Source organism: Pseudophryne corroboree, chromosome 3 (assembly GCF_028390025.1).
Source record: "Pseudophryne corroboree isolate aPseCor3 chromosome 3, aPseCor3.hap2, whole genome shotgun sequence".
In the NCBI taxonomy this organism is placed as follows: Eukaryota; Metazoa; Chordata; class Amphibia; order Anura; family Myobatrachidae; genus Pseudophryne; species Pseudophryne corroboree.
In genome coordinates, this window is record NC_086446.1 from 82,493,775 (window position 1) to 82,637,953 (window position 144,179).

The 144,179-nt window shown below is 47.4% G+C and overlaps 2 protein-coding genes across 4 annotated transcripts; one reads left to right on the forward strand and one right to left on the reverse strand.

Moving 5' to 3' along the window:
- Positions 1-19,386: 19,386 nt before the first annotated feature.
- On the reverse strand, positions 19,387-63,025 carry LOC135054815 (gastrula zinc finger protein XlCGF26.1-like). 2 transcript variants are annotated; one of them, XM_063958187.1, is made up of 8 exons: positions 62,806-63,025; positions 56,471-56,657; positions 55,280-55,358; positions 55,073-55,160; positions 54,843-54,954; positions 39,890-39,987; positions 39,630-39,738; positions 19,387-21,698 (listed from the first exon to the last, which is right to left on the reverse strand). In XM_063958187.1, the coding sequence occupies exons 4-8, from the start codon at positions 55,127-55,129 to the stop codon at positions 20,194-20,196; spliced, it is 1,881 nt and encodes a 626-aa protein (XP_063814257.1). In that variant the 5' UTR covers positions 55,130-55,160; positions 55,280-55,358; positions 56,471-56,657; positions 62,806-63,025; the 3' UTR covers positions 19,387-20,193. The 2 variants fall into 2 exon arrangements, with proteins under 2 accessions (XP_063814257.1, XP_063814256.1); XM_063958186.1 differs by having other exon boundaries at positions 19,387-21,701.
- A 13-nt stretch (positions 63,026-63,038) lies between these two features.
- LOC135054822 (uncharacterized) lies at positions 63,039-74,341 on the forward strand. 2 transcript variants are annotated; one of them, XM_063958198.1, is made up of 6 exons: positions 63,039-63,141; positions 69,336-69,444; positions 72,106-72,203; positions 72,321-72,432; positions 73,004-73,374; positions 73,457-74,341. In XM_063958198.1, exons 2-6 carry the CDS (start codon positions 69,345-69,347, stop codon positions 74,018-74,020), a joined length of 1,245 nt encoding a protein of 414 aa, XP_063814268.1. In that variant the 5' UTR covers positions 63,039-63,141; positions 69,336-69,344; the 3' UTR covers positions 74,021-74,341. The 2 variants fall into 2 exon arrangements, with proteins under 2 accessions (XP_063814268.1, XP_063814269.1); XM_063958199.1 differs by having other exon boundaries at positions 63,049-63,141; positions 69,309-69,444.
- Positions 74,342-144,179: the final 69,838 nt, after the last annotated feature.

The following is a 144,179-nucleotide window of genomic DNA, read 5'->3' on the forward strand; positions in this document are numbered from 1 at the left end:
CTAAACAAACTGCAGGTAAAGTACGCACTGGGTCGGGTGCCCAGCATCCTCTACGGACTAGGAGAAAAGGATTTACCGGTATTAAAATCCTATTTTCTCATACGTCCTAAAGGATGCTGGGGTCCACTTCAGTACCGTGGGGTTATACCAAAGTCCCAGTATGGGCGGGAGAGTGCAGATGACCCTGCAGCACCGATTGACCAAAGTTGAGGTCCTCATCGGCCAAGGTGTCAAACTTGTAAAATTTAGCAAACGTGTTTGCCCCTGACCAAGTAGCTGCTTGGCAAAGTTGTAAAGCCGAGACGCCCCGGGCAGCCGCCCAGGATGAGCCCACCATTCTCGTAGAATGGGCCTTTACCGATTTCGGTACCGGCAAGCCTGCCGTAGAATGAGCGTGCTGAATCGTTCCTCTGATCCAGTGCGCAATAGTCTGCTTAGAAGCAGGACACCAAATCTTATTGGGAGCATACAGGACAAACAGAGCCTCTGTTTTCCTTATCTAAGCTGTTCTTGCGACATAAGTTTTCAAAGCTCTAACCACATCAAGAGACTTTGAAGCAGCGAAGGTGTCAGTAGCCACTGGCACTAAAATAGGTTGGTTTATGTGGAAAGACGAAACCACCTTTGGAAGAAATTGTTGACGAGTTCTTAACTCTGCCCTATCTTCATGGAAGATCAGGTTAGGGCTCTTGTGAGACAAGGCCCCCAAATCAGACACCCGCCTTGCGGATGCCAAGGCCAAAAGCATCACCACTTTCCAAGTGAGAAACTTCAACTCTATCTCCTGTAGAGGTTCAAACCAACTCGATTGAAGGAACTGCAACACCACATTAAGGTCCCATGGTGCCACTGGAGGCACAAATAGAGGCTGGATGTGCAGAACCCCTTTCACGAACGTCTGAACTTCTGGAAGGGAGGCCAATTGTTTTTGAAAGAAAACTGACAAGGCCGAAATCTGGACCCTGATTGATCCCAATCTTAGGCCCGCATCCACACCAGCCTGCAGAAAATGGAGAAAACGTCCTAACTCAAACTCTTCCGTAGGAGCCTTCTTGGATTCACACCAAGACACATATTTTCTCCAAATACGGTGGTAATGTTTAGACGTTACTCCTTTCCTGGCCTGAATAAGAGTGGGGATGTCTTCCTTGGGAATACCCATAAAGGCTAGGATCCGGCGCTCAACAGCCATGCCGTCAAACGTAGCCGTGGTAAGTCTTGATACACGCACGGCCCCTGCTGTAGCAGGTCCTCGCGAGGAGGAAGAGGACGAGGATCTTCTATGAGCAACTCTTGAAGATCTGGATACCAAGCCCTCCTTGGCCAGTCTGGGGCAATGAGGATCGCTCGAACTCTTGTTCTTCTTCTTATTTTGAGAACTTTTGGTATCAGTAGAAGTGGAGGGAAGACATATACCGACCGAAACACCCACTGGGTCACCAGTGCATCCACTGCTATTGCTTGAGGGTCTCTCAACCTGGAACAATATCTCTGAAGCTTCTTGTTTAGACGAGATGCCATCATGTCTAATGAGGAACTCCCCCAAAGACTTGTCACCTCTGTGAAGACTTCTTGGTGGAGGCCCCACTCTCCTGGATGGAGATCATGTCTACTGAGGAAGTCTGCTTCCCAGTTGTCCACTCAACGGAATGAAAATTGCTGACAGAGCTCTTACATGTCTTTCTGCCCAGAGTAGAATCCTTGTCACCTCTGCCATTGCCGCTCTGCTTTTCGTTCCGCCTTGCCCGTTTATGTACGCGACTGCTGTTATATTGTCCGACTGGATCTGCACGGGATGATCTTGAAGAAGATGTACCGCTTGTAGAAGGCTGTTGTAAATGGCTCTCAATTCCAGCACGTTTATGTGAAGGCAGGTTTCCTGACTTGACCATTTTCCTTGGAAGCTTTCCCCCTGTGTGACAGCTCCCCAGCCTCGGAGACTTGCATCGGTGGTTACCAGGATCCAGTCCTGAATCCCGAACCTGTGTCCCTCTAGTAGGTGAGAACTGTGTAGCCCCCACAGGAGCAAAATCCTGGCTTTGGGGGGACAGGATTATCTTCCGGTGCATGTGTAGGTGGGATCCGGACCACTTGTCCAGCAGGTCCCACTGGAATACTCTGGCATGGAATCGGACAAACTGTATGGCCTCGTAGGCCGCTACCATCTTCCCCAACAACCGAATGCATTGATGGATCGACACACTTGTTGGTTTCAATATTTGTTTGACCATTTTCTGGATTTCCAGAGCGTTTTCTGCTGGAAGAAATACTCTCTGTACTTCTGTGTCCAGAATCATCCCTAAAAAGGACAATCTTGTCGTCGGTTCCAACTGCGACTTTGGAAAATTCATGATCCAACCGTGTTGTTGGAGTATTGACAGGGAGAGTGCGATGTTCTGCACCAACTGCTCCCTGGATCTCGCTTTTATCAGGAGATCGTCCAGATAAGGAATTATATTGACTCCTCTTTGACGAAGGAGGACCATCATCTCCGCCATCACCTTGGTGAATACCCTCGGTGCCGTGGAGAGTCCGAACGGCAACGTCTGGAACTGGTAATGGCAATCCTGTACTGCGAATCTCAGATAAGCTTGGTGAAGAAAAATGGGAACATGCAAGTAAGCATCCTTTATGTCTACTGACACCATGAAGTCCCCCTCCTCCAGACTGGAAATCACTGCCCTTAGGGATTCCATCTTGAACTTGAACCTTTTCAGGTAGAGATTCAGATTTTTCAGGTTTAAAATTGGTCTGACCGAGCCGTCCGGCTTCGGAACTACGAAGAGGCTTGAATAAAAACCCATCTCCTTGCTGTGACAAGGGTACCAGGATAATGACCTGATCCTGACACAATTTTTGAATTGCCGTTGTTACTGCCTCTCTTTCTGGAAGAGAAGCTGGCAAGGTTGATTTGAAAAATCGGCATGGGGGGATGTCTTGAAACTCCAGTTTGTACCCATGGGACACTATTTGTAAGACCCATGGGTCCAGGCCAGACTGAATCCAGATTTGACTGAAAAGTTTCAGACGTGTTCCCACCCGAGCGGACTTCCGCAAGGGAGCCCCAGCGTCATGCTGTAGATTTGGCAGAAGCAGGTGTTGACTTCTGCTCCTTTTTTGCCGGTGCAGGAGCATAAGGCAAGAATGTCGACTTACCTGCTGTAGCCGCCGAAACTAACGCATCCAGTCCCTCACCAAATAAGGCCTCACCTTTATACGGGAGAGCCTCCATATTTCTTTTGAAATCTGCATCAGCATTCCACTGGCGAATCCACAACGCCCTCCGAGCCGATACTGCCATGGTAGCGGCTTTTGAACCCAAGAGTCCAATATCCTTCATAGCTTCCAGAATGTATGCAGCAGCGTCTTTGATATGATCTAACGTTAGGAGTATCTCATCTCTATCTATCGTATCAATTTCCGATAACAAGTTATCTGACCATTTTTCGATAGCACTACTCACCCACGCGCAAGCAATGGTGGGCCTGAGTAGCGTACCATTGGCCACATAGATTTTAAAGTATTCTCCATTTTGCGGTCTGCCGGCTCCTTTAGTGAAGCCGTCCTAGGTGCAGGGAGAATCACCTTTTTTGTTAACCTTGACAGTGAACTGTCTAACACAGGGGGTGACTCCCATCTTTTCCTGTCCTCTAATGGGAAAGGATAAGCAATCTGAATCCTTTTGGGAATATGAAATTTCTTTTCAGGATTCACCCAAACTCCCTCAAAAAGAGTATTTAGCTCGTGGGAAGGAGGGAAAGTTACCTTACTTTTCTTTTCCTTATAGAAATAAGCCTTCTCCTGAGGTACAGGAGGGGCTTCCTTAACTTCCAAGACATCCCTTATAGCAACAATCTTATATTGAATGCTTTTTGCCAATTTAGGATCTATCCCCCTGGAATCACTATCGTCGACACAGGGATCAGAGTCCGTGTCGGTATCAGTATGTACAATGGGGGTCATTCCGAGTTGTTCGTTCGTTATATTTTTCTCGCAACGGAGCGATTAGTCGCTAATGTGCATGCGCAATGTCCGCACTGCGACTGCGCCAAGTAAATTTGCTATGCAGTTTGGTATTTTACTAACGGCATTACGAGGTTTTTTCTTCGTTCTGGTGATCGTAATGTGATTGACAGGAAGTGGGTGTTTCTGGGCGGAAACTGGCCGTTTTATGGGTGTGTGCGAAAAAACGCTACAGTTTCTGGGAAAAACGCGGGAGTGGCTGGAGAAACGGAGGAGTGTCTGGCCGAACGCTGGGAGTGTTTGTGACGTTAAACCAGGAACGAAACTGACTGAACTGATCGCAGTTGCCGAGTAAGTGTGGAGCTACTCAGAAACTGCTAAGAAGTGTCTATTCGCAATTTTGCTAATCTTTCGTTCGCAATTTTGATAAGCAAAGATTCACTCCCAGTAGGCGGCGGCTTAGCGTGTGCAAAGCTGCTAAAAGCAGCTTGCGAGCGAACAACTCGGAATGAGGGCCAATGTTTGCAAACGGTCTCTTATGTGACCCAGAGGGGTCGCCTATGGATGAAAACGCAGAACCCTGAAAAATCACATCTTCCACTGATTTTCTCCAGCTTTCAGCATGAGACTCAGACTTATCTAATCTCCTACTGATATGACTCACACTATCACGTATTTCTTTCACCCATTCAGGCTTGTGGTGTGCTGGCAGCGCCACCACATTACAACTGTGTCCCTAAAATGGCTCCCTCAGGGGAAGAACTCCCTGCCTCAGACATGTCACACACGTGCACAAACACAACACAGACACTCCGGGACTTACAGGGGACAGACCCACAGTAAAATATGTTAGAAGGACACAGATAGGAGCAGCCAGCTCACAAACCCAGCGCCAGTAACACAATGTCTGTGAAAACACAAATGCCCACTGACATGCAGCGCTTTTTATGATGTAAATACACACTATAAAGCACCAATTTCACTGTGCCCCCCCCCCCCCCCCCCCCCGTTTTGCACCCTGATACTTGTATTCAGTAGTGGAGGAGGACCAACGTTGTCTCTGCAGCCTGAGGAGAGAGAGAAAATGGCGCTGAGCAGTGTGCTGGCTGACTGAGGAGGAAGCTCCGCCTCCGCAATGGTGCATCTCTCCTCAGCATTTATTAGGTACATTTTTTATACTGGCGGGGGTAGGGCTGTGCCTCGGCATCTTATGTCCTATTTCTGCCAGTTTTGTAGGTTATATGCTGCCCAGGGCGCCCCCCCCAGCGCCTGTGTATGTGTGGGCAGCAATGGCGCGCTGCGCTCCCGCCAGCCGCGCGGTACCTTTAGCCGTCACCTTGATTGAAGATCTCTCTTCTAACACTCACCTGTCTTCTGACTTCTGGCTCTGCAAGGGGGGTGACGGCGTGCTGTGGGAGTGAGCATCTAGGCACAGCTAGCGTTCAGTTCCCTTCAGGAGCTAATGGTGTCCTGTCAGCCAGAAGCAGAGCCATGAAACTATTCAGGAAGTTGGTTCCTACTTCTGCCCCCTCAGTCCCACGAAGCAGGGAGACTGTTGCCAGCAGTCCTCCCTGAAAATAAAAAACCTAACATAAGTCTTTTCAGAGAAACTCAGTAAGAGCTCCCCTGGAGTGCATCCAGTCTGTCTGGGCACATTTCTAAAACTGAGGTCTGGAGGAGGGGCATAGAGGGAGGAGCTAGTTCACACCCATTGAAAAGTCTTAAAGTGCCCATGGCTCCTGTGGAACCATCTATACCCCATGGTACAGAAGTGGACCCCAGCATACTCTAGGACGTATGAGAAATACCTCCTGGTGAAGCTCCTACTCTCCCGGATGAACCATGTGACTGCTTAAGAAATCTGCTTCCCAGTTCTCGACTCCTGGAATGTGAATCGCGGATATGGCCGGAACCCAACGTTCCGCCCACGTGAGACTCTGAACGACTTCTTTCATGGCGGTCCAGCTTCGAGTTCCTCCCTGCTTGTTTATGTAAGCCACTGCCGTGGCGTTGTTGGACTGAACACGAACTGGATGACTCTGTACCATGGTTTGAATCCGAAGGAGTGCATACCGTATTGCCCTCAACTCCAAGATGTTGATCTGTAATTTTAACTCCTGACTGCTCCAGAGCCCCTGAAAGTGACGAGTTTGAAACACCGCCCCCCAACCCCTGAGGCTTGTGTCTGTGGTGACCATCATCCAAGACCAAATCGTGAACGGAGCTCCCTTGGTCAAATTGTGGCTGTGAAGCCACCAGTGAAGCGACTGACAAGCCTGTACCGACAAGCGGATCAGCTGTAATTCGAGATGAGTCTGAAGGGGTCGGGCATGAAATCTGGCATATGGGACTGCCTCGAAGGTTGCAACCATCTTGCCTAACACCTGAAACTACTGGTAAGTGTAACAGTGTTCGAATTCTGGACTGTAGGTCCTGAATCTTGTCCTGAGGAAGAAACACCCTCTGGCTGTTGGGTGTCGAATAAGAGTCCCAGAAATATAATTCTCTGGGAAGGAAGCAAAGATGACTTTGGAAAATGTATTATCCATCCGAATGACTGCAGAGTCTCTATCATGAGACGCAAGTTCTGGTGCAGGATCGACTCTGACGGAGCCTTAACAGATCAACCAAATACGGAGTAATGTTGACTCCCTGACACCACAGAACTGCCACTACATGGCCCATGACCTTTGTAAACACCCAATGAGCCGTGGATAGACCAAAGGGGAGAGCCTGAAACTGAAAATGCCAAGGGCCAACTGCAAAATCTCAGAAGAGATTGATGACCCGTTCAAATAGGAACATGTAGGTAGGCGTCTTTTATGTCTATTGAAGCCAAATATTCACCTGGCTCCATGGCGGCGATAATCGAACGGATGGATTCCATTTTGAATTTCTGGGTTGAGAGATATGGGTTTAGTCCTTTGAGATTTAAAATGGGTCAAAACGAACCGTCCGGTTTGTCCATGAGAAAAAGACCCAAGTAAAATCCCTGACCTCTCTGCTGAGTGGGAACCGTAAGAATACTCCATTGCGTAAGAGAGTGGCTGTTGCATGAAGAAGAGCTTGACGTCTGGAGGGATTGTTTGGGAGAGGAGTGATGAACACACGATATGGGACTGGTTCCTCGAAATCCAACATATATCCTTTGGATATGACCCCCGTCACCCACCGATCTGGTTTCGACAGGAGCCACACCTCCTTGAACTGTAGTAACCGAGCCCCAACAGTCATTGATCCCTCTGGAGATCTTGAAACGTCATGCAGTAGGCTTGTCGGTAGGTTTACTGGCTGGTCTACGAGTCGCCTGTGTTCCTCTACCTCTGAATGCCCCTCTTCGTGGAAATCTGGAGAAAGCACGAAAGGAATGGAAACTACCTCTGCCCTGCGTACGAAAAGACCGAAACTTCATGGTTTTCGGTTTCTGAGGAGCAACTGGAAGAAAAGGGCTCTTGCCTCCCGTAGTATCTGAAATAATCTTCTTTAATTCTGACCCAGAAAGAAACTCCCCTTCAAAGGGTACAGCCGTCAAGGTCTGCTTTGAGTCAGAATCAGCATTCCAAACCCGAAGCCAGAGACCATCTTGCTGTCACTGTCAAGGCAGAAACATGGGACTGTAGCGCAGCAGAGTCTAACAAGGCCTCACCCACGAGATCTGCTCTGCTAATTGAATGGCTTCCAATGGATCGTCAGACTGCATTCCAGATACGACCTGTGCTAGCCAGTCATCCACGGCCTTAAGGACCCGAGCGCCAGCGAGAATTGGGCGTAGAGAAACACCTGATACAGAAAATACAGATTTAAGTATTGCTTCTATATTCCTATCTGTAGGATCTTTCACAGACTGTACAGAGGGAATAACTGTAGCTTTGGCTAAATGTGAAATAGGAGCGTCTACCTTTGGGGCTGCTTCCCAAAATGTTGTGTCCTCCTCTGTAAAAGGATATAGAAATCTCAATTTCTTAGGGGCCTGGAAACGAGAATGCTGTTTAAGCCAGGGCTCCTTTAAAATATCCTTTAAAATATCCGCAAAGTGTTAGTAAGAAGGAAAGACAGTAACTTGTCTTTTCTGTCTTTTGAAGAAGGCAGAGGAAGTCTCCGCCACTGCCGTATCCTGAATATTAAGAGTCTGACGGATGGCTTCTATCAGCAATCTAACCCCTGAGCTAGTAGATAGCTCATCTTCCCAAGCCGAAACCTCGTCCCACTCTGGGTCTACTTCCCCCTCCTCCAATGGGGATGTCATAGTGTACAGGGGGTAAAGCTGCACGGAGCGCACACAGGGGGTCATTCAGAGTTGTTCGCTCGTTGCTGATTTTCGCAACGGAGCGATTAAGGCAAAAATGCGCATGCGCATGGTACGCAGTGCGCATGGGCTAAGTATTTTAGCACAAAACTTAGTAGATTTACTCACGTCCGAACAAAGAATTTTCATCGTTAAAAGTGATCGGAGTGTGATTGACAGGAAGTGGGTGTTTCTGGGCGGAAACTGGCCATTTTCTGGGAGTGTGCAGAAAAACGCAGGCGTGTCAGGGAAAAACGCAGGAGTTCTGGAGAAACGGGGGAGTGGCTGGCCGAACGCTGGGCGTGTGTGTGACGTCAAACCAGGAACGAAACTGACTGAACTGATCGCTATTTATGAGTAGGTCCGGAGCTACTCAGAAACTGCTAAGAATTTTCTATTCGCAATTCTGCTAACCTTTCGTTCGCTATTCTGCTAAGCTAAGATACACTCCCAGAGGGCGGCGGCGTAGCGTGTTCAGTGCTGCTAAAATCAGCTAGCGAGCGAACAACTCGGAATGAGGGCCACAGTACACAGTACAGAAATAGAACTATGTATAGAAATAGGAGGATCAGCCCAATACGGTCAGGGACAGATTGTGACTGTCCTGTACCTCATCACTGCCGGCATCCTGTTCCAGAGGGAGGAAGAAAGCCCCAGTGGCTGAAGTGTGGTGGCCCTCCAGCGGCAGAGTAGAGTGGGAAAAACTTCTTTCTAACTAACCCCACTCTAGCAGTACCTGTATATAGGGACTAGGTACTCCAGAAAAGCTCATAAAATAACAAAAAATCTCACTAAACTCTAAGGAGGAAAAAAAACAAAAACTGTCTGTACTCCACAGGCACAAAACTAAAAACGGAGTTGCTGGCTAGGCAGGAAGGAGATGGGAGGGGTTAGAGGGGGAGGAGTCAGTTTTTAATAGGTTCTGTGCCAAACTCCACTACCACACACCTCTAACCCACAAGTAACAGAAGTAATGGCGCAGCATCCCACAGATGGATGAAAGAGAAACATACAAGACATTATCGAAATAAATCAAAACAGGCCAACATCACAAATAAAAATGAAAATAAATAAAACCTCATAATGGCAAAATGAAAAAAGAATAAACAAACATTGGCTAGGAAAGGGAAGAGAAAGAAGAGCAGAAGGAAAAAAGAGGATTTTGGTACTTACCGATAAATCCATTTCTCTGAATCCTCTAGGGGACACTGGAGTCTTATACAGTAGGGGTGTGAAGCTTGCAACCAGAGGTGTGGCACAATCTAAAAATTAGCATTGTCTGCACAGCCAGCTCCTCCCCCTTCACATCCCTCAGTTTGGAAAATTTGACTGAGAGAATAGGACATGATACTATAGCACATGGCGAGGAACCGAACCGTACAACATATCAAACAGCATCCAAGAAACTCTTAACAGAAAAACTAACGTGTTTGCACGAACTGTTTGAACAAGAACGTTGAACACAGCAGGTTGACAGCACCGAGGCGGGCGTCCAGTGTCCCCTAGAGGATTCAGAGAAATGGATTTATCGGTAAGTACCAAAATCCTCTTTTCTCTTTCATCCACTAGGGGACACTGGAGTCTTATACAGTAGGGGACGTCCCAAAGTTATCCCCCAGGGAGGGAGTGCTGTCGGTGGCCTGCAAAACTAAACGTCCGAACTTAGAGTCTCCGGACGCAAAGGTGTCAAATTTGTAAAATTTTGCGAACGTGTGGGCTGAGGACCCCGTCACCGCTCTGCAAAGTTGAGTAGTGGAAGAACCTCTGGCATCATGAGGCTGGTGGTATGAGCACCCGTCTGAACCAGAACCTGTTTGCCACAGGAATTATAAGCTTGCCAATTGGCAAGTCTAATCCATCTAGACAAAGACTGCTTAGATGCTGGCCAACCCTTCTTTGGCCCATCATAAAGAACAAACAAATGGTCCAACTTTCTGAAGGACGATGTAACTTCTACGTATACCCGTAAAGCTCGGACAACATCCAAGGACACATCCCCATCTGCGAGACCCTGGAAAGATGGGACCACAATTGGCTGGTTTACGCGAAACCCCGAAACAACCTTAGGAAGGAAATCTGCTCTTGTACGGAGTTCTGTCCTATCCTCATGAAAAATTAAAAAGGGACTTTTACACGATAAGGCTCCCAACTCAGAGACCTGCCTGGCCGAAGCCAAGGCAAGCAATAACGTGACTTTCCAAGAGAGATATCTCAGGTCTGTTCTTGCTAACGGCTCAAAAGTTGATGGCGCAGTGGGAGGAGGAAAAGGGGGTTGTATGCTCAGGACCCCCTGTAAAAAGGTTTGAACCTCTGGCAAGGATGCTAACCGCTGTTGAAATAGGATGGAGAGAGCCGAAATTTTAACCTTCAGAGAGCCCAGCCTCAGTCCTCCTTCTAGACCGGCTGAAGGAAAAGTGGAAGTTCGTCGAATTTCACCCATGTTCCTGACACCAGTCCATGTACTTCTTCCAAATCCTGTAGTAGTGCATGTCAGTGACCGGCTTCCTAGCGGCAATCATCGTAGGAATGGCCGTTCTTGGTATCCCTCTGTTTCTTAAGATCCGGGTTTCAATAGCCACGCCGTTAAACGCAGCCTCTTCAGGTCTGGGTGTTGGAACGGTCCCTGAGATAGCAGGTCCTCTCTCTGAGGTAACCGCCAAGGATCTTCCGCTAGTAACCCTCGCAGGTCTGAGTACCAACTCCTGCAGGGCCAATCTGGTGCGTTTAGAATTGCCCACACTCGTTCTCGTTTCAACCTTTTCAGAACCCTGGGTATGAGTGGGAAAGGTAGAAAAATTTAAACCCTCCTGTAACACCAAGGAAGTGTTAATGCGTCCACTCCTTCTGCTGCTGGATCTCTTGTCCTGGACACATATTTGGGCAGCTGATGGTTTTGCCGAGACGCCATTAGGTCCACTTGAGGTAGACCCCATCTCCTCACCACCATGTTGAAAATCCGTGGATGTAGGCACCACTCTCCCGGATGCATGTCCTGGCGACTGAGATAATCTGCTTCCCAGTTCTCCACACCTGGAATGAACACTGCCGAGAGGATGATGTTTCACCTTTCTGCCCACAACAAGATCTTTGTGGCTTCCTTTAACGCCATCCTGCTCTTTGTTCCTCCTTGACGGTTTATGTAAGCTGTCATCGTGACATTGTCCGACTGTATCTTTACGTGCTGACCCATGACTAGGTCTTCAGCTAAGAGAAGTGCATTGTAAACTGCTCTCAGTTCGAGAATGTTTATGGGTAGGCTGCTCTCCAGTAACGTCTAATCTTTGTAGGTCCTGGACCTTGTTCTCTGGTAGGAATACTCTCAATTGTACCGTGTCCAAGATGAGACCGAGGAATTGAATCCGTTGAGTTGGTATGAGGTTGGATTTCTGGAAATTGACAATCCACCCATGTTGAATGAGAAATTGATGAGATGTCTGAACATCCTTGATCAGCTGTTTCTGAGATGATGCCTTGATCAGTAGATCGTCTAGATAAGGTATAAATCGTGACCCCCGACAGTCTCAATCCTGCAACCATGATTGCCATGATCTTCGTAAAGATTCTTGGGGCTGATGATAGACCGAATGGCAAGGCCCTGAATTGGTAGTGATCAGTCACCAGTGCGAACCTTAAGTAAGCCTGGTGAGGAGTCCAGATTGGGATATGCAGATATGCATCCTTTATGTTCATGGATACCATGAACTCGCCTTGTTCTAAGCCTGCAATGACCGACTGGATTGATTCCATCTTGAATTTGTAGATCCTTAGAAACTGGTTTAAAACTTTTAAATTTAATATCGGTCTGACCGTCCCGTCTGGCTTTGGCACGACAAAAAGATTGGAATAGAAACCCGTTCCTCTCTGAGAGGCGGGAACTGGAATAATGACCTCTGACCGTAGCAATTTTTGAATTGCTGTCAGTAGTGCTTTTGCTTTCTGAGAGCACCGAGGCAATCCCGTTGTAAAAAACTGACTGTGAGGCCTCTGTTGAAAATCCAGTTTGTACCCCTGGGAGATTATGTTGTTTATCCAAAGTTCTGGTGACGTTTTGGCCCAGATGTCCCGAAAACCTTCCAGATGTGCGCCCACCAAGGGGGACCCCAGGTGAGCTGGTAGGCCATCATGCCACGTTTTTTTCAGCAGGTTTATCCTGCTTTCTGGTTGCTGCCTGTAAGCGGCCTCTACTTCTGCACCCACGTACTTGTGTATCGAAACCTCTTCCTCGGGCTCGAAAGGACTGTGATCTAAATGAATTAAACGCTGGTCCCGAATAACCTCTCCTAACCTGTGGAGTGGCTCTCGTATAAGGAGTAGGCAGAAAGGTGGACTTCCCTGCTGTAGCTTGCGAAATCCACTTGTCCAACTCTGGACCGAAAAGCATCTCACCCCCAAAGGGGATGGATTCTACCGCCTTCTTGGTGTCAGAGTCTCCTTGCCATTCTCTGAGCCATAAAATCTGTCTAGCCGATATGGCTGATGCGGAGATGCGCGATGCTATCCTGCTAATATCCTTTGAGGCTTGACACAAGTATGAAGCAGATTCTCGAATGTGTTCCGCCAGTTGGGTAATCTCTTCTAAGCTATTATCCTCAACAGCCTGTACAATACGTCCAGACCATGCTCCCATGGCCTTGTTGACCCAAGTGCAGACGATCGTAGGTCTCTGTGCAGTACCTGCTGCTACAAAAATTGACTTTAAAGCTGTGTCAACCTTACGATCTGAAGCATCCTTTAAAGTCGTTACATTAGGTATTGGTAAGATTGTCTTCTTCGACAACCTTCCTAGGGAAGCATCCACTACTGGTGGAGTCTCCCACTTATCCATTACACCCTTAGGTAGGGGATAAGTTACTTGAAGCCTCTTCGGAAATTGAAAGCGTTTGTCAGGTTGTTTCCAAGCCTCCTCCATTTGAGATTGGAGAGATTTAGGAATGGGAAACACTGCTGAACACGGTTTTTGGGATTCGAACAATTCGAAATCTTCTGGCTCCTTTACCTCTTCTACCTTAGAGTTTAGGATCTCCTTTACCACGTCAATTAAAGAATCAAGACCCGAGATTGCCGTGTCCTCTTCCGGAAAATCGGCGTCTAGGTTAGATTCAATTAACTCACCTTCCTCTGTATCAATGAGAAGACCCTCTTCCTCCTCTGATTCCGGTATAATAGGAAGAGTTCTTTTAACTGCCTTGCGCACATTCGTTTCTGCTTGTGCGGGCGGTGTTAACCTGATGAGAAATTCCTCCATCGTCTTTGAGAATCCCACAGCCCATTCCGATTGCTGCTTGCGTGATTCTGCCATCTCCTTGGAGATTCTATGTGCCAGGTTGTCCTCCCATGACCTAGCCAGAGCACTGCTTCCAGGTGGAGCGTCCTTGTCTAAGCAGGAGTCGCACACCCCGGAGCTGCCAACCTGCGTGCTCTTCTTGTTACATTTCGCACAAACATAACAGGTCTTCGAGGTCTTGGTTGGTGCTTTAGACATGTTGTTTAAACCCCCTACCAGGGTAGTATGCGGCGCTTTCACCCTTTAAACTAGGAAGAGAAAGGCTGTGAGAGATGACGGAAGCAAAGGTATCGGATTCGGCTGGAATTACTGTTCCCTTCCTTACATAGAAAAAGGAACAGGACACAATAGAGAAATAAATTTAAAAAAAAAAGTTAAACACCAGCCGACATGTAACCCTCACACCTCAACTGTAACACGGCTACGATGGTAGAGTTGGCTTCACATGCTTCCTTGTATTTTCAGTAGGTTCTTTCTAATAGAATTCCTTTGAAAATAAATCATATTCATATTTGTTATTACAGGAGATCCTCATAGTATATATATATATATATATATATATATATATATATATATATATATATAGTCAGGTCCATAAATATTGGGACATCGACACAATTCTCATATTTTGGGCTCTATACAACACCACAATGGATTTGAAATGAAACAAACAGGATGTGCTTTAATTTGAGGGTATTTACATCCAAATCAGGTGAACAGTGTAGGAATTACAACGGTTTCTATATGTGCCTCCCACTTTTTAAGGGACCAAAAGTAATGGGACAAACTAAACAATCCTATATTAAACTTTCACTTTTTAATACTTTGTTGCAAATCCTTTGCAGTCAATTACAGTCTGAAGTTAGGAATTCATAGACATCACCAGACGCTGGGTTTCATCCATGGTGATGCTCTGCCAGGCCTCTACTGCAAATGGCTTCAGTTCCTACTTGTTCTTGGGGCATTTTCCCTTCAGTTTTGTCTTCATCAAGTGAAATGCATGCTCAATCGGATTCAGGTCAGGTGATTGACTTGGACATTGCACAACATTCGATTTATTTGCATAAAAAAACTCTTTGGTTGCTTTCACAGTATGCTTCGGATCATTGTCCATCTGCACTGTGAAGCGCCGTCCAATGAGTTCTGAAGCATTTGACTGAATATGAGCAGATAATAGTGCCCGAAACACCTCAGAATGCCTCCTGCTGCTTTTGTCAGTAATCACATTATCAATATAGACAAGGGTATCAGTTCCATTGGCAGCCATACATGCCCACGCCATGAAACTACCACCACCACCATGCTTCACTGATGAGGTGGTATGTTTTGGATCATGAGCAGTTCCTTTCCTTCTCCATACTCTTCTCTTCCCATCACTCTGGTACAAGTTGATCTTTGTCTCATCTGTCTATAGGATGTTGTTGAAGAACTGTAAAGGCTTTTTTAGATGTTGTTTGGCAAACTCTAATCTGGTCTTCCTGTTTTTGTGGCTCACCAATGGTTAACATCTTGTAGTGAACCCTCTATATTCACTCTTGTGAAGTCTTCTCTTGATTGTTGACTTTGACACATATACACCTACCTCCTAGAGAGTGTTCTTGATCTGGGCAACTGTTGTGAAGGGGTTTTTCTTCACCAGGGAAATATTTTTTTTTGGCATTCACCACAGTTGTTTTCCGTGGTCTTCCGGGTCTTTTGGTGTTGCCGAGCTCTCTGGTGCGTTTTCTTTTTAAGAATGTTCCAAACAGTTGATTTGGCCATCTCTTTGATGGGTTTGTTTTGATTTTTCAGCCTAATGATGGCTTGCTTCACTGATAGTGGCAGCTCTCTGGATCTCATATTGAGAGTCAACAGCAACAGATTCCAAATGCAAATGTCACACCTGGAATCTACTCCAGACCTTTTACCTGTTAATTGATGATGAAATAACGAGGGAATAGCCCACTCCTGTCCATGAAATAGCTTTTGAGTCGGTTGTCCGATTACTTTTGGTCCCTTAAAAAGTGGGAGGCACATATACAAACCATTGTAATTCCTACACCGTTCACCTGATTTGGATGTAAATACCCTCAAATTAAAGCGGAAAGTCTGCAGTTAAAGCACATCTTGTTTGTTTCATTTCAAATCCATTGTGGTGTTGTACAGAGCCCAAAATATGAGAATTGTGTCGATGTCCCAATATTTATGGGCCTGACGGTGTATGTGTGTATATACGTGTGTGTGTGTGTGTGTGTGTGTGTGTGTGTATATATATATATATATATATATATATATATATATATACACACACTGCTCAAAAAATTAAAGGGAACACTAAAATAACACATCCTAGATCTGAATGAAAGAAATATTCTTATTAAATATTTTGTTCTTTACATAGTTGAATGTGCTGACAACAAAATCACACAGAAATGATCAATGGAAATCAAATTTATTAACCCACGGAGGTCTGGATTTGGAGTCACACTCAAAATTAAAGTGGAAAAACGCACTACAGGCTGATCCAACTTTGATGTAATGTCCTTAAAACAAGTCAAAATGAAGCTCAGTAGTGTTTGTGGCCTCCACGTGCCTGTATTTCCTGACCTACTATAATTTTACAATATTGTTCACTCCATGTGATTTGGCGCCTGCATGAATTTTAATATGGCCGCCACTGTAAATTTCTGGACACATCATTTAGGAGGGGGATTTTCCACCGGTGAGCCCCACTGCCTACACTATTGTACTGTTTGTTTTACGAGGCTGCTTCCTGAAGGGAGCCTCTCCTGTAGTGGTCGCCACTGTATGCGTCCAGCGGCTGAGGAAATCTCAGCCGCGTGCTCACTACAGCGTCTCCCGCTACCCGCCTCCGGCGGCTGAGGGTATTTGCTCAGCCGCGCGGCATTGTGATCTCCCGCTGGCCAGCGTGCGCTGGGACCGCTCTCATCGGGTCCCTCTCTCATGCTGACAGGGGAGACTTCTGCTGGTGCGCTGCTGAAGGGATCCCGGGCCGCTTCACACTGTTGTTACATTTCGTGCTGACTGACCGGCGCGCCGCTGCGGGGATCTGAGCAGAAATTTAACTTCTCTATAAGGGAGCCTCTCCTGTGCTATGAATAAAGCTCTTTTAGGAAAATAATAAACAAAACAAAAAAACCTATGCTAACTGGCCCTTCTAACAACCAGTACTCACAGACTTGATGATAGACCGAATTGAAGAGGATCTCCTGTGAGAGATGCAGGTCCCTTCAAAAGGGATCTCTGTCTCTCAGTATTATCAGGCTTTGTCCTCCTTTTCATAGGGAGACGCAGCACATATATTTTCTTTATAGTGTAGGAGCTCAATGCCCCCACGTGCTGTACCTCCAGCACAATTTTTTAAACTGAGGGATGAGGGATGTGAAGGGGGAGGAGCCAGCTGTGCAGACAATGCTAATTTTTGATTGTGCCACACCTCCGGTTGCAAGCTTCACACCCCTACTGTATAAGACTCCAGTGTCCCCTAGTGGATGAAAGAGAAAAAAGGGGGAAGGGGAAGAAGGAAGGAACAGCTTCATGTCCTACAAAAACAGTCAAAATAGAAGCAAGCTCCACTCAAACAAATCCAAAGACCAGCAAAATTAAGAAAACCAAATCAGTGTTGAGACCAGGGGGCGATGTACCCTGAAGGCCTCACATACCATACGGCGGTTTATGAGGGAAGAGATAGAATATCCTTAAAAGGTTTGAGTCCTTGCAGTCCATCCTGTGGAACCATATAGAAATGTATTTTATTGAACCAGTCTCTAACCGTTGGAGAAGAAGAGAAAAGCCACCTTATCGGGATAATTGACTTAGCAGCATTATTAAAATGGAACAACAGAGATTTTTTTTTTTATATATCTTGAGGGGCAGGGGACAGGTGCAATAACCAGAACGGATCAGGAGGAACTGGTTCTCCTATAATGAGTGTAGAAAGTTTAAGAACTTCCGAACAAAATTAATGGAGGTAGGAGCATTGCCACCATATGTGAAGCGGGTTTCTAGGGGCATTTGAATACCTGCAGCATATATTGGGCATGCTAATTCCCATCTAAGAGAGGGTATCTGGACACCAATACCAACAAGATATTCACTTGTACTGGGTTTCCTGAACACCAATAATAGGAGAGCAAGCGTGTGCCAAACAAAATATTTTAACCCAGTTGGTCTTCCCCACCTCTTCACCTAACTCCAGGTCTCATGTTTTAATAAAATGTGGAAGACAGACTCGCATCCCGAGAAAGATTATACATCAAAGAAGTAGTATGAGAAGGAGGTGAGGAACCAGCACAAAGTAGTTCAAAAGGTGTCAGAGCAGTGCGAAGGGTTCAAGGAGGACGAGAAAAGAGTAAGTGGCAAACTTGTAAGTATCGCCAAAATTCCCCCTTAAGAAAATTCCAATTCCCTTGTATGTCAGCAAAGGGTGCAATTTTGCCCCCACTCACTAGCTGTCCGACTCAAAAGAGGCTCCTATCTAACCAACACCTAAAAGCTCGGAGACCTAACCCAATAGCGGAAGTGAACATTTGACAAGAAAGATACAAACTTGGAGGTCTTCGTTGAGATGGAGGGATTCCTGCGATGAGACCTCTTAACTGGACAATGCAGGCCCAATGGTAGGATGGGAAGAGTTGGGAGGGGTAGTAAGCCATGGAGCTATGGAAATGGGGACTGCTATTGCCTGCTTTTCAATCTGCACCCATTGCTTCAACATGTCAGCTCTCGACCATTCCAAGATTCTAGTGAGGAGACATGCATGGTAGTAACCCTGAATATTGGGGAGCCGAAGACCCCCTTCTAGGTGTAGCCCCGTACATCAGGTCCAATTTCAAGCGTGATCTCACCCCTCTCCACACAAAATATCTAATAAGGGCATGGATATTTAAAAACCATCGCGGGGTATCTTAATGGGCAAAGTTTGCAGACGAGATACAAAATCTTAGGGAAACAATTTTTAGTATACCTAACCTATCTTTTAGGTTGTATTGCTGGTCTTAATTTAGATTCCCGGCCTCTTATAACTAAGTGTTCATTAATTGAATATTACTGCTAAGTGTCCCTATATGGTATGGCTTTTGTGCAATTAAGTCTTAACTATTACTTTTCCTTTTACTTTATTATAGCACATTTGGGCAAAAGCACACCTATCTCGATATCCATGATTTGGAACTGTTCTACCAAAATCAGTAGTCAGGCAGTGTGCCAGGAAGGTACAAGATGCATCCTATTTACATATACAGGCTGAGGCCTGACCAACTCTAAGCAAATGTAAAATCCAAGGCCCTGCAGATACACACTAACCAGAATGGCCAACATAGAGACACACTCCCCTTTTGTACCACAATAAATATCTCACTATGTAAAACATTATTTCTCCATCTTATTTCTGGGATTGTATAATACTTAGGAACCTAAATAAAATTAGTGATGTAGTCATAAGGATGAGATATTATGAATATAGACCAGGGATGGGGAACCTTTGGCCCTCCAGCTGTTGTTGAACTACACATACCAGCAATGCCTTGCTACAGTTTTGCTATTTTGCCATGCAAAGACTGTTGCAGGGCATGCTGGGATGTGTAGTTCAACAACAGCTGGAGGGCAGAAGGTTCCCCAATCTCCAATGTAGGCAGTCAAAATACTGACATACTGAAATTAAGGTTAGGATGAAATATGGGTTAGGATTAGCCTAACGCAGCACTGTAGACTTGCATAATGTCAACATTCTGAATGTGTCAATATTATGGTGTTGACATAGACCAAACTCATAAAAGATAGTCTGTTATAACTGTGGAGAGCGATTCTGATTCTCAATAGAATTAGGAAACTGCAATAAATTCCACATGCAAGCGATGTTTTCCAGGTTTATACTGATAAGTAAAATTAATGTAGATTATGTCTGTGGATAGTGATTACAACATTTTTGGATTATGGCCCAGATTTATCAAGCCTTGGAGAGTGAAAAATTGCATGGTGATAAAGTACCAGCCAACCCGAGCCTAACTGTCATCTCACAGGCTGTGTTTAAAAAATGGTGCGGATTGGTTGTTACTTTATCACTGTGCAATTTACAGGTTGAGTATCCCATATCCACATATTCCGAAATACGGAATATTCCGAAATACGGACTTTTTTGAGTGAGAATGAGATAGTGAAAACTTTGCTTTTTGATGGCTCAATGTACACAAACTTTGTTTAATACACAAAGTTATTAAAAATATTGTATTAAATGACCTTCAGGCTGTGTTTATAAGGTGTATATGGAACATAAATGAATTGTGTGAATGTAGACACACTTTGTTTAATGCACAAAATTATAAAAAATATTGGCTAAAATTACCTTCAGGCTGTATGTATAAGGTATATATGAAACATAAATGCATTCTGTGCATAGACTTAGGTCCCATCACCATGATATCTCATTATGGTATGCAATTATTCCAAACTACGGAAAAATCCCATATCCAAAATACCTCTGGTCCCAAGCATTTTGGATAAGGGATACTCAACCTGTATTACTATTCAAAGCTTGATTAATCTGGCCCTATGTCACATAACTCAGTGATGTCAAAAAACCTTCTGATATAGTTTGTTAATGTTTATCATTTACATTATCAACATCTTTTACAATAGTGTCCCTGTGTCAGTTTTGTGTATATCAGCTCATTAAAATTGAAGTTTCTCCTGAATGAGATTTCTGATGTCTTACAAGAATTGATTTTTGTGAAAAACATTTCCCACACTCAGAACAGCAAAAAGGCTTCTCACCTGTGTGAGTTCTCTGGTGTGTAACAAGAGTTGATTTATCTTGAAAACATTTCCCACACTCAGAACATGGAAATAGGCTGTTCCCTGTGTGAGTTCTCTGATGTATAACAAGACTGGATTTCTGTGTAAAACATTTCCCGCACTCAGAACAAGGGTATGGCTTCTCCTCTGTGTGACTCCTCTGATGTGTAACAAGAGCTGATTTACGTATAAAACATTTCCCACACTCAGAACAAGAATATGGCTTTGCCCCTGTGTGACTTCTCTGATGTATAACAAGAGCGGATTTATGTCCAAAACGTTTCCCACACTCAGAACAAGAATATGGCTTCTCCCCTGTGTGAATTCTCTGATGTGAAACAAGGTCTGATTTCTGTGAACAACATTTCCCACACTCTGTACACGCAAATGGCTTCTCACCTGTGTGTCTTCGTTGATGATTAAAAAGTTTTGATTTGTGTGTAAAACATTTTCCGCAATCTGAACAAAGAAATGGTTTGTCACCTGTGTGACTCCTCTGATGTACAACAAGAGCTGATTTCTGTGTAAAACTTTTCCCACACTCAGAGCACTGGAATGGACTTTCACCTGTGTGACTTCTCTGATGTGTAACAAGAGCTGATTTCTGTGTAAAACATTTCCCACACTCAGAGCACTGGCACGGCTCCTCACCTGCATGCTTTTTTTGATGATAGAGGAGTAGCGATTTTTGCGTAAATGATTTGGAGCACTCTGAGCATGGAAAAGGCTTCTCACCTGTGTGTCTTCTCTGATGTACAACAAGAGCAGATTTATCTCTAAAACATTTCCCACACTCAGAACATGGAAATGGTTTCTCACCTGTGTGACTTCCCTGATGTCTAAGAAGACGTGCTTTAGCAACAAAACATTTCCCACACTCGGTACATGAAAACGGCTTCTCGCCTGCGTGAAGTCTCTTATGTATAACAAGTTCTGATTTCTGTTTAAAACATTTCTCACACTCAGAACATGAAAATGGGCTCACACCTGTATGACTTCTCTGATGTATCAACAGAGCTGGTTTCTGTTTAAAACATTTCCCACACTCAGAACATGGAAATGGTTTCTCACGTGTGTGAAATCTCTCATGTTTAACAAGAGCTGATTTATGTCTGAAATGCTTCCCACACTCAGAACAGGAAAAATCTATATCACCTGCATGAGCTGTACTATGTGTAACAATATCTGACTTATCAGTAGAGCAGTCCACATGGTTAGAGGGATGAGAGGATATATCTGCACTGTGATGTACTGGATGTATATTGAGGGTAATGGGGGTTTCTCCTGGAGAATCTCCTATGATGTTATCTTCTAGTTTAAAATCTGCAGATAAAATGAGATGTCCATCCGATATTTTCCTTCTTTTGTGTGCACCTGCTGGAAATAAATGTATAGAAATACTGAGGACCAAGACTTAATATAAACAAGTTCAATAAAGAGTAAATATGAATTTGTTCAAAACATAAAACCACAATCACATTACCAAACACACTGTATAGACCTAACCATAGGGAAGTGCAGATTGCATGGCCACATTGGATGAAATGCTGATTCTGGTAACATCATTCAAGCACACTGCTGAGCCAGAATCATTAGGCAAGAAGCCTCATTAGCCAGTGATATTGCCACACACAACACTCAGACACTGCCCTCACACACAAACACTGGAAGCACACCTTGAACATGGGGTGTTACACTACTCATAAGTTCTCCAGGAGGCCATATAGGTAGCAAAAGAAAACAGTAAAGCAGCCTGTAAACAGATTTGTTCTCTCTCATCATTTGTGTGAGCATGGGTCCCCCCCAATAAAAATATATTTTATTTGCATCACTATAATAATTGGAAAAGATTAATAGCCTCCCGACAGAGGTATTAGAGGCTAAGACAGTTGAGCAAATTACACATGCTTGGGATAGGCAGATGAATGTCCTTACAAATAGCTAATGATCAAATAGGGTTGAGGTTACCTAAACAATAAAAGATTTCAAGATTAAAAAAAAAAAAGGGGGGGGGGACTGGATGGGGCAAGTGGTTCTCGTCTGCATAGAAACATCAATTCTGAGAAGACACAATCAGAGGTTGCTGATTAAAATGATATGTAACATGCCTATATTTCGTGTGCGACTGCAGCTGTATCTGCATATGAAATGCTACATTACAGTGTTCTCTTGGACTCATTCCTCAGAACTTGAAGCCATTGCTAGGATGCTGCCTCAAGATGATAAACTCAATGGTGAACACACATTTTCTTCTTGACTGTATATCCCTCATTCTATCTCCCAATTTTTTTATTTTTTTGGACAACTTTTATCTCCAGGTGATGGGAACGGCCTTGGGGTCAGGTTCAGGACTTTAAAGACGCTCATGTATGGGAAGGCAGCTGAGATGTTGTCCCTGGTCTTCTATAGCCTTTATATAGATGACCTTTTTATTATTTGGGATGAGGATCTATCCACCACCACTCAATTTGTTTCTTCTTTAAACACCAACACTTTTAATTTGTCCACTTACATGACAGAAATCACAGACTTCCTATATGTAACCCTTTAGGCTTTTCACAACATTATCACTTCAAATGACGTTAATTTAGAGAGCACAAGTTCATATTTTTACTATCATGAAAGCTCAATATTCCTAAAAGTCAACTTATGCGCCTTAGATGCAGCTGTTCCCAATTAGAGTCTCCAACGTAAGCATCAGAAATGTTGGACTCTTTTTGACAAAGGGGTTACCCAGAACCGCTTTTACAACAAATAGAATGTCCCTTCTCCAAACTAATAAGTCTAACATTACTCTATCAAGCATGAGAAACTGATGATTAATGAGAAGCTTTCATTTGCAAATATAATGTTTGCTCTATGGAAACACATTATCATAATATTTTAAGACAGGATAATATATGGGTAGGAGACTGGTCAGATCCCTGGGCTGGTAATACACAATGACATGATGTGAGGGGGAGAGCAGGAGTATAATAGGGGCTGATGGTTCCTGAATTCCTTACTGGGCAGATACATTGTCCTCAGTAGTCTGTACTGACAGATCATTATGGGCGATTGGCGATTTCAATATAGCTCTTGACAGTCCACAATCTGTTCATGCATCCAAACTCCTCTCTCTAACCTCCTCTCTTGGCCTAACCCAATGGTCCAACTCCTCTACTCACCAGGAGGGCCACTGCCTTGATCTTGTGTTCACCAGGCTCTGCTCAGTTTCCGAATTCATTAACACTCCTTTCCCTCTCTCTGATCACAACCTGACCACCTTCACAATCTCTTCCATTACTTTAAATTCTAGGACACTAAAACCAAGCAAGCCTCCTCTAACCCGCAGAAATACTAACAATATAAATTATCAACAACTTTCCACTTCTCTGCAACAACTCCTCTCACCAATCTCTACATTCCCCACACCTGACACTGCTGTATCCCACCTGCACCAGACCCTAGAGAGTGCCCTTGATGAAGTGGCTCCAGCTACCCATCACACTCCACGTAGGCTAAGATGCCAACCATGGCACTCTAAATCAACAAGACACCTACAAAAACTGTCACGTAAAGTAGAACGTCAGTGGCGGAAATCTCAGAATCCAAGTGACTTTCTCACATATAAGACTACCTACCACTCCTGGGGGGCGTGGCCTGACAGCAGACTCAAGCAGATGTGCTGACCTGGAGCTCCTGCTTTGGGCACATATTTTAAAAATTTTGACTGCTCCCTGGAGATTTTGGGGACCCATTTCTGCCTCCTGGAGCCCACTTGCGCTGGATTGGGGGGTGCGCAGAGCCGGCAGATGCGCTCTGCGTCTGTGCAGGTTGCGGCCTACCGATCCACTAGAAGCCGGGTCCTCAATTTATCTGCTGACCCAGGAAAGTGGACCCTCACCTTCAGACCACTTTCTGCTGTGCCCTCTGGCTCCCCTGGCCGCCTCTGAGAGGAAACATATAGAGCTGGGCGCCACCTTACAGCCCACGACGACTGCTGCCTATAGCACTTCTGGAAGCCGGGGCCTGAGGTTTAGAGACTGCCCAGAGGTGAGCTCCGAGAGCGCTGTGCGGCCGAGACAGAGCCATCCGGCGGCTTGAAGACACCCACCCCACCATCCATAACCCTCCCTGCTCCCTCCACACCTCTCCGGATCCACCCTGGTGACCGCTGGCTGCTGCCTCTGCGCTGCTCTGGGAGCTGTGTACGTAGGCCTGCGGCCTACGCTTCCTCCGGCGGCCGGGGCCTCTAATTTGGAGCGTCCCCGCTGCGGACTTCCGGGATGTGCGGGTCGCGATCGACGGGTGTCTAGACACCCATTCAGCCCCCTGCTGCACTCACCCTGATCACCGCTGGCCTCCGCACCTCCCGCCACCCATACCACAGCTCTGACCAGGTTCTTACCTGTCTCGGTATCCCCAGGAGGCCCCCTTCTTCCTGGGTCCTGTGCTCTGGCAGCCATCACTCCCCCTCTCCTGCTGCACTGTTACCTGGCCTTGGGGGAATCCTGGTCACTGGCTGGACCCTGGCCGGGCCTCATCCTGTAGGTGAGCTCCCTATCTTGGCACTAGTGTGGGGGTGGAAGATCTCGGTCCTGGAGAGGCATCATACTGCTGCTCCCTGATTCCGGTTCTCCTTGGCCTGCAGAGACGCGAACTCCGAAGCTGCGTTGTAGCTGCCAGTTCCTGGAGCTGCACATTGGAAGCCAGCTGCATTGGAGGTACTGTGGTGGGGCCGCCAGCTCTTGTTCTTCCCCTGAAGCAGCCTAATCCCTGCTCTCTTCAGCCTGCAGGGAGTTGTGCTCCTGGGCCGTACTGCAGCCACCTGCTTTCGGTGCTTCGCACTGGTTATCTGCCGCACTGTTGGGACAGCTGTAACTCCACCGGCTTTTGCTTCTCCCTCCAGACGCACCACTGTGTGTTCGTATTTTATGGGCATATATTCTCTGCAGCAGTTGTTACCGATAGAGCGCCCATAGAACCCTTTCTGTAATTTTAGCACACCCTTAGGGCACTATCCCGGGATGCTGACCTAACGCCGCAATTTATCCTACCTGGACCGCGATATTTTTATTATACCTCCCCAGTTTTCTACTTAACATACATCTATCAAACAGCGTCTGTCTCCTTTTACGTTTGGGACGCCCCGCCTAACCTATTGGCCCCCCACAATGGCACAAAGAAATAAGAAAAATACACAGGCCCCCACAAATTTTTTTGGACCAAAATCTAAGGGTCCTCCAACTCCTGCATTGCTCACAGACTCTCCTTCCTCCCCCTGTTCATCAGAGATGGGTATAGACCCACAGATCCAAGCAGTCATGACAAGTTTACTTGAGGGGGTCCAATCTACCTTTAAGCAAGAACTTTCCACAGCCATTGCAGACTTCAAATCTGATCTCACAGCTCTAGGTAATCGTACAGACACTCTTGAATCTAAGACAGACTACCTTTGCCGATCTTAGCAACGCCTGGACTCGGAACTCTCTAGACTCCATGATGAGATGGAGGATCTCAAAGAACGACAAGAAGATCAGGAGAATCGCTCCCGTCGCAATCATTTGCGTATTCGCAATATAGCGGAATCAATTCTAAGCTCCGCCCTACCGTCCTTTTTGAAAGACTTTTTTCAGCACATATTGCCTGGTCTCTCTGATGGCGACTGTGTCTGTGAGAGAGCTCACAGGGCGCTCCGAGCGAAACCTGCTCCGTCACAACCACCTAGGGACGTCATAGTTCGTCTACACTATTATCGCTCAAAAGAAAGGATCCTGATGTCGGTTCGAGATTCCCCAGTAATCGATTTCCGGGATATGCAACTGCAGATTTTCCAGGATCTGGCCCCGTCTACTATTCAGAAGCGACGAGATCTCCAGCCCGTTACCAGGATACTACGACAGCATCAAATACGTTACAGATGGGGATTCCCTTTTATGTTACAGATTACAGCGAACAACTCCACCCATTCCGTTAAAACTTTAGCTCAGGGTCAGGACTTGTTCGCTAAACTAGATCTCCTCCCAGTACCGTCGCCTGATAGTGAGGCTGCCTCTCCCTATGGATCACGCCGCCCTCAGATCCCATTGCCTGAATGGACAAGGGTGACCTGTCATCGCAATGACCCTCCCTGATTTTGACAGACACTCTCAGTTACAATAAGATAATTCCCACTGTTCTAGGGATGTGTCTCCTTATCATATGTTTTTTGTGGCCAGATGGGGGCTATGGCTTCCAACTTACCTTCCTTATATGAATGTTATTAGTTTTGATATGGACTACTGAGCTTTAATGTTTGTTATATGCTGTGCCTAGTCTTATGTTATTACGCTGGGCTTGCCTTGCTTACCCCGATTTCCCTTTGTCTCCTTTTCCATCCCCTATCCCTCCTCCCCCTTGCCCCCTTCCCTCTTTCCCCCTCCCCCTTTTTTTTTCCCTTCCTTGTCACGACACAGTACATTTTGTTTGGTTTTTCTTTTTGTTGTTGTGTGTTTTGAGTTAAATAACTGCTTCTTCGGATATTACCGCTTTAATTATTGCGGTCCAGGAGGATTTGCTTCTCCTGCATTGGTTCTCTGCTCCCACTACCCCCGTGCTCCCTTTATTTGTGATTTCGTATATAATGTCTATTATTGGTATAACGGTCCTTGATTGGGACCCTATGTTTCAGGATGTTTTCCCATATGGGTTTCCTATCACTCTCTCTTCTTCTACATCTCTGCTCCTTGTTTCTTGCTGTCCCTTTTCTTCCTTTTTTTCTTTTCCTCCCCGGGATGGGTTTCTGTTGATCCTTTTCCATTCTTTGGTATCACATGGCACTTAAGTTATTCTCTGTAAATGTTAACGGGCTTAATTCTCCCAAGAAACGTATAGTAATGTTGTCCGCTTGTAGGAGAGAAAAGGCTGACATACTTCAGGAGACCCACTTCACTGGTGCACACTCTCGACTTCAAGGTAAGCAGTTTACCCAAACCTATTTTGCTTCTGCTGATTGTAAGAAGAGGGGGGTGGCTATACTGATCCATCGTAACATCCCATTTGTACACACTACAACCATAGCTGACCCTGAAGGCCGATACATCATAATGATTGGTACGCTTAACACAGAAACTCTGACACTTGTGTCTGTATACGCCCCGAATCAAGACCAATCACGTTTTTTCCGCACACTCTTTCTGCGTCTTAATAGAGTAGCACAGGGCACCATCATTTTAGGTGGGGGACTTTAATACTGTGATCGATCCCCTCTTCGATAAATCTAACTCTCCAAAAAATAAGAAGGAAGCATCCCCGACTGAGGCCTCTCTCACGTTAATATCCTCCCTCACCCGGCTTAATCTAAGAGATTCCTGGCGTCTTAAACACTCCACAGCTAGGGATTATACCCACTTCTCTGCACCTCACCAACACTACTCTCGGATCGATATGATTCACGTGTCTCATTCACTCACGACATCAATTTCTGATGCAGGCATCACTCCTTGTTCAAGGACGGATCATGCGGGAGTTTATATCCCGTTAGAACTCTACAGAACCCCTAAAAAGACACGTAAATGGCGTCTGGATGACACTCTTCTTTCACATCCCTCCACCCTTTTAGACACTAAATCAACCCTAGAATTTTTTTTCAAAGAAAATGTTTCCCCAGAAGTCTCTCCTAGTATTGTTTGGGAAGCGCACAAAGCCACTATCCGTGGTCAACTTATGTCCAAGGCCTCGGCCATACGTAAGAAAGCAGCAATGGAAGTTTCCTCATTGGAATCTCAAATTTCTGCGCTCTTAGCGCAACATAAAAATTCCCTGAGTGACTCCTTACTTTCACAGATCAACAACCTCAGAGGTCAGTTAAATACTCTTTTATCGCGACGTGCGGCAGCCATTCTACAGAAGCTACGTCAAAAATTCTATGTTAAAACGGATAAAATAGATAGTCTTTTAGCCAATAAATTGAGAAGTAAGCGGGCTATGGGAATGATAGAAAAATTATACTCCAGTACACTGAATACGCTCACTTATGACTAAACTGATGGTGGAGGAATTTCGAAGGTTTTATAGCTCCTTATATAATCTTCCTGCCCCTCCTCTCTCCTCTGATGGCCCAGAGGGTGTATGTTCACATCTCTTGGATACTCCCTTGCCGTGCCTGACGGGGCGGCAGGTCTCTCTTCTTAATGGGGCTATCTCATTGGAAGAGACGGTCGCCGCTGTCAAATCTATGCGAATGTCAGCCGCACCTGGCCCAGATGGCTTCACCGCACAATATTACAAAACATTCCTCACAGAACTAGGCCCTCATCTTACCTCACTTTTTAATAATGTTTTTGAAGGAGCATCGTTTGCGCCGGCAACTGTGCAAGCTGACATTATTGTGATTCCGAAACCGGAGAGAGATCCCACACAATGTTCCAATTATCGCCCGATCTCATTGCTGAATGTTGACCTTAAGATACATGCTAAAATTTTGGCAAACCGCTTAGCTCCCCTACTCACGCAATTGATTCACCCAGACCAAGTAGGCTTTATCTCTGGCCGTTAGGCCTCCGATAAAACCAGGAGAGCCATAGATCTTATATATTCTATTCATAAACAGAAGCTACCCTCACTGCTACTAGCACTGGATGCTGAGAAGGCTTTTGACAGGATATCTTGGTCCTTCACCTTCTCGGTACTCCGAAAGATGGGCTTCTCTGGCAAATTTCTGGATGGTATCCCAGCGCTTTATAGATCCCCTACTGCCACGGTTTCTGTCAATCGCCTCACCTCCTCCACTTTTGGAATCACTAATGGCACCAGGCAGGGATGCCCGCTCTCCCCCCTGCTATTTGCCTTGATTATGGAACCGCTGGCAGCAAGGATCCGAGCTAATACAGATATAGCTGGAGTGCGGGTAGGCCCTTCTGAGCATAAAATTGCATTGTACACTGACGATGTCCTATTATCCCTTGGATCCCCGACTCAGTCGCTGCAGCTGCTCCTCTCTGAAATAGACCTCTATTCTAAGCATTCAGGTTATAAAATCAATGCGAGTAAAACTGAAGTGTTGAATTTTTACATTCCTGGCCCGATTAGGCGCTCTTTAGAAAATTCCTTTCCATTTCAATGGCACAAACAAAAGATTAAATATTTAGGCATTTTCCTAACACATTGTCACCATCAACTATATCAAGCTAATTTCCCTAGACTTTTGGAACGAATAAAATCGGACTTGTCTTCTTGGTCTAACCTCTTTATCTCCTGGATAGGCAGGGTGAATTCGGTGAAAATGAATGTGCTCCCTCGGGTACTGTACCTATTCCAAACCCTTCCGATATTTATCCCTCCATCTGCCTTCAAATTCTTACAGTTTCACACGTCTCAATTTATATGAGCAAATAGGCATCCCCGAGTCCGACTAAAACTATTACAGCGCCCCACCTGTAGTGGCGGTCTGGGCATCCCAGACTTTAGAAGATATAATTTAGCCACGCAGCTCTCACAGTGTGTACAATGGTGTAACCCTGAGTCTCGGAGGGTCTGGATATCTATGGAAGCTGCCGAACTAGGTCTCTCTACTCTTCTTCTCTTCTTTGGCTTCCGAAATCTTGCCGCCCTAGAATTGTGGCCTCTCACTTCATAGTGTCCCGCTCACTGACGGTTTGGGACTTTGCCAATAGGAAATACAGTTTGGCCCCAGCCCCCTCCCCCATCATCCCAATATTACACAACACAGCATTTTCCCCAGGCACACACAAGCTATTATTTACCCCCTGGCAGGATAGGGGTATCTTATATCTGAATGATATCACCAGAGACACTAGTTTTCCTCAGTTCTCACAGATTTAAGAAGATATTGCTATCCCATCCAAATATTTTTACCAATTTTTACAACTTAGACACTTTCATTCCGCAATGAGCCACGTTCTCTCTAGCAGACCTCTGACCACGTTCGAGGCAGTATGTTTCAGACGTCACTCAACCACAGGTCTAATCTCCCTCTTATATGCCACTCTTAATGGGGAATCACCTTCTCAACGTGACCCTCACGAGAGGGCATGGGAACTGGATCTAGGCTCGGCTTTAGATGATGTGGAATGGTCTGAAGCCTGGGGTAACGCAGCATCTAGCTCTATCTGCGTTAGAATTAAGGAGAATGTTTACAAATTATTATATAGATGGTATTATGTACCATCTCGCTTAAGCAGAATGTACCCGGATACATCAGACAGATGTTGGAGAGGATGTGGCGCAGAGGGCTCCTTCCTACATATATGGTGGTCATGCCCTAAAATAGTGAATATTTGGAGAGATGTGATCAATCTTATTACTGACCTATTACAGATTCCTATTCCTTATGATCCTAAATACATTCTGCTCCCCCTAAACCTGCCAACGCTGACAAAATTTCAAAATAAACTGGTGCGACATATAGTTTCTGCAATGACATGTCAATTGGCCGCAGACTGGAAAAACCCTACGCCGCCCTCCATACAATCTATAATTGCCCGCATCTGGTATGTTTACCGTATGGAATACATGACTAGTATCATTAATTGCTCCTCAAAGCCGTTTGATAAAATATGGAGTCCGTGGCTAACTAACCAACGTGCCCCTTCACCCTTCAACTAACACCGCCCTGTGCTGTAACTGATGGAACCCTCCCTATCCTATTCTATCTCTCTGCTTCTTTCTTTCTCTCTATCTTCTCCTGCACTACTCCTTAATATCAGTCAGCTGAACTTTCGGCTGCCATTCTTTTTGTTTTATATTACCCGCTTCTTGGGTCAATAATGGATCACCTTTTTTTTGAAATTCTATATACGTACCTACTGTCAGGATGTATTTGCAATGTACTATGCTATTATTGTCACTTGTTGTTTCCTGTTTGTATTTTGTGATCCCACGAATAAAAATTATGTTAAAAAAAAAAAAAAAAACTACCTACCACTCCTATCGTCAGGCCCTGGACACTGCCAAACAAACATATTTTCAATCTCTCATCTCTTATCATGCCACCAACCCCAAGCGACTTTTTAATACATTTAAATCACTTCTTTACCCTCCCTCACCTCCCCCACTAGCTACTATCAGTGCACAAGAACTTGCTTACTACTTCAAGGATAAGATTGATAAAATCCGAGATGAAATGGTATGCTCTAACTCAGCCAGTGACCTGCTCAATTCCCTACATGAACCCTCTGGCACTTTCTCTTCATTTGATCCCACAAGTGAAGATGAAGTATCAACACTCTTTTCATCCTCCTACTCCACTACCTCTCCTCTTGATCCTATACCCTCATAGGTCAGTAAAACTGTCTCCTGTGCTTATCCCAACCTTAACTAAAATCTGTAATCTCTCTCTCTACTGGTATCTTTCCCTCTCTGTTTAAACGGGATCGGTATGAAATACCTCCAATCAAAATCCCGACGTTCAAAATCCCGACACCAATTGACCGATGGTCAAAATCCCGACAAGGTCAAAATCCCCACATGGACAAAATACCGACATTTAAAATACCGACAAGGTCAAAATACCGACATGCGGTTTTTGTTGTTTTTGTGTGTGCATGTCGACATAAGTCAACATGGACACCATATAAAGTGTACCGCTGCGCTCGCCATGCTTCGGGCACGGTGCCTCGCTGCGCTCGGCACACTATTATATTCCCCCTCTAGGTCCACTGGGATGGTAAAGTATGAACAAGTCGATTTCAATGAAGAAAATCATGAAAAACTCATGTCGGTATTTTGACCTTGTCGGTATTTTAAATGTCGGTATTTTGTCCATGTCGGGATTTTGACCATCGGTCAATTGGTGTCGGGATTTTGAATGTCGGGTTTTTGCTTGGAGGTAAAATGACTGCATCCCGTTTAAACATGCAGTGATTACTCACATTCTAAAAAAACACAACTCTGACCCAAACACACTCTCTAACTACCGTCCCATTTCTGAGCTACCCAGTCCCTCCAAGCTACTTGACAGACTTGCCTACACTCGCCTTACACACTTTCTTAACTCCCACAACTTATTGGACCCACTTCAGTCAGGCTTTCGTGCCCAACACTACACAGAGACGGCACTGACCAAAGTAGTGAATAATCTAGTCACTGCTAGATCAAAAGGCCATTACACACTACTTATTCTTCTAGATCTCTCTGCTGCTTTTGACACCGTTGACCACTCTCTTCTCATACAAACACTACAATCCCTAGGTCTTCAGGACACAGCCCTTACTTGGTTCTCATCCTACCTATCTAATCGCTCTTTCAGTGTTCACTTCTCTGAATCTACCTCCTCTTCTCTAACTCTATCAGTTGGAGTACTGCAAGGCTCAGTCTCAGGTCCTCTGCTTTTCTCAATCTCTACCTCCTCTCTTGGTAAACTTATCAGCTCCTTCGGATTTCAGTATCATTTGTACGCGGATGATACTCAAATCTACCTATCCTCCACAGATTTGTCACCATCTGTATTGGCTCGTGTCACTGGATGCCTGTCTGCCATTTCATCTTGGATGTCATCTCGCCACCTCAAACTCAATATTTCCAAAACAGAATTAATTATTTTCCCACCAGCTAAGAGTAGTTACCAACATGATATCTCCATAACTGTTGACAATGCAACTATCCACCCTACCCCACAAGCTCGCTGCCTAGGTGTCACCCTTGACTCTGAACTGTCCTTTGTTCCACACATTCAATCTGTCTCTAAATCATGTTACATGCACCTTAAAAACATATCCAAAATACGCCCTTATCTTACACAAGACACTGCAAAAACTCTAATCCATGCACTAATCATCTCCCGCATTGATTATTGTAATAGTCTCCTAACTGGTCTTCCCAAACATAGGCTCTCACCACTTCAATCCATTTTAAATGAAGCTGCAAGGCCAATCTTCCTCGCCAGATGTTCTTCATCTGCTGATCCGCTCTGTCAGTCCCTCCATTGGTTACCGGTATTCTACCGTGTCAAATATAAAATACTTTTACTTACATACAAGGCTATTAACCAAACTGCACCATCATACATCTCCTCACTCATCTCAAAATATCTCCTTACCAGACCTCTCCGCTCTGCACAAGATCTGCGTCTCGCATCCACATCTATTACCTGTTCCCACTCAAAATTACAGGACTTTACCCGGGCTTCACCCGCTCTGTGGAATGCCCTCCCACGCACAATAAGACTCTACTCTAGTCTCCAAACCTTTAAACGTTCCCTGAAAACTCATCTCTTCAGACAAGCCTACCAAATTCCAGACCCACACACATAACCTTCAATGCTTCCGTATCCAGTTACATCCCCTCTGTACAAGTCTACATAACCTCACATTTTGTCTTCCAACATTGCTGGGTGATCACATCATACAACCCATTAAGAACCTAGCAATCTGGGGAACCATTATGTAACAGGTAGCATCTATCCTTGTGTATCAATGCCTATTTCCCTATAGATTGTAAGCTTGCGAGCAGGGCCTTCCTACCTCTATGTCTGTCTGTCTTTGCCCAGTTTTGTTCTATAACTGTTCTAATTGTAAAGCGTAACGGAATATGCTGCGCTATATAAGAAACTGCTAATAGAATTAGATGCTGTAGTGACAGAACAAGGAGAATATGTGACCCATCTCTGTAATAATAAGATTTTACTTACCGGTAAATCTATTTCTCGTAGTCCGTAGTGGATGCTGGGGACTCCGTAAGGACCATGGGGAATAGACGGGCTCCGCTGGAGACAGGGCACTTTAAGAAAGAATTAGGAATACTGGTGTGCACTGGCTCCTCCCTCTATGTCCCTCCTACAGACCTCAGTTAAGGAAACTGTGCCCAGAAGAGCTGACAGTACAAGGAAAGGATTTTGGAATCCAGGGCAAGACTCATACCAGCCACACCAATCACACCTTATAACTCGTGATAAACTTACCCAGTTAACAGTATGAACAACAACAGAGCATCAGATAAACCTGATGCAACTATAAAATAACCCTTATTTAAGCAATAACTATATACAAGTATTGCAGAAGAAGTCCGCACTTGGGACGGGCGCCCAGCATCCACTACGGACTACGAGAAATAGATTTACCGGTAAGTAAAATCTTATTTTCTCTAACGTCCTAGGGGATGCTGGGGACTCCGTAAGGACCATGGGGATTATACCAAAGCACCCAAACGGGCGGGAGAGTGCGGATGACTCTGCAGCACCGAATGAGCAAACTCAAGGTCCTCCTCAGCCAGGGTATCAAACTTGTAGAACTTTGCAAAGGTGTTTGAACCCGACCAAGTAGCCGCTCGGCAAAGCCGTAATGCAGAGACCCCCTCGGGCAGCCGCCCAAGAAGAGCCCACCTTCCTTGTGGAATGGGCTTTTACTGATTTTGGAGGCGGCAAGCCAGCCGCAGAATGAGCCTGCTGAATCGTGTTACAGATCCAGCGAGCAATAGTTTGCTTTGAAGCAGGAGCACCCAGCTTGTTGTATGCATACAGGATAAACAGCGACTCAGTTTTCCTGACTCTAGCCGTTCTGGCGACATAAACCTTCAAAGCCCTGACTACATCCAGTAACTCGGAATCCTCCAAGTCACGAGTAGCCACAGGCACCACAATAGATTGGTTCATATGAAAAGAGGACACTACTTTTGGCAGAAATTGCGGACGAGTCCGCAATTCTGCCCTATATCCATATGGAAAACCAGATAGGGGCTTTTTATGTGACAAAGCCGCCAATTCTGACACACGCCTCGCCGAATCCAAGGCTAATAGCATGACCCCCTTCCACGTGAGATATTTTAACTCCACGGTTTTAAGTGGCTCAAACCAGTGTGATTTCAGGAAACTCAACACCACGTTAAGATCCCAAGGTGCCACTGGAGGCACAAACGGGGGCTGAATATGCAGCACTCCCTTTACAAACGTCTGAACTTCAGGCAGAGAAGCCAGTTCTTTTTGAAAGAAAATTGAGAGGGCCGAAATCTGGACCTTAATGGACCCCAATTTTAGGCCCAAAGTCCCTCCCGACTGTAGGAAGTGAAGGAAACGGCCCAGCTGGAATTCCTCTGTAGGGGCATTCCTGGCCTCACACCAAGCAACATATTTTCGCCATATACGGTGATAATGTTTAGCCGTCACGTCTTTCCTAGCCTTTATTAGCGTAGGAATAACCTCATCCGGAATCCCTTTTTCTGCTAGGATCCGGCGTTCAACCGCCATGCCGTCAAACGCAGCCGCGGTAAGTCTTGGAACAGACAGGGCCCCTGCTGCAACAGATCCTGCCTTAGAGGCAGAGGCCATGGGTCCTCTGTGAGCATTTCTTGCAGCTCTGGATACCAAGTCCTTCTTGGCCAATCCGGAACAATTAGTATTGTTCTCACTCCTCTTTTTCTTATGATTCTCAGTACCTTGGGTATGGGAGGAGGAGGAGGAGGAAACACATAAACCGACTGGAACACCCACGGTGTCACTAGTGCGTCTACAGCTATTGCCTGAGGGTCTCTTGACCTGGCGCAATACCTCTGTAGTTTTTTGTTGAGGCGGGATGCCATCATGTCCACCTGTGGCCGCTCCCACCGACTGGCAATCTGCGCGAAGACTTCTTAATGAAGTCCCCACTCTCCCGGGTGGAGGTCGTGCCTGCTGAGGAAGTCTGCTTCCCAGTTGTCCACTCCCGGAATGAACACTGCTGACAGTGCTCTCACGTGATTCTCTGCCCAGCGAAGAATCCTGGTGGCTTCCGCCATCGCCACTCTGCTCCTTGTGCCGCCTTGGCGGTTTACATGAGCCACTGCGGTGATGTTGTCTGATTGAATCAGCACCGATTGGTCGCGAAGCAGGGTCTCCGCTTGACTTAGGGCGTTGTATATGGCCCTTAGTTCCAGGATATTGATGTGAAGGCAAGTCTCCTGACTTGACCACAGACCCTGGAAATTTCTTCCCTGTGTGACTGCCCCCCACCCTCGGTGGCTTGCATCCGTGGTCACCAGGACCCAGTCCTGAATGCCGAATCTGCGACCCTCGAGAAGGTGAGAACTCTGCAGCCACCACAGAAGAGACACCCTGGCCCTGGGGGATAGGGTGATCAGCCGATGCATCTGTAGATGTGATCCGGACCACTTGTCCAACAGATCCCATTGAAAGGTCCTCGCATGGAACCTGCCGAAGGGAATAGCCTCGTATGATGCCACCATCTTCCCCAGGACTCGCGTGCAGTGATGCACCGACACCCGTTTTGGCTTTAAGAGGTCTCTGACCAGTGTCATGAGTTCCTGAGCCTTCTCCGTCGGTAGAAAAACCTTCTTCTGGTCTGTGTCCAGAATCATGCCCAGGAAGGGCAGACGCGTCGTAGGAATCAGCTGCGACTTTGGAATATTCAGAATCCAGCCGTGCTGGTGTAACACTTCCCGAGAGCGTGCTACGCTGATCAGTAACTGCTCTCTGGACCTCGCCTTTATGAGGAGATCATCCAAGTATGGGATAATTGTGACTCCTTGCTTTCGCAGGAGCACCATCATCTCCGCCATTACCTTGGTAAATATTCTCGGTGCCGTGGAGAGACCAAACGGCAACGTCTGGAATTGGTAATGACAATCCTGTACCACGAATCTGAGGTACTCCTGATGAGGTGGATAAATGGGGACATGCAGGTAAGCATCCTTTATGTCCAGAGACACAATAAAATCCCCCTCTTCCAGGCTTGCAATGACCGCTCTGAGCGATTCCATCTTGAACTTGAACCTTTTCAGGTAAATGTTCAGGGATTTTAAATTCAAAATGGGTCTGACCGAACCATCCGGTTTCGGTACCACAAACATTGTGGAATAGTAACCCCTTCCCTGTTGAAGGAGGGGCACCTTCACCACCACCTGCTGGAGATATAATTTGTGAATTGCCGCTAACACTATTTCCCTCTCCAAGGGGGAAGCTGGCAGGGCCGATTTGAGGTAACGGTGAGGAGGCATCACTTCGAATTCCAGCTTGTATCCCTGAGATACAATCTGTATAGCCCAGGGATCCACCCGTGAGCGACCCACTGGTGGCTGAAATGTCGGAGACGCGCCCCCACCGATCCTGGCTCCACCTGTGGAGCCCCAGCGTCATGCGGTGGATTTAGTGGAAGCCGGGGAAGACTTCTGTTCCTGGGAACTAGCTGTATTGTGCAGCTTCTTTCCTCTACCCCTGCCTCTGGCAAGAAAGGACGCACCTCGGACTTTCTTGCCTCTTTGCGATCGAAAGGACTGCATTTGGTAATACGGTGCTTTCTTAGGTTGTGAGGGAATATATGGCAAAAAATTTGACTTCCCAGCCGTAGCTGTGGAAACTAGGTCCGAGAGACCGTCCCCAAACAATTCCTCACCCTTATAAGGTAAAACCTTCATGTGCTGTTTTGAGTCGGCATCACCTGTCCATTGCCGAGTCCACAGGACCCTTCTGGCCGAAATCGACATTGCATTTATTCTGGAGCCCAGTAGGGTAATATCTCTCTGGGCATCTCTCATATATAGGACAGCGTCTTTTATATGCCCCAGGGTCAGTAATATAGTATCCTTGTCCAAGGTATCAAGTTCCTCAGATAAAGTATTTGTCCATGCTGCGACAGCACTACACATCCAGGCCGACGCAATTGCCGGCCCTAGCAGAGTACCTGAATGTGTATAAATGGACTTCAGAATACCTTCCTGCTTTCTTTCCGCAGGATCCTTTAGGGTGGCCGTATCCTGTGACGGCAGGGCTACCTTCTTAGATAAGCGTGTCAAAGCTTTGTCTACCCTAGGGGAGGATTCCCAGCGTAACCTGTCCGTTGGCGGGAAAGGATACGCCATAAGCAACCGTTTGGAAATCTGCACTTTCCTATCTGGAGATTCCCAAGCTTTTTCACATAACTCATTTACCTTATGTAAAGGGGGAAAGGTCACCTCATGCCTTTTTTCCCCAAACATATAAACCCTCTTGTCAGGGACTGTTTTTTTCTCTGAGATGTGTAAAACATCCTTCATTGCTATAATCATGTAGCGGATGGCTTTAGCCATTTTAGGCTGCAACTTTGCATCATCGCCATCGACACTGGGGTCAGAATCCGTGTCGATATCTGTGTCAACTATTTGGGATAGTGGACGCTTCTGAGACCCTGACGGCCCCTGCGTTGTAGGGTCAGGCATGGGTTGAGACCCTGACTGTCCCTTATCCAACCTTTTATGCAAGGAATTATCATTATCATTTAAAACCTTCCACATATCCATCCAATCGGGTGTCGGCGGCGATACCACATTCATCTGTACCTGATCTGCTTCCACGTAGCCTTCCTCGTCAAACATGTCGACACAAGCGTACCAACACACCACACACACAGGGGATGCTCTATTTGAGGACAGAACTCCCACCAGGCCCTTTGGAGAGACAGAGAGAGAGTATGCCAGCACACACCCCAGCGCTATATGACCCAGGAATTACACAGTAACTTAGTGTTTACCCAGTAGCTGCTGTATACACTGATTTTGCGCTAAATTTATGTGCCCCCCCCCCCTCTCTTTTTACCCTCTTTCTACCGTGATTCTGCAGGGGAGAGCCTGGGGAGCTTCCTCTCAGCGGAGCTGTGGAGAGAAAATGGTGCTGGTGAGTGCTGAGGAAGAAGCCCCGCCCCCTCAGCGGCGGGCTTCTGTCCCGCGATTTTGTGTAAAATAATGTCGGGGGCTCATGCATATATACAGTGCCCAACTGTATATATGCTCTTTTATGCCAAGAGGTACTTAATTGCTGCCCAGGGCGCCCCTCCCTGCGCCCTGCACCCTACAGTGACCGGAGTGTGCGGGTTTAATGTGGGAGCAATGGCGCACAGCTGCAGTGCTGTGCGCTACCTCATATGAAGACAGGAGTCTTCTGCCGCCGCTTTCGAAGTCTTCTTGCTTCTCACGCCGGCTTCTGGCTCTGCGAGGGGGACGGCGGCGCGGCTCTGGGATCGGACGACCAAGGGTGCGTTCCTGTGTTCGATCCCTCTGGAGCTAATGGTGTCCAGTAGCCTAAGAAGCACGACCTATCCACAGTGAGTAGGTCTACTTCTCTCCCCTCAGTCCCACGTAGCAGAGAGTCTGTTGCCAGCAGATCTCTCTGAAAATAAAAAAAACTAACAAAATACTTTCTATTCAGCAAGCTCAGGAGAGCTCACTAAAGTGCACCCAGCTCATCCGGGCACAGATTCAAACTGAGGTCTGGAGGAGGGACATAGAGGGAGGAGCCAGTGCACACCAGTATTCCTAATTCTTTCTTAAAGTGCCCTGTCTCCAGCGGAGCCCGTCTATTCCCCATGGTCCTTACGGAGGCCCCAGCATCCACTAGGACGTTAGAGAAAAGTGATTATTACTCACCTGTACTGATATCTGTAGGGATTTCCTCTTCCTTACACTGCTGGTCATCCTTCACATGCGTCTCTTCTCCCTTCTTATCTTCTTCCTTAATGTCAGCCAGGTTATTACCCTAAGTAACCCATAAAACAAGAACACATTAAAAATGTCCGACTTTCTCAAGAGTAAAGAGTAGATATCAGTGTACACGGCTTCTCTCTATAGATCATACAATGAATAGTCCCTGTGATATCAGTATTTGCAAAAACACCAAATACACCTACCTGATCCCTCTGTGGGGTCCTGTGATTCTCCTCTGTACAGTCCTGGGAATACAGAGGACGGGGACATCTCTCTGGGGTATCTCTGTTACTGGATCCATCTGTAAGAGACGCACAGATACTGAGTACATTGTTTTTTCAATTATCAAATAATGTGTATGTGTCCTATCTCCCCCATATTGAACTAATCACATGATTTAGGCCAGTGGTTCTCAACCTCGGTCCTCAAGTATCCCCAACAGTTCATGTTTTCCAGGTCACCGAGCAGTTGAACAGGTGTATTCATTACTCACTGACACATTTTAAAAGACCCACAGGTGGAGCAAATTATTTCACTTGCAATCCTGTGAGGAGACCTGGAAAACATGAACTGTTGGGTGTACTTGAGGACCGAGGTTGAGAACCACTGATTTAGGCCACTATGGAGAGCAGGGAATCCTGTCTTTAAAACAATGTGGCCAGGGGCGTGGCCTGGAGGCTGAATCGATAGGCAGCACAAGTTCAGAGCTCTGCAGAAATTGAGGTGATTTGCCCTCAATAACTACCTCCTGCCTCAGAAAACCCCTCCAAACTTGTTCCCCCTGACGGAGGGAACACTCAGCGGTGGTGGGATAGTGTTGCGGAATCGGGGAGCCGGTTTACCGGCTCCTGCGGGTTGCGGCCTACCCACCACTCCGAAGCCGGGGCCTAAATTTAGGAAGGACCAGCGGCGGGCCGTACGGAACCTCAGCCCCAGCCCTACGGTGTTCTCCAGCGCCCTGAAGTGGATCCCCTGGGAGCCGACACACGCTCCCCCAGACTGACGCTGCATCAGAGGTGGCAGAGGAGAGGGGGAATCGGCCGGAGCACAGACGCCGGGGACCCGGAGCTCCGGGAGCGGCGGCCATTTTGGTTCTCGGACCCTGAGGCAGAGCGGCGGTCCAGGGACTCTGCAGCCTTCAATATACCCTGAGGTGAGCTGCTCCCCCAACACAACATCTCCCCCACCGTTACCCGCACTCGAGGCCGGCTGGAGGCTGCTGCGGGACACTCCGCGCTGAACGCCGGAGGGGAACGCAGCAGCGCAGCACCTACACCTGCTGCCTCATCACTGGCGCCTGGCGGTGGGGCCCCTACAACCCTCGACCCTCCTCCGTTCTCACCTGTCAGGTGGCCCCCGACCCGCGGTCCTCACCTGATCGCTGGGGTGCCCCATTCATCTATTCCCACGGATGCTGGCGTCTGCCCTTCCCCCCCCCTCCCTGCTTCTGGGCACAACTGAGCTGAACGGATTGCCATCCTCTCGCACCACAGGGGCTCTATATATGTTCTAATGCCCCCCCAGCATTAAACTTTCTTATAACCCGGGAGAGACTGCGGCTGCGGGACCCGGCAGAACGTCACACTCCTGCTCTCCCCCACCAACGCTTACCTACTCCCGCTTCTGCCACATCCAGCCGCACTCAGCGTGTGACCGCAGACGTCTCCCTCACGGCCGGCCACCAGGTGACGGCTCTGACTGGGATCATCTTTGGGGGCTGTCTCCCGTCCTCCAGACCGGACTCAGTGGGCGTCGGTCTCGTGCCGGGGTCGACGACGCTCAGCCCTGCACCCGGCGAGGTGTGGATGATCCGGCCCGGCGGGACGTGCGACCCGAGGTGACAAGCTCCAGGGCTCTGTGCAAACACGCTCCACCTGACTGCTGAGCCCTGCTCCCTCTCCCTCCTGGACCCACAGAGTTGAGCACGCACGGTACTTCAGGGGGTCCTGACTGAGGTTAGCTCGCCCCCACACACGCTGGCACACCATCCCTCTCTCCAACATTTGCTCTAAACCTGACCACGGGAGGTACCTCCTGGCCCTTTTTGTGAGGCCTTTTTTCATTAGATCCCTTCTCACTCACTCTCCCCCTAAGTGCCACCTATAACCACATATAACTGGGGCTTCCTGTATCTATCTCAAGGCACTGGACTCTTCCTATATCACAACCTAAAGTCCGGGGGTGCCACCCCCCCTACCCAATGCCGGCGATTCTCTCTATATGACACCCTAGTCCCCCATGATCTCTTTAAGCGGGGGAATGTCCTGCTGAGTCCCTATGGGTGCGACCCGGGGGGTCTTCTCATGTTCTATCTCCATGCAGCCTACATGATGGATCACTAATTACTTACGTTATACCTCAGCTGTGACCTATGACTTTCATTATCCCCGGGACTGTCCTACACTATGCCTAAATCTAAATCCAAGTCTAAGAAAACCACAGCGTCGGCGGAAATCTCGACCTTTATTTCCAAGATGAAGTCTAGTGCGGCCAAACCTCCAATTGCCCCCCCCTCTGACCTGGTTTCGGAATCTGAGGAAGATCCGTCAGCCCCTGAACCCTCCATGAAAGATTGCTTCTCCTCAATTTTAACAGAAATGAAGTCGCTGAAGCAGGCTTTTCACTCGGAGATCCACAAAGCCATCTCCGGCCTTAAGGTCGAGATATCTGATCTTGGGGCCCGCACTAATGATGTGGAACAGAAAATCGATGAAGTTATCACCTTCCAACAGGAGCTGGAGCACTCGGTACAAGTCATGCAGGAGGATATATACCTACTCCAGGACCAACAAGAGGACGCTGATAACCGCGCGCGACGTAACAACTTGCGTATTAAATATATCCCAGAGTCAGTAGAATCAGCCCAACTGGAGGCCTTCCTCCTCAGGTTCTTTCAACACCTTCTACCGGACACTCCTTGTGAGCAGTTCCTCTTGGACAGAGCCCATCGCTCACTGCGTCAAAAGCCCTCAACCTCGTCTCCCCCACGAGACGTAGTTTTGCGCTGTCACTATTTCAAAACTAAAGAGAAAATTTTGTCGGCTGCCCGGAATAAAGACGTATGTCTATTCGAATCACATAAGCTACTGGTGTTTCAGGACTTATCCCCTACTACTCTCAAAAGGCGCTTCGATTTGAGGGAGTACACCCAAATCCTCAGGAATAATCAAATCCGCTACAGATGGGGCTTTCCTTTTGCCTTAATTGTACAACTGGATGGGAAGAGATTGTTGGCACGATCCAAAGAAGAGGCCCATAGGCTCCTGTTGAGACTGAACTTACCCCCCCCGGAGGCCAGCAAACCTTCCTCTCCACGGGATGCTCCAGATCTCCGACATTCTCCAAACTCACCCCTCCCTCAGCGAGCACCTAGACGTCTTTGGTCGACAGTTCCGGAGAAAACTTCTACAAGTCATGACCCGCCGTGAAAATCTCTGCACAGATGTGCTATTGGGTCACTATACGTTAAATGTTACTGTTTTATAAACTAGTTTAGAGGTTTAAGAACTTTTTCTTGAGCTGAGATTATTCACTTATTTACTTATGTAATTCCAATGATGGTCCATTGTGACGGGCTGTTGCAACGACCCCCTTGGTCGCCCCCCCCTATGTTTAACTGGTGGGCGTCCCGGTGGCCGGAGCCGCGCCCTCCACCGAGCCTCCATAGTCAGTTTTGAGCATAAGGGAGTTCTCTTCTCCCTTACATTCCCCATACGGGTGCTCAAACATACGGACCCGTACGCAACGTACAATGGGTCGATGGCTCGGTCAATTCTATTTGTTTATGTTACAGTTTCTTAAATGTCTTTTTGTGACTCTTTTGATTTTTCTTCTCTTTCTTCTTCTTTTTCTTCTCCTCTCCTTTCTTCCCCCACTTCCCGCTCATCCTCTTCCCCTCGCTCCCCTTGTTCCACAGGGAGACTACTTATGGTTCTTTAAGATTACTCATGCTATACTTACACTTGTAACACTATGTCTGTTAACGTAATATCCTACAATGTGAAGGGCCTCAATAGCCCTCAAAAGAGGTCCAAATTATTTATTTTTCTGAAGCAGGTGAGGGGAGATCTGGTATTCCTTCAGGAGACGCATTTCAAAGGGACTTCCCACCCTGAACTACGTTCTAGACGCCACCCCGTTGCCATACACGCCTGTGATCGCACTCAAAAGAAAAGAGGGGTCGCCATTTTGATCCCCGCTCATTTACATTTGGAATCAGACCGAATCATTAAGGATGGGCGCGGTAGGTTTCTCATTATAGTAGGTAAACTTAATAATGTTCCTATCACCATGGTTAATGTCTACGCTCCCAATATTAACCAGGCCTCGTTCTTTGCTTCCTTAGACTCCAAAATCGCCCAGTGTAGGAAAGGTGACCTCTTAATAGCAGGAGATTTTAACACCATACTACACCATAGTCTGGATCGCTCCCATCCCCTCCCACGGTCCCAGTCCCATCTCAGCACCCGCAACTCTAGAGCCCTACAGTCGCTGCTCAAAAATCACCTTCTATTTGACTCCTGGAGGGTTGTCGATCCCCTAATTAAGGATTACACATTCTATTCCCCAGTCCATAATCTATATACTAGAATTGATATGATTATGGTCGGGAGAGATCTAACATCTAGAATTCAGAACTGCTGTATTTATCCAATCACGTGGTCTGATCACGCCCCAATTTCTCTGACTTTGACTGGGCTAGCTCGCACTCCTTCCCCCCCCTCCTGGTCGCTTAACGATGCCCTCCTCCAACAACCTGAAGTGTTACAGCAAACTAATCAGGTATTAACTGATTACTTCAATGAGAACCAAACCCCCGGCATATCCGATTTGACCCTGTGGGAGGCACACAAGGCGGTCCTCCGGGGCCACTTCATCCAGACTGCGGCCAGGATCACCAAGCAGCGCTCCCAAAAGATTCTGGAGTTATCTACTCGGCTCCACCAATTGGAGGAAGTGCATAAGTCCTCTCTAGACCCTGCTGATTTAGAGAAGGTACTTAAAACCAGAGGCGATCTTAATTTACTGTTGTCTCATAAGACTGAAATGTGCCTTAGACGTCTTAACCAGATTTACTACGAAAAAGGGGATAAGGCGGATAAACTATTAGCCAGAAAACGGAGGGCTCAGATCTCTTCCAAAAATATCTTATCCATTCGCACCAAACAAGGGGCTCTGACCCATGATCCTGACCGCATTCTGGGTGAATTCGAAGAATTTTACAAATTGCTGTACAACTCGGAAATTACCCCCCCCTCATCACCGAGACTTGAAAAGGGAATTGACGCCCTCCTAGACAAATGTAACCTACCGTCACTGAGCGGCGCGACAGTGTCCCAATTAGGCTCAGAGATCACTATCGAAGAAATAGAGAACGCACTTAAAACTCAGAAACCAGGTAAGGCCCCTGGACCTGATGGGATGTCAATTACTTATTATAAGAAATTTAAGGGGACGATTCTGCCCCACCTTTGCCGGCTCTTCAATGGTTTCCTAAGTGGTAATCCTCTATCACCCCGTACCTTAGAGGCACGAATAGTTTTAATCCATAAACCTGGGAAAGATCCCAACTCCTGCGCCAGCTACCGCCCCATTTCCTTATTAAATAACGATATTAAGTTATTCGCCAAAATTATAGCCTTAAGATTAAACCCAGTTCTCCCGCGCTTAATACACGCTGACCAGGTGGGCTTCATCCCAGGCCGACAAGCCAGAGACAATACACGAAGAACTATTAATCTGGTCCATCTTATTAACAAAACTAAATTACCTTCCATCCTTCTTTCGCTAGACGCAGAGAAGGCTTTTGACAAAATACTATGGCCTTTCATGTTTGCCACTCTACGTAGATTCGGTCTGGGGGGAAGCTTACTTCAGGGCATCCAGGCACTTTACTCCAATCCCTCCGCTAGAGTTCGGGTCAACGGCAAGGACTCTCAACTCTTTCACATTAGCAACGGTACACGCCAGGGGTGTCCCTTGTCACCACTAATTTTTGCCATGACGATCGAACCTTTGGCGTGTATGGTTAGGGCCAACCCTGATATCAAAGGCATCCATGTTGGTGGGGAGGAATTCAAATTGTCATTATTCGCAGATGATGTCCTCTTGACTATCTCCTCTCCCAATATATCCATCCCTAACCTATTTAAAACCCTCTCATTATACTCTCATTACTCTGGATATCGTATTAATTACTCCAAATCGGAAGCCCTTCCACTGCATCTTGATGAGAATACCAGATCTCTCCTAGCTGTTAACTATAACTTCTCTTGGCGCTCCAAGAAAATCAAGTACCTTGGCGTGTACATCACAAACTCCTACGACTCTCTATACTCTGAAAACTTCCCTGCCCTCTTCAAGTGTATAGAGTCTGACCTTAGAGCTTGGGACAAACAGATTATAGCCTGGTTTGGACGGATAGTTTCAATTAAAATGAACGTTCTCCCGAGGATCCTATATCTGATCCAAACAATCCCCGTGGGCATCCCCGCTGAGGCCTTATGTCGAATGCAGAAGCTATTTGTTAAATTTATATGGTCTGGTAAGCCCCCTAGAATCAAGACCTCCACTCTGATACGTGACCCGCTGGCGGGAGGTAGGGGATTGCCGGATATTCGTAAATATTATCATGCAACCCACCTGAGTCAGGCTCTGGCATGGTTCTCCCCTGCCCCCCACCTGCCTTGGATCCGAATCGAGCTTCTGGCGGCCGGGGTCTCCTCCTTGGTCTCCCTCCTCTCACCGACCAAGCCACTACGGTCATTACAAACTTGTGTCCCTTCGACAAAACTCACCTGCGCCTTGTGGTTTTTCTGCATTCGACATTATGGCCTGTCCACTTTCCCATCTCCTATCACGTCCATCTGGGATAACAGGGACTTCCCCCCAGGTTCCACTTTGCAATCTCATTCGTGGCTTCATCTGAACCCACGCCCGGGTCTTATATTTGATTTTATAGACGGATCCTCATGGCGTTCCCTACAATCTTTATGTGACAGATACGATATCTCCCAACCCGTATTTTATGAATATTTACAGCTCCGCTCCTTTTTAAGCTCCCTGCCCAAAGCCCAGGTTATTCGCCAACTCACCCCCTTGGAGCGGCTATGCATTTACTCTCCTATGCGGCAGGGTATTATCTCTATACTCTACGCATTATTACGTTCCCTGAAGGCAACAAACATTCTCCCCCATGAACGTAAGTGGGAGCAGGACCTAGGCCCTCCACCTGATGAAGACTCATGGGAAACCATTAGACAAAAAGTAGCCCAATCATCAATTTCCTCTCTTGTGAAGGAAAATTCTTATAAAGTCTACACTAGATGGTATCGGGTCCCAGCAACAATGCATAAGATCTTTCCCGGGTCCTCCCCACTGTGCTGGCGTGGATGTGGCCAAACTGGAGACTTTATACACATCTGGTGGTCATGCCCCAAAATGCACACGTTCTGGGCTCAGGTGGAGGCTCTCTTAGGCTCTGTCTTTGGCTCACGGATAACCCTAGGCCCATGGTCAGCCCTGCTGGGCCTACCTTTACCCAACCTAGATAACCAGGCGAACAGCTTAGTTCTCCAAATCTTACATGCAGCTCGCTGTGTGGTAGCAAAAAATTGGAAAAACACCAACACTCCCCCTAGGAGCATGCTAATAGCAAAAATTTGGCATATCTCCACGATGGAGAAAATCACAGCCTCCTTACATGACAGATCGGACAAATATAGGAGGATATGGGAACCATGGTTCACCTATACTACGCCCCCCGCTACCGGGATTTGATGGGATAGGTCACAGTATGAAGCAGCTCTCTACACCACACAGGTCCCAATAAACATAAGAGATGAAACACAGACCCCGGTTGTTCAGTTGATATGATTTGTAGCTGGGAAGTATTACTCTCCCATCTCATATACTCACCTAGTTCGTTTCTCTGACGAACCACCACTCTCCCATCCCCCCCCCCTCTCTTTTCCCTCTCTCCCCCACTATTTTTCTCTCTCTTCTTCTTAGAACCTTTCTTATTATTTTCTTTTTTACTTGTCTGTTGTTTAAACATAAAAAACTGTGATGGTCGAGACATGCATATACTTGGTATTGTCATAATACTCCCTTGTTTCTGTATTATTTGGTTATTCCCTAGGGGATAACTGGTTTGTGATTAAGCATTTACTTGGAGCTGTCATTTCATCTCCTGTTTGTTCTGTACTTGCATACTCGACTCTTCTTTAATAAAAATATTAATTAAAAAAAAAAAAAACAATGTGGCCATTTAGTAGTTATTAACAATGAATAAAAATAAAAGAGGGTCTCCTTTATGTAATATAGTTTTTTTTTTAAGTTAAAAAAACAACAACCCATATACCCCATATGTACAGTGCTGTTTCGGCGGGGGTCTGTGTCGAATGTATTAGCAAGTCCAGCGGGCATTACCAGGCCGTCGCCAAAGCACGGGGAGAAGGTAAGGCGTCGGTTCTGCTTAGCGGTGGAGACGCAAGACACAGCCGCACTGTTTTCGGAAGGAGACTACCGAACAGTAGCTGACACGGCTGCCACCTCGGGTGCACCAGCGCTAGGCCCCAGGGATCATAGGCTCCAGGGACTAGTGTGAGGCTGCGATCCCTGGGGTTGAAGTCAGCAGTGGGGAGTAAGACGCTCCCCTGGTCGCCCCTCCCCCCCGTTTCATGACCAGTTTCCTCCAAGTTTCCCGTCATGAACGGATTTCCCGCTTCCATCTGAGACAATGTTTATCTAAAAGAACCCAGTCGTAGCATAGGCGACTGTGTGACTGGTGCGTCTGTGATCATTGGTGCCAATCTGCTGACGCTACCTCATATCCCAATGTTTATCCTGTGGATAACCTGTGGACCCTGCAGGAGAAAGAAGCGAGATAACCCTCAGCAGAAAAGGGGTTAAAGTTTTGCTCTACGACCTCATGGTGATCACATTAAAGTGCAGAAAATATACGTTATGGTAAGAACTTACCATTGATAACGGTATTTCTCCTATGTCCACAGGTTTCCACAGGATAACAATGGGATATGATGGAGCGACAGCGGATTGGCACCAAACGATCACAAGCTTTCAGTCCTTCCAGGATGCAACGGGCTCGTCCATATATCCCCGCCACTGGCTCAGGCAAATCAGTTGGATTTCAAAGCATTTAGGCAGGAGCATTATGTAGAACCCTATTCAGGCGAGAACAACACACACATACACACCCTTCCATGCAAGAGGGAAGAGGTTAGTGAGTATAAAGATCCTCAAATCAGGTGCGTCAGGGTGGGATCCCGGTGGAAACCTGTGGACATAGGAGAAATACCGCTATCAACTGTAAGTTTTTACCATAACATATATTTCTCCGGCAGGGTCCACAGGTTATCCACAGGATAACAATGGGATTTCCCAAAGCAATTTTTAGTGGTGGGGACGCTCCTGAATAGGCAGGAGAACCTTACGCCCGAACTCAGCGTCATGAAAGGCAAAAGTATCCAAGGCATAATGTCTAATGAATGTGTTAATGGAAGACCATGTGGCTGCCTTACATATCTGTTCTGCTGAAGCACCATGTTGTGCTGCCCATGAAGGACCTACCTTACGAGTAGAGTGAGCAGAGACATTAGACGGAACAGGGAGATCAGCTCGAGAACATGCTTCTGAAATAGTCATTCGAAGCCATCTTGCTAGCGTCTGTTTAGTAGCAGGCCATCCCCTCTTGTGAAATCAACAGAGAATGAAGAAAGAATCTGTCTTTCTGATGACACTGGTATGATCCACGTAGATTCTTAATGCACGGACTACGTCCAGTGATGCTTCTCCCGCAGAAAGTCCAGATACCTGAAAAGCCGGGACTACAATTTCTTAGTTAAGGTGAAATCTAGATACCACCTTAAGAAGATAACCAGACCTAGTTCTGAGAACAGCTTTATCTGGATAAAAAAAAATCAGAAAAGGAGATTTACATGACAGCGCTCCTAAATCTGACACTCTTCTAGCTGATGCCATAATCAGTAGAAAGAGTACTTTAGCTGCCAACCATTTAAGATCCACTTTATTAAGTGGTTCAAACGGAGCACCTTGAAGGGCTTTGAGAACCAGACTTAAATCCCAAGGCACTGCAGGAGGAACAAAAGGTGGTTGAATGCGCAGCATTCCTTGGAAAAAAGTACGCACATCCTGTAAAATTGCCAATTTTCTTTTGAAACCATACAGTCAATGCTGATACTTGCACTCTCAAGAAAGCCACCTTCAAACCCTTATCCATTCCTGCCTTAAGGAAATCTAAGACCCTGGATACTCTGAAAGATTTTGGGTCCATACTTTTTTCACTGCACCAATGAATATAGGCTCGCCATATTCTGTGATAAATGCGAGATGAGGAGGGTTTCCTTGCTCTGAGCATAGTTTGAATTACCTGTTGTGAGAATCCTCTTGACTTCAGGAGAGGTTTTAACAGCCACGCCGTCAAAGACAGTCAATCCAGATGCCTGCGATAACAAGGACCCTGCATCAGTAGATGTGGACGTTGAGGGAGCAGAAGTGGAGCATCCATCGACATCCTCTGCAGATCTATGTACCAATGCCTTCTTGGCCAAGCTGGAGCTATTAGAATCACGGCACCCTTTGCTTGCTTTATTTTCCTCACCACCCTGGGTAACAGGATGATTGGAGAAAATAGATAAGCCAGATGAAAGTCCCATTTTACCGATAAGGCATCTACAAAGATCGCTCCGGGATCCCTTGTTCTTGACCCATATGCGGGCACTTTGTTGTTCAGACGGGATGCCATGAGATCTATCTCTGGCAACCCCCATTTGTCTACTAGAGTCTGAAAAACCTCCGGGTGTAGAGCCCATTCGCTTGCTTTAATGGTGTGTCGACTGAGAAAGTCTGCTTCCCAGTTTAGGACTCCCGACACGAACACTGCGGAAAAGGCTGGAAGATGGAGTTCTGCCCACTTTAGAATGTGACTTACCTCCTTCATTGCTTTTTGGCTGAGTTCCTCCCTGATGGTTGAGGTACGCTACTGCTGTCGCATTGTCCGAGCGGATCTGGACTGGTTTTCCTTGCAGAGTGTCCTTTGCCTGAATCAGTGCCATGTATATGACCCGTAGTTCCAACAGGTTTATTGGCAGGCAACTTTCTTCTGTGGACCACTGTCCTTGGAACCATAATTTTCCGGACACTGCTCCCCAGCCCTGAAGACTGGCATCCGTTGTCAGGATCTCCCAATCCGATATCCAAAAGGGTCTCCCCTTGTCGAGATGGGATGTCTGCAGCCACCAGGCTAACGACCTTTTTACCTTTACTGGAAGTACCATCGTCTGTTTCTTTATTGTCCGATGTACTCCACTCCATCTGAACAGAATCAGACGCTGCAGAGGTCTTGAGTGGAATTGTGCATACTCCACCATGTCGAATGCTGACACCATCAAACCCATCACTCGCATTGCTGCGTGAATTGATATTGTTTGACTGTGTAACAACTCCTAAGTCATTAACAGCACCTTGGATATCTTGTTCTGAGGTAAAAATATTTTCTGCAGACTTGAATCCAATACAGCCCCCAAGTGAATCATCAGTTGTGACGGAATCAGAGATGACTTTGCCCAATTTTTGAGCCATCCTGTAGACAAGTTATTGTCTGTTGGAGATGGCTCAAGAGCAATTCCTGGGATTGTGCCAGGATTAAAAGATCGACGAGGTATGGAAAAATTCTTATCCCCTGCTTGCGGAGATGAGCTGCCATAACCGCCATAATCTTGGTAAATACTCTGGGGGCTGTGGCCAACCCAAAGGGTAAGGCCTGGAACTAAAAATGTTGCTTGAGGATGGCGAACCTGAGGTAACACTGATGAGACAATGCTATAGGAACATGCAAGTAAGCATCCTGTATATCCAGAGATACCATGTAATCCCCTGGTTCCATGGCCAAAACTATGGAGCGTAACGTCTCCACGTGGAACCGTGGTACCCAAATGTATTTGTTTAACATTTTGAGATTGAGAATGGGCCAAAACGACCCATTTGGCTTCTGAACCAAAAATAGGTTGGAGTAAAAACCCTGCCCCCGTTGTGCAGGGGGTACTGGAATAATTACTCCAGACTGAAGCAATTTCTGAACTGCTTCTTGCAGGGCTCTGGCCTTCGCCTCTATTCCAGACGGACTGGTGCAGAAGAACCTTCGAGGAGGCTGCTTCTTGAAAGGGAAAACATAACCCAGAGATACCGCTTCTTGCACCCAAGCATCTGTTGTCGATTGCTGCCATATGTGTGCAAACTGAAGAAGTCGGCCCCCTACCCTGGGGTCCCCCAGGCGGAGGCCCGCACTATCAGGCTGATGGCTTATGTTCTGGTTTGGAAGCTGGCCCTCTGGTGGCCCATTGCTTCTTTGCCTTACCAAACTTATTGTATTGGGGCTGCTTAGAATCACTTTTTCCTTTTGTTTTTCCTTGCGACCGAAATGGCCGAAAAACCGAACCCCTAGGCCTGGGGTTATAATTGGCAGGAAATCTGACCTTCTTGGATTCTGCTTCTGATTCCAGAATATCTGTCAATTCCTTACCAAACAGAATATTCCCAACAAAAGGCAAAGATTCCAGAACCTTCTTAGATTCTGAATCAGCTTTCCATGTACGGAGCCAAATTGCTCTGCGAGCAGCTACCGTTAAGGCTGATGCTTTGGAAGCAAAAGTACCCATATCTATTGCCGCTTCTTCTACCGCCTTTGCCATCCAAGCTGAGGCCATAGTTGGCCTTATGACTGCCCCTGACAAAGAAAATATGGCTTTCAAAAACCCATCCACTCTTCTGTCTGTGACATCATTTAATGATGTTGACGGTAAAGGCAATATAGATTATCGCACTAATCGAATGACGTGCGTATCTACCTTAGGAGGCACCTCTCTTTTTAAACAGTCCCCAGTTGGAAAAGGGTAATAGGAATCCCATTTTTTTAGAATTCTGTATTTTTTTATTGGGTGTAGCCCAAGCTTCCTCCATGATTTCCGTCAGCTGATCTGACCCTGGAAATTCAACCCTAACTGTTTTGGGACAGTTAAACACAGGTGCCTTAGTTTTTAACATTGGCTCTGCTAAATCCTCTAAGGACAGAATAGCCTTCATTGCTCCAATTAATTCAGCTATATCCTCTGAGCTGATACATTCTACCTGTTCTTCATAAATGAAGCAGAGTATATAGAGCTATCATCATCTGATGTATCATCTTGTGTAGTCTGTAACCATGGTCCGGCTCCTGCCGCACCAAACAAAAAACTGATTTGCCTGAGCCAGTGGGAGGGGATATATGGACGAGCCCGTTGCATCCTGGGAGGACTGAAAGCTTGTGATCGTTTGGTGCCAATCCGCTGTCGCTCCATCATATCCCATTGTTATCCTGTGGATAACCTGTGGACCCTGCCGGAGAAAAGACTTTTAACACCGTCCATATGACATGGCTTGTTAGAATGAGCAAAAGTCAGTCCAGATAGACTCCTCCATCCAGTACTATGAGTTATCAGTAGAGAATGTCTAGCCATTGGTAAGGCGCCATTTCAAGCTTAGGAGACTCTGTAGCTTCCCTGGCTGTCACCTAAGTTTGCAGATGAGAAGGGATCACCATTATCCTCATTTGTAGGATCATGTTTCTAGGCAGGAAGATGTGGTTCGCCTATTTTATATGCATTCACAGCTTCACACCAAATCACACACCCCCAGAGCCTGAATTATTTCCCATGGGGAGTTGTACAGCTACAATACGGCTTATCTCAAAATAAAATTAAAAGAACGTACTGTAGTGTTTCCTTTGAAGTGCAGAATGTTTTGTGTTAGTATTAGTGCTCAGAGTGGATCATGCATAGTCACACATGCTAGCACACAAGGAGGATTGTGTGTAATGTCACCCTGGGTTTCATGCCATTAATCAGTGACTGAATCACTATGGGGACATGCCTTGTACTTACGTATGAGATACACAATAGTGTGTGTGGGTGTGTTTGTGGGTGGGGGGGGGGGGGGGGGGGGGAGTGGGGAGTATGAGTATGAGATACACCAGAGTGTGCGGAGGAGACTGTTCAGGGGATGTAGTTGATAAACCGACTGTCGGGATCACGTCGTTCAGGATCCAGATGCCAGAATCCAGACAGCCGGTAAAATGCCAGTGGTCAGAATACTATCTGCTCCCCAGTATTCCCACTCCGGTGGTGGGTCCACACCAACACCCGAGGGAGAACAGAACCTCGAGAAGCTTGCCACTGGGCACAAAGTGTGGCGAGCGCAACAAGTCTGAGCGGGGACTTTCTGCCGGTTTTATGGCTGACGGGATGCCGCTGTCGGGATCCTGACAGCCGTCTCCATTCCCTGTTCAGGGGCCTAATTCAGACCTGATCGCTGCTGTGTGTTTTCGTACAACAGCCGATCAGGTCTGAACTGCGCATGCGACGGCACCGCAGTGCGCCAGCGCATGCCAGACAGCCGTCTCAGCCCTGCGGTCGCTGGGCGGGAGGGGGCGGGATGGCGCCGTTTGGCCGCCATTTAGGGGGCGCGGTCTAGTCAATGCAGGCATGCCCGGACCGTTGGGAGGGCGGCCCGCGGCGGCTGCGTGACGTCACACGCAGCCGCTGCGACCCTCAAAGCAACGAGTAGCTCCTGCCAGCGTGCAGACGCTGCGCTGGCTGGGAGCTACTCCTGAAGTACAAAAGCATCGCCGCTGTGCAATGCTTTTGTACTTGTGCGGTGGGGTCGGGCCTGACATGCGGGGCGGACTAGCCCTGTGCTGGGTGTCCTCCCGCATGTCTGAAGACTGATCATTGATGTGCTAAATTTAGCACATCTACGATCAGGTCTGAATTAGGCCCCAAATGTCTGGGTCAAGGGAAGAGCAGGGGTCTAGTAGGGGCTGATGGCTCCTGATGTATGGAGATACCCCAAAGAGTGTGAGGAGGAATCTGGTCAGATCTCTGGGTTGGTAAAACGCAGTGACATGACGTGAGAGTGAGAGGCGTTTAATATGGGTTGATGGCTATTGACTTCCCTATTGAGCAGATACATTGTCCTCAGTTGTCTGTAGTGACAGAGGAGGGTGTATGATAACAGGCTGCTGTAGTGACAGAACAAGGAGAATGTGACTTTTACTGTATGTAATAGGTGATTATTACTCACCTGTGCTGATATCTGTAGGGATTTCCTCCTCCTTACACTGCTGATCACCCCTCACATCAGTCTCTTCTTCTTCCTTCATATCTTCAACCTTGATATCAGTTAGGTTTTCACCCTAATTAACCCCAGAATTAATAAAATAACACTTTAATAATATCGGATATTAATAGAGATAACAGTAGAATCATAGTGAAAAATCACTGGTATTTGGTGAGACCCTAAATCCCACCTACCTGATCCTCCTGTGATTCTACACTGTAAAATCCTGTGCGTAAAGAGGTCAGGGACATCTCTCTGGGGAATCTCTGTTACTGGCTCCATCTGTAGGAGACACACAGAGACTGAGCACATTGTATATATGTGATTATCAGATGATGTGTTTATCTAGGAGGCTCTCAAAACTGTTCTTTCCTTTACAATAAATTGAGGTCTCCTCTTACTCAGTAATGCGAGTGGTTGGTGATTCTCCATCATCACATCCTTGTACAGATCCCTGTGTTTCTCTATATTCTCCCCCTCCTGCATAGAGAGATAGACAGTGACATCCTGACACCTTATAGGAACCTGACACACACAATGACACAGTCATCACCCAGACACCTCCCCTGGTGTTACTGTATAATGCCCCATTCCCAGCAGTCACCTCTCCAGTCATCACCCAGACACATCCCCTGGTGTTACTGTATAATGCCCCATTCCCAGCAGTCACCTCTCCAGTCATCACCCAGACACCTCCCCTGGTGTTACTGTATAATGTCCCATTCCCAGCAGTCACCTCTCCAGTCATCACCCAGACACCTCCCCTGGTGTTACTGTATAATGCCCCATTCCCAGCAGTCACCTCTCCAGTCATCACCCAGACACCTCCCCTGGTGTTACTGTATAATGCCCCATTCCCAGCAGTCACCTCTCCAGTCATCACCCAGACACCTCCCCTGTGTTACTGTATAATGTCCCATTCCCAGCAGTCACCTCTCCAGTCATCACCCAGACACCTCCCCTGTGTTACTGTATAATGCCCCATTCCCAGCAGTCACCTCTCCAGTCATCACCCAGACACCTCCACTGGTGTTACTGTATAATGCCCCATTCCCAGCAGTCACCTCTCCAGTCATCACCCAGACACCTCCCCCGGTGTTACTGTATAATGCCCCATTCCCAGCAGTCACCTCTCCAGTCATCACCCAGACACCTCCCCTGGTGTTACTGTATAATGCCCCATTCCCAGCAGTCACCTCTCCAGTCATCACCCAAACACCTCCCCTGGTGTTACTGTATAATGTCCCATTCCCAGCAGTCACCTCTCCCGTCATCACCCAGACACCTTCCCTGGTGTTACTATATAATGCCCCATTCCCAGCAGTCACCTCTCCAGTCATCACCCAGACACCTCCCCTGGTGTTACTGTATAATGTCCCATTCCCAGCAGTCACCTCTCCAGTCATCACCCAGACACCTCCCCTGGTGTTACTGTATAATGCCCCATTCCCAGCAGTCACCTCTCCAGTCATCACCCAGACACCTCCCCCGGTGTTACTGTATAATGCCCCATTCCCAGCAGTCACCTCTCCAGTCATCACCCAGACACCTCCCCTGGTGTTACTGTATAATGCCCCATTCCCAGCAGTCACCTCTCCAGTCAGCAGCTGAATGATCTTGTTGGTGAATTCCAGGATCTTCTGGTCGTTGCTTCTCTCTTGTATACTTTAGTGACGTGTAGACACTGGCGCTCTGGGTTCTGCTCAGTCCTCCTGACAACCAGGGATGGCTACTGGGTGTCACTCGCTCACCAGATATCTCCTTCAATACTGTGTAATCCTTTGTAATGAGAGATCAATTAAGATCAACTGATATTATTTTTTCGGAGTTAAATTGTGAATAATATACAAGAGTGTATTTTATAAATACAACCCCTTCCCTCTATATACAAATAGGGAGAGTATATAGCATCTCATATGCATACTGTGGGCACAGTAATATCCGAGTTCCTGTGAGGACTGTAAGCAGGGCCACAACTAGGGGGTCCCTGAGGGGGCACGTGCCCCGGATTTGGGGGGCTGCGGAGATGGTCGGACACAAAGTGGGGAACCTATGATGAGTCAGAAGCATGCCATGGTGGTAGGCCAGTGCCGGATTAAGGGGGTGCACAGGGAGCAAGTACTCCGTGGGTCCCCCCTCAGGGGGTCCTCTGGCCGGAGCTCCCCTGACCCTTCTTTAGCTGGGTGACAAAAATTCTAGTTTCGGCCCTACTATAGCACTAACTAATACTATACCTGACAGAGGCTCCCTGCTGTCCGGGTACAGCTGTGCTGATGAGAGGACTGAGGCGCCGATACTATATCTGAGAGCGCCTCCCTGCTGTCCAGTTACAGCTGTGCTGATTAAAGGACTGAGGCACTGATACTATATCTGAGAGCGGCGCCCTCTGCCCGGGTACAGCTGTGCTGATGAGAGGACTGAAGCACTGATACTTTATCTGAGAGTGGCTCCCTGCTGCCTGTTTACAGCTGTGCTGATGAGAAGATTCATAACATACCATAGGGAATTTACTTTTATATGGGGAATACATAACAATGACACAGATATTCTAAATAAAGTTTACCATTTATGTAAGTTATATTTGATTTCCACTTTTATTCTTTATATTTGTTCACAACAGATCCCATGTACACAGCCCAGTGTCACCGCTATACACAGAGCTCTGTAGCAACTTTAGAATGTTCCCTCCTTTGTGTAATACATACCTCCTATTATCTACATGATGGCGTCTGTTCTCACTTTAATCAAATTTGCTCCGTTTCAGTCATCCCATCTGGTGCCAGGGCCCACACATATTTCTGAGGGTAATACTTCCCTGGCAACGCCAGACCTGGTACCAACTGGACTGTGGATGGGAGGAGTCACGGTAGGCGGCCTCCCATGCAACGAGGACCCCCTCTATGGCAACACCAGGCCAGGCAGATTTTGTACTGTTATCTACCTCATTTTCTCTCCTCCCACCTCTTCAGTTATTACATTCTATCCATTCAGTTTAGGGTTCTTATCAGCTGTGAAATTATTTTACTCCATGTACTGTGCAGTAGTTGTAAACGGAATAGAAAAGGAGAACAGAGAGCACGAGGGCTAGTAGGAGGCAGAGGGGTCATAGGGAAGAGAAGAACAGTGGGGCACAGGGGTGGCATGGGAGAGAAGAACAGGGGGGCACAGGGGTGGCATGGGAGAGAAGAACAGGGGGGCACAGGGGTGGCATGGGAGAGAAGAACAGGGGGGCACAGGAGATAAGAGGATCAGAGCAGTGGCAGGGGAGAGAGCAACAGGGAGCAGAGGGGTGACAGGGGAAAGAAAAACAGGGAGCAGAGCGGTGGTAGTGGAGAGAACAGGGGGCACAGGGGTGGCAGGGGAAAGCAGAACAGGGTAAAGGGGTGGCATAGGAGAGAAGAACTGGGAGAACAAAAGTAAGACATCAGGAAAGAGATCCAGAAGCATAGGAATGTGAGTGGTAAGCATGCGGGACAGAATAATAGGTGGGACAGGGGTAAAAGGAAAGAGCACACTGAAATCAATAGCAGCAAAGTCATGATGAGAGGGGAACAGGGAGCACGGTGGTGGAAGGGGAGGGTACACAGGAGAAAAGAAGGGGTAATAGAAATGGGAGAGAACAGGGGAAAATGGGTACCTGGAGATGGAAAGATATTTCTACAAGAAATTGCAGACACTGTTGCTGGCCTGGTTCTGGAACATCAAAGATGGCTCATCCTCGGGGATTTCAATGCATGGGTGGATGATGAGCTCTCACGCCTTGGCCAAGACCTCCTGTGCACAATGAATGGTCTGGGCTTCACACAGATAATTCCCTCTGCCACACATAAAAGTGGTCACACTCTTGATCTTGTCTTTCAGATTGGATTAGAAGTCACTGACCTAAAAATAAACCCAGTCATCTGGTCAGACCACTACTCCCTCTGGTTCTCAGTTGCAACCCCTCAAATAAGATCTCTGCCCGTGGAGTTGACCAGGTACCGTCCAAGGAGGGGTATGACTCCCCAGGCTCTTGCAGCAAATATGGATCTCTCTGCTATACTGGGTGCCTGTGAAGATCCCTGTTCCCTAGTCCGTTATTATAATAGGGATGTTAAGGCTGCAATTGATATTATCGCCCCTGTGCGTATAAGACCTCGTAAACCACATCGTCAAGCTCCATGGTACGACAACAGTGTTAGTGAGCTCAAGAAAAGGGGGCGTAGACTGGAAAGACGATGGAGGAAGACTAACCTAGTGGATGACAAAATAAAACTAATAAAGCATAACGAAGAATATCAATCGACAATCACTCGCAAGAAATCACAGTTCCTGTCAAATGAGATCACAGCAGCAAACAATAGGCCAGCTCAACTTTTCCGCACAGTGGAGATGCTTTGCAAGCCAGCATGCCTGCAGACTGATGAGACCCTTTCCCAAGCAAGATGCAACGAGTTTGCAAACTTCTTTGCAGATAAAATATCCACCATCCGGGCTGGAATATCCACAGTGCCATCAAAGGAGAGCCAAACTACAAAGCCTGCCAATATAAGCTACCTGCCTTCATGGACCAGCTTTGACCCAGTGGATGTAAAGGACACTGCTGAAATTGCTCGGATTTTGCGTCCCACCACCTGTGGCCTGGACCCAGCCTCAACCAAGCTTCTAATAGGTTGTACGGATATAATCGGTCCTGTCTTTGCAAAAATTGTTCAATGCTCTTTGCAGACAGGCATTTTTCCTGGACCCCTAAAGGAAGCAATTGTTAGACCACTTCTTAAAAAACCTAATTTAGATCCCGACTGCATGTCCAACTACAGACCGGTATCAAACCTTCCTTTCCTAGGAAAGGTTATTGAGAAAGTGGTTGCAAATCAACTGGAAACTCGCCTGACAACCCATGATATTTATGATCCATTTCAATCAGGATTCAGGAGAAGACATAGCACTGAAACAGCCCTGGTGTGTGTGTTAAATGATCTTCTGATGGCAAAAGACAGAGGTGACTGTTCAATATTAATCCTTCTGGATCTCTCGGCAGCATTTGATACCGTGGACCACGGGCTTCTGATTGAGCGACTGATACACTTCTGTGGTCTGGATGGCACAGTCCTAAACTGGTTCAAATCATTTCTCACAGGCAGGTCACAGAGAGTATCATCTGGATTATACTCATCACCACCAGTGCCATTGCCATGTGGTGTCCCACAAGGTTCTATACTATCCCCCATGCTTTTTGCAGTATACATGCTCCCATTGGGCGAAATAATCAGGCGCCATGGCCTGGTCTACCACTGCTATGCAGATGATACACAACTGTACTTGTCCTTTGCTCCGGGCACTGATAACCCAGTAGCAACCCTGAATGGCTGTCTAGCTGAACTACAGGAGTGGATGAGCGCCAGTTGGCTGCGACTGAACCCGGATAAAACAGAGGTCCTTATAATACGACCGCAACATCAAAGGACAAGACTGCAGCATAGCCAACCAACTGGACTTACACTCGGGGATTCAGAATTACAGACCAGTGATCATGTGCGGAATCTTGGCGTTGTCCTGGATGATGGCTTGACACTTAAACATCAGATATCAGCCACAATCAAATCCTCATTCTTTCACCTGAGGAACATAGCCAGAATCAAGCACCTAATTCCCTCAGATGATATGCCAAAAGTCATACATGCATTTGTATCATCTCGATTAGACTACTGTAATGCCCTCTACCTTGGTCTACCAGCAAAAGAATTGCAACGCTTACAGCTGGTGCAAAACACAGCTGCCAGGCTGTTAACCAACCAGCCCCGTTCCAGCCACATAACACCCATCCTCTACTCCCTTCACTGGCTGCCTGTAAGATGGCGAATCCTCTTCAAGATTGGCTTACTGAGTTTCAAAGCATTACATGACCAAGGCCCAAGGTACCTGAAACAGCTTCTGATCCCATACTGCCCCACTCGATTACTGCGATCTGTAGATGAAGGACTTTTAGCAGTACCTAGAATCTACCGTAATTCATCTGGGGGTCGAGCTTTTAGTCATGCGGCTCCGACTCTATGGAACTCACTTCCCAGCACAGTGCGAGAGGCCCCAACTATAGAATCCTTCAAAAGTAGACTCAAGACTTTCCTGTTTACTCAAGCATTTCCATAGTGTTTCTTTTAGTATCTTCATGCTTCTGTATTTTATGAAAAATGTACTTCATTAATTTTCTGTACTATATTATGCTGTGTATCTGTTAAGCGCCTTGAGTCCTATTGGAGAAAGAGCGCTATATAAATAAAATTATTATTATTATTATTATAATAAAAGAGGATCGGAGAGGAGTACTGTATATCTATGTGCTTCATTGGACAGATCTCTGCTGTTTCTCGCTGTCCATGAAATAGGGTCATCTGGGTGGTAACTGGGCAGCAACAATGCGAACACAGGCCAGAGCGCCATTCCCTCCGAGTGCTGTGGGTATATAGCCAGGATTACTACCTACTCTGAGCCACGCGTATGCTGTGGGTGAAGGAACTCTTGCACCCAGCATGAGGCAGGTGTAAGTGCACATGGGCCCTCATTCCGAGTTGATCGCACGTAGCAACTTTTTGCTGCTCGTGTGATCAACTTGACGCCGCCTATGGGGGAGTGTATTTTAGCATAGCAGGGCTGCGATCGCTTGTGCAGCCGTGCTATGCTAAAAAAAGTTTCCTGCAAAACAAGACCAGGGTCAGACTTGCTTACCCTGTGCGACGGATCCAGCGACGAAGGTCCCGGGATGGACGTCAGACATCCGCCCTCCAAACGCCTGATTTCGCCTCACCACGCCTTGAAAACGGTCAGTTGACGCCCCGGAACGCCTCCCGCCTGTCTTCATGTAATCGCTGCTGCAATCACTTTCTGCGATGGCGACCACCGTCCCCGAGCAACGACGCACATGTGCATTGCGGCCGCCGCGCAGCCCTGATCCGTTCGCATTGCAGCAAAGAACCGCTGCGTTCGAACGGGTTGGAATGACCCCCTATACTAGTGATGAAACGGAAGCAGCAGGCAGCGCTGCGTGCACACATGAATACACCAGAACACTTGCGTTAGTAGTGCGGCTGCATTAGGAATGTGGCTACATTGCGGGGGATCCGGTCTCTAGGTCGACAGTAACTAGGTCGACATGTCGAAAGGTCATGAGTTTTTCACTTTTTTTTTTTACCTTTCCATACTTAACGATCCACGCGGACTACGACTGGGAATAGTAACCTGTGCCAAGCGCAGCGGAGCAAGGCACCTTGCCCAAAGCATGGTGAGCCATGCGAGGGGACATGGTGCACTAATTGGGGTTACCGGTCACTTTACGAAGAAAATGACACCAAAAAAACATTAAAAACTCATGTCGACCTTTTGACTTGTCAACCTAGAACATGTCGACCTAGTTACTATCTACCTTCCATAGCACACCCACATTGCGGACCTACGTGTATCTCAGCATCAGGCCCTAAATGAACAGAGAAAGGCCATCCACACGAAATATGCAGTAATTCCCACAGAGCCGCAGCAGCCAGATGTACCACCTCATGCTAATGCCGGTATCTGTACAGCTACACACGCGTATAGTCACACCGCCCAGTGTTTATCCGTCCGCAGCCCCATCATGAGCGCAGGGTGAGAAAGATCAGTAAAATGCAAAAAGTAAAAGTAAAGTATCACCACCTGCCCTGCCATCCATGGCTAGACCATCAGCCACTGGTGGAGAACCTCAGAAGGAGGCCATCCCCAGTTACAGCTGTAAAAGGTCAGAGTGCTATAAAAATAATTACAGTCTATCTCGCCTAAATTATAATACACCACACTAGAGTCTGCTCCACCTGCATTACACAGAGGCGCCCCAGGACGGCTCACCTTGTAAATACAGCAGGGTTACAATACAGTCTGCACCACCTGCTGTATAAATAATAATAATAAATATAATTACCTGCTCTCTGACCCAACAACGGAGCCCCCTCTCTGCTTCTTCCCACTCGATGAGACACAGGCGGCGACCTCCTCCCACGGTAGAAGCTAGAATCGACCTCCTCCCACGCGATCGCAGCCAGGAACTCTCCCTGTAGAATCAGAATGCAGGGGCCTGGCGCTGATTCGGAGGACCACACTGACCGGAAGTGTAGTGGAACGCACAAACCGGAAATAAGCTGGAACGCACGGACCGGAAGTAAAGTGGGACGCACACGTGCAGGCCGAATAAGCTTTTGGTAGAGGCTCATAAGCTTTTATCGGCCGCGGGTGAAAGGACGCAGTGAGTGGCGCGGAGGTAAGTGTCCGCACATACATATGACTCCAATATTCCGCAGCACAGACATCTCCCAGCTCTTCCCCGCATTTCTCCCGCCGTCACCTCCTCATATGTCTCCCCAGCTAGTGCCCCCTCACCCTGCTGTGCCCATCTGATAGCCTCATCGTTCCTAATAACAGTCTCTCCAGCCCCTAGTGCCATTTGTATAGTCCTTATATCCTCACTGCAATACCTGCCTTACATTCATACTGCCCATTACACAGACTCCTGGTACCGAGGTGCATGCAGCTGCATAGGTGGCCATAACAAAGGAATTTTAGCATCTGTGGAATGAGTGGGTTTTGGGCGCATGCTAAGGAACCGACTTGTGCCAAGAGTGGAGTTTGTCTCTGTTAGTCTGGTTTTAAGGAACAATTGATCTAAAATTGGGTTGTGTACACAGTATAGAGCGAGCACTCGTGTTAGGACCCCAGAGTTATATTTCTGCCAGCCAGCTGGTCTGCCCACAGATCAGCCTTATGCGTTGGTCTGGCCTTTATAATACCTGAGGGTAGTTGCATAATAATAATTATTCATTAATATAGCGCTCTTTCTCCAACAGGACTTATAAAAAAAAATAATACCTGGAAAACTCACCTTTTTATTGTGTAACAACACACTGCACAAACAGTAGCAAATATGTGACAATTGGCATGCAGTGTACCACGTAACAGCCCTAAACACAACACTATGCTATTTAGGCGTATCTTCTCTGTAGCGTAATGCCAGCTGCCCAGCCACTTTCTTCACTCCTCTACCTAAGTGTTAGGGCAATTCCCACGGTCATCTCTCTATTAGCAGCTTCCTAAAGTACCAGAGTCTGAGTCCTCTCCCATTACTTTGTGACCATTCCTTTGCCACTCTGCGATCAGTCCAACCAGTGCCATTACCCTGTGTCAGCGCTGATCTCGCAAAGTCCAACACACTGCTCTGCGTGTGTACCCTTATAAACTCCCTGGATCTTGTGGGTATTCACTCACGGTAGATGCTAGAACCAAGTTGGAGAAAGGACCTCTGATGTCAGGGGGAGGAGCTAGGCCAGCGGGATAGTTCTGTTACTATCTACGCCACTAACTTTTCCCTTTAGTAACCCGGTGGTGAGGTCACTCTCCGGGTACCCTGTTCAGGCATGGCTCCTCCCCCTGGTGACATCAGAGGTCCTTTCTCCATCTTGATTTTAGCCATAACCATTCACTCACCTGGACAGTCTCTTGACACCCTCCCCCCCCCCTTTCCCGCCCACTATAGCCACCACCTGCAGCCTAGCTCCAGCATCTCTGCTTGTATGTTATGTATATACACACGTGCAGTGTATAACTCAGGCATGTCCAAACTGCGGCCCTCCAGCTGTTGAGAAACTACACATCTTAGCATGCCCTGACACAGGTTTAGCATTCTCCGACAGCAAAACTGTGTCAGGGCATGCTGGGATATGTAGTTTCACAACAGCTGGAGGGCCGCAGTTTGGACATCCCTGGTATAACTGCACGTGTGTCTATACATAACTACTTGTAGCAATTGCACACTAGCTAGCAATCAGTTGGACCTCACCTGGTAACATTCCAGTATTACACGAAAGTATTGTGCACTTTACACACACATATTATAATATATATATACCATTGCATTGCAATTCATGCTATATTACAGCAGTTTGGTGAGATGGTGATGTATCTTACTGGGCAGATCTTTGGGGTATATGTATTAACCTTGAGAAGGTATAAGGAAGTGATAAACCAGTGTTAAGTGCAAGGTGATAATGCACCAGCCAATCAGCTCCTAACTTAATTTACATATGGGAGCTGATTGGCTGGTGCGTTTATCACCTTGCATTTATCACTGGTTTTTCACTTCCTTATGCCTTCTCCAGGTGTGAGGATACTGGGTTCCAAATCACTCAGTCACGGTGGTAGATGAAAACCAACAGTGGTTTATTGAACAGAATGGGTTATAAACAGCTCAGCACACTTCTGTGATCCAATTCTACACGACAATCCCTCCTGGAGCTCCTGACAGAACATTACTTCTTAGTCAGTCTCCTGCCACTCTCTCAACTTCTGTCTCAGATCTCCCCTTTTTGCTATTATCAAACCTTTGTCTTTTCTACAATAAGGCGACACCCCCAGACAGTTTCAGAGCAACCCTATTTTCACATGCCCAGGCATGTCCCCTAGGCCACAATAGATGTTAACTAAAGTAACCTTACTTAATCTGATTGTGTGGCCTGGAATCCATTGTGTGGGGAAGAATGAGGGGGGTGTATGGCCTGACATCTGAGACTGGCTGTATCTTCCCAGACAGAGCAAATACATAGGTTATCTGATCGTCACATGGGGAAACATTATTTTACAAACTATAGCAGAATAACCAATACATTCATATATATACATTGAAAACATAACTGTACCCTTGTAACAATAATATCATACAATATAATACAATATTGCCTAACATATAACTAATAACATATTGGCAATTGATGAAGTCCATGTGTAGGACCAGGGCTAGGAAAGTAACCACGTGTCTTTTACCACTGAGCGACACGACGCGCCAGCTGTGTCATCACATGTCGTCACATTACCTTCCCCTACTTTCTCGCCCTGTGTCCTAAGTAGATTAAGTTTGCTGAGCGCAGTGATGCTCTTCTACATCAGACAGTCTGTGCCCCATCATAACAATGACTGGCTGGTTTCTCATGTGGGTCTGGTGGTTTTTGGGAATAGCACTTTACAGTTTGTACGGAGCCCACCAGCGTCCCAGGTCCAAAGTCTGTGGTAATTGTCATGAGGCTTGTGTGGGAATTTCTTTCCCCGGTCTGGTGGGTGCGTGGCCCACAGTACATAAATCAATACAGTCTTACCAGGGTCCGGTGGAAACGTGATCAGCAGTCCATAGTTCTTGTATTTCCCCCCGGTGTCAAATCCAAATATATTAATCAAAGTCCCCTTTGTAGACAGCCGCTGGGTTGGGGTAACAGCATGTGCAACAGTGTAATTCAATAAGTCCCATAACTGCACCTGGGGACCTAATAATTCCCCTACACCCAACTGGGTAACCTCACATTGCAGATAGTCACAATTTTCCTCCATAAACAAAATCTGATCTCTGGGGCCCTCACTCTCCCTCCCCAACAATGTATTCCCTGGGAACCCCACTTCCATCACCTCTGGTGCATCAGGACAGTGGCTTCCCTCCCCCAAACATGATCCACGGGTATGGTAATTGTCAGGGCACAATGGGGATTCCTGCATGCCAGAAGTTTCTTCTGTGCTATCCTGGGTAAATGCTTCCTCCAGCCTGGCTGGCTTGGTACTTTGTGGGATCCTACTCTGAGTCCTGTATGCTTTGACCTGGAGTACAATCTGCTCACCTCCCTTGTGTGTACCCACCAACTCGACCATGGTTGTACTGGAACATGGATGTAGGTTCACAGGGACAGTGGCATTACCTTCTCCATTCACTGCTACATGTCCTGGCTGAACACCATTGCCCTGGTTAGAGTCAGTAATTTCACCTTGCACACAATGCCAGTCCAAAACACATTCAGGTGCCCTAGAGTAGAGCAACATGTTCCCTTCCAGTTCCTGAGCTGATGCTATTTTCACCAGGTCTGATCCCTGGATTTTCTCTGAGTCATAGGGAAGATTCTGGCATTCAGACTGCAGCTCCTTACCATCAAGTTCACTGAATGGGAACAGACCTCCAGAATCTTCTGGGAGAGATGCAGTAGCTGGGGATACACTGGGCCCTTCCTGAACATCCTTTTCTGATAAAATAACGGGGGCAGCAATGAACATAGCTTCACAATAGGCCTCCCTCAGCCGAATATGCTGATCAGCCTGAAGTGAGACACTCTTTGCCCTAACCATGCTTATAGTTGGTACATTACCACCTACTGCTGCCCTCGCAGAGATCTCCTCTTCCACCTCTGCCAATAGGAAGGCATAGTGCATCTTCTCCTGGGGTGTTTGGATGACAGACCCCACTTCCTTCTCATTTTCAGTAGCCTCCCCCAAACACAACACTGTAAATGGCTCAATAGCCAGGACTGGTTGGTGCTCACCTGAAGGATTCCCTTGGAGGCTCTGTTGCTGAAGTGGTGGTCGGGTGATAGTGGCAACTTCTTCCTCAATGTCTCGCTGGCACTCTGCGATGGTTTCTATATCCTCCAAGCCCGCAAATGGCCAGTTGTAACACAGCTCAGACTGGTCACCAAGTGTTTTACTGCGACATTCCCCCAGGGACAAGAGAACGGGTTGCAGACAGTGCTTCCTTGCATCAACCTGGTCAAGGTCATCCTTTTCCAGTGTAACATACTGGGCAGACAGTTCTTGACGCTCTCTCACTAAGTCCTCATCTTCCGTCTCAGCAACAGGGAAGTTGTAGTGCAGTTCCTCCTGGGGTGCCTGGATTGTGCTCACTGCTTTCTTCACTTCAACGCGTGCTTCCTTCCATATAGACCACTGGGCAACTTCTTCCCTTGGGTATGGGAGAAGCTGTTGCAGGTGGTGCCTTTCCGCATCCACCCTGTAACCCTGGTCTCGCCATGCTGGGGTATCTAGGGGCCCCTGATCCAATGCCACTTCCTTTGGCTCTGTCCGGGAAGGCAATTTACTCTGCACTTGCCCCTCCGTCTCTGTATATCGTATCCTTTGTGTCATTTGGGCCACTGTGGCGATCACTTCCTCCCTGAATTCCTCAAACTCTGGCTCCCCCAGCAGATTCCATGTGGCTGCTTCACTTCTGCAGTGCATGAACGCATTCCCCAGATGACACAACTTGTCCTGTATGCTGGATACTCTCCACCTGCTGATTTCCCACTGAGCTTCATTCCAGTACTCCCAAATGTACTGCATTTTGGAAACTATAAATAAAAGATCCGGCTTCCCAGCCTGCCGATATGCTGAAAAACTTCCAACCACAAGCTCCACTGCCCTGGTTCCATTACTGGTCTCCTCCGCTGAGGCCTGGACCATATCCTCTTCTTCCTCCTTATCACAAGGGTGCTCAACGTCCCATTGAGCCAGTTTTCCAATTAGGGATTCCTTGGTATCCACTGTGTTGATTACAATTTTTCTTCCATGACACAGTCCTTGCAGGACTCCCTTCTTGATGTCTTTGTAATATTGTGCTGCTGCCTCCAATCTGCTGTAATATCTTGCATCCATGCTTGTAACCTGAGTGATCCCATCACTGCCACCAAATGTGAGGATACTGGGTTCCAAATCACTCAGTCACGGTGGTAGATGAAAACCAACAGTGGTTTATTGAACAGAATGGGTTATAAACAGCTCAGCACACTTCTGTGATCCAATTCTACACGACAATCCCTCCTGGAGCTCCTGACAGAACATTACTTCTTAGTCAGTCTCCTGCCACTCTCTCAACTTCTGTCTCAGATCTCCCCTTTTTGCTATTATCAAACCTTTGTCTTTTCTACAATAAGGCGACACCCCCAGACAGTTTCAGAGCAACCCTATTTTCACATGCCCAGGCATGTCCCCTAGGCCACAATAGATGTTAACTAAAGTAATCTTACTTAATCTGATTGTGTGGCCTGGAATCCATTGTGTGGGGAAGAATGAGGGGGGTGTATGGCCTGACATCTGAGACTGGCTGTATCTTCCCAGACAGAGCAAATACATAGGTTATCTGATCGTCACATGGGGAAACATTATTTTACAAACTATAGCAGAATAACCAATACATTCATATATATACATTGAAAACATAACTGTACCCTTGTAACAATATCATACAATATAATACAATATTGCCTAACATATAACTAATAACATATTGGCAATTGATGAAGTCCATGTGTAGGACCAGGGCTAGGAAAGTAACCACGTGTCTTTTACCACTGAGCGACACGACGCGCCAGCTGTGTCGTCACATGTCGTCACACCAGGTTAATACATTTATTCTCTATGCCTGACATGCCACATCTTGCAAAAACTCAGTAGATGTTAAGGTTATACCTTCCTCCTACCTGTACTTGGAGTGTCTTATTTTACGTGGTGTGAGATCATGTATTACAGTGTGCATCCTTAGAAATTTTAGTACCTTAATATAGTTTTGTAATTGACAGTAATATACACCAAAATGCTACACTGATATTAAAAATACATTTTCACACTTAGTAGTACTTTATTTTTTTGTGGGTAAAATAGGGTGAAGACATGACTGATATTAAGGTGGAAGTTATAGAGGGTGAAGATGAGATGTATATGAGTGATCAGCCATGTAACGTGGAGGAGAGCCCTACAGATATCAGCACAGGTGAGTAATAAACACTTGTTATTATAGAATCTTATTCTGCACCCTCCTCTGTCCGTACAAAGTAATTAGGAAAATGTATCTGACCAATGAGGGAGTTAGGAGCCCAGAGATCTGACCGGTCTCCTCCCCACACTCTCATACATCAGTACAAGGGACATAACTGTGATTTCATCATGTATCAATGGGTGGGTGTGTGGTTCATTAGGTGGACATGCGTTAAGTTGACTTGATCGCTAGGTCGACATGAGGTTTTTTTAAAACTTTTTTTGGTGTCGTTTTCTTCAAAAAGTGACGGGAAACCGCAATCAGTGCACCGTAACCACTAGTCATGCTTCGGGCACGGTGCCTCACTCCGCTGTGCTCTGCATAGATTACCGTTCCCAATTTTAGTCCACGTGGAACGTTAAGTATGAAAAAGGTCAAAAAATGAAAACATTTGTGAAAAAAAAACTCGTGTCGACCCAATGTATATCAACCTAACTCATGTCGACCCAATGACTGCCATCCTCAATGGGTATGCAGTAACTCAGTAGAGCGGTAGTCATGAATGAGCTGATGTCTGGTACTTGGTACACTAACCTTGTAGAGCTGTTGTCAGGAATAAGCCAGGTACACTGTAACCTTTTAGAGCTGTAGTCAGGAATGAGCCCGGTACACTGTAACCTTGTAGAGCTGTAGTCGGGAATAAGCCAGGTACACTGTAACCTTGTAGAGCTGTAGTCGGGAATAAGCCAGGTACACTGTAACCTTGTAGAGCTGTAGTCGGGAAGGAGCCCGGTACACTGTACCCTTGTAGAGCTGTAGTCGGGAATAAGCCCGGTACACTGTAACCTTGTAGAGCTGTAGTCGGGAATAAGCCCGGTACACTGTACCCTTGTAGAGCTGTAGTCGGGAATGAGCCAGGTACACTGTACCCTTGTAGAGCTGTAGTCGGGAATGAGCCAGGTACACTGTAACCTTGTAGAGCTGTAGTCGGGAATGAGCCAGGTACACTGTAACCTTGTAGAGCTGTAGTCGGGAATAAGCCAGGTACACTGTAACCTAGTAGAGCTGTAGTCGGGAATAAGCCTGGTACACTGTAACCTTGTAGAGCTGGAGTCGGGAATAAGCCAGGTACACTGTAACCTTGTAGAGCTGGAGTCGGGAATAAGCCAGGTACACTGTAACCTTGTAGAGCTGGAGTCGGGAATAAGCCAGGTACACTGTAACCTTGTAGAGCTGGAGTCGGGAATAAGCCAGGTACACTGTAACCTTGTAGAGCTGGAGTCGGGAATGAGCCAGGTACACTGTAACCTTGTAGAGCTGTAGTCAGGAATGAGCCAGGTACACTGTAACCTTGTAGAGCTGTAGTCAGGAATGAGCCAGGTACACTGTAACCTTGTAGAGCTGTAGTCAGGAATGAGCCAGGTACACTGTAACCTTGTAGAGCTGTAGTCGGGAATGAGCCAGGTACACTGTAACCTTGTAGAGCTGTAGTCGGGAATGAGCCAGGTACACTGTAACCTTGTAGAGCTGTAGTCGGGAATAAGCCAGGTACACTGTAACAAGAAAAATATTTTTGTAACTGTGGAGACCTTAGGAATGTTATTTCATAGCTTTTGTGTCTCTCCAAAAATCAATCACTATTGGTAGATGCCTCACCACGTTTAAAGGAATTATAAGCTCTATAATCCTTTAAAAAAAAAAAATCTTATTATCCTTTATTTATATGGCGCCACAAGGGATCCACAACACCCATTTACAGAGTACATAAACAAAAAATAGTGACTTACAGTTGAAGACAATATAGGACAAGTACAGGGTAAATAAACATGGCTACAGCAGCGGGTGACACTGGTGGCAGAAGACTGCTGGAGTTGATGCAGTTGAAGATTATTAAATAAGAAAAGGATAAGCACATGAGGGAAGAGGGCCCTACTCGTGAGAGTTTACATTCTAAAGGGGAGGGGCAGACAGACAGGGGTGACACAGATTGGGTAGACAGAGAGCGTGGAATAGAAGGTTAGGATGAGATTAGGATTGGTTTGGTGAAGAAGTGGATCACAGTTTGAAAGTTTTGTGGAGAGTCTAAGGGGGAGAAGTAGAAAATTCCAGAGAGAGAGAGCAGCAGATGAGAAATCATGAAGGTAGGAGGGGGAGGAAGTAATTAGTAGGCAGAAGAGGCAGCGCACATTAGCGGAGTGAAGAGGAGGGGTGGTAGTGTAGGGGGAGATAAGGTCAGAGATGTAAATGGGAGAGTGGGTGAGGGCTTTGTGTGAGTGAGAAGTTTGAACTGGATTCTAAATGGGAAGAGAAGCCAGTGAAGGGCTTGTAGGCAAGGGAAGGTAGACGTAGTACGTTTGGTGAAGATGATGAGCCAGGCTGCAGCATTGCAGAGAGGCATTTGTCAGGGATGCCAGTTAGGAGATAACTTTAAGGTTTTAACATAAGAGTTCTGTCTGTGTCTCTGTCTCTGTCTCTCTCTCTCTCTCTCTCTCTCTCTCTCTCTCTCTCTCTCTCTCTCTCTCTCTCTTTCTCTTTCTCTTTCTCTTTCTCTTCAAAGATATAAATTTAGCATAGGAAACTAAGCTTTCCTTATCAAGCTATGGTACGCTTAATTTTATATACACACATTGTCTGATAACAGAAATAATGTACTCAGTCTCTGTGTATCTCCTACAGATGGACCCAGGAACAGAGATACCCCAGAGAGATGTCCCCGTCCTCTTTATTCCCAGGACGGTACAGAGGAGAATCACAGGACCCCACAGGAGGATCAGGTAGGTGGGGTTTAGGGTATTAACAAATTACCAAAGTGACTTTTGCACCGATATTCTGTTTAATATCATGAAACCAGACATTACTAAAGTGTTATTATTGGTTTCCGTGTTATTTAGAGTGAAAGCATGACTGTTATTAAGGTAGAATCTGTAGATGGAGAAGAAGAGACGTATGTGAGGGGTGATCAGCAGTGTAAGGAGGAGGAAATCCCTACAGATATCAGCCCAGGTGAGTAATAATCACTTATTACAGAGAGAGTCGCATATTCTCCTTGTTCTGTCACTACAGTAGTCTCTTAATATAAACTATCTGAAAGTGATTATCCATGTGTGCATATACTGTATTACTAAAGCAGCAGAGCGGCTTATTTCTGTCACAGCACACACTGAATACATCCTCTGGGCCTACTCCATTTTCCTACTCTGTCCTGACCCTCTTTTGCTACTCTGTGCTGTCATCAGTGTGTGTTACTCTCTTCTACTTTGCTGTAGTCCTCTGCTCTGCAGCTCTTTTTCCTTCTCAGTGCTTGACTACACCAAATCTTAAGCCTAAAGGGGCATACACACGGGGAGATTTAGACATTAAGCACAAATCACTATGTGTACACCCCATAGCAATGCGCGTCACCATCGCAGGTTCAGATCTTGTGTGTATGCAGCCAAAATCTAGTCAGATTGCTTAGCAAGTGAGTTCAGATCGCTGCGTGTGTATAGAATGAGTGATAGCGATTTACGTCACCCCGGACCACTCCCTTGCCTCTCCCTGGTATTTTAAATTGTGTTTTTCTTTTTTCTCACAGGAATGGTTTCCAACGTGGACCGAACTTTTACAACTAGGTTCATCGATATATATCGGGCCAGCGATTGTCTGTGGCAGGTCAGCAGCAGGGACTATTCCAACAAACAGAAGAGGGATCAGGCCTACAAACAATTGGTCCAGTACAGTAGAGCCAAGAAAAATGGTGTTGATCTAGCTTGGGTGAAGAAGAAGATCGCGAATTTGCGGACGGTGTTCGTGAAGGAACACGGCCGAGTGATTGAGTCGAAACGTTCTGGAGCCGGGATCGATGAGGTCTACAAGCCGACACTATGGTACTATGATCAGATGAAGTTTCTTCTAGAGAGAAAGTCTCAGAGAATGAGGCAAGAGGTGGATGAGATCATTGATCTGGTGAGTTAAGTCACATTAATATGTTCAACTTTATCATTGTCAATCATGGTCCTAATGGTTTTTTTTTTTGTTTTTTTTACAGGAATCTAACCCGGAGCTGGACGTGGACACTTCCACAACCACAGAGGCTGCAGAACTGGAGTGTACCGGAGAGCAGTCTGCAGCTACGTCTCTGCGATCACCACCATCCAAGCAGAGGCGAAAGACATCCAGTTCTGCGGCCACCAGCTCAGAGCACTTTTTCAAACATGCAGAGAAAATGCTTAATAGGCCACTGGACAACACCCGGCAATTTGCCAATATGATTGAGTCGCAGATGCGCGAAATGCCTGAAAGTATTCGTCGTACTTTCAAACGCATAATTTTTGATGCATTGGGAAGGGCAGAGGATAACGACCTTTCTGATGACCTGGATCTTATGCCAAATCCTATGCGGCACGCGCGACATGCCCCCCAGCCCCAGTATCCATACCACCAACCCTTTACTTATCCGCCGGAAACGACTCCGCCCCAGCACCCAGTTTTTCCGTTGGGACCCACACTAACACCCACCCTGCCCACTCGTCCCACCAGCACTCTGTCCGGTGGAGTGTGCTCAGCAATGCAGAGTACACAGGCCCCCGCACAGGACAATGCTGACTTTTGAAATTGTTAAATTTGTTTTTTTACATCTCGGTTTTTTAGGTTTCTTTTTGTTTGATTTTTGAGAAATTGTTCTGCCATGTTTCCTCGACTCCCTCGTATTTTTTTTTTTTTTTTTTTTTACCAAGGACTTTATCTTAGTCGTATTTATCATAGTTCGGTTTCTAGACATCATTTGTCCTAGACATTTGAACGTTGATATCGGTCATGTTTGCATAGTCCTTGCAATACAGACAATCGTTGGCCTGATGTTATGTCGATGAATCCAGTTGTAACATTTTTATTTTATTTTTTACATTTGTTCAGTAAATTATTTAAACAAAACAAAAAAAAATGGTGGTCTGTCTTTCATGGATAACAAACTGTTTACATTTTTCGCCCCCAGGAAATGTGATGGCATTTTCAGGTATGATCTGACTTTATCCACACTTATTCCCCCTTAAAAAAACATGTTTAATAAGGGGGAATAAGTGAGGACAAATGGTGCCTAGAGTGTGTACGAAGCTACTTTCAAGGTAAAGGTAACATTTATTACACGTACGCTGGTCTGGGGCCTAATTCAGTAAACATAGCAAATTCTACTAATTAGTAGGATTTGCTATACTTTGGCGCGCATGCTGGGGGAGCCCATCGCTTGGCAAGGCCGCCCAGCATGCTGACCAGAGCCCCCCATCCCCTTTAACAAGCAAAAATTGCAATCAGAATGTTAGCAGAAACAAAGGACGGCTCTCTGGAAACGGAGCGTTGCACGCCCCCCGCGACCGATCAGGCACCCCTGCAGAAAGTGCGGGCGCATGCTCAGGATGGGTGCGGGGCCATCATAAAGATTCTGGTTGGATCGCGATTTGCAATCCCAACCTGAATTAGCGCCTTTTTCCACACTGTATCATACCTCCCAACATTTTAATATTCAGAAGCGGGACTCCCACGCGCGCGCCTGAAAAAAGGGGTGTGGCATATTTGAAGGGGGCGTGGCCTCATGTCAGTGCTACGATCGCGAGTCACGTTCCCGTTTGCTGCCTCTGAAGGGGGCATGACCAGCGCTCTGAGCTGCTGGCGTGTCCCCTGTCCCTCCGTCTCCATTGAACAGACTCTGAGTAATAGGAGTCTCCCAACTGCCCCTCCCACCGCGGGACACTGCGGCACGCGAGTAGTACAGTGGGAAAGTCCAAAAAAACGGGACTGTCCCATGAAAATCAGGACAGTTGGGAGGTATGCTGTAGGACCCATTTGTTCACACTTATCCCCACTTAAAAAACAACATAGCCATGAAGTGTTCTGGGTATACTTGATCCCAGAGCTCCTCATGGCTACATTGTTTTTTCTCTGACGTCCTAGTGGATGCTGGGGACTCCGTAAGGACCATGGGGAATATACGGGCTCCGCAGGAGACTGGGCACTCTATAAGAAAGATTTGGTACTCTGGTGTGCACTGGCTCCTCCCTCTATGCCCCTCCTCCAGACCTCAGTTAGATTTCTGTCCCCGGCCGAGCTGGATGCACACTAGGGGCTCTCCTGAGCTCCTAGAAAGAAAGTATATGGTAGGTTTTTTATTTTACAGTGAGACCTGCTGGCAACAGGCTCACTGCAACGAGGGACTAAGGGGAGAAGAAGCGAACCTACCTGCTTGCAGCTAGCTTGGGCTTCTTAGGCTACTGGACACCATTAGCTCCAGAGGGATCGACCGCAGGACCCGTCCTTGGTGTTCGTTCCCGGAGCCGCGCCGCCGTCCCCCTTACAGAGCCAGAAGCAAGAAGATGGTCCGGAAAATCGGCGGCAGAAGACTTCAGTCTTCACCAAGGTAGCGCACAGCACTGCAGCTGTGCGCCATTGCTCCTCATACACACTTCACACTCCGGTCACTGAGGGTGCAGGGCGCTGGGGGGGGGCGCCCTGAGCAGCAATAAGAACACCTTGGCTGGCAAAATAACCACAATATATAGCCCCAGAGGCTATATATGTGGTAATTACCCCTGCCAGAATACAGAAAAAAGCGGGAGAAAAGTCAGCCGAAAAAGGGGCGGAGCCATCTCCCTCAGCACACTGGCGCCATTTCTCCCTCACAGTTCCGCTGGAAGGAAGCTCCCTGACTCTCCCCTGCAGTCTACACTACAGAAAGGGTAAAAAAGAGAGGGGGGGGCACTAAATTTAGGCGCAGTATAACTTATAGCAGCTATAAGGGGACATAATTCAGTTAGTCCCTGCATTATATAGCGCTCTGGTGTGTGCTGGCATACTCTCTCTCTGTCTCCCCAAAGGGCTTTTGTGGGGTCCTGTCTCCTTTAAGAGCATTCCCTGTGTGTGTGCGGTGTGTCGGTACGGCTGTGTCGACATGTTTGATGAGGAGGCTTATGTGGAGGCGGAGCAGATGCCTATAAATGTGATGTCACCCCCTGCGGGGCAGACACCTGAGTGGATGGACTTATGGAAGGAATTACGTGCAAGTGTCGACTCCTTACATAAAAATTTTTACGACATGCCAAATGCGGGACAGCCGGCTTCTCAGCTCGTGCCTGCCCAGACAATTCAAAGGCCATCAGGGGCTCTGAAACGCCCACTACCTCAGATGGCAGACACAGATGTCGACACGGATACTGATACCAGTGTCGACGACGATGAGTCAAATTTAATGTCCACTAGGGCCATTCGTTGCATGATTGAGGCAATGAAAGAGGTATTACACATTTCTGATATAAACCCAGGTACCTCAAAAAAGGGTATTATGTTTGGGGAGAAAAAAATAGGATTTTGGTACTTACCAGGTAAATCCTTTTTCTTTGAATCCATAGGGGGCACTGGAGTACTCTTGGGATATGGACGGCTTCCGTAGGAAACAGCACTGAATATTTAAATTTAGCACACTCCACCCCTCCATATCCCCGAGTACCTCAGTGTTTTTTACTGAGCCGAACAGGAACTATAGAGAGGTTGACAATGGAGTATTACATATAACATAACGGACAACAACGGAGTTGACACATAACGTTACTGACAACTAAACAGTTGACACCATAACCAGCACTTGATAATTTGAACCAGTCGGTGAGAGTGTGTTACCATAAGATCCTCAGAACTTACCACAAACCAGGTAAAACTGCTCTGGGTGGGCGTCCAGTGCCCCCTATGGATTCAAAGAAAAGGATTTACCTGGTAAGTACCAAAATCCTATTTTCTTTTTCATCCACTAGGGGTCACTGGAGTACTCTTGGGACGTACCAAAGCTTCCCCCGTGGGCGGGAGAGCTGTTTGGCACCTGTAACACTAGGCGGCCAAAGCTAGATGCTGATGCCGCAAACGTATCAAACTTGTAAAAGCGCACAAACGTGTGCACTGAAGACCATGTAGCCGCACGGCAAAGCTGCGTCGTAGAAGCTCCCCGACCAGCTGCCCATGAAGTTCCCACAGAACGTGTGGAATGAGCGGTTACTGATGTAGGCGGCTGTAACCTAGCATGAAGGTAAGCCTGACGTATGGTCAGTTTTATCCATCTGGATAAGGTTTGTTTAGACGCTGGCCAACCCATCTTGGCAGCATCATAGAGTACAAACCACGTATCCGTTTTACGAACTGAAGATGTTCGGGATACATAAACGCGTAATGCGCGTACCACATCCAGAGTTCCAGAATGTGCTGTCAACACAGGAACTACTATTGGTTGATTGATGTGAAAAGATGACACTACCTTTGGTAAGAAAGCGGGATTCGTCCGAAGTTCCGCTCTGTCATCATGAAACACCAAATACGGTGGCTTGCATGACAAGGCACCCAAATCTGAAATACGCCTTGCCGAAGCTAAGGCTAGAAGAAAAATTGTTTTCCAAGTGAGAAACTTTATATCCACTTGCTGTAAGGGTTCAAAATATGAAGACTGTAAGAAATCTAAAACCAGATTCAAGTCCCATGGCGCTGTAGGTGGAATGAATGGAGGCTGAACTCTGAGGACACCTTGGAAAAAAGTTTGTATAGACGGCAATAGAGCCAATCGTCTTTGAAAGTAAATTGACAAAGCAGATACCTGCACCTTTAGTGTAGATAAACGCAGTCCTCCATCTAAACCCGTCTGTAGAAATAACAAAAGGCGGGATAACTTGAAAGATGATGTCGGAAACTTCCGAGCTTCACACCAACCTATATAGGTACGCCATATTCTGTAATAATGAGCTGCCGTAACCGGCTACCTAGCTCGTAACATGGTTGGTATAACCGATTCTGGGATGCCCTCTCTTCTTAAGAGGGCGGTCTCAACAGCCACCCCGTCAAACGCAGCCGCACTAAATCGGGGTAAAGGAACAGACCCTGTTGTAACAGGTCTGGACGTAGTGGGAGCGGCCAAGGATCGTCTGCGAGTAGTCCTCGGAGATCCGAGAACCAAGCTCTCCGAGGCCAGTGAGGCGCCACTAGTATGACTGTGACAGACTCTCTTTTGATCCGTTTTAGCACCAGAGGGAGCAATGGGAACGGTGGAAACAGTTACACAAGGCTGTACGGCCACGCAACGGTGAGAGCATCCACCGCCACTGCCTTTGGATCTCTTGTTCTGGACACATACTGGAGCGTTTGGTGATTGTGGCGAGACGCCATCAGGTCCACCTGAGGATAACCCCATCGCTGAACCAACATGTGAAACACTTCTGGATTTAATGCCCATTCTCCTGGATGAAAATCCAGACGACTGAGATAATCCGCTTCCCAGTTGTCCACTCCCGGAATGAACACGGCCGACAATATCACCTGGTGGTATTCCGCCCAATTGAGGATTCGAGCTACTTCCCGCATTGCCATGCGGCTTCTCGTTCCTCCTTGTTTGTTGATGTATGCGACCGCCGTCGCATTGTCTGACTGCACTTGGACAGTCTGAGAGCGAAGCATGTGCACTGCTTGTCGTAGCGCATTGTAAATTGCGTGGAGTTCCAGGACATTTATAGACAGCAATCTTTCGTGATCCGCCCAGAGACCCTGAAGCTGACAATTTTGAACTACCGCTCCCCAACCTCTGAGACTGGCGTCGGTCGTTAGAATTATCCAATTCCAGCCTCCGAACAGTTTCCCTGCGGTTAAATTGTGTTCCTTGAGCCACCAGAGCAGAGACACTCTTGCCCTTGGCGACAACCTCACCCTGTGGTGAATCTGCAGATGCGAGCCCGACCACTGGGCGAGCACATTCAGTTGAAATGGACGCGAGTGAAATCTTCCGAACTGAAGCGCTTCGAAAGCTGCCACCATTATGCCTAAGAGGCGAATGCACAAATGTACAGACACTGTGCGTGGCTTGAGCACTAATTGTACTAGATGGCGTAGAATCTGTACTTTCTGTTGTGGTAGGTAAATTCTTTGATTGACCGTATCGAGAATCATACCTAGGAATTGAAGGCGTTGAGACGGAATTAGATGTGATTTCTTGAAGTTGACAATCCAACCGTGGTGAACCAGTACATTGTACGTTAGCAGCGCATGTTGGAGAAGCATCTGTTGAGACGGAGCTTTGATGAGCAGATCGTCTAAATACGGAACTATTGTCACTCCCAGGGATCTGAGATGAGCTATCATCACAGACATCACTTTGGGGAATACCCGAGGCGCTGACGACAGGCCAAACGGTAGAGCCTGAAACTGGTAATGGTTCTGGCGTATTGCAAACCGCAAGAATTTCTGATGAGGCTGTCAAATTGGAATGTGCAAGTACGCATCCTTGAGATCTAGCGCAATCATAAATTCCTTTGGCTCTAAACCCGCAATCACGGAACGCAGAGACTCCATCTTGAATCTGTAGTAAGTTACGTACTGATTGAGACCCTTTAAGTTCAATATTGTTCTGACTGAGCCATCCGGCTTCGGTACCACAAACAGACTGGAATAATAACCCTGACCCTGTTGATGTACAGGGACCGGAATCAAAACTGCTGAATCCAGTAGGGACTGAATGGCAATTTGCAGAACCGCCCTCTTGTCGTCCGACAGAGGCAATCATGTCTTGAAAAACCGCAGAGGCGGGAGACAGTCGAACTCTATTTTGTAACCTTTTAACACTAAATTGCGGATCCACCCATCCGCGGATGTCTGGAACCACGCCAACTGGAACGTCTGAAGGCGTGCTCCCACAATCGGAGAACCGAGATGGGCTGGTAGCCCGTCATGCCACTGGCTTGTCGGTAACCTTAGCGTCCTAACGACTTGTGTTGGTTTGTTGAAAACCATGTCCACGACCACGTCTACCAGGCGTGGCTGTTCCTCTGCCACGTCCTCGAAAGGACTGAGGTCTAAAAGATTTGAACGAAGGTCCAGAGTACCTCCTTCTTGGTACCGGTGGAGGCAATGGTAAGAAAACCGACTTTCCTCCCGTAGCCTCAGCAATCCATGTGTCCAATTCAGGAACAAACAACTTCTTGCCATCGTAAGGTAACGCCTCTATACCTCGTTTGACCTCTGCCTCCGCTTGCCAAGCACGCAGCCAGAGTGCTCGTCGTGCTGTAACTAGCGACGATGAAATACGAGAAGTGAGCTGACAGACGTCAGTAGAAGCTGTACAGAGATATTCTGCAGCCTCACACATTTGATCAGCAAGAAGTATAAGGTGTTCGTCATGTAAGGCAGACTTAAGTTCTGTTATCCATACTATGAGCGCCTTAGTGACCCAGATATCAACCAAGCCAGGTCTCAGCAGCACTCCTGCTGCTACATACATGGACTTTAGCATATTTTCTATTTTGCGGTCTGAAGGGTCTTTAAGCGTAGTAGCCGCTGGCACTGGTATGGTTAATTTCTCTAACGTCCTAAGTGGATGCTGGGGACTCCGTAAGGACCATGGGGAATAGCGGCTCCGCAGGAGACTGGGCACATCTAAAGAAAGCTTTAGGACTAACTGGTGTGCACTGGCTCCTCCCCCTATGACCCTCCTCCAAGCCTCAGTTAGATTTCTGTGCCCGACGAGAAGGGTGCACACTAGGGGCTCTCCTGAGCTTCTTAGTGAAAGTTTTAGTTTAGGTTTGTTATTTTCAGTGAGACCTGCTGGCAACAGGCTCACTGCATCGAGGGACTAAGGGGAGAAGAAGCGAACTCACCTGCGTGCAGAGTGGATTGGGCTTCTTGGCTACTGGACATTAGCTCCAGAGGGACGATCACAGGTCCAGCCTGGATGGGTCCCGGAGCCGCGCCGCCGGCCCCCTTACAGAGCCAGAAGAGCGAAGAGGTCCGGAAAAATCGGCGGCAGAAGACGTTCCTGTCTTCAATAAGGTAGCGCACAGCACTGCAGCTGTGCGCCATTGCTCTCAGCACACTTCATACTCCGGTCACTGAGGGTGCAGGGCGCTGGGGGGGGCGCCCTGAGACGCAATAAAACATGACAGAAATACCTTACATGGCAAAAAATACATCACATATAGCTCCTGGGCTATATGGATGCATTTAACCCCTGCCAGAATATACAAAAAACCGAGAGATAAGGCCGCCGAAAAGGGGGCGGAGCCTATCTCCTCAGCACACTGGCGCCATTTTCCCTCACAGCTCAGTTAGAGGGAAGCTCCCTCGCTCTTCCCTGCAGTCACTACACTACAGAAAGGGTTAAAAAAAAGAGAGGGGGGCACTAATTAGGCGCAGTATTAAAACATACAGCAGCTATAAGGGGAAAAACACTTATATAAAGTTATCCCTGTATATATATATATATATAGCGCTCTGGTGTGTGCTGGCATACTCTCCCTCCGTCTCCCCAAAGGGCTAGTGGGGTCCTGTCCTCTATCAGAGCATTCCCTGTGTGTGTGCTGTGTGTCGGTACATTTGTGTCGACATGTATGAGGAGAAAAATGATGTGGAGACGGAGCAGAGTGTCTGTAACAGTGATGTCACCCCCTAGGGGGTCGACACCTGAGTGGATGTACTGTTGAAAATTACGTGACAGTGTCAGCTCTATATAAAAAAAAACAGTGGTTGACATGAGACAGCCGGCTACTCAGCTTGTGCCTGTCCAGACGTCTCTTAGGCCGTCAGGGGCTCTAAAGCGGCCGTTACCTCAGATGGCAGATACAGACGCCGACACGGATACTGACTCCTGTGTCGACGGTGAAGAGACAACCGTGATTTCCAGTAGGGCCACACGTTACATGATTGAGACAATGGAAAATGTTTTTATACATTTCTGATAATACGAGTACCACCAAAAAGGGGTATTATGTTCGGTGAGGGAAAAACTACCTGTAGTTTTCCAGAATCTGAGAAATAAAATGAGGTGTGTGATGATGCGTGGGTTTCCCCCCGATAACAATTGATAATTTCTTAAAAAGTATTGGCTGCATACCCTTTCCCGCCAGAGGTTAGGGTGCGTTGGGAAACACCCCCTAGGGGGGATAAGGCGCTCACACGCTTGTAAGAACAAGGGCTCTACCCTCTCATGAGATGGCCGCCCTTAAGGATCCTGCTGATAGAAAGCAGGAGGGTATCCAAAAAGGTATTTACACACATACTGGTGTTATACTGCGACCAGCTATCGCCTCAGCCTGGAGGTGCAGTGCTGGGTTGGCATGGTCGGATTCCCTGACTGGAAATATTGATATCCTAGATAAGGATAGTATATTATTGCCTATAGAGCATTTAAAAGATGCATTTCTATATATGCATGATGCACAGCGGAATAATTGCCGACTGGCATCAAGTATAAGTGCGTTGTCCAATTCTACCAGTAAAATGGTCAGGTGATGCGGATTCCAAACGGCATTTGGAAGTATTGCCTTTGAAAGGGGACATTTGGGGTCGGTCTTTTAGACCTGGTGGCCACGGCAACAGCTGGGAAATCCACGTTTGTACCCCAGGTCGCCTCTCAAAATAAGACGCCGTATTATCAGGCGCAGTCCTTTGTTGGCAAAGGGGACAAAAGGTTCCTCTTTTCTGCTCGTGACAGAGGGAGAGGAAAAAGGCTGCAGAGATCAGCCAGTTCCCAGGAACAGAAACCCTTTCCCGCCTCTGCCAAGCCCTCAGTATGACGCTAGGGCTTTACAAGCTCAGGCACGGTGGGGGCCCGTTCTCAATGAATTTTAGTGCGCAGTGGGCTCACTCGCAAGTAGACCCCTGGATCCTTCAGGTAATATCTCAGGGATACATATTGGAATTCGAGACGTCTCCCCCTCGCCGTTTCCAAAAGTCGTCTTTACCGACGTCTCCCTCTGACAGGGAGGCAGTTTTGGAAGCCATTCACAAGCTGTATTCCCAGCAGGTGATAATCAAGGTACCCCTCCTGCACCAGGGAACGGGGTATTATTCCACACTATTGTGGTACCGAAGCCAGACGGCTCGGTGAGACCGATTCTAAATCTAAAATCTTTGAACACTTACATACAGAGGTTCAAATTCAAGATTGAGTCACTCAGAGCAGTGATTGCGAACCTGGAAGAAGGGGACTACATGATGTCTCGGGACATCAAGGATGCTTACCTTCATGTCAAAATTTACCCTTCTCACCAAGGGTACCTCAGGTTATGGTACAGAACTGTCACTATCAGTTCAGACGCTGCCGTAGGGATGGTCCACGGCACCCCGGGTCTTTACCAAGGTAATGGACGAAATTATATCCCTTCGAAAGAAGGGAATTTTAGTTATCCCTTACTTGGACGATTCCCTGATAAGGGTAAGATCCAGGGAACAGTTGGAGGTCGGTGTAGCACTATCTCAGGTAGTGTTGCGGCAGCACGATTGGATTCTCAATATTCCAAAATCGCAGCTGGTTCCGACGACTTGTCTTCTGTTTCCTAGGGATGATCCTGGAAACAGTCCAGAAAAAAAAAAAAAGGTGTTTCTCCCGGATGAGAAAGCCAGGGAGTTATCCGAGCTAATCAGGAACCTCCTAAAACCGAACCAAGTCTCAGTGCATCAATGCACAAGGGTTCTGGGTAAAAATGGTGGCTTCCTACGAAGCAATCCCATTCGTTAGATTCCACGCAAGAACTTTCCAGTGGAACCTACTGGACAAATGGTCCGGGTCGCATTTTCAGATGCATCAGCGGATAACCCTGTCACCAAGGACAAGGGTATCCATCCTGTGGTGGTTGCAGAGTGCTCATCTTCTAGAGGGCCGCAGATTCGGCATTCAGGACTGGGTCCTGGTGACCACGGATGCCAGCCTGCGAGGCTGGGGAGCAGTCACACAGGGAAGGAATATCCAGGGCTTAGGGTCAAGCCTGGATACATCACTTCACATAAATATCCTGAAGCTAAGGGCCATTTACAATGCTCTAAGCTTAGCGAGACCTCTGCTTCAAGGTCAGCCGGTGTTGATCCAGTCGGACAACATCATGGCAGTCACCCACGTAAACAGACAGGGTGGCACAAGAAGCAGGAGGGCAATGGCAGAAGCTGCAGGGATTCTTCGCTGGGCGGAAAATCATGTGATAGCACTGTCAGCAGTATTCATTCCGGGAGTGGACAACTGGGAAGCAGACTTCCTCAGCACGACCTCCACCCGGGAGAGTGGGGACTTCACCCAGAAGTCATCCACATGATTAAAAAACTCGACAGGTATTGCGCCAGGTCAAGAGACCCTCAGGCAATAGCTGTAGATGCTCTGGTAACACAGTGGGTGTACCAGTTAGTGTATGTGTTCCCTCCTCTGCCTCTCATACCCAAGGTACTGAGATTGATAAGATGGAGAGGAGTAAGCACTATATTCGTGGCTCCGGATTGGCCAAGAAGGACTTGGTAACCGGAACTTCAAGAGATGCTCACGGAGGATCCGTGGCCTCTACCTCTAAGAAGGGACCTGCTCCAGCAAGGACCCTGTCTGTTCCAAGACTTACCGCGGCTGCGTTTGACGGCATGGCGGTTGAACACCGGATCCTGAAGGAAAAAGGCATTCCGGATGAAGTCATCCCTATCCTGATCAAAGCCAGGAAGGATGTAACCGCAAAAACATTATCACCACAATTGGCGAAAATATGTTGCGTGGTGCGAGGCCAGTAAGGCCCGACGGAGGAAATTCAACTGGGTCGATTCCTACATTTCCTGAAAACAGGAGTGTCTATGGGCCTGAAATTGGGGTCCATTAAGGTTCAGATTTCGGCCCTGTCAATTTTCTTCCAAAAAAGAACTAGCTTCAGTCCCTGAAGTTTAGACGTTGTAAAAGGGGTACTGCATATACAGCCTCCTTTTGTGCCTCCAGTGGCAATTTGGGATCTCAATGTAGTTTGGGTTCCAAAAGTCACATTGGTTTGAACCACTTAAATCTGTGGAGTTAAAATATCTCACATGGAAAGTGGTCATGCTGTTGGCCCTGGCCTGGGCCAGGCGCGTGTCAGAATTGGCGGCTTTATCCTGTAAAAGCCCTTATCTGATTTTCCATTCGGACAGGGCGGAATTGAGGACTCGTCCTCAGTTTCTCCCTAAGGTGGTTCCAGCGTTTTCACCTGAACCAACCTATTGTGGGGCCTGCGGCTACTAGAGACTTGGAGGAATCCAAGTTGCTGGATGTTGTCAGGGCCCTGAAAATATGTTTCCAGGACGGCTGGAGTCAGGAAATCTGACTCGCTGTTTATCCTGTATGCACCCAACATGCTGGGTGCTCCTGCTTCTAAGCAGACTATTGCTCGTTGGATTTGTAGTACAATTCAGCTTGCACATTCTGTGGCAGGCCTGCCACAGCCAAAATCTGTAAAAGCCCATTCCACAAGGAAAGTGGGCTCATCTTGGGCGGCTGCCCGAGGGGTCTCGGCTTTACAACTTTGCCGAGCAGCTACTTGGTCAGGGGCAAACACGTTTGCTAAATTCTACAAATTTGATACCCTGGCTGAGGAGGACCTGGAGTTCTCTCAATTGGTGCTGCAGAGTCATCCGCACTCTCCCGCCCGTTTGGGAGCTTTGGTATAATCCCCATGGTCCTTACGGAGTCCCCAGCATCCACTTAGGACGTTAGAGAAAATAAGAATTTACTTACCGATAATTCTATTTCTCATAGTCCGTAGTGGATGCTGGGCGCCCATCCCAAGTGCGGATTGTCTGCAATACTTGTACATAGTTATTGTTACAAAAATCGGGTTATTATTGTTGGGAGCCATCTTTTCAGAGGCTCCTCTGTTATCATACTGTTAACTGGGTTCAGATCACAAGTTATACGGTGTGATTGGTGTGGCTGGTATGAGTCTTACCCGGGATTCAAAATCCTTCCTTATTGTGTACGCTCGTCCGGGCACAGTATCCTAACTGAGGCTTGGAGGAGGGTCATAGGGGGAGGAGCCAGTGCACACCAGTTAGTCCTAAAGCTTTCTTTAGATGTGCCCAGTCTCCTGCGGAGCCGCTATTCCCCATGGTCCTTACGGAGTCCCCAGCATCCACTACGGACTATGAGAAATAGAATTATCGGTAAGTAAATTCTTATTTTCTTTGTAAGCTTCGACACTGACGAATCAACTATTGGTGGATTCTCCCATGTACAGGTCACAGAGTCTGGAAACGGGTAACTAGACTTAAACGGTTTTCTATACCTCGCAGATTTATCTGGAGTCTGTCGTGTTTCTACTAACATCTGATTAAGAGATTCCGACACAGGAAAACTTATTGGAGTTCTTTGTCGTTTAGTAAATACGACCTGATCATTTGTGAGAGGCTCTTCAGTTTCTGTGAACTTCAGAGACTGACGCACCGCTCTGATGAGATTATCAATGCCGGAGCTGTTAAAATCCTCACTATCTGACTCCACTTCGCCCTCCTCACCCTCATCTTGTGCCGTGAGGTCTGGCATGGAATCGTCAGAATGCAACATAGCAGAAACTGGTAAATCATAAGACATATGAAATTTATCCCCTCTACCCAAAATGGATTTGGACCTTTCGCAAGGCTGAGAGGCCTCCGGTAGTTCTGGCAGTCTCATCCTAGACTCAGCTCTTGCCGTTTCCTGCTCCTGTCGAGCGGCGGTCAATTCTGATTGCAACCCAGCCAGTACATTGGCTAGCATTTCCCAAGGAGGGTTCGGTGAGGAAATCGGCTTTAAAACCGGAGCAGAAATTGTATTCTGAACCGAATCCACAAAACATACTGTACATGTGGTAGATCCATCCGGTAACACACTGCTACAGACTTTGCAATTATGCTTTTTAGTTTTTGCTGGTGCCTTACTCATTATGGCGACAGACAACACAATACACAAAAAACAGACACTTGCACGACTCAGTAAAATAGTAGTAAGGTGTCTCTATATATATATATATATATATATATATATATATATCTATCTATCTATCTATCTGGCCAAGTGCAGTACACGTGGCCAGTACTATGAAATGTGATCCCAAATTCCCACTAACACCCCTGCGCCTCCGGTGGAGTAGAGATGTAGTACTGGAATCACAGAGGAAGACACAGGAAGCATGGTTAAAATGGCTGCCATGCTTAAAGTTATAACCACAATACAGGTTACCACCTTAAAGTGACATTTATCCTGTGTAATTAACCCTGCAGCCTAGTATACTGCTGTTGCTGCAGGGTATCCCCCCTCATGCCCCTTATAGTATATCACCGTAATGCCCCCCCCTTGTACTCCGTGCAGTGCGGGCGGCAGCGTGTGGGGCCGCCAGCGGGAGCCGGGTATCGGGACGCAGGGACCGACAGCGGGGAGCGCGTATTGCAGCGCCGGATCAGCGGTGAGGGCCGGAGCATCGGTGGGGGCTGGCGACGGCCGGAGCAGCGGTGGGGGCTGGCGACGGCCGGAGCAGCGGTGGGGGCTGGCGACGGCCGGAGCAGCGGTGGGGGCTGGCGACGGCCGGCTGTAGAGGTTCCCGGCGTCAGCATAAAAACAATGTCCCCACACAGCGGGGCGGCAGCGGGAGCTGACCGCCCCGTTTCACATACCTGCACTCCTGCTGCTTTTGGTAAGGCTCCGACGGGGCTTCTCAGTAAGCGCCGGCCAGCCAGTGTGCAGGAGATCTGTGTGTGGCTGTGAGGGTGCTCATTCAGTGAGGACCGACACACCACTGCTGCTATCAGCAGCTTGCACTATCCCTGACCCTGCCTTTTGGAAGGGGGAAAGGGATGTGTATAAAATAGAAAAAAAAAAATACAAAGTAATTGTGGCTCAGCCACAGAGCTGTTACTACGTAGAGCACAGAAAAAACACTGAGGTACTCGGGGATATGGAGGGGGTGGAGTGTGCTAAATTTAAATATTCAGTGCTGTTTCCTACGGAAGCCGTCCATATCCCAAGAGTACTCCAGTGACCCCTAGTGGATGAAAAAGAAACTACCAATAGTTTTTCCCCCATCTGAAGAATTAAATGAAGTGTGTGAAGAAGTGTGGGCTTTCCCCGATAAAAAATTGGTGATTTCAAAAAAATTACTAATGGCGTTCCCTTTCTCGCCAGAGGATAGGTCACGTTGGGAAACTCCCCCTAGGGTGGATAAAGCGCTCACACGTTTGTCTAAAAAGGTGGCACTACCGTCTCCGGATACGGCTGCCCTAAAGGAACCTGCTGATAGAAAGCAGGAGGCTATCCTAAAGTCTATATATACACACACTGGTGTTATACTGAGACCAGCTATTGCTTCAGCGTGGATGTGCAGTGCTGCTGCTGCTTGGTCAGATTCCCTGATGGAAAATATTGAATGGACTCGGCAGTGGACAGGGGATGCAGATTCTAAAAGGCACATGGAAGTTTTGCCTTATAAAAGGGGTGAGGAGTTATTCGGGGATGGTCTCTCAGACCTTGTTTCCACAGCAACAGCTGGGAAGTCAGCATTTTTGCCCCATGTCCCCTCACAGCCTAAGAAAGCGCCGTATTATCAGGTACAGTCCTTTCAACCCCAGAAAAACAGGCGGGGAAAAGGCGGGTCCTTTCTGTCTAGAGGCAGAGGAACGGGAAAAAAGCTGCAACACACAGCAGGTTCCCAGGAACAAAAGTCCTCCCCCGCTTCTTCCAAATCCGCCGCATGACGGTGGGGCTCCACAGGCGGAGCCAGGTACGGTGGGGGGCCGCCTCAAAAATTTCAGCGATCAGTGGGTTCGCTCACGGGTGGATCCCTGGATCCTTCAAGTAGTATCTCAGGGGTACAAGCTGGAATTCGAGGCACCTCCCCCCCGCCGTTTCCTCAAATCGGCCTTACCGACAACTCCCTCGGGCAGGGAGGCTGTACTAGAGGCAATTCACAAGCTGTATTCCCAGCAGGTGATAGTCAAGGTACCCCTACTTCAACAAGGACGGGGTTACTATTCCACACTGTTTGTGGTACCGAAACCGGACGGTTCGGTGAGACCCATTTTAAATTTGAAATCCTTGAACACATACATAAAAAGATTCAAGTTCAAGATGGAATCGCTCAGGGCGGTTATTGCAAGCCTGGACGAGGGGGATTATATGGTATCCCTGGACATCAAGGATGCTTACCTGCATGTCCCAATTTACCTTCCTCACCAGGAGTACCTCAGATTTGTGGTACAGGATTGCCATTACCAATTCCAGACACTACCGTTTGGACTGTCCACGGCACCGAGGGTGTTTACCAAGGTAATGGCAGAAATGATGATACTCCTTCGAAAAAAGGGAGTTTTAATTATCCCATACTTGGACGATCTCCTAATAAAGGCGAGGTCCAGGGAGCAGTTACTGGTCGGAGTAGCACTATCTCGGGAAGTGCTACAACAGCATGGCTGGATTCTAAACATTCCAAAGTCACAACTGGTTCCTTCCACATGCTTACTGTTCCTGGGGATGATTCTGGACACAGAACAGAAAAAAGTGTTTCTCCCGCAGGAGAAAGCCAAGGAGCTGTCATCTCTAGTCAGAGACCTCCTAAAACCAAAACGGGTATCGGTGCATCACTGCACACGAGTCCTGGGAAAAATGGTGGCTTCATACGAAGCAATTCCATTCGGCAGGTTCCATGCAAGGACCTTCCAGTGGGACCTCTTGGACAAGTGGTCGGGATCGCATCTTCAGATGCATCAACTGATCACCCTGTCCCCAAGGACCAGGGTGTCTCTACTGTGGTGGCTGCAGAGTGCTCATCTTCTCGAGGGCCGCAGATTCGGCATACAGGACTGGGTCCTGGTGACCACGGATGCCAGCCTTCGAGGCTGGGGCACAGTCGCCCAGGGAAGAAATTTCCAGGGACTTTGGTCAAGTCAGGAGTCGTCCCTACACATAAATATTCTGGAACTGAGGGCCATTTACAATGCCCTAAGTCAGGCAAGGCCCCTGCTTCAAAACCAGCCGGTTCTGATCCAATCAGACAACATCACGGCAGTCGCCCATGTAAACCGACAGGGCGGCACAAGAAGCAGGATGGCGATGGCAGAAGCCACAAGGATTCTCCGATGGGCGGAAAATCACGTACTAGCACTGTCAGCAGTGTTCATTCCGGGAGTGGACAACTGGGAAGCAGACTTCCTCAGCAGACACGACCTACACCCGGGAGAGTGGGGACTTCATCCAGAAGTCTTCCTGCTGTTGGTAAACCGTTGGGAAAGGCCACAGGTGGACATGATGGCGTCCCGCCTCAACAAAAAGCTAAAGAGATATTGCGCCAGGTCAAGGGACCCTCAGGCGATAGCTGTGGACGCTCTAGTGACACCGTGGGTGTACCAGTCGGTTTATGTGTTCCCTCCTCTGCCTCTCATACCAAAGGTACTGAGAATAATAAGAAGGCGAGGAGTAAGAACGATACTCGTGGTTCCGGATTGGCCAAGAAGAGCTTGGTACCAGAACTTCAAGAAATGTTATCAGAGGACCCATGGCCTCTACCGCTCAGACAGGATCTGCTACAGCAGGGGCCCTGTCTGTTCCAAGACTTACCGCGGCTGCGTTTGACGGCATGGCGGTTGAATTCCGGATCCAAAAGGAAAAGGGCATTCCGGAGGAAGTCATTCCTACGCTGGTAAAAGCCAGGAAAGAAGTAACCGCAAACCATTATCACCGCATCTGGCGAAAATATGTTGCGTGGTGTGAGGCCAGGAAGGCCCCTACAGAGGAATTTCAGCTGGGTCGTTTTCTGCACTTCCTACAGTCGGGAGTGACTATGGGCCAAAAATTGGGTTCCATTAAGGTCCAGATTTCGGCTCTGTCGATTTTCTTCCAGAAAGAACTGGCTTCACTGCCTGAAGTTCAGACTTTTGTAAAGGGAGTGCTTCATATTCAGCCCCCTTTTGTGCCTCCTGTGGCACCTTGGGATCTCAATGTGGTGTTGAGTTTCCTAAAATCACATTGGTTTGAACCACTTAAAACGGTGGATCTGAAATATCTCACGTGGAAAGTGGTCCTGTTATTGGCCTTGGCTTCGGCCAGGCGTGTGTCAGAATTGGCGGCTTTGTCATGTAAAAGCCCTTATCTGATTTTCCATATGGATAGGGCAGAATTGAGGACTCGTCCCCAGTTTCTCCCTAAGGTGGTATCAGCTTTTCACTTGAACCAACCTATTGTGGTGCCTGCGGCTACTAGGGACTTGGAGGATTCCAAGTTACTGGACGTAGTCAGGGCCTTGAAAATTTATGTTTCCAGGACGGCTGGAGTCAGGAAAACTGACTCGCTTTTTATCCTGTATGCACCCAACAAAATAGGTGCTCCTGCTTCTAAGCAGACTATTGCTCGCTGGATTTGTAGCACAATTCAGCTGGCGCATTCTGCGGCTGGATTGCCGCATCCTAAATCAGTGAAAGCCCATTCCACGAGGAAGGTGGGCTCATCTTGGGCGGCTGCCCGAGGGGTCTTGGCTTTACAACTTTGCCGAGCTGCAACTTGGTCAGGGGCAAACACGTTTGCTAAATTCTACAAATTTGATACCCTGGCTGAGGAGGACCTTGAGTTCTCTCATTCGGTGCTGCAGAGTCATCCGCACTCTCCCGCCCGTTTGGAAGCTTTGGTATAATCCCCATGGTTCTTACGGAGTCCCCAGCATCCACTAGGACGTCAGAGAAAATAAGAATTTACTCACCAGTAATTCTATTTCTCGTAGTCCGTAGTGGATGCTGGGCGCCCATCCCATGTGCGGATTGTCTGCAATACTTGTATATAGTTATTGCCTAACTAAAGGGTTATTGTTGAGCCATCTGTGGAGAGGCTCAGTTATATTTCATACTGTTAACTGGGTATAATATCACGAGTTATACGGTGTGATTGGTGTGGCTGGTATGAGTCTTACCCGGGATTCAAAATCCTTCCTTATTGTGTCAGCTCTTCCGGGCACAGTATCCTAACTGAGGTCTGGGGGAGGGGCATAGAGGGAGGAGCCAGTGCACACCAGATAGTACCAAATCTTTCTTATAGAGTGCCCAGTCTCCTGCGGAGCCCGTCTATTCCCCATGGTCCTTACGGAGTCCCCAGCATCCACTACGGACTACGAGAAATAGAATTACCGGTGAGTAAATTCTTATTTTTAACATGCATGCAATACACACAGGTACATACTCTGACAGTGGGATTAGGTGTGGACTGTGACCTTTCAGTCCACATCGGGGTCCATGGGCAGAGTAGTAGATGGGGGGACAATTGGGGTGGTCTTACGCCGCATATAATTGTGTAGAACATAGAAGGCCAACATCACCCAGTCTACTTTATTCACCCTTAGGTCAAAAGCAGAGTGGAAAATTTGGAATCTACTATTCAAGGTGCCGAATGCATTTTCAACTATGTGGCGGGCCCTTGATAGCTGATAATTGAAAATGCGTTTTTACTTGGATCAGTCCCTTTGTGGGTAGGGCTTCATCTGCTACAAACACATGGTTCAGACTGTGTCTGCAGCTTTCGGGAGGTCCAATTGGTTTGAAAGCAGCCTCTCATAAAATAGTGTCTTTCAGCGATCCACCGTCGGCGGCTCTCCCATTTTTGCCCACATCCACAAATAGAAACTTATAGTTTGCATTTACTGTAGCCATCAAGACACTGCTAAAGTATCCTTTGTAGTTATAGTACAAAGATCCACTTCATGCAGGAGGAGTGATGCGGACATGCCATTGATGGCTTCTCCGCAAGTGGGGAAATTCCAATGAACCTCAAAGTCCCGGGCAATTTCTTTCTACTCAGTATTAGTGGGAAACTAGAAAGCAAACATAGAATTCATTAATAAACATTGCATTTAAAAGCACATTTAGAGATTTCCGGTTTCGGCTTGATGGAGTGAGGAGCTCTGTTTCTGAGCTCCGTTCCCCGATCCCCAGACATCACCTTTTTACAAGGCTTTTAAGCCTACTTTCAGCTCCGGACCCCTCCACAGTATCCGTATCACAGCTGGCGCCGCTGATGGGCCGTTTTCTTGCCCCCCAGACACTGCAAGCCCTGAAGCAGCCACAGCCTCCACGACAGGCGAAGAGGCGCGTAGCACGAAATATGGCGCCAGAGGCCGCTGCTGAGAGTGCTCTCCCGCTGCACAAGAAGCCCGCGGCTGAGAGATCGCTATCTGGAGGGCATGTGAGTTTGGGCTCTGATGGTCACTTATAGGGAGTTGGCAGAAGCCATTACAGCCACTATGTCTCCCCTCCTTTCTAAAGCGCTGGCTGACATCACTGGCCAGTTGCAGCAATTGAATCATCAGGTATCTGTTAATGAACAACAGTTTGGTGTAGTCTCCCATGATATTGGTGATCTGCAGCACTCTGTTAAACGCCTCAAGGTACTGAAAACTATCCGCTTTCGAACAAGATCGATGACTTAGAGAATATATTGTGTCAAAAAAATATTAGGCTGGTTGGTCTGCCTGAATCTATAAAGGACAGCTTTGGCCCATTTTGTCCGCAACATCCTCCCCTTGCTCTTAGGCATAGAGGCAGTTTGCCAAGACATGGTTATCGAGAGTGTTCACAGGGTGGGTCCAACACCAACTCCTAACAGATCGAGGCCCCGTGTTACTCTGTTCCATTGCTTGAACTATCTGCAAAATATGGAAATCTGGACGGCATCTCGCACGGCTAAAACCTTATCATGGGAAGGCCACAAGTTACACATTTTTCAGGACTATTCCACTGAGCTGTGCAGGGCTAGAAAGTCCTTTTTACCTGTATGTTCCCGTCTGGTTGCTGAGGGTTGTAAATTTGGATTGCTGTATCCTGCCAGGCTATGCATATATGATGGAACCTCTTTTAAAAATTTCTCCAATCCACTTGATGCCATGGCTTTCTTCCAGGAACTCTCCCTAGCCAAAGACGCTGACATCAGCGACTCCATAGGATGATACCTATGCCCCATACGGTATCCTTTCCTGACCTACTGATACACTCCCGCCTTCTCTCCATTGGTGACTGTGTTTGATTATGGCGCAATATATGCATCCTCCTCTGCTCACACACACTTGGCGGTTTTCCAATTTGATGTTTATATATATATATATATATATATATATATATATATATATAATGTTTATAGCATTATGTTGGTTTTTATGATATGCATTTTCTATGTTTATTTTTCTTTTTTCTATGCTCACTGTGGAGGTCTCCCGGCCTCGGTTTCCGTATTCTCTTATCTGGGGGGAGGGAACGGATCTGTTGTTTCCTAGCGGATGAATGTAGTTGTTGCTCTGTTATCCCTTCTTTCACATTTAGGAAGTCCAGCATCAAACACGTGCGTTTGCTTGCCCTTTTTACCTTGGTCTCTCCCAGTTTCCCGCTTTCCTCTTGTTGTCTTCCTATTCCCCCACCCTCCTTACCTCTCCCCTCCTGCACTACCTTCTACTCTACGGATAGGTTAGATGATGACATATTGTATTGGGTTTATGTACTGGCAGTCTATTGATTTTGTATAACTTTCCTTGATTGATGCCTGATCTACATTACGCTACCTGGAACGTCGATGGGATTAATTCTCCGGCGAATAGGCGGAAACTGCTGCTCTATTTGCAGAAGAGCAGCGTGGAGATGGTATTTCTCCAGGAAACACATTTAACGCCCCTTGAGATGGCAAAATTGAGTATGATTGGTTGGTCTGTGTTGGCTTCTACTTACAATTCAAGGGCCCGTGGTTTAGCTATTCTGGCTAGACTCTCCCTCCCCTTTGAAATTCTGCACGTGAACCCTGACGTCCTTGGTAGATTTGTCGTGGCCTCTGTTAGTATGTTAGGCAAGCGGTTCACGCTAGCCAATATATATGCTACCCCCCCCCCCCTCCCTCCCCTCTGCAGGTCTTTTTTCCAACAGCTAATTACTCTTCTGACCCCCTCTATGGGAGATAATCTTATTATTGGGGGTGATTACCATTTGATTTCTTCTCCATTACTGGATAAATCAATGGTGCGTGGAACTCCTCCCTCTCTCTCTAAGGTGGGTGTGCCCCTTTTTTCCAAAACGCTGCATGTTGTAGATTTATGGCATGCTTTACACCCGAGTGATAGGGATTACACCTGTCTCTCAGCGGCGCATGGCTCTCTCTCCCGCATTGATTACCTTTTTGTCTCTCACGCTCTGTACTCTCAAGTCACTAATTGCAAATATTGCCCATATCTCCTGCCTTGGGGGGAAATTCCAAGTTGATCGCAGCAGGAATTTTGTTAGCAGTTGGGCAAAACCATGGGCACTGCATCGGAGGCATATATAACGTGCAGTAAGATTTGGGTGGGTTATTTTGTTTCTGTGCAGGGTAAATACTGGCTGCTTTATTTTTACACTGCAAATTAGATTGCAGATTGAACACACCGGGATCAGTACGTAATCCCGCTGGACGGGATCCCAGCGGTCGAAATACCGACGCCGGAATCCTGACCACACAATCCCGACAGGGGTGGCGAGCGTAACGCAGCCCCTTGCGGGCTCGGCACACTATTATATTCTCCCTCTATGGGTGTCGTGGACACCCACAGAGGGAGAATGTCGGGATTGTGGCAGTCGGGATTCCGGCGTCGGTATTTCGACCGTCGGGATCCCGTCCAGCGGGATGTTGACCGCAACTCAAAACACCACACCCAAATCTAACTCTTTCTGCACATGTTAAATCTGCCCCCCCTGCAGTGCACATGGGCCCTCATTCCGAGTTGTTCGCTCGCTAGCTGCTTTTAGCAGCATTGCACACGCTAAGCCGCCGCCCTCTGGGAGTGTATCTTGGTTTAGCAGAATTGCGAACGAAAGATTGGCAGAATTGCGAATGGAAATTTCTTAGCAGTTTCTGAGTAGCTCGAGACTTACTCTGCCATTGCGATCAGTTCAGTCAGTTTCGTTCCTGGTTTGACATCACAAACACACCCAGCGTTCGCCCAGACACTCCCCCGTTTCTTCAGGCACTCCCACGTTTTTCCCAGAAACGCCAGCGTTTTTTCGCACACTCCCAGAAAACGGCCAGTTTCCGCCCAGAAACACCCACTTCCTGTCAATCACAGTACGATCACCAGAACGATGAAAAATCCTTGTTATGCCGTGAGTAAAATACCTAACTTTTGGGTAAAATAACTAAGCGCATGCGCTCTGCGAACCTTGCGAATGCGCAGTAAGCGACTAATCGCAATATAGCGAAAATCGTCAATGAACGAACAACTCGGAATGACCCCTCATGGTTGTGCCCAACTGCTAACAAAATTCCTGCTGCGATCAACTTGGAATTACCCCCTTAGTTTCATCTACTATTCATATTCCTGATGAACTGGGTTCGTCTAGGTTGTGGAAGTTCCCATCCAGATTGTGTCGCGCCTCTACATTAAATCCTTCTTGGATGCTGCCTGGGATGATTTTTGCACGACTAACTCTGAGCATATTCAGTCAGACCCTTACTTGTTTTGGATGTCAGCGAAAGCTGTGCTCAGAGAGGCGATTACCTCATTCAATGCAGCTTCCAATAAGAAATATTCTGCCCAATACCTATTACTCCAGGATTCCCTATCCAAGGCCTTTCAGTTATATAAGTTATCCCCCTCCCAGGCTCAGATCGGCCGATTTCCCTGCTGAATCTAGATTATAAATTACTTGCTAAAATTCTAGCAGATCGCTTTAAAATTATATTTCCTCACATTGTCCACCCAGATCAGACTGGCATTATATCTGGCAGACACTCGGTGGTTAATGTGAGAAAGGTGATTGCGGCCACCTATGCTTGTCAGCATTTTGCTTCCCCCTCTGGTAATGCTATCCTATCCCTAGATGCAGAAAAAGCCTTCAACCTTATTGCCTTATTGAATGGTTACATTTATATACCACCTTACGTCACTTTCACTTCCCAGAAACCTATTTCTCTGACGTCCTAGTGGATGCTGGGAACTCCGTAAGGACCATGGGGAATAGCGGGCTCCGAAGGAGACTGGGCACATCTAAGAAAGAATTAGGACTACCTGGTGTGCACTGGCTCCTCCCTCTATGCCCCTCCTCCAGACCTCAGTTAGAATTCTGTGCCCGGCCGAGCTGGTTGCACACTAGGGGCTCTCCTGAGCTCCTAGAAAAGAAAGTATATTTTAGGTTTTTTATTTTCAGTGAGATCTGCTGGCAACAGACTCACTGCTACGAGGGACTTAGGGAGAGAAGCGAACCTACCTGCTTGCAGCTAGCTTGGGCTTCTAGGCTACTGGACACCATTAGCTCCAGAGGGATCGAACACAGGCCCAGCCTCGGTCGTCCAGTCCCGGAGCCGCGCCGCCGTCCCCCTTGCAGAGCCAGAAGCAAGAAAAACGTCCAGAAAATCGGCGGCTGAAGACTCCGGTCTTCATTAAGGTAGCGCACAGCACTGCAGCTGTGCGCCATTGCTCCCCATGCACACCACACACTCCGGTCACTGATGGGTGCAGGGCGCTGGGGGGGGGGCGTCCTGGGCTGCAATAAGAGTACCTTATATTGGCATAAAACACATAATATAGTCAGTAAGTCTATATATGTGTAAAATCCCCTGCCAAAAATATCCTTAAAAAAGCGGGAGAAGTCCGCCGAGAAGGGGGCGGGGCTATCTCCCTCAGCACACTGGCGCCATTTCCTCTCACAGCTCCGCTGGAATGACGCTCCCCAGGCTCTCCGCTGCAGTTTCCAGGCTCAATAGGGTAAAAAAGAGGGGGCACTAAATTTAGGCGCAATCTGTATATTTATAGCAGCTATATGCGAAAAATCACTGTGTGTAGTGTGAATCCCTGCATTATATAGCTCTCTGGTGTGTGCTGGCATACTCTCTCTCTGTCTCCCCAAAGGACTTTGTGGGGTCCTGTCCTCAGTCAGAGCATTCCCTGTGTGTGTGCGGTGTGTCGGTACGGCTGTGTCGACATGTTTGATGAGGAGGCGGAGCAGGTGCCGCTAAATGTGATGTCACCCCCTGCGGGGTCGACACCTGAGTGGATGGATATGTGGAAGGAATTACGCAACAGTGTCAACTCCTTACATAAAAGGTTTGACGACATAGCAGATGTGGGACAGCCGGCTTCTCAGCCCGTGCCTGCCCAGACGTCTCAAAAGCCATCAGGGGCTCAAAAACGCCCGCTACCTCAGATGGCAGACACAGATGTCGACACGGATACTGACTCCAGTGTCGACGACGATGAGACTAGTGTATATTCCAATAGAGCCACACGTTACATGATTACGGCAATGAAAAATGTGTTGCACATTTCTGACATTAACCCAGGTACCACTAAAAAGGGTATTATGTTTGGGGAGAAAAAGCAACCAGTGGTTTTCCCCCATCTGATGAGTTGAAGGAAGTGTGTGATGAAGCGTGGGCTTCCCCCGATAAGAAACTGGTGATTTAAAAAAAATTACTAATGGCGTACCCTTTCCCGCCAGAGGACAGGATACGTTGGGAGACATCCCCTAGGGTGGATAAAGCGCTCACACGCTTGTCAAAAAAGGTGGCACTGCCCTCTCCGGATACGGCCGCCCTAAAGGAGCCTGCGGATAGAAAGCAGGAGGCTATCCTGAAGTCTGTATATACACACTCAGGTATTATACCGAGACCGGCTATTGCTTCAGCATGGATGTGCAGTGCTGCAGCTGCGTGGTCAGATTCCCTGTCTGAAAATATTGATACCCTAGACAGGGACACTATATTGCTAACCATAGAGCATATTAAAGACGCAGTCTTATACATGAGAGATGCACAGAGGGATATTTGCCGGCTGGCATCTAGAATTAATGCAATGTCCGTTTCTGCCAGGAGAGTATTGTGGACTCGGCAGTGGACAGGTGATACAGATTCTAAAAGGCACATGGAGGTTTTGCCTTACAAGGGTGAGGAATTGTTTGGGGACGGTCTCTCGGACCTAGTTTCCACAGCAACAGCTGGGAAGTCGACATTTTTACCCCATGTTCCCTCACAGCCGAAGAAAGCACCGTATTATCAGGTACAGTCCTTTCGGCCCCAGAAAGGAAAGCGGGTTAGAGGCGCGTCCTTCCTGCCCAGAGGCAGAGGTAGAGGGAAAAAGCTGCAACATACAGCCAGTTCCCAGGAACAAAAGTCCTCCCCCGCTTCCTCTAAGTCCACCGCATGACGCTGGGGCTCCACAGGTGGAGCCAGGTGCGGTGGGGGCCCGTCTCAGACACTTCAGCGACCAGTGGGCTTGCTCACGGGTGGATCCCTGGATTCTACAAGTGGTATCTCAGGGGTACAAGCTGGAATTCGAGACGTCTCCCCCTCGCCGTTTCCTCAAATCTGCCTTGCCAACAACTCCCCCAGACAGGGAGGCAGTGCTGGAGGCGATTCACAAGCTGTATTCTCAGCAGGTGATAATCAAGGTACCCCTCCTTCAACAAGGACGGGGATACTATTCCACAATGTTTGTGGTGCCGAAACCGGACGGTTCGGTGAGACCCATTTTAAATTTTAAATCCTTGAACACTTATATAAGAAGGTTCAAGTTCAAGATGGAATCGCTCAGGGCGGTTATTGCAAGCCTGGACGAAGGGGATTACATGGTATCACTGGACATCAAGGATGCTTACCTGCATGTCCCCATTTACCCTCCTCACCAAGAGTACCTCAGATTTGTGGTACAGGACTGTCATTACCAATTCCAGACGTTGCCGTTTGGTCTGTCCACGGCACCGAGGGTGTTTACCAAGGTAATGGCCGAAATGATGATACTCCTTCGGAAAAAGGGGGTTTTAATTATCCCGTACTTGGACGATCTCCTTATAAAGGCGAGGTCCAGGGAGCAGTTGTTGGTCGGAGTGGCACTATCTCGGGAAGTGCTACAACAGCACGGCTGGATTCTGAATATTCCAAAGTCGCAGCTGGTTCCTACGACACGTCTACTGTTCCTGGGGATGGTTCTGGACACAGACCAGAAAAGAGTGTTTCTCCCGGAGGAGAAAGCCAAGGAGATGTCATCTCTAGTCAGAGACCTCCTAAAACCGAAACAGGTGTCTGTGCATCACTGCACGCGAGTCCTGGGAAAGATGGTAGCTTCTTACGAAGCAATTCCATTCGGCAGGTTCCATGCGAGGATCTTTCAGTGGGATCTGTTGGACAAGTGGTCCGGATCGCATCTTCAGATGCATCGGCTGATAACCCTGTCTCCAAGGACCAGGGTGTCTCTGCTGTGGTGGCTGCAGAGTGCTCATCTTCTCGAGGGCCGCAGATTCGGCATACAGGACTGGGTCCTGGTGACCACGGATGCCAGCCTTCGAGGCTGGGGGGCAGTCACACAGGAAAGAAACTTCCAAGGACTATGGTCAAGCCAGGAGACTTCCCTACACATAAATATTCTGGAACTAAGGGCCATTTACAATGCCCTAAGTCAGGCAAGACCCCTGCTTCAAAACCAGCCGGTGCTGATCCAGTCAGACAACATCACGGCGGTCGCCCATGTAAACCGACAGGGCGGCACAAGAAGCAGGATGGCGATGGCAGAAGCCACAAGGATTCTCCAATGGGCGGAAAATCACGTGCTAGCACTGTCGGCAGTGTTCATTCCGGGAGTGGACAACTGGGAAGCAGACTTCCTCAGCAGACACGACCTACACCCGGGAGAGTGGGGACTTCATCCAGAAGTCTTCAAAATGATTGTAAACCGTTGGGAAAGGCCACAGGTGGACATGATGGCATCCCGCCTCAACAAAAAGCTGAAAAGATATTGCGCCAGGTCAAGGGACCCTCAGGCGATAGCTGTGGACGCTCTAGTGACACCGTGGGTGTACCAGTCGGTTTATGTGTTCCCTCCTCTTCCTCTCATACTCAAGGTACTGAGGATAATAAGAAGGAGAAGAGTAAGAACTATACTCATTGTTCCGGATTGGCCAAGAAGAGCTTGGTACCCAGAACTTCAAGAAATGATCTCAGAGGACCCATGGCCTCTGCCGCTCAGACAGGACCTGCTGCTGCAGGGGCCCTGTCTGTTCCAAGACTTACCGCGTCTGCGTTTGACGGCATGGCGGTTGAACACCGGATCCTAAAAGAAAAGGGTTTTCCGGAGGAAGTCATTCCTACACTGATTAAAGCTAGGAAAGATGTGACCGCAAAACATTATCACTGCATATGGCGGAAATATGTTGCGTGGTGTGAGGCCAGGAAGGCCCCAACGGAGGAATTTCAGCCAGGTCGATTTCTGCACTTCCTACAGTCAGGGATGGCTATGGGCCTAAAATTGGGTTCCATTAAGGTCCAGATTTCGGCGCTGTCAATTTTCTTCCAAAAAGAACTGGCTTCGTTGCCTGAAGTTCAGACTTTTGTGAAGGGAGTGCTGCATATTCAGCCCCCTTTTGTGCCCCCAGTGGCACCTTGGGATCTCAACGTGGTGTTGGATTTCCTAAAGTCGCATTGGTTTGAGCCACTTAAAACCGTGGAGCTAAAGTACCTCTCGTGGAAAGTGGTCATGCTGTTGGCCTTGGCGTCGGCCAGGCGTGTATCAGAATTGGCGGCCTTGTCATGTAAAAGCCCTTATCCGATTTTTCATATGGATAGGGCGGAATTGAGGACTCGTTCCCAATTCCTTCCTAAGGTGGTATCAGCTTTTCATTTGAACCAACCTATTGTGGTGCCTGCGGCTACTAGGGACTTGGAGGATTCCAAGTTGCTGGACGTAGTCCGGGCCCTGAAAATATATGTTTCCAGGACGGCTAGAGTCAGGAAAACTGACTCGCTATTTATCCTGTATGCACCCAACAAGCTAGGTGCTCCTGATTCAAAGCAGACTATTGCTCGCTGGATCTGTAGCATAATTCAGCTTGCGCATTCTGCGGCTGGACTGCCGCATCCTAAATCGGTAAAAGCCCATTCCATGAGGAAGGTGGGTTCTTCTTGAGCGGCTGCCCGAGGGGTCTCGGCTTTACAACTTTGCCGAGCTGCTACTTGGTCGGGTTCAAACACATTTGCTAAATTCTACAAGTTTTATACCCTGGCTGAGGAGGACCTGGAGTTTGCTCATTCGGTGCTGCAGAGTCATCCGCACTCTCCCGCCCGTTTGGGAGCTTTGGTATAATCCCCATGGTCCTTACGGAGTTCCCAGCATCCACTAGGACGTCAGAGAAAATAAGAATTTACTCACCGGTAATTCTATTTCTCGTAGTCCGTAGTGGATGCTGGGCGCCCATCCCAAGTGCGGATTGTCTGCAATACTTGTATATAGTTATTGCCTAACTAAAGGGTTATTGTTGAGCCATCTGTTCGAGAGGCTCAGTTGTTGTTCATACTGTTAACTGGGTATAGTATCACGAGTTGTACGGTGTGATTGGTGTGGCTTGTATGAGTCTTACACGGGATTTCAAATCCTTTCCTTATTGTGTCAGCTCTTCCGGGCACAGTTTCCTAACTGAGGTCTGGAGGAGGGGCATAGAGGGAGGAGCCAGTGCACACCAGGTAGTCCTAATTCTTTCTTAGATGTGCCCAGTCTCCTTCGGAGCCCGCTATTCCCCATGGTCCTTACGGAGTTCCCAGCATCCACTACGGACTACGAGAAATAGAATTACCGGTGAGTAAATTCTTATTATTTGTGCTGTTTGTGCAAGCCCTATATTCATCACCTTCCATCCGAATCCCTTCTAACGGCTTTCTTTCTGATCCTTTCATCATAGGAAAAGGGAGCCGACAGGGCTGACCACTTTCCCCACTCCTTTTCGCCAATTGCCCTTGAACCCTTAGCTATGGCCCTTAGGTTGTCTAAAGAAGACACAGGTATTCATATTGGTAACATTGAGCTTAAGGTTGCTCTGTTCGCCGATGACATGTTGTTAATATCTCTAATCCGCCCTCCTCAGTTCTGGAAATCTTGCGACTGATTACGGACTTTGGGAAGACATCGGGCTATAAGATTAATGTCACCAAATCTGAGCTATTGCCTATACACATCCCCCCCCCATTTACTCTCTTACCTTACAAGTTCCTCTCCCTTTACGATTACTTAATCACATTTTAAATATTAAGGGGTTAACGTTTCTTGTGCTGTGTCTAATATTTACGATCTGAATTTATCTCCAGTTGTTTCTGCTACAAATGTCAGATTGGAAGGATGGGCTACTCTTCCCCTTTCCTTGCTGTCCTCAAATCTGTAATTTTTCTCAAAATATTTTACATTATGCATGCACTCCCAATACGTCTTTGTGATCCGGACGAACTCCGCCTACGCAGAGTGATGACACGCTTTCTGTGGCAGGGGAAGAAATCAAAAATTGCCTACTCGAAACTTGTGGTGGATAAATTAGCCGGTGGTGCTGGCGTCCCCAATTTCTCTAACGTCCTGAGTGGATGCTGGGACTCCGTAAGGACCATGGGGAATAGCGGCTCCGCAGGAGACTGGGCACAACTTAAAGAAAGCTTTAGGACTACCTGGTGTGCACTGGCTCCTCCCACTATGACCCTCCTCCAGACAGTTAGAATTTTGTGCCCGGCTGAGCTGGATGCACACTAGGGGCTCTCCTGAGCTCCTAGAAAGAAAGTAATAGTTTAGGTTTTTTATTTTCAGTGAGATCTGCTGGCAACAGACTCACTGCTACGAGGGACTAAGGGGAGAAGAAGCGAACCTACCTGCTTGCAGCTAGCTTGGGCTTCTTAGGCTACTGGACACCATTAGCTCCAGAGGGATCGAACACAGGCCCAGCCTCGGAGTCCGGTCCCGGAGCCGCGCCGCCGTCCCCCTTACAGAGCCAGAAGCAAGAAGGTGGTCCGGAAAATCGGCGGCAGAAGACTTTGGTCTTCCACAAGGTAGCGCACAGCACTGCCAGCAAGGTCTTAATATTGCTGCCCAGGGCGCCCCCCCCAGCTGTGCGCCATTGCTCCTCATGCACACCTCACACTCCGGTCACTGATGGGTGCAGGGCGCTGGGGGGGGGGCGCCCTGGGCAGCAATATTAAGACCTTGCTGGCAAAAAGACACACATAATATAGCCCCAGAGGTTATATATCTGTAAAATACCCCTGCCAGAGATTTACAAAAAAGCGGGAGAAGTCCGCCGAAAAAGGGGCAGAGCTATCTCCCTCAGCACACTGGCGCCATTTTCCCTCACAGCTCCGCTGGAAGGATCGCTCCCAGCCTCTCCCCTGCAGTTTCAGACTACAAAAGGGTAAAAAAGAGAGGGGGGGCACTAAATTTAGGCGCTGTAGTATACATATAAGCAGCTATAGGGGAAAATCACTCATATATAGTGTTAATCCCTGTGTTATATAGCGCTCTGGTGTGTGCTGGCATTCTGTCTCCCCAAAGGGCTTTTGTGGGATCCTGTCCTCAGTCAGAGCATTCCCTGTGTGTGTGCGTTGTGTCGGTACGGCTGTGTCGACATGTTTGATGAGGAGGCTTATGTGGAGGCGGAGCAGATGCCGATAAATGTGATGTCACCCCCTGCGGGGCCGACACCTGAATGGATGGTAATGTGGAAGGAATTACGTGATAGTGTCGACTCCCTACATAAAAGGTTTGACGACATAACAGATGTGGGACAGCCGGCTTCTCAGCTCGTGCCTGCCCAGTTGTCTCAAAAGCCATCAGGGGCCCTAAAACGCCCGCTACCTCAAATGGCAGACACAGACGTCGACACGGATACCGACTCCAGTGTCGACGACGATGAGACTACGGTACATTCCAATAGAGCCACCCGTTATATGATTGCGGCAATGAAAAATGTCTTGCACATTTCTGATATTACCCCAGGTACCACAAAAAAGGGTATAATGTTTGGGGAGAAAAAAACTACCAGTGGGTTTTCCCTTATCTGATGAATTAAATGAAGTGTGTGAAGAAGCGTGGGCTTCCCCTGACAAGAAACTGGTAATTTCTAAAAAGTTACTAATGGCGTACCCCTTCCCGCCAGAGGACAGGTTACGCTGGGAGACGCCCCCGAAGGTTGATAAAGCGCTTACACGTCTATCAAAGAAGGTGGCACTGCCGTCTCCGGACACGGCCGCCCTCAAGGAACCTGCAGATAGAAAGCAGGAGACTATCCTGAAGTCTGTTTATACACACTCAGGCATTATACTGAGACCAGCTATTGCTTCAGCATGGATGTGCAGTGCTGCAGCTGCGTGGTCAGATTCCCGGTCACAAAATATTGATACCTTAGACAGGGACACTGTATTGCTAACCATAGAGCATATTAAAGACGCAGTCTTATACATGAGAGATGCACAGAGGGATATTTGCCGGCTGGCATCTAGAATAAATGCACTGTCCATTTCTGCCAGGAGGGGTTTATGGACCCGGCAGTGGACAGGGGATGCAGATTCTAAAAGGCACATGGAAGTTTTGCCTTATAAGGGTGAGGAGTTGTTTGGGGATGGTCTCTCGGACCTAGTTTCCACAGCGACGGCTGGGAAGTCAGCATTTTTACCCCATGTCCCCTCACAGCATAAGAAAGCACCGTATTATCAGGTACAGTCCTTTCGGCCCCAGAAAGGCAAGCGGGTTAAAGGCGCGTCCTTTCTGCCTAGAGGCAGAGGTAGAGGGAAAAAGCTGCAAAATACAGCCAGTTCCCAGGAACAAAAGTCCTCCCCCGCTTCCTCAAAGTCCACAGCATGACGCTGGGGCTCCACTGGTGGAGCCAGGTGCGGTGGGGGCCCATCTCAAGTACTTCAGCGATCAGTGGGCTTGCTCACGGGTGGATCCCTGGATACTACAAGTGGTGTCTCAGGGATACAAGCTGGAATTCGAGACGTCTCCCCCTCACCGTTTCCTAAAGTCTGCCTTGCCAACGACTCCCTTGGACAGGGAGGCAGTGATAGAGGCAATTCACAAGCTGTATTCGCAGCAGGTGATAGTCAAGGTACCCCTCCTTCAACAAGGAAGGGGTTACTATTCCACAATGTTTGTGGTACCGAAACCGGACGGTTCGGTGAGACCCATTTTAAATTTGAAATCCTTGAACATGTATATAAAGAAATTCAAGTTCAAGATGGAATCGCTCAGGGCGGTTATTTCAAGCCTGGAGGAAGGGGATTACATGGTATCACTGGACATCAAGGATGCTTACCTACATGTCCCCATTTACCCTCCTCACCAGGAGTACCTCAGATTTGTGGTACAGGACTGTCATTACCAATTCCAGACGTTGCCGTTTGGTCTGTCCACAGCACCGAGGGTATTTACCAAGGTAATGGCCGAAATGATGATGCTCCTGCGAAAAAAGGGAGTTATAATTATCCCGTACTTGGACGATCTCCTTATAAAGGCGAGGTCCAGGGAACAGTTGTTAATCGGAGTAGCACTAGCTCGAGAGGTGCTACAACAGCACGGATGGATCCTGAATATTCCAAAGTCGCAGCTGGTTCCGGCAACGCGTCTATTGTTCCTGGGGATGGTTCTGGACACAGAACAGAAAAGGGTGTTTCTCCCGAAGGAGAAGGCCAAGGAGTTGTCATCGCTGGTCAGAGACCTCCTAAAACCAAAACAGGTATCGGTGCACCACTGCACGCGAGTCCTGGGAAAGATGGTAGATTCGTACGAAGCAATTCCGTTCGGAAGGTTCCATGCAAGGATCTTTCAGTGGGATCTGTTGGACAAGTGGTCCGGATCGCATCTTCAAATGCATCGGATGATAACCCTGTCTGCAAGGACCAGGGTGTCTCTTCTGTGGTGGCTGCAGAGTGCTCATCTTCTGGAGGGCCGCAGGTTCGGCATACAGGACTGGGTCTTGGTAACCACGGACGCCAGCCTTCGAGGCTGGGGAGCAGTCACACAGGGAAGAAATTTCCAGGGACTGTGGTCAAGCCAGGAAATGTCCCTACACATAAATATTCTGGAACTAAGAGCCATTTACAATGCCCTAAGTCAGGCAAGACCCCTGCTTCAAAGTCAGCCGGTACTGATTCAGTCAGACAACATCACGGCGGCCGCCCATGTAAACAGACAGGGCGGCACGAGAAGCAGGATGGCAATGGCAGAAGCCACAAGGATTCTCCGATGGGCGGAAAATCACGTGTTAGCACTGTCAGCAGTGTTCATCCCGGGAGTGGACAACTGGGAAGCAGACTTCCTCAGCAGGCACGACCTCCACCCGGGAGAGTGGGGACTTCATCCAGAAGTTTTCCAGCTGATAACAGACCATTGGGAAAGACCACAGGTGGACATGATGGCGTCCCGCCTCAACAAAAAGCTAGAAAACTATTGCGCCAGGTCAAGGGACCCTCAGGCGATAGCAGTGGACGCTCTAGTGACACCGTGGGTGTACCGATCGGTTTATGTGTTCCCAACTCTTCGTCTCATACCAAGGGTGCTGAGGATAATAAGAAGAAGAGTAAGAACTATACTCATTGTTCCGGATTGGCCAAGAAGAGCTTGGTACCCAGAACTTCAAGAAATGATCACAGAGGACCCATGGCCTCTACCGCTCAGACAAGACCTGCTGCAGCAGGGGCCCTGTCTGTTCCAAGACTTACCGCGGCTGCGTTTGACGGCATGGCGGTTGAACACCGGATCCTGAAGGAAAAGGGCATTCCGGAGGAAGTCATTCCTACACTGATCAAAGCTAGAAAGGATGTGACTGCTAAACATTATCACCGCATATGGCGAAAATATGTTGCTTGGTGTGAGGCCAGGAAGGCCCCAACGGAGGAATTTCAACTGGGTCGATTCCTGCACTTCCTACAGTCAGGGGTAACTATGGGCCTCAAATTGGGGTCCATTAAGGTCCAGATTTCGGCTCTGTCGATTTTCTTCCAGAAAGAACTGGCTTCGCTGCCTGAAGTTCAGACTTTTGTAAAAGGAGTGCTGCATATTCAGCCTCCTTTTGTGCCTCCAGTGCACCTTGGGATCTCAACGTGGTGTTGAATTTCCTTAAGTCGCATTGGTTTGAGCCACTTAAAACTGTGGAGCTAAAATACCTCACGTGGAAAGTGGTTATGCTGTTGGCCCTGGCTTCGGCCAGGCGGGTGTCAGAGTTGGCGGCTTTGTCGTGTAAAAGCCCTTATCTGATTTTCCATATGGATAGGGCGGAATTGAGGACTCGTCCCCAATTTCTTCCTAAGGTGATTTCAGCATTTCATCTGAACCAACCTATTGTGGTGCCTGCGGCTACTAGGGACTTGGAGGATTCCAAGTTGCTGGATGTAGTTAGGGCCCTGAAAATATATGTTTCCAGGGCGGCTGGAGTCAGGAAAACTGACTCGCTATTTATCCTGTACGCACCCAATAAGCTGGGTGCCCCTGCTTCTAAGCAGACTATTGCTCGCTGGATCTGTAGCACAATTCAGCTTGCACATTCTGCGGCTGGACTGCCGCATCCTAGATCAGTGAAAGCCCATTCCACGAGGAAGGTGGGCTCTTCTTTGGTGGCTGCCCGAGGGGTCTCGGCTTTGCAACTTTGCCGAGCAGCTACTTGGTTGGGGTCAAATACGTTTGCAAGATTCTACAAGTTTGACACCCTGGCTGAGGAGGACCTAGAGCTCGCTCATTCGGTGCTGCAGAGTCATCCGCACTCTCCCGCCCGTTTGGGAGCTTTGGTATAATCCCCATGGTCCTTACGGAGTCCCAGCATCCACTTAGGACGTTAGAGAAAATAAGATTTTACTCACCGGTAAATCTATTTCTCGTAGTCCGTAGTGGATGCTGGGCGCCCATCCCAAGTGCGGATTGTGTGCAATACTTGTATATAGTTATTGTTAAACTAACGGGTTATTGTTGGAAGCCATCTGTTGAGAGGCTCCGTTGTATTTTATACTGTTAACTGGGTATAATCTCACGAGTTGTACGGTGTGATTGGTGTGGCTGGTATGAGTCTTACCCGGGATTCAAAATCCTTCCTTATTGTGTCAGCTCTTCCGGGCACAGTGTCCTAACTGAGGTCTGGAGGAGGGTCATAGTGGGAGGAGCCAGTGCACACCAGGTAGTCCTAAAGCTTTCTTTTAGTTGTGCCCAGTCTCCTGCAGAGCCGCTATTCCCCATGGTACTTACGGAGTCCCAGCATCCACTACGGACTACGAGAAATAGATTTACCGGTGAGTAAAATCTTATTTTTCTTTCTTACTCTCTGACCATCTTCCTTCACGATGCTGCTGATTGGCTTCCAGGCAAAAGTACCTATACTGATTTGGTGTTGAATGTTAATGTTTTTAGACCCTTTTCCCCCTGTGCTCTTCTACATACGAAGAAGTCTTCTATCTCTCCCTCTATTCTGGAACATCCTCTGTTTTCGGGATACTTACTTTAGTTGGGTGAAACTACACAAAAAATTGAGTGATCACACCGCTTCCCCTTATGTATCCCTATGGGGAAACCCAACCTTCATTCCTTCTATTCATAATGCTCTGTTCCTCCAATGACGGGAAATAGGGCTAGGCTCTGCTAATCAGATCTTTGACCTGGGTGGCCATATTACCCAGTTTGCTACGCTGAGAGACAGGTACTCCCTTCCATCCTCACACTTTTGTATGCTCCTTCAAACTAGGCACTATCTATCCTTGCTGAAATTTGAGACCTATCTCCCTATACTTTCTTCTTGCGAAGGTCCTTAAACACTGGGAATCACACCCTTATAAAATTAAATAAGATTTTACTTACCGATAAATCTATTTCTCGTAGTCCGTAGTGGATGCTGGGGACTCCGTCAGGACCATGGGGAATAGCGGCTCCGCAGGAGACAGGGCACAAAAAGTAAGCTTTTAGGATCACATGGTGTGTACTGGCTCCTCCCCCTATGACCCTCCTCCAAGCCTCAGTTAGGTACTGTGCCCGGACGAGCGTACACAATAAGGAAGGATCTTGAATCCCGGGTAAGACTCATACCAGCCACACCAATCACACCGTACAACCTGTGATTTGAACCCAGTTAACAGTATGATAACAACGAAGGAGCCTCTGAAAAGATGGCCCACAACAATAACAACCCGATTTTTGTAACAATAATTATGTACAAGTAATGCAGACAATCCGCACTTGGGATGGGCGCCCAGCATCCACTACGGACTACGAGAAATAGATTTATCGGTAAGTAAAATCTTATTTTCTCTAACGTCCTAGTGGATGCTGGGGACTCCGTCAGGACCATGGGGATTATACCAAAGCTCCCAAACGGGCGGGAGAGTGCGGATGACTCTGCAGCACCGAATGAGAGAAACTCCAGGTCCTCCTCAGCCAGGGTATAAAATTTGTAGAATTTTACAAACGTGTTCCCCCCTGACCACGTAGCTGCTCGGCAAAGTTGTAAAGCCGAGACCCCTCGGGCAGCCGCCCAAGATGAGCCCACCTTCCTTGTGGAATGGGCATTTACAGATTTTGGCTGTGGCAGGCCTGCCACAGAATGTGCAAGCTGAATTGTACTACAAATCCAACGAGCAATAGTCTGCTTAGAAGCAGGAGCACCCAGCTTTTTGGGTGCATACAATATAAACAGCAAGTCAGACTTTCTGACTCCAGCCGTCCTGGAATTATATATATATATATATATATATATATATATATATATATATATATATATATATATATTTTCAGGGCCCTGACAACGTCTAGCAACTTGGAGTCCTCCAAGTCCCTAGTAGCCGCAGGCACCACAATAGGTTGTTTCAGGTGAAACGCTGACACCACCTTAGGAAGAAACTGGGGACAAGTCCGCAGTTCTGCCCTGTCCGAATGGAAAATTAAATATGGGCTTTTGTAAGACAAAGCCGCCAATTCTGACAATCGCCTGGCCGAGGCCAGGGCCAACAGCATGGTCACTTTCCATGTGAGATATTTCAAATCCACAGATTTGAGCGGTTCAAACCAATATGATTTGAGGAATCCCAACACTACGTTGAGATCCCACGGTGCCACTGGAGGCACAAAAGGGGCTGTATATGCAATACTCCCTTGACAAACGTCTGGACTTCAGGAACCGAAGCCAATTCTTTCTGGAAGAAAAACTACAGGGCCGAAACTTGAACCTTAATGGACCCCCAATTTGAGGCTCATAGACACTCCTGTTTGCAGGAAGTGCAGAAATCGACGTAGTTGAAATTTCTTCGTGGGGCCTTCCTGGCCTCACCCACGCAACATATTTTCACCACATGTGGTGATAACGTTGTGCGGTCACCTCCTTCCTGGCTTTGACCAGGGTAGGTATGACCTCTTCCGAAATGCCTTTTCCCTTAGGATCCGGCGTTCAACCGCCCTGCCATCAAACGCAGCCGCGGTAAGTCTTGGAACAGACATGGTACTTGCTGAAGCAAGTCCCTTCTTAGCTCCCGAGGCCATTAGTCCTCTGTGAGCATCTCTTGAAGTTCCGGGTACCAAGTCCCTCTTGGCCAATCCGGAGCCACGAGTATAGTTCTTACTCCTCTACGTCTTATAATTCTCAATACCTTGGTTATGAGAAGCAGAGGAGGGAACACATACACCGACTGTTACACCCACGGTGTTACCAGGATGTCCACAGCTATCGCCTGAAGGTCTCGTGACCTGGCGCAATACCTGTCCCGTTTTTTGTTCGGGCGGGACGCCATCATGTCCACCTTTGGTCTTTCCCAACGGTTCACAATCATGCGGAAAACTTCCCGATGAAGTTCCCACTCTCCCGGGTGGAGGTCGTGCCTGCTGAGGAAGTCTGCTTCCCAGTCGTCCACTCCCGGAATGAACACTGCTGACAGTGCTATCACATGATTTTCCGCCTAGCGAAAAATCCTTGCAGTTTTGCCACTGCCCTCCTGCTTCTTGTGCCGCCCTTTCTGTTTACGTGGGCGACTGCCGTGATGTTATCCCACTGGATCAATACCGGCTGACCTTGAAGCAGAGGTCTTGCTAAGCTTAGAGCATTATAAATTTGCTCTTAGCTCCAGTATATTTATGTGGAGAGAATTCTCCAGACTTGATCACACTCCCTGGAAATTTTTTCCCTGTGTGACTGCTCCCCAGCCTCTCAGGCTGGCCTCCGTGGTCACCAGCATCCAATCCTGAATGCCGAATCTGCGGCCCTCTAGAAGATGAGCACTCTGTAATCACCACAGGAGAGACACCCTTGTCCTTGGATATAGGGTTATCCGCTGATGCATCTGAAGATGCGATCCGGACCATTTGTCCAGCAGATCCCACTGAAGAGTTCTTGCGTGAAATCTGCCGAATGGAATCGCTTCGTAATAAGCCACCATTTTTACCAGGACTCTTGTGCAATGATGCACTGACACTTTTCCTGGTTTTAGGAGGATCCCGATTAGCTCGGATAACTCCCTGGCTTTCTCCTCTGGGAGAAACACCTTTTTTCTGGACTGTGTCCAGAATCATCCCTAGGACCAGCAGACGTGTCGTCGGAACAACTGCGGTTTTGGAATATTTAGAATCCACCCGTGCTGTCGTAGAACTACTTGAGATAGTGCTACTCCGACCTCCAACTGTTCTCTGGACCTTGTTCTTATCAGGAGGTCGTCCATTTTCTTTGAAGACGAATCCTCATTTCGGTCATTACCTTGGTAAGGACCCGGGGTGCCTTGGACAATCCAACGGCATCGTCTGAAACTGATAGTGACAGTTCTGTACCACGAACCTGAGGTACCCTTGGTGAGAAAGGCAAATTTTGGGACATGGAGGTAAGCATCCCTGATGTCCCGGGACACCATATAGTCCCCTTCTTCCCGTTCGCTATCACTGCTCTGAGTGACTGCATCTGGATTTGAACCTTTGTAAGTGTTCAAATATTTCAGATTTAGAATAGGTCTCACCTAGCCTTCTGGCTTCAGTACCACCATATAGTGTGGAATAATACCCCTTTCCTTGTTGTAGGAGGGGTAATTTTATTATCACCTGCTGTGAATACAGCTTGTGAATTGTTTTCAATACTGCCTCCCTGTCGGAGGGAGACATTGGTACAGCAGACTACAGGAACCTGCGAGGGGGAAACGTCTCGACATTCCAATCTGTACCCCTTGGATACTACTTGTAGGATCCAGGGGTCCTGTACGGTCCCAGCGTCATGCTGAGAACTTGGTAGAAGCGGTGGAGGGCTTCTGTTCCTGGGAATGGGCTGCCTGCTGCAGTCTTCTTCCCTTTCCTCTATCCTTGGGCAGATATGACTCTTATAGGGACGAAAGGACTGAGGCTGAAAAGACGGTGTCTTTTTTCTGCAGAGATGTGACTTAGGGTAAAAAACGGTGGATTTTCCAGCAGTTGCCGTGGCCACCAGGTCCCATGGACCGACCCCAAATAATTCCTCCCCTTTATACGGCAATACATCTTTGTGCCGTTTGGAATCTGCATCACCTGACCACTGTCGTGTCCATAAACATCTTCTTGCAGATATGGACATCGCATTTACTCTTGATGCCAGAGTGCAATTATCCCTCTGCGCATCTCGCATATATAGAAATGCATCCTTTAAATGCTCTATAGTCAATAAAATACTGTCCCTGTCAAGGGTATCAATATTTTTAGTCAGGGAATCCGACCAAGCCACCTCAGCTCTGCACATCCAGGCTGAGGCAATCGCTGGTCGCAGTATAACACCAGCATGTGTGTGTATACTTTTTAGGATATTTTCCAGCCTCCTATCAGCTGGCTCCTTAAGTACGGCCCTATCTGTAGATGGTACCGCCACTTGTTCTGATAAGCATGTGAGCGCCTTATCCACCCTAAGAGGTGTTTCCCAACGCGCCCTAACTTCTGGCGGGAAAGGGTATACCACCAATAATTTTCTATCGGGGGAAACCCACGCATCATCACACACTTCATTTAATTTATCTGATTCAGGAAAAACTACAGGTAGTTTTTTTCACATCCCACATAATACCCTTTTTTGTGGTACTTGTAGTATCAGAAATATGTAACACCTCCTTCATTGCCCTTAACGTGTGGCCCTAAAGGAAAATACGTTTGTTTCTTCACCGTCGACACTGAAATCAGTGTCCGTGTCTGGGTCAGTGTCGACCGACTGAGGTAAATGGGCGTTTTACAGCCCCTGACGGTGTTTGAGACGCCTGGACAGGTACTAATTTGTTCGCCGGCCGTCTCATGTCGTCAACCGGCTTGCAGCGTGTTGACATTATCACGTAATTCCATAAATAAGCCATCCATTCCGGTGTCGACTCCCTAGAGAGTGACATCACCATTACAGGCAATTTGCTCCGCCTCCTCACCAACATTTTCCTCATACATGTCGACACACACGTACCGACATACAGCACACACATAGGGAATGCTCTGATAGAGGACAGGACCCACTAGCCCTTTGGGGAGACAGAGGGAGAGTTTGCCAGCACACACCAAAACGCTATAATTATACAGGGACAACCTTTATATAAGTGTTCCTCCCTTATAGCATTTTAATATATATTCATATCGCCAAATCAGTGCCCCCCCTCTCTGTTTTAACCCTGTTTCTGTAGTGCAGTGCAGGGGAGAGCATGGGAGCCTTCCCACCAGCATTTCTGTGAGGGAAAATGGCGCTGTGTGCTGAGGAGAATAGGCCCCGCCCCCTTTTCGGCGGGCTTCTTCTCCGGAGTCTGTGATATCTGGCAGGGGTTAAATACATCCATATAGCCTCAAGGGCTATATGTGATGTATTTTTCGCCATACAGGTATTATACATTGCTGCCCAGGGCGCCCCCCCCCCCCGCGCCCTGCACCCTCCGTGACCGCTGTGTGAAGTGTGCTGACAACAATGGCGCACAGCTGCAGTGCTGTGCGCTACCTGATGAAGACTGAAAGTCTTCTGCCGCCTGGTTCCGGACCTCTTCAATCTTCAGCATCTGCAAGGGGGGTCGGCGGCGCGGCTCCGGGACGAACCCCAGGGCGAGACCTGTGTTCCGACTCCCTCTGGAGCTAATGGTGTCCAGTAGCCTAAGAAGCCAATCCATCCTGCACGCAGGTGAGTTCACTTCTCTCCCCTAAGTCCCTCGATGCAGTGAGCCTGTTGCCAGCAGGACTCACTGAAAATAAAGAACCTAAAAACTTTTTCTAAGCAACTCTTTAAGAGAGCCACCTAGATTGCACCCTGCTCGGACGGGCACAAAAACCTAACTGAGGCTTGGAGGAGGGTCATAGGGGGAGGAGCCAGTACACACCATGAGATCCTAAAAGCTTACTTTTTGTGCCCTGTCTCCTGCGGAGCCGCTATTCCCCATGGTCCTGACGGAGTCCCCAGCATCCACTAGGACGTTAGAGAAAACAAATTTATATTCTTATAGTGAACCTGCCCTCTCAACCTTGTTTAAATAAATTGATCTCTTCATGGCAATCAGATATCCTGGGCATTGCTTCCTATGACTCCCTATTACAGCATCATCGCTCTACCATGACTATTTTAAACTCGGCAAACCTACAAGAAGGACATATCAAATCTATCCACAGAGATTATCTATCTCTGTGTATTCAAGCATTTATCGACCCTACAGTTACTGATAGATGCCCCAAATGTAGAGTGGCAAGAGCCACGTTCTACCACTGTTTCTGGAATTGTACTAAGATTAGGCGTTTTTGGAATAAGCTATTTATGTTTGTCAACCAGCATTTCTCTATATCTCTTAGGCTTGACCCCCTGGCATGCCTATCTATCAACTTCTGTGTGGGATAATGTTAAGGGTGTTAAATTGCGTATTCCTATGCTAACTATGCTTTTCACTATCGCAAAAAAGGCGATCCTGAAACACTGGATCGCCCCCTCAGCCGAATTGTTATTTTGCAATATTTATATTTTGACCGTAAATTCACCGTTCTCACTGGGCATTCTGGCCTTGCAGGTTTTTATAAGAAATGGGGCCCATATATGTCTACATTGGATCATGTTACTCAATCTCAGATAACCTCGGCTTTTGATTCTATGCACATTATGTACGGTCTGTTATTTATTGTAAAATAAGAATTAAAAAAACTGTTTAATATAAAAAAAAAGCACATTTAACGGTGAAACACAAAGTCACACACCATTTCTAGAAAGGAAGTATTATTGGGGGGGGAAGGTAAATTCACCAATGCCTTCCTAAAAATAAAAACAAGCCACTGATTAAGTGCTCCAAAAATAAAGATGGAAAGTCTGCAAACAATTTACAGGCATTACGTGGTATCCTGCACCCAAGTTAAACTACATACATGTATTAAAAAATAAGATTTTACTTACCGGTAAATCTATTTCTCGTAGTCTGTAGTGGATGCTGGGGACTCCGTAAGGACCATGGGGAATAGATGGGCTCCGCAGGAGACAGGGCACTCTAAGAAAGAATTTGGATATTGGTGTGCACTGGCTCCTCCCTCTATGTCCCTCCTCCAGACCTCAGTTAAGGAAACTGTGCCCGGAAGAGCTGACAGTACAAGGAAAGGATTTTGGAATCCAGGGTAAGACTCATACCAGTCACACCAATCACACCGTATCACTTGTGATAAACTTACCCAGTTAACAGTATGAACAACAATAGAGCATCAGATCAACCCTGATGCAACTATAACATAACCCTTATGTCAGCAATAACTATATACAAGTATTGCAGAAGAAGTCCGCACTTGGGACGGGCGCCCAGCATCCACTACGGACTACGAGAAATAGATTTACCGGTAAGTAAAATCTTATATTCTCTAACGTCCTAGTGGATGCTGGGGACTCCGTAAGGACCATGGGGATTATACCAAAGCTCCCAAACGGGCGGGAGAGTGCGGATGACTCTGCAGCACCGAATGAGCAAACACAAGGTCCTCCTCAGCCAGGGTATCAAACTTGTAGAACTTTGCAAAAGTGTTTGAACCTGACCAAGTAGCTGCTCGGCAAAGCTGTAATGCCGAGAACCCTCGGGCAGACGCCCAAGAAGAGCCCACCTTCCTTGTGGAATGGGCCTTTACTGATTTTGGCCACGGCAATCCAGCCGCAGAATGAGCCTGCTGAATCGTGTTACAGATCCAGCGAGCAATCGTTTGCTTTGAAGCAGGAGCACCCAGCTTGTTGGAAGCATACAGGATAAACAGCGACTTAGTTTTCCTGACTCTAGCCGTTCTGGCTACATAAATCTTCAAAGCCCTGACCACGTCTAGTAACTCGGAGTCCTCCAAGTCACGAGTAGCCACAGGCACCACAATAGGTTGGTTCATATGAAAAGATGACACCACCTTTGGCAGAAATTGTGGACGAGTCCTCAATTCCGCTCTATCCATATGAAAAACCAGATAGGGGCTTTTATGTGCAAAGCCGCTAATTCCGACACACGCCTCGCCAAGGCTAATAGCATGACCACCTTCAACGTGAGATATTTTAACTCCACGGTTTTAAGTGGTTCAAACCAATGTGACTTCAGGAAACTTAACACCACGTTAAGATCCCAAGGTGCCACTGGGGGCACAAAAGGTGGCTGAATATGCAGCACTCCCTTTACAAATGTCTGAACTTCAGGCAGCGAAGCCAGTTCTTTTTGAAAGAAAATAGACAGGGCTGAAATCTGGACCTTAATGGAACCCAATTTCAGGCCCAACGACACTCCCGACTGTAGGAAGTGAAGGAAACGGCCCAGCTGGAATTCCTCCGTGGGGGCCTTCCTAGCCTCACACCAAGCAACATATTTGCACCATAAACGGTGATAATGTTTTGCCGTTACGTCCTTCCTAGCCTTTATCAGCGTAGGAATGACCTCATCCGGAATGCCTTTTTCTGCTAGGATTCGGCGTTCAACCGCCATGCCGTCAAACGCAGCCGCGGTAAGTCTTGGAACAGACAGGGCCCCTGTTGCAACAAGTCCTGTCTTAGAGGCAGAGGCCATGGGTCCTCTGTGAGCATCTCTTGCAGATCTGGATACCAAGTTCTTCTTGGCCAATCCGGAACAATGAGTATTGTTCTCACTCCCCTTTTTCTTATAATTCTCAACACCTTGGGTATGAGAGGAAGAGGAGGGAAGACATAAACTGACTGGAACACCCACGGTGTCACTAGTGCGTCTACAGCTCTCGCCTGAGGGTCTCTTGACCTGGCGCAATACTTCTATAGCTTTTTGTTGAGGCGGGACGCCATCATGTCCACCTGTGGCAGTTCCCACCGACTTACAATCTGCGTGAAGACTTCTTGATGAAGTCCCCACTCTCCCGGGTGGAGGTCGTGCCTGCTGAGGAAGTCTGCTTCCCAGTTGTCCACTCCCGGGATGAACACTGCTGACAGTGCTCTCAAATGATCCTCCGCCCAGCGAAGAATTCTGGCGGCTTCCGCCATTGCCACCCTGCTCCTTGTGCCGCCTTGGCGGTTTACATGAGCCACTGCGGTGATGTTGTCTGACTGAATCAGCACCGATTTGTCGCGAAGCAGGTTTTCCGCTTGACGCAGGGCGTTGTATATGGCCCTTAGTTCCAGGATATTGATGTGGAGGCAAGTCTCCTGACTTGACCACAAACCTTGGAAATTTCTTCCCTGTGTGACTGCCCCCCACCCTCGGAGGCTTGCATCCGTGGTTACCAGGAACCAGTCCTGAATGCCGAATCTGCGTCCCTCTAGAAGGTGAGCACTCTGCAGCCACCACAGGAGCGACACACTGGCCCTGGGGGATAGGGTGATCAGACGATGCATCTGTAGATGAGATCCGGACCACTTGTCCAACAGATCCCATTGAAAGGTCCTCGCATGGAACCTGCCGAATGGAATGGCCTCGTACGATGCCACCATCTTTCCCAGGACTCGCGTGCAAAGATGCAACGACACCTGTTTTGGTTTCAATAGGCCTCTGACCAATGTCATGAGCTCCCGAGCCTTCTCCATCGGGAGATAAACCCTCCTCTGGTCTGTGTCCAGAATCATGCCCAGGAAGGGCAGACGAGTCGTAGGGATCAACTGCGACTTTGGGATATTCAGAACCCAGCCGTGCTGCCGTAACACATCCTGGGAGCGTGCTACGCTGATCAGCAACTGCTCTCTGGACCTCGCCTTTATGAGGAGATCGTCCAAGTATGGGATAATTGTGACTCCTTGCTTTCGCAGGATTACCATCATCTCCGCCATTACCTTGGTAAATATTCTCGGTGCCGTGGAGAGACCAAACGGCAACGTCTGAAATTGGTAATGACAATCTTGTACCACAAATCTGAGGTACGCCTGATGAGGTGGATAAATGGGGACATGTAGGTATGCATCCTTTATGTCCAGAGACACCATAAAATCCCCCCCTTCCAGGCTTGCGATGACCGCTCGGAGCGATACCATCTTGAATTTGAACCTTTTCAGGTATATGTTCAGGGATTTTAAATTTAATATAGGTCTGACCGAACCATCCGGTTTCGGTACCACAAACATGGTCGAATAATACCCCTTCCCCTGCTGAGGGATGGGAACCTTGACCACCACCTGCTGAAGATACAATTTTTGAATTGCAGCTAACACTATTTCCCTCTCTAAGGGGGAAGCTGGCAGGGCCGACTTTAGGTAACGGTGAGGGGGCATCTCCTCGAATTCTAGCTTTTATCCCTGAGACACAATCTCTATTGCCCAGGGATCAACCTGGGAGTAAACCCACTTGTGGCTGAAATTTCGGAGACGCGCCCCCACCGGGCCTGGCTCTGCCTGTGGAGCCCCAGCGTCATGCGGTGGATTTAGTGGAGGCCGGGGAGGACTTCTGTTCCTGGGAACTAGCTGTGTTGTGCAGCTTCTTTCCTCTACCCCTGCCTCTGGCAAGAAAGGATGCACCTCGTACTTTCTTGCCTTTTTGTGAACGAAAGGACTGCATTTGGTAATACGGTGCTTTCTTAGGTTGTGAGGGAACATATGGCAAAAAAATTTGACTTTCCAGTCGTAGCTGTGGAGACCAGATCCGATAGACCCTCCCCAAACAATTCCTCACCCTTATAAGGTAAAACCTCCATGTGCCTTTTTGAGTCGGCATCGCCTGTCCACTGCCGAGTCCACAGGACCCTTCTGGCAGAAATCGACATTGCATTTATTCTAGAGCCCAGAATGCTAATGTCTCTTTGAGCATCTCTCATATATAGGACAGCGTCTTTTATGTGCCCCAGGGTCAATAATATAGTATCTTTGTCCAAGGTATCAAGTTCCTCAGACAAGGTATCCGTCCATGCTGCTACAGCACTACACACACAGGCTAACGCAATTGCCGGCCTTAGTAAGGTACCTGAATGTGTATAAATGGACTTCAGGGTACCCTCTTGCTTTCTATCTGCAGCATCTTTTAGGGTGGCCGTATCCTGTGACGGCAGGGCTACCCCTTGGATAAGCGTGTCAGAGCTTTAGCCACCCTGGGGGAGGATTCCCAGCGTAACCTGTCCGTTGGCGGGAAAGGATACGCCCTAAGCATCCGCTTGGAAATCTGCAGTCTCTTATCCGGAGATTCCCAAGCCTTTTCACATAACTCATTTAGCTCATGTGAAGGGGGAAGGTCACCTCTTGCCTTTTTCCCCCATACATATGAACCCTCTTGTCTGGGACTGGGGTTTCCTCTGTGATGTGCAACACATCCTTTATTGCTATAATCATATAACGGAAGGCTTTAGCCATTTTAGGCTGTAATTTTGCATTATCGCACTCGACACTGGATTCTGAATCCGTGTTGGTATCTGTGTCAACAATTTGGGATAGTGGGCGCTTTTGAGACCCTGACGGTCTCTGCGACACAGGATCAGGCATGGGCTGTGACCCCGACTGTCCTAAGGTTTCAGCTTTATCCAACCTTTTATGCAAGGAATTAACATTTTCATTTAAAACCTTCCACATATCCATCCAATCAGGTGTCGGTGGAAACACCTCTGTCAACAGCTCCCGCTCTGTTTCCATATAGCCTTCCTCGTCAAACATGTCGACACACTCGTACCGACACACCACACACACAGGGGATGCTCTTTTTGAAGACCGTTCCCTCACAAGGCCCTTTGGAGAGACGGAGAGAGAGAGTATGCCAGCACACACCCCAGCGCTATATGTCCCAGGAATCACACAGTTACTTAGTGTTAACCCAGTAGCTGTTGTATAATATGTTTTTGCACCTAATTTATGTGCCCCCCCCCCTCTCTTTTAACCCTCTTCTACCGTGATTCTGCAGGGGAGAGCCTGGGGAGCTTCCTCTCGGAGCTGTGAAGAGAAAATGGCGCTGGTGAGTGCTGAGGAAGAAGCCCCGCCCCCTCAGCGGCGGGCTTCTGTCCCGCGATTTTGTGTAAAATTAATGCCGGGGGCTCATGCATATATACAGTGCCCAACTGTATATATGCTTCCTTTTGCCAAGAGGTACCTAATTGCTGCCGAGGGCGCCCCCCCTCCCAAATTTCATTATACACATCCATTTTACATGTACAGCCACCCATCTATAGTCTCCCGTTATAGCCTACAGCAAATCAGAACTGTAACTGGGTATGATGGGATGTGTAGTTTGACATCTTTAGAGAAAAATGGTTTATCGTTAAAATATGCTGCATTTAAATTCTGCTCCCATAGTGACCCTCACAGTGCAAGATAAAGCTGCATGTTCTTACCTTCAGATACTCCTTTTGGAGTACACTATATAAGGCCTTGCAGGTCTCTGGAATGATGGCCCCCAAAGCCTGAGGGGAGATCAGTGTGGAAAACTTCAGGTCCCGTAGCAATCTCTCAGTAGCCAGATAGCGCGGGGTAGCCACCAGCCTGTCCTGCGCAGAAATGGCCTTGCACATGTTTGTGTCTAGCTTCTCGATGAGGAGAGTCATAAGTTGCAGCAGCTCCTGAAACATCTCCTTATCCATATGCAGGTAGTTCCTGTAGTCCTCAGGATTATTCTCCCGAATCTTGTGTAGCAGTGGCGTATGAGATAGGGAGTCCCTCTTCACAAATCACTTAGCACAGATCGCTACGTGTGTATGGGCGATCTAGACAGCAGGAAGTTCAAGGGAAATCGCCTAGTCTAAATTGCTGAGCACAAAAGTTAACCACAAATCTCAACATGTGTATGCCTCTTAAATTAGTTTCATTACTTTGGCCAATTCTGCCTTCGGTGGACTTATTTATTATTATTATTTATTTGATTTATTACCAGTTATTTATATAGCGCACACATATTCCGCAGCGCTTTACAGAGAATATTTGCCCATTCACATCAGTCCCTGCCCCAGTGGAGCTTACAATCTATATTCCCTATTACATGTACACACAGACACATTCACACTAGGGCTAATTATTGGTTGGAGCCAATTACCCTACCAGTATATTTTTGGATTGTGGGAGGAAACCGGAGTACCCAGAGGAAACCCACGCAAGTACGGGGAGAATATACAAACTCTGCACAGTTAGGGCCATGGTGGGAATCAAACCCATGACTTCAGTGCTGTGAGGCAGTGATGCTAACCATTACACCATCTGTACTGCATAATGTGGAGGCATTTACTTTTGCTACCTATATGGCCTACATGGGTGGCTTTTATTGGGAATTTGTTTAAGGCAGTGGTTCTCAAACTGGGTGCCTCAGGACACTTGCAGGGGCGCCCTGGGTTGGTGGTCCAGGACCAATTAAAACTATTAATAGGCAAAACCAGTGCTGGTGGCTGTCAGTCATCAAATAAGATGCATATATTGTCCCTCACCACACAATTAAACCCCAGGATGACAAACACAATTTACCTAATTTAATATTTCTTTCTAAATTTCTCAATAAGAAACCATTGGCCTAGGGGTGCCGTGAAAAAAATTCTAATACTCTAGGGCGCCGTGATTCAAAAAAGTTTGAGAACTACTGGTTTAAGGACATTATAGGGTACACTGTTTGACTATATAAATAAATAGACCATTCATGTACTGTATATGCATGCCAGCCATTGTTGTACCCAAGTTCCTGTAACCTGAAAGTATGCATACAACCCTCTACATCAGGGGTGGCCAACCAGTCAGAGACAAAGAGCCAAGAAATCTTGTTAGTTACATCAAAGAGCCGACTTCGAGCCGAAGGCGCGCTTGCAAAAATGGGGTGTGACCTTGTGCCTGCTAAGCCACGCCCCTGGTATAAAATACATTGAAAAAGCCATATCCAACATAAAATACAATGAAAAAGCCACTTCTACATCAAGTAATTGAAAAAGCCAGATCCGCATAAAATATATTGAAAAGCCAGATTCACATAATTCACTTCAGTTCCCCCATGTGTCACTCCAGCCAGCACCAGCCTGTGTCACTCCAGCCAGCTCCCCTGTGTGTATTTGGCTCCCTAAGTTCTCAGTCTACGTAGTGTTGCTGCGTGTCTGGCTGGAGTGCAGCGGTTTACAGATCTCTTGTGGTCACATGACTTTGAGTGTTGGGAGCCACATTTGAATGACGAAAGAGCCACGCGTTGGCCACCACTGCTCTACATCACCTACAAGTAAATATATTGACACACAGTTTCAACTATACTTCATATATAAAAATAAACAAAATTTCAACATTGAACAAATAAGCAGAGTGCGCGGTGGTGTACATTGAATTGAAGCTGTTTTTTCTTAAATCAGGCTTGTCCCCGAAAACACACTTTCTTGTAACACCTGGAAACCTTTCCCATATGGCAGAAACTTACATTCTCTGACCTGCAGACCTTTAAATGTATCTTTATTTCCCTTCTTTAAACCCAACAGCAGTTAAAAGATATGCAGCAGACACTTACATTAAAATCCTGTCTCGCATTCACATAACAGGTTCTTTAATCCTCCATATACACTGGTACTGTATATGGAGGATTAAAGAACCTGTTATGTGAATGTGAGACAGGATTTGAATGTAAGTATCTGCTGCATATCATTTTACTGCTGTTGGGTTTAAAGAAGGGAAAATAAAGATACCTTTCAAGGTCTGCGGGTCAGAATTTTAATGTAAGTTTCTGCCATATGGGAAAGGTTTCCAAGTGTTACAAACCAGTCAAAAGTTTGGACACACACTTTCTCATTCATTTGAATGAGAAACTGTGTCCAAACTTTTGACTGGTACTGTACATCCGGACACAGGCTGGCTCCAAAACCAAGTTTTAATATGAAGAATAAAATGTAACAAACATCAAAAGTTCACAGGTACAATGTAACAGACAGAGTGTAGCAAGTGTGTGAAGACTTTGGATCTTACATGTGGCACTGTCCGGCTGCAGACACAGACTAGGTCAGTGATGGCTAACCTTGACACTCCAGCTGTTGTTTAACTACACATCCCAGCATGCCCTGCTACCGTTTTGCTATTTGGCCTTGCTAAAACTGATGCAGGGCATGCTGGGATGTGTAGTTCAACAACAGCTGGAGTGTGAAGGTTACCCATCACTGGATTAGGTGATAAATAGCAGCAGCACACGTCCTCCCTCACCGGCAGATGTAACAAGCAGCTAGTTATAAAGTCCCGATCACGGCTAGCTCGGACGCGTTTCCGGGATATCGATCCCCTTTGTCAGAGTGCCGTGTTCTCCATTGGATCAGAATTTAACTGAAGCAGTCCCAGATCATGTGATTCCTGTGTCCAATCACACAACATGTATGCCAGCCTCTTTTTTTTATTATATCATATCCCTCTACAGAATTAACCTATTCCTGGACATTGCTCAAAACATTAAATCTGCAGTGACATGTTTTCTCCTGCTGCAAACATATCTAAACCTATTCCTAGGTGTAAATAATCAGTCAACCATATATATAATAGCAATAAATATACAAGATACCACAAAAATATACTCATATAAAAGCACGATAATCATAAATCTTATAAATAATAACATTAAATGAAAGCATGGTCCTATCATCACCTATGCATAATATCTGCATGTTAACAGTACAGTCGGAGCAATCACAATTGCATATATCTATCATCGCAAGATAAAAAACAGGAATTAGTCATGTATCAATAATTTAGCATCCTGCAATCAAAAGTGGGTTAGAGTCCCACTGGGTAATATTGCAACCAACTTTATATAAACCATTTGGTCTCAAATTCACTGTTGCGGCTATTTGGCACTAAGGTTCTAAGTTCAAAAATGGTACGCATCTCATTCTTAGCAAGGACCTCCTCAGTGGGGGTCATTCAGATCTAATCGCTGCTGTGCGTTTTTGCGCAGCGGGCTAATCAGATCCGAACTGTGCATGCATATGCACTGCACTGCGCCGGTGTACCACACGGCTACAACGGGCATCGGCACCCTGCGACGGAATGGTGTGAAGAATCCATTTGCACGGGTGATCACAAAGAGATTGACAGGAAGGGTCATTTTGTGGGTGGCAACTGACCATTGTCATGGAGTGTCCAGAAAAACACAGGTGGGCTCAGGCATTTTCAGGGAGGGAGTCTGACGTCGGCTCCGGTCCCGATCAGCAGGATTCAATCGCACAGGATAATTAAGTTCTGGGCTGCGTAGAGACTGCACAAAATCAGTTTGTGCAGCTCTGCTACACATGCGATCACACACTTGCACAGCGAAAATACACTCCCCCTGTAGGCGGCGACTATCTGATCGCAGGACTGCAAAATTCGCTGCCCAGTGATGAGAGCTGAATGCCCCCGACTGTTTCTTGTTCTCCAACTACTTTTTGCTAGCTTGATGCCACAAAAACTCTTCAAATGTTTGATATCGCATTTATGTTGATTTTTAAAATGTAAAGATACACTATGAAGCTCATAACCCTTCTTCACATTCCTTATATGTTCACTCGTGCTCTTTTAGCATGTGACTGGTTCTACTGGTGTATTGCAGGCCACAGTCGCATTCCAAAAGATAGATGACATTCTTACTGCAGCAGGTTATAAAATCCCTTATCCTATAGGAATGCTGGGTTATAGGATACTTATATATATTCGGATGTTGACCGAATAAATTGAGATACGGACGGTCTCCACCCCACATAAACACGAGGTAATCGATGTAGTGGGCCCAGTGCACCAGGCTGGCACCCCACTGGTGGCCGGACCATACTGGCCTGTCCTCCCAGTGGGCCATGAATAAATTGGCATAACTTGGCGCCACCCTAGTGCCCATAGCGGTGCCCACCTGCTATAAATAAGAATCACCATCATACCAAGAAAAATTGTTATTCAAAATCAAAGCAATACCCTCTACAATGAACTGTTGTTCATTAGTATCATACACTGCTCAAAAAAATAAAGGGAACACTAAAATAACACATCCTAGATCTGAATGAATGAAATATTCTTATTAAATACTTTGTTCTTTACATAGTTGACTGTGCTGACAACAAAATCACACAAAAATTATCAATGGAAATCAAATTTATTAACCCATGGAGGTCTGGATTTGGAGTCACCCTCAAAATTAAAGTGGAAAAACACACTACATGCTGATTCAACTTTGATGGAATGTCCTTAAAACAAGTCAAAATGAGGCTTTTTAGTGTGTGTGGCCTCCACGTGCCTGTATAACCTTCCTACAACCCACACAAGTGGCTCAGGTAGTGCAGCTCATGCAGGATGGCACATCAATGCGAGCTGTGGCAAGAAGGTTTGCTGTGTATGTCAGCGTAGTGTCCAGAGCATGGAGGCGCTACCAGGAGACAGGCCAGTACATAAGGAGATGTGGAGGAGGCCGTAGGAGGGCAACAACCCAGCAGCAGGACCACTACCTCCGCCTTTGTGCAAGGAGGAACAGGAGGAGCACTGCCAGAGCCCTGCAAAATGACCTCCAGCAAGCCACAAATGTGCATGTGTCTACTCAAACGATCAGAAACAGACTCCATGAGGGTGGTATGAGGGCCCGACGTCCACAGGTGGGGGTTGTGCTTACAGCCCAACACCGTGCAGGACATTTGGCATTTGCCAGAGAACACCAAGATTGGCAAATTCGCCACTGCGCCCTGTGCTCTTCACAGATGAAAGCAGGTTCTCACTGAGCACATGTGACAGACGTGACAGAGTCTGGAGACGCCAAGGAGAATGTTCTGCTGCCTGCAACATCCTCCAGCATGACCGGTTTGGCTGTGGGTCAGTAATGGTGTGGGGTGGCATTTCTTTGGGGGGCAGCACAGCTCTCCATGTGCTCGCCAGAGGTAGCCTGGCTGCCATTAGGTACCAAGATGAGATCCTCAGACCCCTTGTGAGACCATATGCTGGTGCTGTTGGCCCTGGGTTCCTCCTAATGCAAGACAATGCTAGACCTCATGTGGCTGGAGTGTGTCAGCAGTTCCTGCAAGATGAAGGCATTGATGCTATGGACTGGCCCGCCCGTTCCCCAGACCTGAGTCCAATTGAGCACATCTGGGACATCATGTCTCGCTCCATCCATTGCACCACAGACTGTCCAGGAGTTGGCGGATGCTTTAGTCCTGGTCTGGGAGGAGATCCCTCAGGAGACCATCCGCCACCTCATCAGGAGCGTGCCCAGGCATTGTAGGGAGGTCATACAGGCACCTGGAGGACACACACACACTAAAAAGCCTCATTTTGACTTTTTTTAAAGGACATTACATCAAAGTTGGATCAGCCTGTAGTGTTTTTCCACTTTAATTTTGAGGGTGACTCCAAATCCAGACCACCATGGGTTAATAAATTTGATTTCCATTGATCATTTTTGTGTGATTTTGTTGTCAGCACATTCAACTATGTAAAGAACAAAGTATTTAATAAGAATATTTTATTCATTCAGATCTAGGATGTGTTATTTTAGTGTTCCCTTTATTTTTTTGAGCAGTGTAGTTTTCCTTATTCAAATAGTAACGGATGGCCTGTAAGCCTTGTTCATGTTGAATAATCTTTTAAAACGATCTAACATTGGCAGTAATCAGAAAGTAATCCGATTTCCACATGATGTCAGTCAACCTATTATTCACAGCAATAGTATCTTTGAGGTGTGTCCTGGTATTCAATGTCAATGGTTGAATCTTTGAATCCAAATATTCATATAGAATTGAGGTTGCAGAATACACCCCGACCACTATAGGGCAGCCCGGGGTGGGGTTCTGCAGACTCTTGTGCACCTTAGGCAACAGATATATAACAGGGATGGATTCTCTATTTTAATGTAGTCTTATTCCTCATTAGTTATCACTCCTTTCCCAGTATATAACCCTAAGAAGACATCAATCTTCTTTTGCATGTTAATAGTAGTGTCTATTTTCAATTTTTTGTAGGTATACCTATCTGCCAATTGCCGCATAACCTCCTTGTGGTAGTCATCTCTATTGAGAATGACCACGCCTCCGCCCTGGTCTCCGTGCTTCACTACAATTTGGTTATTTTCTTTCAAGGAGAGCATATTTTTCCTTTGTTCTGTTGTGAAATTGTCTTTCTTAGATGTTTAGAAAGCAGATTTTTCAATGTATCTCAGTTTAGAAGGCCGGCCAGAGCTCTAGGCAGAGTCCTGGTGGTTCCGAACTTCTTCCATTTACGGATGATGGAGGCTACTGCGCTCATTGGGACCTTCAAAGCAGCAGATATTTTTCTGTACCCTTCCCCAGATTTGTGTCTCGAGACAATCCTGTCTCAGAGGTCTACAGACAATTCCTTTGACTTAATGCTTGGTTTGTGCTCAGACATGCACTGTCAAGTGTGGGACCTTATATAGACAGGTGTGTGCATTTCCAAATCATGTCCAATTTACCACAGGTGGACTCAAATTAGGCTGTAGGAACATCTAAAAGGATGATCAGTAGAAACAGGATGCACCTGAGCTCAATTTTGAGCTTCATGGCAAAGGCTGTGAATACTTATGTACATGTGATTTATTAGTTTTTTATTTTTAATAAATTTGCAAAAATCTAAAATAAACTTTTCACGTTGTCATTATGGGGTATTGTGTGTAGAATTTTGAGGAGAAAAGGATATTTATGGTAGACTTACCATTGTTAAATCTCTTTCTGTAAGGTACACTGGATTCCACCGGGAATACATCGGGGGTGTAGAGTTGGATCTTGATTCGAGGCACCAACAGGTTAAAGCTTTGACTGTTCCCAGGATGCACCGCTCCACCTCCTGTATAACCCCACCTCCAGGCACTGGAGCTCAGTTTCGTTAACCAGACCAATGCAGTAGCAGGCAAAGGAGACGGTAGATGTTAGTCACATAGAACCACATTCTCACGACAGGAGAAGGGACCAGTGGCTAATGCCCTATAAACCCTAAGTGCGTCAGGGTGGGCGCCCTGTGGAATCCAGTGTACCTCGCCGAAAGAGATTTAACTATGGTAAGTCTACCATAAATCTCCTTTTCTGCAGTGGGGTACACTGGGATTCTACAGGGAATACATCGGGGATGTACTAAAGCAGTTCCTCAAGGGAGGGGATGCACCTTAGTGAGCATGAGAATCCAGCATCCAAAGGTAGCATCCTAGGAGGCTGAAGTATCAAAGGAATAAAACCTAATGAACGTGTTCACTGAAGACCATGTAGCCTTGCACAATTGTTCAGCGGGCCGCCAAAGAAGGTCCAACAGACCAAGTACAATGGGCTTTAATAGCAGCAGGAGCTGAGTGTCCAGTCTGTGCAATCACCATTCTAATCCATCTGGCCAAGGTTTGCTTATTCGCAGGCCAGCCACGTTTGTGAACACCAAAAAGTACAAACAAGGTATCTGACCTCCTGATAGAGGCAGTCCTATCTACGTAAATACAGAGTGCCCTTACCACATCCAAAGACCGCTCTTTGGTGGACAATTCAGAAGAGTTGAAGGCCAGAATCACAATCTCTTGGTTAAGGTGAAAAGATGACACCACCTTAGGCAAATAACCTGGATGAGTTCTAAGAACTTTGCGGTCACTATGAAATATCAGAAAGGGTGGACGACAGGACAATGCTCCTAAGTCCGATACCCTACTAGCAGAGGCAATAGCCAGTAAAAACAGGACCTTGGCCTTCAGCCATTTAAGGTCCACTGTCTCAAGAGGTTCACATGGAGACTCTTGCAGGGCATTCAGGACAACAGACAGATCCCATGGAGCCACAGGAGGAACATAGAGAGGCTGAATCCGCAATTTTTCTCTAAAACCACACCGACAAGGCAGATATGTGGGAGGCCAGACGAAGTCCTAAATCCGGGCCTTATTGCAAAAATGCCAGAAGTCTGGAAGTACTAAACTTATAAGCATCGTAATTCTTAGCAGCACACCAGGTGAAGTAAGAATTCCAGACCCTATAATAAATCCGTGCATAAGCCAGATTGCGAGCCTTTAGCATAGTTTGGATAACCACCTCAGAGAATCCTTTGGCCCTCAGGAGTGAAGCTTCAAGAGCCACGCTGTCAAAGCCGGTCTGGCAAGATCCGGGTAGACACAAGGCACCTGAACGAGGAAGTTTGGTCGTTGAGGAAGTAGAAGAGGACACTATCGATCGACCCTGCAGGTCTGAGAACCAATGCCGTCTTGGCCACGCTAGAGCGACTAGAAGTAGTATTCCTCTTTCTTGCTTGAACTTCCGTAGTACCCTGGGCAGGAGTGACACTGGAGGGAACACGTAGGGCAGTCAAAAGTTCCATGGAATTGCCAGTGCATCCATGAAAGCTGCTTGAGGATCCCTTGTCCTTGATCAGAACCTTGTGATTGTGTCGAGATACCATCAGGTCTACATCTGGTATGCCCCACTTGTCCACTAGAAGTTGAAAGACTTCCGGATGAAGGCTCCACTCTCCGGCGTGAACGTCCTGACGACTGAGGAAATCCGCTTCCCAGTTAAGGACTCCGGGAATGAACACTGCCGACATTGCTGATAAATGGCGTTCCGCCCAACGGAGGATTTTTGATACTTTTAGCATTGCCATGCAGCTTCGAGTGCCGCCTTGATGATTTATGTATGCCACCATGGTGGCATTGTCTGATAGTACTTGAACAGGCCTGTTCTGTACTGGAGGCAGGGCAAGCGTCAGCGCATTGAGCACTGCCCTCAATTCCAGAATGTTTATTGGGAGGAGAGATTTCTCCCTGGTCCATCAACCCTGGAGAGAGTGTATCTCCAACACTGTGCCCAAACATTTCAGACTGGTGTCCATTGTCAGAAGGACCCACTTGGAGATCCAGAAGGGACAGCCCCTGCTTAACTGTTGGTCCTGTAGCCACCAGCTCAGTGACAGACAGAAGGAGATCATTTGAGACCTGATCCGCTGAGGCTGGCCATCCCACTTGGAGAGGATTAACCTCTGCAGAGGGCGGGAATGAAATTGAGCGTACTCCACCATGTTGAAAGCCGACACCATGAGACCTAGTACTTGCATCGCCGAGTGTATCGACACTCCTGGGCGAGAGAGGAAGTATCTGATCCTGTCCTGGAGTTTCAGGACTTTCTTTGGAGACAGAAACGATCTTTGACTGTGTGTGTCCAGCAGTGCTCCCAGGTGCACCATGCTCCAAGCAGGGACCAGTGAGGACTTTTTCCAGTTGAGGAGTCACCCGTGGGCTTGTAGGAATTGGACCGTCAGTTCCAGATGACTGAGGAGAACATCTTGGGAGTTAGCCAGGATAAGCAAGTCATCCAGATATGGCAGGATCCTGATTCCCTGACGACAGAGGTGGGCCGTCATCATGGCCATTACCCTTGGTGAAGATCCGAGGAGCCGTGGTCAGTCCAAATGGCAGAGCCTGGAATTGGTAAAGTAGGTTGTCAATAGCAAACCGCAAATATTGCTGATGTGATATGGCAATAGGTATGTGCAGATAAGCACCCTGTATGTCCAGGGATACCATATAGTCTTTGGGTTCCATGGCCAGTACAATAGAGCACAGAGTTTCCATACGGAATTTGGACACTCGCAAATTTGTTCAATGATTTGAGGTTGAGTATAGGCCGGAAGGACCCATTTGGCTTCGGAATTAGAAACAGGGTTGAATAGTATCCCCTGCCTCTCTGGGACAGAGGTATCGGCACTACCACTCCTGTGTCCAGGAGGGATTGCACAACCAAGTGTAGAGCTTGTGCTTTTAACGGATCCGAAGGGATAACTGTTGAACAGAACTAGCGAGGGGGACGTCTCTGGAAAGAGATTGCTTACCTATAAGAGACAACTTCCCACACACAGGCATCCAAAGTGGTATTTAACCAGGCCTGGGCGAATTGCCCCCCAGGGAGAGGCACCTGCCCCATCATGCAGCAGGCTTATCTTGCTTGGAAGCAGGCTGACGGGCAGCCCAGGATTGTTTAGGTTTAGGCTTAGTGGTTTTGGAAGCACGAACCTGTCTCGGGTACACCTGAACTTTTGCCTTCCCTGTAAGTCAAAAGGAACGAAAAGTGGTACTCTTAGCCTTCGGAGCAGAAGGATTAGTACTTGGGAGAAACGCAGTCTTAGTAGACGCCAAGTCAGTGACAATCTTGTTCAGATCCTCCCCAAATAGAATGTCTCCTTTAAAAGGGAGCACTTCCAAGGTCTTTTTAGAGTCCAGGACCTCAACCACAAAATTCGGCAAGCCAGTATAGATGTAGTAGACGCTTTGGCGGCCATTACACCTGCTTCAGAGGCCGCCTCCTGAATATAGTGGTAGGCTGTGGTAATATAAGAAGGTATTGTCTGGCAGTGTCAGAAAAATGAGGTAGCTCACCCTCGATTGCCTGAACCCATGCTTTAATTCCTCTCGCAGCCCAGGAGGCTGCTATAGTGGGTCTATCTACAGCACCAGTAAGCGTGTAAATAGACCTCAGGCATCCCTCCACACGCTTATCCATCGGTTCCTTTAGTGAGGTGACGGTGGTGACAGGCAGAGTAGATGACACCACAAGACGGGCGACTGGAGTACACCGGCGGTGGAGTTTCCCACTTGTTACTCAACTCCGCAGGGATAGGATAATGAGCTAGTATCTGCCTAGACAGGGAGAATTTCTTACCTGGAGAAGACCAGTGTTGTCAATTAAATGGTCAGAATGTGGTAAAACTACTTTAGTAACCTTCTGACGTTTGAACTCGTCAGGTTTCTTACACGCAGTAGTGGGCTTGATATCATCTATTTGGAGAGTCAGATTAATAGCCTCCACTAGGTCAGAAACATCAACCTGGGTTGTAGAATCCTCGTCAGAAGCGACTGTATCAGAGTCTGATGGATCAGTATATTCCCCATCTTCATCAGAAGAATTATCCGAAATATTCTTGGATTGTGAGGAAGAAATGGCCCACTTAGATGACCCCTTGGCCCCAGAAGTGCATGGGGTAGACTTCTGTCTTAACCAAAGATTGATTTAATTGCTGCAACAGGCTAGACAGGTTGTCTGCCCAAGGCGGATTAACTACAGGGACAATATGTGGCTGTAATAACACAGGAGGTCCCACAGGGGGCGTAAGACGTGTCACAAACGTATTCAGCATACTTGAGAACGCTGCCCAAGGTGGTTCATGATTGGCCACAGGTGCTGCGGGTTGACTGGAAGGTGTATGGCACCCAGTGCCTGAATAATCAGCTAAACCTTCCCCCTCCGTTAAATCATTTGGAACAGATACTGTACATAGGTTCAGACTGGAATACAGGTTGAGTATCCCTTATCCAAAATGCTTGGGACCAGAAATATTTTGGATATCGGATTTTTCCATATTTTGGAATAATTGCATACCATAATGAGATATTATGGTGATGGGACCTAAGTCTAAGCACAGAATGCATTTATGTTTCATATACACTTTATACACACAGGCTGAAGGTCATTTAATACAATATTTTTTTTTTTTCATCATATGATTTTTATTTTATGTTAGAAACAGATGAGTCAATTGTCGATGTACAAGCAGTAAACAAGAGATTGTAAAAACAGAAAGGTCATTATAGAAACAAAACATGTAAGTAAACTTCTTTGAGAGAACAATGGGAAAGTGTGGTATGATTGATAGGGAGAAGAACTGGAAGCCGAAGAATCCAGAGCTATGTGGGGAGGGAGCAAAGGAATTGAACTGTGGCTATAATGGGACGTGAGTCTAGAGGATGGGAGGGAAAAATAGAAGAGAGAGGATAGGGTAGAGAAAGAGTAAAAGGAGAAGAGAAAAAAAAAATAGATAGGGGGGAGGGGATATTGAAGGAGGGGTTGTGGTTGCACGGTGGGGTCTTTAATTAGTTAAGTCCTGGGAGGGGGCGGTCGTGGAGCCTATACCATGGGAGCCAGGTGGAGTGGAACTTTTTAACTGTGTTATGACGAAGGCTAGTAATGTATTCCATGTTTGCCACAAACCAGATTCTATTTATGAGAGCCTGGCTGTTGGGGGATTCGGGTTTCTTCCAATTACTTGCTATTTGGTATTTCGCTGCGCAAGATATGAAGAGGACTAGGTTTTTAGATTCCTTGGAGATGTGATCGGGCGGAGAGCAGAGGAGGAGGTTCAAGGGCGATAAGGGCTCTGGTAAGTCGATTAGTCGTGAAATAAGCTTACGGACCTTTGCCCAGTATTGAACAATCACTGGGCAGGTCCACCAAATATGATTGAATGTGCCTACTTGGCCGCAGCCTCTCCAGCAAAGGTTGGAGGTGTCGGGGTAGATCCTATGTAGTCGGTCCGGTACCAGGTACCATCTAGTATATATTTTGTATGAGTTTTCCCGTATGGCCACGCTGATGGAGCATTGTGAAATTGCGGTGCGGATTGTATCCCAACCCTCGTCCTCTAGGTGGCATCCCAGGTCAGCCTCCCATGCTATCTCGTGTGGTTCTAGAGGTGGGGGTGTGGGGCTGAGGATAGTTTTGTAGAGGAGGGAGATGGTGCCTCTACTGGTGGGGTTGTAAATGCAGAGTCTCTCCAGAGGTGTGGGGGTCGATAGAGGGAACTTTAATTGTAGAGAGGAAAGGAAGTGGCGGATTTGTAGGTACTGATAGAACAGTGAGTTAGGTAGGTTGTGCGCGGTTTGTAGGTCAGAAAATGATTTAATAGAGTGCGTCCCTGTGAAGTGGTGTATTCTGGTAGCTCCTGCCAAGATCCAGGGGCGGGCCATTTCCCGAGAGAGTCCCGGGATAAATGCTGGGTTGCTCCAGATGGGAGTCAGGGGGGAAGGGTGGCTTGATAATTTACATTTTTTGTTCAGGTGTCGCCAATGTGTAAGTGTCAATTCTATTGCAGGGGAGGTGCGATGGGATGGGGTGCGTATTTTGCTAGAGAGCCAGGGCAAGTAAGAGATAGAAGGGAGTCCCGACAAATCGCTCTCTAGATCGACCCATCTTTTAGTGTGTTCTGGGGCGTGCCAGGCAACCAATTGGCTTAGTCTGGCCGAGTCATAATAGCGTTGAAGGATAGGGAGGCCTAGACCCCCGTTTTTAGAGTGTTTGGCTAGGATATCTCTCCGGATTCTAGGCTTTTTGTGGTTCCAGATAAATTTACAGATGGAGGACTGGAGTTTGTTAAGAGTCTGGGAGGGCACGGAGATTGGGAGTGTCTGAAATAGGTAGAGAAGTTTGGGAAGGACATTCATTTTTATAGCGTTAATTCGTCCCACCCAAGAGAGAAAGTAAGATTCCCATTGTTGGATATCATTGGTGATTGACGTGATGAGGGGGGGGTAGTTAGCCTTGTAAAGAGAGTTGTAAGATTTGGTGATGGAGATTCCGAGGTATTTGAGGGAGCGTCTACGCCAGGAAAAGTTAAAATTCTGTTGTATTTGTAGCTTAGTTAGTTTGGGGATGTGCATAGAGAGGGCTTCGGATTTTGTCTGATTAACTTTATAACCCGAGAGATTGCCATATGTGGCTAGTTCTTGGAAAAGGTTTGGGAGAGAAATAGTTGGGTTTGTCAGGGTCAGGAGGATGTCATCGGCAAAGAGGGAGATGGTGTATTGAGTATGGTTGACTTGAACTCCCGTGATGTCAGGGTTAGTCCGGATGTGGCTTGCAAGGGGTTCGATGATGAGTGCGAATATTAGGGGAGATAGTGGGCATCCCTGTCGTGTGCCATTTGAAATTGTGAGGGGGTCCGAGAGTAGGCCATTAGAGAGAACCGAGGCCGAGGGGTTCTGGTATAGGGCTTGTATGGCTTGGAGAAATTTACCTTGAAGGCCAAAACGTTGTAAAGTCTGTTGCATGAAGGGCCAAGAAACTCTGTCAAAGGCCTTCTCTGCGTCTAGGGCAAGGGTCAGGGATGGGATCTTGTGGAGATTAATGTGGTCGATGATATCCACGGCACGTCTAGTGTTGTCGAGTGCCTGTCTGGATTGAACAAAGCCCACTTGGTCGGGGTGTATGAGCGAGGGGAGAATAGGGTTAAGTCTATTAGCTAGTACTTTGGCGAAGATTTTCAGATCTGAGTTTAAGAGTGATATGGGTCTGTAGTTAGAAATTAATTGGGGATCTTTATTGGATTTTGGGATCACGGTAATGACGGCCTTGGTGGTGTGGGGGTGGAAGGAAGATCCATCCAAGATAAGATTGAATAATGACGTGAGGTGGGGGAGTAGTGCGGGTTGAAAAGTTTTATAGTATGACATTGGGTAGCCATCCGGGCCCGGGGCCTTAGATGGTTTCTGACTACCAATGGCAAGGGATAATTCCTCGGGGGTAATGGGTTTGTTCAAGGCCGTGGAGGTGATGGTGTCGATACGAGGCAAGTCTGCGGAGGCTAGGTAGTCTGTAATCGTGGGGTGGGTCGGGTCTATTGTGGAGGAGGTGTCTGGTAAGTTGTAGAGCTGCTCATAATAGGTTCGAAAGAGAGAATTGATAGTCTTTGGGTTGTATTGGAGGGTGTTATGTTCGTCTTTGATAGCCGGAATAGCAGTGTGCGCTTTCCGAGCCCTCAGTCTGCCGGCCAATAGTGAATCGGCTTTATTACTTTTTTCGTAGAATTTTTGTTTCAGCCAGCGGAGTGAGTGCTCGGTTTTTTCGGCTAGCAGCGCGTTCAAAGTGGCCCTGGTGGATGTGAGTTTTGAGTAAAGAGGTTGTGAGGGTCGTTGCTTATGTTGTGTTTCCAGGTTGTGGACCTCAACTGTGAGGGACGATATTTTTTGTTTGCGATCTTTGTTCCTGTGTGACGCGTAGTTAATGATGTGTCCCCTGATTACGGCTTTGTGGGCTTCCCAGATTAGTGGGGTGCACATAGAGTCAGTCATGTTTAGGGAAAAGTAGTCGGCTAAAGCTAGCTTAATCTTTTCCTGGAATTGAGGGATTTTTAAGAGCGTTTCATTTAGTCTCCAGTTGGGGCGAGTAGTCGGGGTGTCAAGAAAGTCGAAGGAGGCGGTGATAATGGAGTGATCGGACCAAGGATTAGTGAGGATAGATGAGTCTAGTACGTGTTGGGAGAGCAATGTGCCGCAGTAAAATAGATCGATTCGGGAGTATGATTGGTGTGGGGTCGAGAAGAAGGTATAGTCTCTGGCTGTTGGGTTGAGAGCACGCCAAACGTCGAAGAGACCAGATTCGAGGATGTGTTTATTTAAAGAGCGCGAGGGAGAATCTCGGTGGGGGCGGGACTGGCCAGGAGATTTATCTAGGTCGGTGTCTGGGACAGTGTTGAAATCTCCTCCTAATATTAAGTAGCCTTTTCTGATTTTGTTTAGATCTGAGAAAAAGGTGTTAAAAAAAGAGGATTGCCCAGAGTTGGGAGCGTAGACAGTGGCGATCGTGCATTCTAGGTGTCCGAGCGTCCCCGTTAGAATGATATATCGGCCATCCGAGTCTGTGTGGGTCGAATGGAGTGTGAATGGGATTTTGGAGTGGATCAGGACGGCCACCCCATTGTGTTTCGATTGACTTGAAGAGTAAAAGGCAGTTGGATAGCGTTTAGTGGTTAGGGAAGGGTGCGATCGGGATTTGAAGTGAGTTTCTTGAATGAGCACGATTCCCGCTTTTAGGGTTTGAAGCGAGCGGAACAGGGATGAGCGTTTCTGGGGGGTATTGAGACCCTTGATGTTCAAGGATGCCAGGAGCAGGGGCATCTTTTGTGGAGTTAGGAGGGTGCACAGAGGAGAAATGGAGGAGAGAGGGGGGGGGGGGCGTGGGAGGAGAGAAGGATGAGAAAATAGAGTGTAAGTGAGAAAAAGAGAAGGGACAGGGAAAAGAAAAGAGAAGGAGGAAAAAAAAAAATATGGGGGGGGGAGGAGGTAGGGTGAGCCTGTGTAGGAGTTCCTTACGACCAGCGAAAAGGAACGGGCACAGGGAGTGGGATCAAAGGATCCAAAGTGGAGGAGCGTCGGGTAGCGATCGTTCTCCCTCCACGGAGGGGAGGAGGTGGGGGGTGGGCTTAGATGCTTGAGAACAACAGTGTGGGCCTGCGTGGGGTTATGTGGTAAGTACAAGGGTTGAAGGAACACATCCCTCCAGTGGTGGTCTGTGTGGTAGAGGCACTAGTAGCTAAGAGGCGGGTGAGTCTTTGTGTAGGTGGTGTGTGGTTAAAAGGTAACATGCAAGGTCAAACAACAAGTATAGTAATAGCAGTACTACATCAATACCAACAGAACTAAAATGTAGTTAGATTTTCGGATTGGACATCTTAGTTCCCATATAGGGATAGCGAGTGTGTGTTGGTTGTCAGTGTGTTGCATGAGGCATGTATGAGGGCGGGCCCAGGGGGGTAGCGTAAACCATGGGGCTTCTAGTAGTGGGGCTAGCGAGGTGGGCTGTAGAAAGGTGAGGGTAGATAATATACAGTATATAGATGGAACGGTCAAGATGTAAAACTAAAACAGGTGAAGTGGTCAACAGGAATATTATAACAATACAATGAACGAGTTGTCAATGTGGTTATAGGTGCTGAAATAATCAGGGTGGGTGATGCCCAGAGCTGTGGTCAGCAAGTGGGTCAGAGTCCTCCAGGTGTGATAGGAAGTCGTTTCCATCTCTCGGGTCTTTAATGATGACTGTTTTCCCGTTATATTCGACCAGGAGTTTGAAAGGGAAACCCCAGCGGTAGCGTATACCACGTGTGCGTAGAGCTGATGTTAGATCTCTGAGTTCCCTTCTTTTAAGTATAGTGGAGGGGGCTAAGTCTTGAAAAAATTGTAGTTTGACATCCTCGAACATTATATGTGGCTTGCCCCGGGTCGGGAGAAGGACCATCTCTTTATCCTTGAAGTTTAGGAAGCGCATGATAACGTCTCTCGGGGGCTCGCCATCTCGGGGCCTGGGGCGGAGGGCTCTGTGAGCTCTCTCTAGGGGCAACTCCCGAGAAGCTGCACTTGGCAGAAGAGTGGAGAACAGCCTTTGGAGGTATGTTTCGAGGGTTGCCGGGAGTATGGACTCAGGAATGTTGCGAATTCTGAGGTTGTTTCTCCTTTCGCGATTTTCCAAGTCCTCGTTCTTGGATCGGAGCTCTGTTATGTCTTGGATTAGATGGTCTATATCTCTGACCGTTTCTATGTGGTCTTTTTGGAGGACGTCTTGTCTGGCTTCCAGTTTGGAGGTTCTGGAGGATAAGGATGAGATATCCGACCTAATAGAGGTAACTGCTCTGTCGAGCTTGGTTTCTAGTGATTCTTTAAAGTCCATTATGAGGGACTTTAGAGCCATGATATCCTCTTTGGTCGATGGGGCGGGCGAGGGTAGCGGGTCGTCTCCACCTGGAAAAGATAGGCTGGGAGAGGGAGGGCCAGAGGGCAGGGAGGGTTTGTCGCCTTTGTCGGTTTTGGTGAAATGTTGGGAAATGTCTGTAGCCGCACGTCTTCTTGTGTTCGGGTTGGGTTTGGACATGGTCGCACCTTGGTGGGTGGGTATGGAGGGAGAGGGGACCACTCAAAGCGTTAGGGTAGGACTGTAAAGTGGGATTATTTACTTGCCAGAGAGGGAACCACTGGAGGGCTGAGTTATGATGTGATCAGTGGAACATGAGAATTGGTGGGCGTTTTAGAGAGTTGAGGTATACCCAATCGGTGCCGCTTGTGGGTATGTTAGTCACCGCGGCAGAGGAGGTCCGTGGGCCGCGGGTCGGGTGTCACAGTCGTGGCCGTGGGTGACCGTTGGTAGATCAGAGGTAGCGCTCCGTTGCCGCGTTGTGCGGTCGCGTATTGTAGATAAGTGAGTGCGACACTGAGAAGAATAGATGCGGAGCTGAAGGGTGCGGCAGCCTCGTTCCTGTGGGGAGACTCGGACCGGAAGGGTGGTACGTTTAGTGTCCGGAGGCCACCTAGGAGGGGGGGACCAGGCGTAGGATTGTAAGGGTAGCAACAGTTGCCCGGTGTTATGGGCAGTGGCCGGCGTGTCCCCGTTAATCTCCACTAAACGCCTCGGAGTTGATGAGGATTTGTGACAGTTGCGGGTGATGTTTAGCGCCTCTGGTGGTGAGTGCGAGGGAGAAACATTTTGGGGGTCACCAGGTCGCGGGCGGGTCAGGGTGGACCAGCGGGCCTCGACCAGAGATCTAGCCTTTGGGGTAGTGAGGGGAGGCCTAGCAGATCTTCTGGCTCTGCTGTCTCTGTGGTGCAGGAGGTATAAGCTGTGGAGTAGGTCCTGAGGTGGCGCCAATCCCAAGATAGCCGCCGGAGATGTCTAGGACCGCTGGTCCATTCTGTCTCAGTGGCCACCAGAGCACGGGGTCGTCGCAGGGAGCGCGCTGGGGGTGAGGTGCCGAGTCCGGGGACCCCAGAAAAATGTACCAGCGATTGCAGCAACAATAGTATATACGGCGGCGCCAACCGCAAGATGGCCGCCGCCCGCAGCAGCCCTCACCTCAGCTGGTCCCGGCTTTCTTCGGCTCCCGGCTGTGTCCACTGGCAGCGCGACGGTGACCTCTGCAGCGGTGGGTGTCAGAGGAGCAGGCGATCCGCGGTGGATGGTGGTGCGGATCGGGTCCAGCAAGCGGTTCGCGTCGGCGGCCCGCCACAAAAATCTAGGCCCCGGCTCCAACACCAGAGGTAGGCCGCAGTCTGCAAGGGGCGAAGCGGGGCCCCCCCGACTCCGCAGCACTCGGCTCTCGGTGCCGGACGGGTCAGCGGGTCTGGGTGTGTGAGAGAGGGCCGGCAGGGTGAATTTAGGGTAGGCTTGGGCACGTTTTTAATAAATTTAGCCCGGAGCTCCAAAGGGTTACTACCTTCCCTATTGCCGGTTAGGCCACGCCCCCTAATACAATATTTTTAATAACTTTGTGTATTAAACTAAGTGTGTACATTGAGCCATCAGAAAACAAAGGTTTCACTAGCTCAAAAAATTCTGTATTTCGGAATATTTGGATATGGGATACTCAACCTGTATTTGACTTGATGGTCTGATCCTGAAGCATGGTGCATACGGTATATAAATGAGCAAGCCCTGGGTGCAAACCACAGATGCTTAATTGCCAATTAGCTCAGTTATTCAACCAGAGTCTGAGGTGTGCTGAATGCACAATAAGGAACATGACCTTTAACCCCTTCAAAGTACTACTTCTTGAATCCAAGCAGTTTTACCACATGGTGCATCATAAAGGTGTATTCTTAAATGCTGAAGGTACATAGAACAGTATTCCTAAAATAATTCTGCTAACACAGAACATATTCAAGCACCCCTGACCAGCTGTTGTGGGAGAATCCTGTTTATTTCATCTTGACTGTATACATAGAAAGCAGTAACAGGCAAAGCCACACTGCTTATGCCAATGGAGGGCTAAAGACCGCTCCTTTCCCCAGTGTGCAGCATGTAGCCTCTCCTACAGGCCTTTTTGTGAGTCCTTCAGTGAGCCTGCCTTCAAACACTCTGATAGTGATATGCACGGGGTGTCACAACTGCCTCAGACCACAGATTCATGAGGCGAATATGCTGGGCATAAAATATGAGGCTGTTTTGTAAGTCCTCTGGTGAGCCCGACTCCTTACCAGGCAACCTTCAAACACAGAGAGTGATATTCCCAGGGTGCCACTCCTGCCACAGATTGCACATACGCTGGGCATAAAATATGAGGTAAGCCCTGAGAAACAAGAAAACAAACTTCCCTACTCTAGTCTAAATGAGGAGAAAAGGAGGAGCAGGGCTATATAGCAGCAAGTGGGCGGTCACTGGAAAACTTCCTGCCTAAGCTATAGGAAAGGGAGGTTATCCCAGTGAAATGGCTGCCAAGGGGGAACGTGGAAGAAATAAAATTCACCTATATCATGGATAACCAACCAGGTCCTCAAAAGCTACTAACAGTTCACGTTTTCCAGACCACCTAGCTGGTGTACAGGTGTAGTTATTACGGTCACATTTTCATTCATTCCTAACCAACACATTCTAGATCCACAGGTGGCCTAGAAAACAGGAACCGTTGATAGCTCTCGAGGACCAGGGTTGGTTACCCCTGATATATAGTGTCTACATGTTGATCTATGAAATACTTCCTAGATCAGATATTTATCCTATATGACTAATAGAAGTCATTCTGAAGTGAATTGCTGCAATATGAAAATACATTCCTGCCACTTCCCTAACTGGCACTGTTACTCCATTCTCTCCCAGGTTCCTCTTCCTGCTGATAGGGGTCCCTAAAGCCTCCAGTCACCAATCCAAATTGACACCTCACATGTACATATATATTATATTTATTACTCGCAGATTTATATTTATACTGAAAATTAGGTATAATGAGTACATCAACTGCACAGACAATTTTTTTTTTAACTTCACATGACACCCATCTGGTCTCTATGTTAGAAACATAGAATTTGATGGCATATAAGAACTACTTGGCCCATCTAGTCCGCCAAATTTTTACTTTATAATAGCCCAGAGGTTCCAAAACATGGCCTTCCAGGAACCCTAGTGGTCCAGATTTTAAGTATAGCGATGCTTGGCAACAGGTGACATGCATCAAATTGCTGTACTAATTATCTGTGCTGAGCAATGGATATACTTGAAACTTGGACTGCTGGGATGCCTTGAGGACCATGTTTGGGAACCTCTGTAATAACCTATTTAATCATTATTACTATGTAAGGAGAACCCCAGGAATACCCCAAACATGTGTGAATTACTCTATTAACTTCTACACCCTCTGAAGGGAGGCTATTTCATTTGTCCACTACACTTTCTGTGAGGTAATTGTATGTCCTCATGTTCTAATACTTATCTTCCTTTAAGGCAGGCATGTCCAAACTGCTGCCCTCCAGCTGTTGTGAAACTACATATCCCAGCATGCCCTGACACAGTTTTGCTGTCAGAGAATGCTGAACCTGTGTCAGGGCATGCTGGGATGTATAGTTTCTCAACAGCTGGAGGGCCGCAGTTTGGACATGCCTGCTTTAAGGAATGTCTCCCTCTTGTACCGTTGATAAAACCCTTAATATATTTGAAAACTTCTAACATGCACCGCCCCCCCCCCCCTTCTCTACTCAAAACTACACATATTAAGATCTCTAAGTCTTTCTGGGTACATTTTATGCTGTAGGCCATGCACCATTTTAGTTGCTCTTCTTTGTAGTCTCTAATACATTTATATCCTTCTGGAGATATGGCCTATTCTAGGTGAGGCCGTACCAATCACTTATATCACAGGTTCTCAAACTCTGTCCTCAGGACCCCACACAGTACATGTTTTGAAAGTAACCCAGCAGGCGCACAGGTGGATTAATTACTCACTGACACATTTTTAAAAAAGTCCAGAGGAGGAGCTAATTATTTCTCTTGTGATTCTGTGTGGAGACCTGCAAAAGATGCACTGTGTGGGGTCCTGAGGACAGAGTTTGAGAATCTGTGACTTATACAGTGGCATGAATATTTATTTCTTCCTGCTACAGATTCCTCTCCCTATTTAATCAAGAATTGGACTTGCCGTTCTCATTTCTTTGTTACATGGCTTACCTGCCTTCAAGTCACCTGAAATAGTGACTACTAGATCTTCTCCTCAGCAGATCCCATTATAGTGCCATTGATACTAAACAGTGTCTTTGGGTAACAGACTCAAATACACAATTTTGCATTTTTTGGTCATTAAACTGTAGTTGCCACACCGTTGACTATCCCCAATAAAATGAAGGTCTTTATAAAACAGCTGGGAATAAGACAAATCAGTCAAAATACAGAACATTCGTACATGTTCACAGTGGAACCAGTTTCTTTGGGCGCATGTAGTTAAAGAAACAAACACAGTATATCAATTCACAATTGCTTTATTAAAACATTTCTATGCAATAAACATTGGAGTATACATCGCTACAGAGGGGTCTTCAAGCATCATGTTTAATCAACTGAGGAATCCAGGAGCACCGTTCTCACAGACAAGCTGGATAAATCAGGATACTGACTGTGCTGCAGTCACACCAGGGATGAGCCTGCAGCTATGGCACAGTTCCTAAGCCTATATAGCTAGGGGAC

Coding starts and splice junctions, on each gene's coding strand:
- LOC135054815 (XM_063958186.1), bottom strand. CDS start 55,129: ATGTCCCTGACCTCTTTACGCACAGGATTTTACAGTGTAGAATCACAG. Junction 54,955..55,072: donor TAGAATCACAGGAGGATCAG/GTAGGTGGGATT, acceptor GGGGTTAATTAG/GGTGAAAACCTAACTGATAT. Junction 21,702..39,629: donor CCCTACAGATATCAGTACAG/GTGAGTAATAAT, acceptor ATTTATTTCCAG/CAGGTGCACACAAAAGAAGG.
- LOC135054822 (XM_063958198.1), top strand. CDS start 69,345: ATGACTGATATTAAGGTGGAAGTTATAGAGGGTGAAGATGAGATGTAT. Junction 72,204..72,320: donor GGACCCCACAGGAGGATCAG/GTAGGTGGGGTT, acceptor CGTGTTATTTAG/AGTGAAAGCATGACTGTTAT. Junction 73,375..73,456: donor TGGATGAGATCATTGATCTG/GTGAGTTAAGTC, acceptor TTTTTTTTACAG/GAATCTAACCCGGAGCTGGA.